The 105,952-nt window shown below is 41.5% G+C and overlaps 1 protein-coding gene across 2 annotated transcripts; it reads left to right on the top strand.

The window, feature by feature from the left end:
- Nucleotides 1-20,219: 20,219 nt before the first annotated feature.
- SLC6A2 (solute carrier family 6 member 2) lies at nt 20,220-96,088 on the top strand. 2 transcript variants are annotated; one of them, XR_005823598.1, is made up of 15 exons: nt 20,220-20,536; nt 40,769-40,900; nt 44,665-44,902; nt 57,084-57,222; nt 58,069-58,203; nt 62,303-62,406; nt 64,339-64,463; nt 65,187-65,299; nt 68,606-68,734; nt 70,878-70,977; nt 77,396-77,496; nt 80,806-80,973; nt 83,500-83,571; nt 85,210-89,400; nt 95,985-96,088. XR_005823598.1 is itself a non-coding variant. In XM_040571076.1 (14 exons), exons 1-14 carry the CDS (start codon nt 20,260-20,262, stop codon nt 85,231-85,233), a joined length of 1,857 nt encoding a protein of 618 aa, XP_040427010.1. In that variant the 5' UTR covers nt 20,220-20,259; the 3' UTR covers nt 85,234-93,272. The 2 variants fall into 2 exon arrangements, 1 of the variants encoding a protein (XP_040427010.1); XM_040571076.1 differs by lacking the exon at nt 95,985-96,088 and having other exon boundaries at nt 85,210-93,272.
- Nucleotides 96,089-105,952: the final 9,864 nt, after the last annotated feature.

Here is a 105,952-nt window from a genome sequence, read left to right as displayed (position 1 = left end):
GAACAGGAAAAAGTGCAGGAGACTAGAAGGAGTCAGAGCAGCACTGCCAGCAGCTTTTAGGAGAGCTGTTTTCCTCCCCGCCGGAAGTCTTTTTGAAACTGGAGATAACCAGCCACGAAGGACAGCAGCTATTCAAAGCAGAAATCATTTCAATGTTTAGATTTGGGACGCTGCTGTTTTGAATGAAAGCATGCCAATCTCCATCATGTTATTTAATTACATTTCTTTGACAGCCTGTCTCTTGTAAGCAGAAAAGTATATTGTCAATAGACTGGGGAGAGGGAAGCTGCAGCATTTTCACCCCTCTCAGTGCAAGTTTGGACTACTACTAACCCAAAACTAATCCCAAGCCAGCCCTTGAAATAAATACAAGCAGGAGCTGTTGTCTCTACCTTTCCTACTGCCAATTTTGAAGGCCAAATTCTAGGCTTTCTATAGTGGAAACCTCTCTTTTAGTAGAAATATTATGCTGTGGAGCAAATCAAGCCAGTTTCTTCAGAAAATGCCTAGTAATGGGAAAGACACCTCTGACAAAACTCTCTTATATTATTTGTTGTATTACAGTGGGCCTTAGCAGCTCTAAAAGATGAAACAGCCACTGAACTAAGTACTGTGTAAAACACATAAGAAGAGTTTCTACCCTTCCTGAATGTTTATCAGTTTACAAATAGGCAAGGAAAAGGAAAGAGACAACCCTGCCTAACATTACTCAGGAGGGCATGTGGGAGTGGAGATGGAAATCCAGGTGCTCTGACTCCTGATCAGGAGAACTACCCTCGAGTGCTCACCGTGTCCCAAACCCAATAACCGATTTGATATTTTTTGCTTTAACACTCCCACTGATGGTTCTTTTCAGATGCAGGAAGGCAAACTCAGCATCCAACCATGAAAAGAAATGCTGAAACAGATTTGATCAGTTGTTTAGACCATGCCTTTAGCATCTCTCCCCATGGAAATGCTTGTACTGCTCACATGCAGCTCTCTCAGACCTGCTTGCTGTCACTGAGCCTTTTCCCTGATACCAAGCCTGATTCTTGCTCGCATGACTGTGGTGCACACCCAGATGCAAAAGCAAGCCCTGCGGTCTCCGTATGACCATCACAGAGGGCACACGGGCAAGCCCTGCTCTCGCAGACACGGGCCTGCCAGCACCCATCAGTGTCTGACCTTCTGCTGGAGTCGGTCAGTCTCGATTTACTCTTCTTCCAGCCTAATGTGAATAATTTCACAGCAGACAAAAAGACCCTCCCCTCCACCTAATCGCTTATTATTCTCCCAAGTGGAGTCCATCTAGCTCACATCAAAGAATTGCTCTCGTTAAACCATTGTTTTATAAGTCTGCTAATATTTTTCCTGTCCGTAAGACAGAAGACACCGCTGATAGAAATATGTCAACAGGAAAACAAACAGGCAGCATTTGACATGCTATTAGTCCAAGTCTGGGCAGATAAATAAATCATAGATCAAATATTCATGAGGGGGAGAAACGGTGTTTATTTCCACTGGGTTCATTACGCACACATCTCCCGTACAGCGTGGTGGCAAACACATTTCTCAGAAAGGATGTCACGACGTACCCAAGGAAGGAGTGTTGATGCTGAGAGGACAATGTATTCCCTCCTTAGAAAGTGTTTCAGTCTCTTGGGGAAATATCAGAGCGGTCATACAAAACCAAGCTGGCTAGAAGTGTCTTTAGCTCAGGCAGGGTGCAAGGCAAGGCCTTGGGATGAGAAGCTCTTCCTGCTCCGACTGCCATCCCTGCACAGCCCCGCTCAGCTCACCCACACAGGCTCTGGGGCTCTTTCCTCCTCTCTTTCTGGCAATCTGTGCCCAGGGTCTGGGTCTGCTCTATCCTTAAGTACTACTTGCCCTGCACTGAGAAGTCCAGCTCAAAGATAAAGCCCTCACCATGCCCTGCAGTGCAGAAACCCCAAACAAAATTACAGCCTGGCCCAATTGAAACAAATAAAGAGCACAAACTCAATCTATTGAGACAGTCAGAGTTCAAAGTAACAGCAAAAGGCATATGGGGGTAAGCACTGCCAGAGATGCATCTGTTCTGTTGCACAACATGACAAATTACACTTTCTAAAGTAAAATGTAGATATGGAGGAGAAAAGGAGGTGGGATCAGCAGGCTGCTGAGAACCAGGAGCCTGGGAGCACCTCCTGGTTACTGAGAAAAGAGACAGTGTTGTCTGCTGTCAGAGCTCCCCATCTGGCTCCTTAACCTGTTGAACTGACTGGTCTGCTGGAAACTGCATCTTTTGCCCCCAGCCCTTGCACAGAGTCAGGGAACAGCTGCGGGAACAGAAAGGACCTCTGGAGGTGACCCGGCCCAGCCCCTGCTCCAGCAGGGCCACCTCCACCCGGCTGCCCAGGACCGTGTCCAGACGGCTTCTGAACACCTCCCAGGAGACAGCGAAACACCCACACTGTTCGAGATGAAAAATGTATTCTAATCCTACCCTGATCCTACATCTGGATAATCCATCAAGGTATCCAACCTTCTTCCAAACTGAGAAAATATAAAAGAATAGAGAATAAAATAATAAAAATAAAGAAAGAACAATGACATTAAGGTGTTAGGTGTCTACATATATTTTGGCTCACAATGCTCTCCATGTTATATTATACTCGACAAAGCAAAACTGAACCCAATTTATTTTGGTGATGCTACCTAATTAAAAAAAAAGTCATTAAAGAAAACACCTTGACAATCAATTGTGTTCTAGCTGCAACCTCAACTGTAATAAAGACAGGATGATCAGTTTAGCATCTCTTCTCTCCCAGAAATGCAGTACAAATGCAGGTCACTCAAACAAAGTAAAGAATAAAACAGATATAGATGTGTCTCCAGTTACTGGAGCTCAGTACAGTTCATGGTGAAGCAAAGCATCAAATGAGAATGTTCGTTGGGTCAGAAGTTTGCCAGGAGACAGATGCCTGTGACCCATTGATAGCACCCAATCTCAGACAGTGAGGAGTGATTAAAAAAAAAAAAAAAAAAAGCTTTTTTTCTGTTTCTTTAGTAGCAGTTCTTTCAGAGGAAGCATCTCAGATAGGTAAAGATTTACCCAGATACCCAGATCTCTAGATAAATACTGTATGGAAAGTGCCCAGAGACAGGTCATTTTGTTTAAAGCTCGAACGTATTTCTCTGCCTAAAGCACCATTTTCCAAAAGCCACCTATAGTTTAGAAGACCAGGTATCATTAAAATGTCTTTTTGCTCTGATTTTTCAGCAAGCACAGCCCAACAAAGTGCAGGGCACATAGAGGATGTGATGGAAGAGAAAACGGAAATCCCTGTTAACTCACTTTTAATGGCCAAAATAAGCTCTGCAGAGGACCTGAGCACAGAACTGCAGGAAAACCACAAGCTGTTCTTCCCCCCCTGCTTTCTTAGAGCAAACAAAGACCCCAGAGAAGCCAGGCAGCATTCACAGCGTTGGTGGAAGCACCAGACTCTGGTTCTGGTAAGCAGGCCCAGCAGCAGCATGACAGAGCCCTTTTGACTTACAGGTGCCTCCTCCTGCCAAATACCAAGGGATTTCTAATCAGCACTGACACAGGGAATATGGAAGGTGCCTGGCACCCAGCACAACAAAGCCAGTGTGTGTTCTGCTCTGAGAGCCTCCTTTAAGCCCGACGAAGCTCTTCTCACTTCTAGCACAGTGGCATGCCGCCTTAGTCAGTGCTACTGAAGGTTGGTGCCTGCGAGGAAGGCAGCTCTGTGTATATAGGCTTTTTTCCAACAATGCTGATTTCTGTTCCATTATTTTATTATTCAGGGCTGGGCAAGGAACACAGCCACGGTGCCATATTTTGTCTTAGGAGCTTCTACTACCACTGGTCAGTGTTCGTCATCATACTCATTACAACCTTGGTCTCTCAGCAATTGATAAATAGTTCAAAAGTCAGTGATGATTTTCTTGTGAACTACCCATTATTAGAGAGCATCTAACAAATAGTTTTCATCGAACACATTCAGCCCCTGGTTAACCTGCAGACCTTCTTGCACAAGCTCAGCCCCATTTACCACTCCTACCAAAGGGTCCTGACCCCATGGTGTGCCCCCTCCTCCTTGACTGGATTAAACTATTTAAGAAAACAAAGACAGCCTCAAAAGAGGAGGGAATACAAACCACCAACCTGAACAGCAGCTTTCCAGGAAATATAAATGCTTTTCCAGACAGTATTAATGCTAAAATCAAGGTAACTTTAGTTGCATAACTGTTTCAATGAATGTCTGGCAACTAGCAATCTGAATCTCATTTGTATCTACAGAATATAATAAAGTGAACTCAGTTCTTTTAATTGCAAACCACCCTTTATTTCTCCCAGATTTATTCCTCCCAGATCTAGTCAGCTCTCAGTCTGAAGCCATAAAACCATTTAGGTTGTACCTCTTCCCCTTTACCTTTACTCTCTCTGTTTCCGCATCTTCTCTGCACAGAACATTAAACACTGGAAGTCACACAGACGTGTTTGTGTTTCAAATAACTACACTTGCGAACTGGAGGCAAAGAGTATCTAGTCTCAATAAAAGAATGGCATTGAGGTCACAGCTGTACTTCACAACAGTATGTGAAAAATGAAAAATCAGTGAAACAGCAGCAAAGGCTATGCTTAACATTAAATGATTCAAAGTGCCCTGGTACCCGTTCTTTGGGCCTTACTAAGTAAGTTTCTGGAAGAAACGAATGGGCTGGGGGTTTCTCAGACAGATGAAATCAGATGTCCAGGAACAGCTCTCCCTCATTTGCTGGTTTAAGAATCATTATGCAATCCTGAAACTCAACTGTATCCTTTCAGATACTTCAAGGGTGATTTTTTTTCTTATTTTACATATTACAGGCAGATGCTCACCATTAATAACAGAAGTGTGGGGATTTTTCCAAAAAAACTCCAAATAAAGTCTTACATCAAGTATGTTATCAAGGTTGCAGGTCAGAAAAGGATGCATTCCCAACAGCCGATAATGCAGCAGATTTTAACAAATTCAGCAAATTTCAGGGGAGATTCAGAGAATGGTCACTTAATTCCTACAAGAGGAACCAATTAAAAGTGTGGTGCCAAAAGGAATTTTGAATGTATTGCTCTTGAATGAAACAATGTTTGAAGAAGGAAATGAATTTGTTTATGAGAGGCATTGTTGGCTTTGCTGAGTTTTACCACCGCAGTTTTCCTCCAACAGGAAATACATTATTAAACAAGAAGAAAGCCTCTATCAATCCCAGTAAGGCAGCCTAAAGTTAATGTCAGCAGTGACATAATAAGGCTCTTCTACCAGAGTTTTATTTGGCATTTTTATCTATAAACCCTCCAGAACTGCCAAGTTCCAATTTACATCCAAATTCCTTCAAAAAGGTTGGGATTTTGACTTGAGCCTATTACATACTCTTATCTGCGTGGGTTTTTATTTTTTAAAAAAAAAAGGGTTTGAGTTCTTCAAGGCTTGGGCTGGCTTTACATTAACCATTTTACAGAGCCTGTCATAACAGAGCACCAAACCCCACCAAAACAGAAACAATAATTTATTCAGCAGAGCAATCTGACCCTTTAATGTACATTTTTTGAAGCTGCTATCGGATATATCTGCCAAGAAACAGGTCCCAGAATCTAGGTCCAAGACTACAAACCTTACCAGAATCAGATAATTACATTGCATGATAATGAACTAGCACAGTTAAGGAAGCATCAGTGCTGTCTTAGTGGTTGCTAACAGTGAAAGCAATGAATTAGTGTGCCATCAGAGCTGTTACTGTACCAGAGGACTGCAGTGCTGAGCTTCCAGCGCTGCTCTGCTGCTGTCCTTGTGCTTGTTCCAGGAAGGCGGCCGTGCCCAGCTCTGCCCCGATTTCTCCTTCTCCCCCCAGGGGATGCAGAGACCTGTGCCGCAGTGGGGACCGGAACAAAGTTTTGCTGATACTGACTTGGAAGAGGGGAAAAAAGAATGAGGGTAAGAGAAAATAGGGAAAAGTATAAGATAAATAACATGGGAGTGAGTGGTCGGCGTTTCTGATTGATTTATTGAGAACACTGAAGTGCTACTACTGCATTAAATCCTGCTCACACCTTACAGACACACAGACCTAGAGTTGCGGGGGCTGAAGGACCCTCAGATGGAGTTGGTGAAGACAACTGCAGTGATTCTGGGGCTGAAGAAAGCAGATGAACCAGCAACTGACCTGGAGCTAGTGAAAGACCTAGTGAAGATGTTTTACCTTCAGTAGCTTTCTCCCTGATGAGGCTACTACCAGCCAGATCAACTTAATTCAGCTCATTCTTCTTCTTTTCTCCCTTCTAGTCTTGTTAAGTCAGCATGTGCAGACCTAACTAAATGCACAATATTCCTCCAAAGTAGAATTTGCCTTCCTGATTTTATCTAGGATCACCTAGAGTATTGCCCTGATCAAAAAATGATGCAGGAAGCTACAGAGAAGCCCAAAATGAAAACAACTCATCCTCCCATCCTCAAACTCCCCCATAATTTCCTCTGTAGTTGTCAATTTGTTGAACGAGCTCCCGTGCTAACCAGAGATCACAGTCCAACAAACACTCTAGCCAGTTCTTCTTGTATCCTGAACAGACCAGCTCTTAGCGGCCAGCACATCCTTGCCCTGACCCAGCAGTACCTACCTCTTTTTTTCTCTCTTTCATAAAGAAAAAATAAGAAGAAATGAAACCAAATTTCCTAACTTCCTCCGAAAGTTTTGAGTCTAACTCAACTCACTTGCCTCCCTGGAAGGGCTCTGAACTCCTGGCCAGTGCTTTGCTCCAGGCAAACCACGTGGCTGGGTGGTCCAGCAGGACTCTGAGCCGCTGGTAAAGAGGCACTGAATACATTCTGCACTCCCTGCCCAAAAAATCTGAAAACTGCTAATGAGATGCAGACTTCACAGATGAGGCTGGCCCCTTGATTTCCTTCTGCAGCTTGTATGGAAGCTCAGGCAGATCCTTGTCCAAACCTCGGAAATAAAATTATTTTTTAAAAAAAGGCAAATCCAGAAAACCCTAGGATCACAAGAATGTGTTAGGAACTAGAACTGCCTATGTTAATAATGTGCAGGCTAATAATTAACAGCAGCCTGCCACTAACAGCAAAAAATTTGGGGGGAATTAGGAGTGAGCACAGAACAATGAATTGTTCTGCTCTGTTTGATAGCTCACGCCGGGTATGGTAGTGTATCCTGATTTTGTGTAAGAGTGCACAGCATGCATTGCTTTGCTTTTGCCTTGACATCCTTGCAGCTGGTTAGAGAGCCTACCAGGGGAGGTGCCCCGCTAGACCTTCTGTTCACAAACAGTGACGGACTGGTGGGAGATGTGGTGGTCGAGAGCTGTCTTGGGCAGAGTGACCACAAAATGGTTCATTTCTCTATTCTTGGCGAAGTCAGGAAGGGGACCAGTAAAACCGCTGTCTTGGACTTCCAGAGGGCTGACTTTGAGCTGTTCAGGACACTGGTTGGCAGAGTCCCTTGGGAGGAGGTTCTGAAGGGCAGAGGATTCCAGGAAGGCTGGGCACTCTTCAAGAAGGAAATCTTAATGGCTCAGGAGCAGTCTGTTCCCACATGCCGAAAGACGAGCCGGCGCGGAAGACCGGCCTGGCTGAACAGAGAGTTGTGGTTCGAGCTTAGGAGAAAAAGGAGGGTTTATAATCTTTGGAAAAGAGGGCGGGCTACTCAAGAGGGCTACAAGGATGTTGCGAGGCTGTGCAGGGATAAAATTAGAACGGCCAAAGCTCATCTGGAGCTCAATCTGGCTACTGCCGTTAAAGATAACAAAAAAAGTTTTTACAAATACATCAACACAAAAAGGAGGACTAAGGAGAATCTCCATCCTTTACTGGATGAGGGGGGAAACTTAGTTACAAAAGATGAGGAAAAGGCTGAGGTACTCAATGCCTTCTTTGCCTCAGTCTTTAGTGGCAAGACCAGTTGTTCTCTGGATACCCGGTACCCTGAGCTGGTGGAAGGGGATGGGGAGCAGGATGTGGCCCTCGTTATCCACGAGGAAATGGTTGGCGACCTGCTACAGCACTTGGATGTACGCAAGTTGATGGGGCCGGATGGGATCCACCCGAGGGTACTGAGCGAACTGGCGGAGGAGCTGGCCAAGCCGCTTTCCATCATTTATCGGCAGTCCTGGCTATCAGGAGAGGTCCCAGTCGACTGGCGGCTAGCAAATGTGACGCCCATCTACAAGAAGGGCCGGAGGGTAGACCCGGGGAACTATAGGGCTGTTAGTTTGACCTCAGTGCCAGGGAAGCTCATGGAGCAGATTATCTTGAATGTCGTCACGCGGCACTTGAAGGGCAACCAGGCGATCAGGCCCAGTCAGCATGGGTTTATGAAAGGTAGATCCTGCTTGACGAACCTGATCTCCTTCTATGACCAAGTGACGCGCCTGGTGGATGAGGGGAAGGCTGTGGATGTGATCTACCTTGACTTCAGTAAGGCTTTTGACACCGTTTCCCACAACATTCTCCTCAAGAAACTGGCTGCTCGTGGCTTGGACTGGCGTACGTTTCGTTGGGTTAAAAACTGGCTGGATGGCCGGGCCCAAAGAGTTGTGGTGAATGGAGTCAAATCCAGTTGGAGGCCGGTTACTAGTGGAGTCCCCCAGGGCTCAGTGCTGGGGCCGGTCCTCTTTAATATCTTTATCGATGACCTGGACGAGGGGATCGAGTGCACCCTCAGTAAGTTTGCAGATGACACCAAGTTAGGTGCGTGTGTCGATCTGCTCAAGGGAAGGAAGGCTCTGCAGGAGGATCTGGATAGGCTAGACCGATGGACTGAGGTCAACTGTATGAAGTTCAACAAGGCCAAGTGCCGGGTCCTGCACCTGGGGCGCAACAACCCCAAGCAGCGCTACAGGCTGGGAGATGAGTGGTTGGAAAGCTGCCTGGCCGAGAAGGACCTGGGAGTACTGGTTGATAGGCAGCTGAATATGAGCCAGCAGTGTGCTCAGGTGGCCAAGAAGGCCAACAGCATCCTGGCTTGTATACGAAGTAGCGTGGCCAGCAGGTCTAGGGAGGTGATTGTCCCCCTGTACTCGGCTCTGGTGAGGCCACACCTCGAGTGCTGTGTTCAGTTTTGGGCCCCTCGCTACAAGAAGGACATTGAGGTGCTCGAGAGAGTCCAGAGAAGGGCAACGAAGCTGGTGAGGGGTCTGGAGAACAAGTCTTATGAGGAGCGGCTGAGGGAACTGGGGTTGTTTAGCCTGGAGAAGAGGAGGCTCAGGGGAGACCTCATCGCTCTCTATAGGTACCTTAAAGGAGGCTGTAGAGAGGTGGGGGTTGGTCTATTCTCCCACGTGCCTGGTGGCAGGACGAGGGGGAATGGGCTAAAGTTGCACCAGGGGAGGTTTAGGTTGGATATTAGGAAGAACTTCTTTACTGAAAGGGTTGTTAGGCATTGGAATGGACTGTCCAGGGAAGTGGTTGAGTCGCCATCCCTGGAGGTCTTTAAAAGACGTTTAGATGTAGTCCTTAGTGATATGGTTTAGTGGAGGTCTTGTTAGTGTTAGGACAGAGGTTGGACTAGATGATCTTGGAGGTCTCTTCCAACCTAGACGATTCTGTGATTCTGTGATCCTTTCACACACATCCAGCTCAGTTTCCCCACCCTCCATTTTTTAGCTTTTTAAAACTTCCATGTGCTCTTTTGTGCAGGAAATGTCTGCACTGCTCAGCTGCAGGAGAGCACCACTGAGTAGGGCATTGTGTAGTTAGGGCCTGATCCCATTTGCTTCCTTACATGTACCTCCCTCCCATGGCAGACCTACAGAAAGTGAAGGATCTCAGAAAGGTGCAGGGATGTCTCCCTGAATGCCCAGAGAAAGACGCTTAAGAAGTTTCTCTCTCTAAAAAATACTGAAAAACACACTAAAAAAAAAGAAAAAAACTCTTAAAATTATGTTTGTTTTTCTCCCCCAAAATAGCAAAGCATTTATTCTTGTTTCCCTTCTGTTTTTGTGACTGTATGGTGCACATTTTCAGGCCTATGGGCTAGGAATGTCACTTTCCTGAACAGAAGCTGGGTTTCTAATCAAAATGAGTGCGTTATGAAAACACCCCAAATACCATGAGGTGCGGGCAATCCCAGCCTCAGAGGAGGAGGATCACTGGAGCTGCAGCAGAGCAGCCCTGCTGCACCACCACCACCACCACCAGCCCTCCCTCCCCAGCTCGGCTCCAACCCAGCCCCACTGCCGGCACACACTGGGGCTGCCATGCTCTCATTTTCTCTTTAGAAAGAGACACCCTTCAACAGAAATCCCTTCTCAAAGTATGCAGGACTGTTCTACCCTGTGCTCATTCCTCTGGGTTCCTCTGTATGGCCAGAAGAGCAGCTATAGCTGTCTCATCCCCGTTCCTCCCTGCACACTGGGAAGGCAAGCCCAGGTCCCATTGATTCCCACTGCACTGTCGTTACTGCATGAACTGTGTCACTTCTGTCACTTAACCAGGGGAGAACAGTGTCACTCGGGATCCCATTCTGTGCCCAAATCCTAACACAATGGTGGCCACAGTTCCCCAGAGGCAAAGGCACAGATGAAGGGTGGGCGGGCGCGTAGCACGATGTTCTGCCACGCCGGCGGATAAGCTGTGCAGCAAGCAACTTGGCCTTCCCAGGGCACAGGCATATTCTCTATGCCTGAATTTGCAAAATCCAAATTGCAGACGTGGGGAAGGCAGGCAGGAAACTTATCAGCTGAGATTACATGGATTAATTGCAGTTAATAATGATCTGTGAAGGGCTATCAAAGGCCATGAGGGGGAGAGAGAATGAGGAGACTGGAAATGCAGGTGTTCAGTAAGGCAAGGAGCAGAGCTGTCTGCTCTTCTTAGCAGGGCGACTTCTCCTCGTGCCTCACGAAGTCAAAAGGGGTTCTGGTTATGGGGGATCCCAGCGTTACCCTACTTGCCACTGTGAAACCTCCGGGGAATGATGGAAACTTGGTACCTTGATGTGTAGAAGAAAAGTTATCCTGATGTTGTGCCACCCAGGAGACGGATTTCAGGTAGAACAGACAGCACAGTCCGCAGACACATCCTCAGTCTACAGAAAAGACAGTAATTACCATTCAGGGGATCTGATTCTGTTCATGGACTTGCAGCTGACCTCACCCATAGCACAGTCTGAGCCACTTCTTCTCTCCTTCTGTTTCCATCGTGATCCTCGGTCCCTGTCTCTGACCATGTGTGGGCACAGGACCAAGTCTCCCCTGGACTTGTTATTACAATGGGGCTATAAGCTCTACTGTCAAACAAACCATGACTTTCTCCCAGAAACAGCACAGCAATTGTTAACGACCATATAGAGCTGAGAATACTCAACCTGCCCATCACACTTTCCCAGTGGATGATCATTTTTGACCCTGACCACGAGGAATTATACGCTCTCTCATGACCTGGACACAAACAGAATGCAACGTGCAAAGCTTCAGAAAGCAAGAGAGATGTTTCCAATGTTGAAGATGTATCTGATACCCCATCTCTCCTTCAGAGAATACCAACTCACAAAGAATATCTCGTGCTGATTAATCTTCTGGTATCACTGCTCTCTGAGTACATTAAACCTGAAGCTTTTACTGGTCAAAGTATCATATTTTATTCGTTATGAAATTTTATGTTCATCCATTTCTATGCTTATGTTTTACTGAGATGTAAGTAATACACTTTAAGAAACATTTAAAAACTAAACAATCACAGCAAGAAGGGGTGACTGCATGCTTACCTGCTGGTTGCACGTCAGCTCATTCATTTGAAACGAACAAAGAAACCATTTCTCCAAATCCATACCTAACTTCAAAATCCGTGTTCTCATTCCCCTTCCCTTTACCTCAAAGGTTCTTGCCTGCTCAGGGCAAAGAATAATTGGACAACGTGTGATACTGGGTTTAGGAGATCTGTGAGGAAGCTGTAGGTCCCAAAAGCTTGGGTCCCTGGAAAAGGCAGAGAGCCAGAAGAGGGCAGGGGCCAACAGCAGGGCGGGCAGCACGGGTGCCTTCTGAGATCTAGCACCAGCTCTGCCACCCACTTGTGCCAGAGCAAAATCTCAGCTAAAACGCTAAAACACTACCTTGACAGCATTTCTTACACTCTGGTTGCTTGACTTTGCAACAGGGACGGGCTTTTAACCTTGCCATTGGTAACTCATATTTGCTGCATCACTAAGGAAGCTTGTGCCTTCTTTCCCCTCAAAACAGGTGGCTTGAAATTCTCTAGAAAACCACTGAGCTCTAGTTGTTTCTAAAGGTCTACAGTACTTCACGGGAGCAGCAGAACAGGCACACCAGCCAGGATCCTACTTCCCTTAGACGAGGTTTCTGAAACGCAGCTGCTGAGTGGGACGGGACGCCTGCACCCCACAGCTGGCAGGGAGCGGCGCATCCAGCAGGAGGAGCGTCAGGGCAACCCGAGCAGAGACTTCTGCTCAGAAAACAGAAGCCCAAGTACTGTAATTAGGATCTCTCTGAGCACTTAATCAATAACCCCGATCTAGATGAATGTAACTCATCCTGGCACCTGTTTTTGCCCATTTGCTGCCTGTCTCCTTTTCCCAGTTTCAGTAGTCGTGCAAGTGTAAGTTCCCTTTACTGTATGTACCCCCAAAGCAATAAAGCAATAATGTGCTTTCTCTATATCTTTTCATTCTTTCTTTGTAAAACAAGGTTAATGTTGATGACACCATAAGTGCTTAGTCTGAAAATGTAGAAAAGGGATCAGAAGTTGAAGTAACAGTGGAGAAACCCTGTCTTCTGCTACTTTTCAATATTGCCATCTACGTTAAACATATACACATGAGTCTATTTGAGGTTGCTCTCACTGTGTAAAGTTTGCCTCTCACTTTTCAAAGAACAGAAGTAGCTAGAAAAGTATGTTTTCCCTCTCTCTGCTCTGTAGCCTCCCACCCCAGTGCTGCTCCACCTATTGGTGTCCAGACGCTGCACGTCTCCAGGAAGAACTCACTGTAGCCCGCACTACCAGCCAGCATTTGAGTTTTACCGACCTCTTTCAATCCACTCGCATGCATTGCACTCTTAAAACATCAACTGCTCCGTGCAGTGGTGGTGTCACACTGCTGCCTCCCCTTTTAATTCTACAGCTGAAACACACTGACACATAGAGGCACATAAATGCGTGAGTGAGCACCATGTGTTCCCTATAGTTTTCAACGGCTGATGATTTTAGATGCACAAAGTAACAGAGAAGGGTTTGGATTTTTTTTTTGGATTTTTTTTTGGTTGATTTCCCCTCCCCTCTCCTCCACTTAGAAAATGTGTCCCTTTTGCAGGGCTGGGCAATTTGGTGCCCTATCCTCTGCTCTCCCCAGCATCCCACTGCTTTGGAAACTCACAGCCAGTGCACGTACAGAGCCCAAGTGGGACTCACAGTCCCTGCCACATTGAGGACCTAAAAGTTAACTTGTTTTACCTAGACTTGCTTTTTCCCAGGTCCACCTTCCTTCAATTCAGCTTCTTGCTTCTAACCTTTCAGCTTATCAGCATTGATTTATTTAATACAAAGTAGTGATGTTACCTTAGATCAATTATACCTTTTTTCTGTGCAATTTCCAATGCTTAATACATCTGTTACTGCTCAGCCGCAGGGACAACTTGTCCAGCTGGATCCTAAATTATTTCGATCCTTAATTCAATTGTATTTTTGCCACAGCCCAGCCAATGAGCATAATTCTTTTATGGCTAAGAAGCCTCTTTAGAAATAATCCAATAGCCCATATTAAAATATAGGTCATTGTGAAAACTGCCAAGTGCCTGACTTGTCATAACTTCGAAGAGAGGCTCCGAGTCTCCTTTGGCATTGTTGATTCTTTCGGTGCTCGGAGGCTTAATTTTAAAACAATCAGCTCAACAAAAACAATTTACTTATAACTGTCCAAACTAGTCAATGTTAGCTAGGGAGCTAATCTGCTACTTGGTGCTGCGCTTGGATAAATGCTACAACTGAGGGCAACCAGAGGTTTCCAAGTACTCAATCAGTTCACAGCTCAAAGGATTTACACGGACCTGTTGCTATAGAACTGCAAAGGCTTTGAACAGTAAAAATAAGTAAAATCCACTCAAACCTACACAAGGTGGCCACGTGAAATCACCTGCAAGATCAATGTGCAAACTCCCATAAGGCCAAATACATACAAAAGTTCTTAAACATTGAGAAGAAATTGTTTTGGGCTCTTCAACTAATACCCATGATGAGATTTGGGTCCTTTTGAGTGTGTATATTTATACAGATTGACTTTGTTTTTAAAAGAAATAAAGAACTGGTCTCATTCGGGGTTTTGAAGGAGACTACCTTCAATTATCTATTGTTTTTTTCTCCTGCCTCACAGACAGGGAACCACAGCATATCAAGGAAAGCTTAAGGAAGTCAGTGGCTTGTCTATGAGTACTCAGGAAAAAAAATATATATATACATAAAAATAACTTTAAAAAATGACAAAACGACAAGTGGAATTTGGATAAGTGAGGCTTTCATTTTCCAAAATCTCCTCTCCAAATCCATGCACACATACCATTATCACCGGCCACAAAGGGAGTACTGGTTCTAGACCAAAGAAAATAATTTGGTCCCAAATGTTAATATTAGTCCTAGGAGAAAGCACCACCATTGAATAACTGAAATGTCCTCGCTGTTTGGTTGGGCTTTAGTGCAATCAGTGCAATCAGATGTTATGCATTTGGAAAAAGAATGACCTGTCTGCCCTATTGTGCCTTCAGATACAGCTGCACGACGACTTAACACGAGTGAGGCTATGTAAAGACTGGCTTAGAATGCCTCCAATAATCACTGCGGTACACAATAAACTTAAGATCATAAACCAACATTAAGGTGCCTATTTCTAATTAAGCAAGATATCAGTGCTCATTCTCAGCCTTTTTGCAGCCTGCACAATTGGACACATTTTACGAGCTGTACAAGCAGAGATAGCAGCGAGAGACTGGCACTAGGAGAAGAGACAGGTTCTCCCAGCAAGCAAGGACAGATTGCTTCTGGGTTTTTGTTTAGTCTTCTCCACAGGAGAAAAATAATATCCAGCACCTTGTCATTACCAGTACAGTAAAAAAAATCTAGCCTTAGGGTCAGCTGAAATTCAAGGAGTTTCCAGTAGAAGGATATATTTTGGGTCACCTCTCAGTATGGCTTTAGACATTGAGCGAGGTGTCTCATTCAGGCACTGCAGGAAACTGACCTTATGAAGTATTTCTATGAAAGCTCTGATTTAGGGAGATGCAATAATCCTATGAGCATGTGGAGTTCCCACTATTCCTACAATTAAGCGGTTAAAACCCTCTTCACATCCACAGCCATATAAAACCAGAAGAGTCGGACAAGCAAAATGAGCTTCCCAAAGGAAGGCAGATTAATCTGGTATCTTATTCTGATAACTGCCTTTTATAAAGGCAAGGAAAAGGGGGTAGATATTAATCTCTCATCAACTCAGAAAAGCAGATGCTACAGTGACACTTGTAATTGTAAACCTCAGCAGAGGAGATGGGATAAATAAAAGAATTGTTAAGACATGAAAGGAAGTAACTGAAGAGAAAACAATAGTGTTGTACTGTAAGGGTAATTATCAGCTTGGAATGAGGTTACACAGCCCGAAATATTTGCATTTATAATATGCACACACAAAAGTTAGTGTTTGCTAATGAAATGTGGAGATGACGAAGTTGGCAGGCAATATTAAAACATGGAAAAATGGGACTCACTCAGGAAAAAAGGATGTTCTTAAATCCTTGAGCTACAGAAATGGGATGGAAGTGAACAGGATAAAATGTTAAACTTGGACTGAAACTGGGAGCGCTCCCACTTTCACCCCACTTACACCCGGCTTTGCGAATTGCTCTGACACAACCATCTCCAAGACAAAGTAAAACAGAGGTTAAAGCAGCAGCAAGAGCTAGTGTAGCAATTCAGAACAGGTAGCAACAAAGAATATCCTTGAAGCTGAAAGACAACTAATTCTGGTTTGAAAAGCCCTAAAGCAGATTTATAATATGAAAAAGAAAGTAAACGCTAGTAAACTGGAAAGAGACCGAAGTCAGGTGAAGATGGTGTGCCTGTACAGTGTTGAAATTGTGAGGGCTAAACCCAAAAGTCTTCACCATCATCCTCTACACACACACATACTTTCTGTGGAGGCTCCAACCACCTAATTTTGGACCTCTGCCATGGGTTTTCCCCACAGAGTCCCCACCTGGACCCAGCCAATACTTCTAAAATGAAAAAGATGCCATGGGGTATCTTGCTCGGGTCACCCTGGTGCTCCCTTGAGAAGACAACCTGACGCCAGGGATAGCAGATCCCAGGTAAGCAGCTTGGGAGCTGCATGGTTGTGCCAATCTCAAGCAGCTTGATAAGGAGGAAACAAACACTGCCATCGTAAGAAATAGGGAGGAGAGGCCTTGTCTTCCCATAGAACTTGGCTTTCTTGTGTAAATGGAATACCGACACATCATGGAGAGCTTTTGCAATATCTGGTTGCAGTGTGAAGGCAGTTTGTAGCATGGCAGGCTGTCAAACTGCTGGCTTGGACCAACCCAAACGGGCCCTCTCACGGAGATGTATTTCTTTGGCTCTAGGGAAGAGATACTGTAAGAACAGCCTCCTAACAATACAACCCAGAACTTTAAATACTAAGTAAATGCTACATTTGGAATAGCGATGTGATTTGAGAGATACAATAAAGCAAAACTGCCCGACCCACTCCTAACAACCCAAGAAGCTGGAGCTGATACATCTGCTGTCATCAGGAGGCGTCTGGTACAACACGGTGTCCTTTACCTGCTAACTGAGAAAGATGGGCACCCCTGCCACTGCCATGTTCCTAGCACCGGGAAATTGCTTTAACATTGATTCAGTAAGAAGGCTGTCATCTACTTTGCACCCAACTCCTACAGCAACTGGCTAGTGCCCGAGCTTCTTTGGACAAAGACTGACCAAAGCTAACTGCCTTCAGCTTATGCAGTTCGTGTGAAAAACACGGAGTCTTTCACTGCTGGTCAGCCCCACGGCTGGAACGAGCTTAGAGTTTCTGTGGATGTACCAGCACGTGAAATTAAGGAGGTGGTTTATATATCCCCTGCCCCTTTTTAATCTTTTTAGTATGTGTTGGATTACAAGAAAGTGATGTCCTGGGCCTTCGAGCCCAAAGCCCAGCTCTCACAGGCAACTTTATCATACAACCTCGTTCATAAAACAACATCCTAGAGCATCAACATCCCTCTTTAGTTTCTACCGTACTCCCAACTCTGATAGTTAGCACTCTTCTCTTTTTCCAGCTCAATTTTTCATTTTTTGTTTGCACTTTGGTTGAATGCTGCTGTTCTGCTGTTCATTTTCCAGTGACATTTGCCTTAATTTATCACGCACCCATATCCCCTTCAGTCACTGTTTTGCTTGGCTCACGTGCCGAGCTCTCCCATCAGGCAGCTCAGAATCAGCACTAAGCAAGACCCTTTCCAAAGGCACCAGGTCCTGCACCTTTGGACACAGTTCCCTAGGGCCCTTCTTCGCAGGTGCTTTGTAGGACGCAGGGCAGCCAGCGCCTGCAGTTCTGTCGGCCGGGTGGCAGAGGGCTGTGCTGTGCCGCTGAAGGCTGTGAACACGAGCCCTGCTGCCAGCGAGCACAGCGAGCCTTCGCACCAGCAGCTAATGGAGGTCTGAGCTGTTGTTCATTGGGGTTTTTTCCTTCGTAGACACTAAGGTATGAGAGTGACAATCCCAGCTTGCTACTATAGTGTATAGGGGATTCTCCCATACCTTGCAAAGAGAGCGATAGACGTGAATTTGAGTGATTGGTCACTAACCCAGCAACACCAGATGAGTTTCTGAAGATACTGCCTGTTTCCCAGTCAACTGTGGGACATCGTTAACGGCCTGCCATCTTGCCTGGCTCCATTGAGGTTTCTAAACACAATATTCCCTTCCCCGCCTGCCACTCTACCCGCTGTCAGGCTCCATTAGGCGTAACAAGATCCAGACAGATTCAAGATTAAGCAACTTTTTTATAAAATCCAATTGAGGACTTTCTTACCTTGAGGGTGCAGCAGATATTACATTAACCAGATTGTGCACACTTTCCATGCAAGAACTAAAGGCAAATATATATATATATATATATGCACAGTGATTTAATTCTCTTCGGAAATAAGCTGGGGCTTTCTAGATTCCTCCCACCACCGACATGATAAAGCTTGGCTAATTGAGACCGTTGTGGGGAAAGGGTGTTCCTTAGCGAGGCCTTATTTTCCAGAAGCAATATGTGAGCACTGCTGTCTAGCATAGGAAGTCCGTGCAGATTAAGACGGTGATAGTCACGTGGAGAGAGGGGAACCAGGTTTAAAAAGCTCCTTACTGCCTAGGCTACAGCTTCACCTCCCAGCGAGGCTGCAGTCCTGGAGCAGTGGAAGAAGGAATCCCCCTCCAGTCACCTGCCCCTGCCCATAGGTGCCAGGGAATGGGACAGAAACACCCCCAGTGCTACCTGGTGAGTCCCCGGGAAGGTGGCTTCAGGGCTCGGGGCAGGGAGAGGGGCTCTCCCAGGGCCAGACACAGCGCCCATCCTTGGTTTGCCACACGAGGCGGGCGTGCAGGCTCACTGAAAGGCAGGCACGCTCGAGGACACCACATGAAACTGGAAACGGGGTGTTTGTGTGATGCATTTAGGGGAGGTGACTGAGGGGTGCTGCAAGGAGCAGGCAGCAGTGCATGGGGATAGAAACATGGGCATGGGCAAACCCTGGGTGTTCACAGAGCGCTATGCAATGACTGTGCACAGAAGTATTGGCAGCGTGCACGGCCTGAAGTGTCAAAGGGATATAGAAAATGGCTTTCCGTGGTGTATTTGGAGAAGCATGAAACCGTGGAATGATGGAAAGAGAGCACGAGCCACGTGTTCTGAGCATGCAATTGCTCTGAAACAGTCTAGACGCTGCTCAGATGGTTTTTCCAGACAAGGGCTTTGGGAAGAGCATGAGAAACCCAGTAATGCCAAGAGCTTTTTGTGAAGGCAGAAAATACCCAAATTATCAATAGCTGTCTCAGGAGCACCTTCACAGTCTGTGGTCCGGAGAGGAGGGGAAGATGCTGATTTAGAAGCTTAACTCTCAGCTGAGACTCTTCTTCACACTCCAAATCTGCAGGGGAAGCGGGGATTCCTTGCAAATTCAGACTAGCGCCTCTGCACGCGTTATGGTTATAATAACAGAGTTTCAGTCCCAGTAGAGTGAGACCAGTAGGCTGTTAAGGGACTTTTCTGCAAGCTGACCTGTTCTCCCTGATGCTGGGCAGAAGAGAAGCTATTTGGCATTGCTGGTGGGGAGCTGCCTGTTTCTGCCTTCTGTGCTCAGACTGCATTGCCTAGCAGGCAGCCAAGGGACAGTTTCTGCTCACAGCTGTAACAGGAGGGGCCCCGAAAGCCTCCTGCAGCTGTATTTAGCCAGCTTTTGGCACCAGACATTGTTGATCTGCTAGCTAATTCTTTACTCATTTTACACCTAAAAGAGCCGGGTCTCATTTGGAACAGCAGTAAATACTTAATGCCCTGCAGATACCACAACCTGACAGCTGAACGCTACCAGCCCGCTGCTTTCCAGGAAAGAAAGAAAGAAAAGAAAAGAAAAGAAAAAAAGAAAACGCTGGGCATCCACCAACTCTGGCGCGGGACGCCCAGCAGCATCCAGCCCTGCCATCCCCTCCGGGTTGCAACCCCCAAAGCCAAATTTTAGCGTTTAATCTGAGTCAGGCAGGGGAGCGCAGGCTCCCTCCCGGAGCGGCGCAGGAAGGGGAGGATGAGGCAGAACCGGGCTGCACCTGCCGGGGCTGCTCCGCCGGGGGGGAACCTTGCACAGCACGGGCAGGCAGAGCTCCGAGCGCCCCGAGGGCTCCGGCAGGATGAGTGCCGACAGGGACAGAGACAGGAGCAGGGGCAGGACATGGCCAGAGGCAGGACAGGAGCACAGTGAGACCAGGCAGAGCTGCCCCAGGTGCGCCGCTCCCCGCGGCGGAAGGGCGCGGGCACCGCCGCTCCCCGGGGGCTCCCCGGTCCCCCCCTTCTCCCCCGCCCCATTTGCACGGCCCCTTATTATTCCGGCTCTGCCGCCGGCCGGGCCTCGCTCCTGCCTCTCTGCAAGCGCGGAGCCGCCTCCAGCGGGCTGAGCTCTCCCCCCCCTCCCCTTTTTTTTTCCCCCCCCGATCCTCCTCTCTGTGCCCGTTCCAGGCGAGGATGAACAAACAGAGCCAGCCCGAGCGCAAAGTGTCGGTGGTGGCCCCCTTGGCGGAGCGGCCGGGGCCGCGGAAGGACGTGGAGCTGCTGCTGGTGAAGGAGCACAACGGGGTGCAGTACACGGCCAGCACCATCCTGCCCACCGCCCCCCGCTACGGCGGCCCGGAGCGGGAGACGTGGGGCAAGAAGATCGATTTCCTCCTCTCCGTCATCGGCTTCGCCGTGGACCTGGCCAACGTCTGGAGGTTCCCCTACCTCTGCTACAAAAATGGAGGGGGTAAGCCGCCCGCGACCGCCGCGCCCCGACCCCAAAAGCCGCATCCCCCCGCCCCAGCCCAGCGCGGGGCGGTTTGGGGCCGCGGGGTCTTCGCCTTCCCCCCTCTGCCCGCTCGACGGGGCTTTTTCGGTGGCAAAGTGCGGTGTAGAAAAGAAAAAAAAAAAAACAAAAAAAACTTGAGCGGTGTAAAACAGCATCTAGAAAAGTTACCGCCGGGCTAGGGAAAGGTTGCTCTGCGGTGATTTTAATGGGGGATTGGGATGCGTGCACTTCGGGGGCTCTTTCCCCTCCTTTGAGTAGGTAGGGGACTTGTTACCAACAAAGCCTCACCCCCTGCACGCTTTGGCACCGCCAGCCACAAAAAGCTGGCACCCGGTAACCAGAATTAGCCCGGAGTGCCCAGCCCAGCTTCAGGACCTGCACTCCAGCAGCCCCTCAGCCCCTGCAGGCAGGGCCCCGCGCCGGGCGGGTGCTGCAGCCCCGGGAGCGGGCAGGTGCCAGGAGCAGGAGCAGGCGGGTGCTGGGTGCTCCCAGAGCCCCCAGGAGGAGCAGAGCCCAGCAGACGGAGAGCTGCGTGTGAGCCCTGCGTGGTGCAGATGGAGGAGCTGCCGGGTGGCGAGCGGGTTCTGTAGGGTGGCCGGGTACGTCTTGAGAGCGTGGTTGCCTGGTGATAAAGGCTGAGGGTTCACGCTTGTAGCATGGAAGACTTGCTGCCCAGGAAAAGAGGAGTGTGGGATGGGAAAATCCCTGGCAAGTGGGGTTACACTGGTCCTCAGAACTTAAGGGGGCATGAGACGGGGCTGGTACTGCAACACTCAGTCTCAGCTGGGACCTCCAAACTTCTGAGGAGGGGCAGAAAATCTCCGCTCACCAGCCAGACAGGCTGCAGGCAGTCAGTACCGACACAAAAACCCTCTCCTTAGTTCATTATGTCCAAAAATAATTCAGGTAGCTCACAGTGCAGCAGCACAACGCAGCATGAAGCCAGCAGGCTTCCCTGTCAAGTGCAGGTGGAGCAGGAGCATCCCTCACACAGCTCCGTGCATACGCACCCCTCTGAGCTCTCTCTTGCAAAGTTTAGGGACACAAATACAATGCCTATATAGAGGTGATGCTCACAGTGCTCGGACTCCTTTCTATCATTTTGGGTCACTTTTAATCACAGTCCTAGCCTGCTTCCTTTGTAATTTGCTGCTAGCTCAGGCACAGGAGGTAACAGTCCGCATTTTGTTCAGTGTCCACGCATTATGTCAGTTCAGCTAGAGAAACCAGGATTTCCTCTCCCCTCTTTAATTTAAATACCTCCGAAGTGAGGTGGATAGCAAGCCACCTACTTCACACCTGCTAGAGGCACCTTTCTCCTTTGCACCCATTCTTCCATACTGTCCAAGGGGAATCAGAACCTTTACGAGTGAAGGTAGAGGGGCCCTGTGCTATCAAAGTCTACACAATGACCGAGAACTGGTTATTGGTACAGATTATAAACACTTTCATTTAATCTGCTCTTCAATAGAGAACAAACAGCAGTAGGAAGCATCGCAATCAATACCTAGGATGTCATTCTTGAGCACGCAGATAATGTAACAACACCCTTTGCTAGCACTTGAGAAGACTTTTTTCAGTGTAAAATGAAAGGTGGGATAATCCTGATGGTCACAAGTCAGCAGCAACAAATGAGGTCGGGAAGACGAATGAAGACACATTAGCTATGCCTATTTAAGGACAAACTAATTTTTACAGTTAGCTTGTGTTTGGCTTAATGAAGATTAATCATATTGAGATTGTTTTTTCCTTTTTCTATCTGTTTGATAGACCATGGCCACCACCACATCAGCTAACAGTATTTAATTAGGACAATTTCCAGGCCAGACCCTGAGCTGAGAAGTGGGGAATGCAGATACAGGCAGGGTCACTGACTCTCTTCTCTCTTTACAACACTTGTCTCTATGCTATTTAAACATCTCCCATCCACTGCCTCCATGTTGTAGGTATATATCAATTTCATTTAGCAGAAACTCCTGTAGGACATTCAGCCTTTAAAACTGCTTTACTACATGCCATAAAAACAAAGGCACTAACAGACATGGAGAAAATTTAATTACATCATCTTAGTACTTCTGCTAGTAAACTTTGCCAACTCAAGCTAGTCAAGTATGGGGTACGAACTTGTGTGTCTTCGACAGATTGACACAAAACAAGGCAGTGAAAAGGAAGCATCTTGTAACGCCACAAGTCCTAAACCACTAAGATATTTTAACACTTTTGTTTTCAGCATAGCTGGTGCTATCTGGTAAAAAAAAAAAAAAGTGCTATCCTTCCAAAATCTACACCCACCAAGGTTGTACAACTGCTTTTAAATGTTAAATAAGAGTGTTTAAGGACACTGAAGTGGTAGAAAAGGGCATCTCCCTCTACATCTGCAAAAAGTGACATGTGGACTGCTATGTTCCTAGGACCAGCTATGATTAATTTGAGATGCCAGCAGACACACACACACTAAGGGCCTTTCCATGCTTGTAAAAATAGGTGGTTCTCAATCAAGCGTGAGAACTTGCAGGACCTCAGAAGGAAGGTACAAATACACACTGCATTCCCTCAAAGCTGAATTTTACAAGGAGATAGATGCATATACACACCCACATCTTACCAGCCAAATCCTCGAGTTTCTTTCTTTGGTAAACTCCAGGGAAGTTTTCTGATTAAAAACTAGAGATAGAGGCTTTTGTGTTAGATCCTGAAGTCCCACACAGACAAAACTCCCATTAGTTCACTGAGTTTTACTGACACAAGGTATACACTGCCCAGTGGTACCTTTATAGACATTTTTATGTTATATAACTTCAGAGACAACACTGGTAATGGTTAAAAATATGTAAATATGTATTTGTATTTTAACAAAAACAACTGTTTGTTACTCCCAGTAACAAAAAGCTAGACAGTAGGAAGCATCCAGCAGCACTAACCGCTGAATGAATAGCCAGAAACATCTGTGTTTTGGGAGTTGCCTGCTGGGAGACCCCAATGGGACTTGTGCACAAAGATAGATGGCAGAATGTAACCCTTCTGTGAATGACTGTGATTTTTGGAAACAGTCTTCAGCTATTAAGAAAAATAATCCCGAATCTTAAGTAAGATTTAAGAAGCTAGAGTGTTTATCCTTTGTATCAGCTACCTCCTTCCATAGGAGTTGCCTGCTTTACCAGGGCAGGCACAGATCCAGTGGCTGTACTATAACATGAAGCCACAGAAAACTTCCAGGACAGTTTCGTATGAACAGACTGGATGAGATCTTGCCCTCACGGAATACTTGGAAGCAGGATATGCCCACTATGTATCCTGAACAACCTTATAAAATGACAGGCTCTGCACAGGAGGTGAATTTCTGCAAGCTCTCATTAAGCAGATAAGGGGATACTCCAGAAAGGGGGGGAGATTCTCTACCATTGCCTTGTCAGTTTGGCTGATGAATAAACACCACATCTGACATATATTCCGGCACCCCTCACAAGACAAAGGAAAAGCACCATTTGCAGCAGATCAAGGACGACTTGTGCAGTCCAGTTCTGAGAGTTCAGAGCAGCAGGGCATGTCGCTGGAGAAATCAGCAGCCATGGCTGTTTCTGCTGCCTATTCTCACAAGTGCTCTTCCCTCGTTATAACTCATTTCTGGCAACAGCCCCTTTGCGGTTTGTGGGGTTTTTGTTGGTTTTAGTAACAACGACAAAAAAAAGATTCCCTAGCTGTATGAATCTGTTTGTAAGTGGACAACATAAGTGTACTCAAGACAACTCCTTATAGCATATCCAACCTCATGAGTGTTCCCCCGATCAGTATGAGGCGATGCTGAAGTACAGAAGAAGAGCATTAAAATTAGACTCTCGTCAGTTTAGGGAAAGATTTATCTCGGTAATTTGGATTACATCTAAAACGGTACTGATGCCAAGTGAAGTTGAGTAATGCCTGGTATGATTAACTGATGTGCTCCCTGTGGGGGAGGATGATGCTCAGCCTTAGGTAACCACGCTATTGTTGATTCTGTACCAGATACTCTTAGCATTAACGTTCTTCGTTTTCCTTCATGGTCATAAGAAAAAATAATATTTCCCACTGAAATTTATGAAAAAAGAATTTACCAACATAAAATACTCCTTTTTGTGAGCCAAAGTATTTGCAGTCATGTTCAGACTATTCATTAGGAAGCATGTAATTGTCGGATTAGTCACCAGAGACTTATTGTATCATAAGAATCAGATTAAGCTTTTCATGAATTTACAAACAGCCGCAGATAAATATTTAACAGTTCTCTAGCTGTCATAATATACACTTTTAATCTCCTCTGAGATGTTATTTTCTTAAATGTTTTTAGACCACGTTATTTCTAGGAGAAATCATTTGCTTCAAAGAACAGCTCGCCAGCAATCAATGCACTTCAGAAGAGAGGTATCTTACAACTTATCCTAACGCTCTGTTTCTTATCCGTACTTCCACAAGCTCTAGTGCGGGACTTAGCAATCCACAAGCAGAGGTACCACAGACAGCATACAACCAAATCCAAATATCCCCTACTGTACAGATTTTATATGTATATATAAATAAGTATGGCTAGTGCACCATTTGACCAAAAGCATGATCTGATGCTGACCTGCAGCACCTTGCTTTTCTACCAGGCTCTGCTCCCTGCCTTACACCAAGTGTCTGCCAGTAAATTTAATCACTAATTTGAGAAAGAATACCATCTGGCACTTTACCTTTCAAAGGTGGCTGACCTTTGCCTTGTAATGTCAGTGTTTACATTCCAAAATAGCATTGATGATGGTAATAAGTGAACTTTGAAGCAATCTCACAGCAAGGACTATGCCAAGAGTATGAGTCATTAATCAATCAAAGCATGGATGCAAATCGAGCGATTTTGGTTTCCTAATACGGGTTTTCAATTCCCATTATTGCATCAAACCAGGGACCTCAGACAGGTCTTGAACTATTACACTGACCTCCATACCGTGGCTAAGAGCTTTGTGCTGCAGGGCTTCGTGTGACGTTTGGGACAATCTCTGTTGTGCCACATGACAGTCCCTTCTTCCCGGATTCAGTGGCCAGCTCACAGTTGCTCTCTCCTTTTCACACATGACTTCATCACTCCTCTTTCCTCCCCATGACAATCATTTATCAGCTGGTACATACAGAGCATGGCTTCACTAAGGCTCACCAGCACTGTAGCTTGCATGCCAACAGCTTCTCTGAAATTCCCTCTTCTCCTCCACTTGTCCATCAGGCTTGCTGGCTCTACAAAATAACTCTTCAGAACTATAATTTCCCCAGGGCTATAAGCTACTGTATTTTACACCTACTGCATATGAAGCATCATGAACACTTGACAAGGAAAAACTGAATATTTCTTACCCACATCTTTTATCAATTCTAAAATTCCAGTTTCTGGGTCTGGGGTAAGATACCATGAACCAGCGTACAATTGGTACACTGTATGCACTCCCAGCTAAATACCTGTTTTAAGAGAAGTCAAGCCAGTCCCTGAACAATTCTAACCCTTAGCTTGACAATTTTACAAAGGTTCTAGAGATATACAAAGGTTCTAGAGCAGGTTGCTGGTATTTAGCTTGAGGTCAGACCATATGAGGACCATCCTGTGGTTAGTGCAGGACAAGGATTCAGAACTGACCAAAGAGATGCTCTGATCAAACTGGTGTTCCAGCTTCACTCCTCCTTGTTACCAAGACAATACAAGAAGCTGGTGTGACCCAGATGAGCTGGTTTTCTGACAAAAGCAAAGCCTTTTTCTAACCACAAGGAACGAACACACTTTGATTACCACTCAGAACTATTTTATTCTGAACTAAGAGGAAGAAAAGGCATCAAGTAGCAAACTGCTATCTTAGTTCAGTTGTTTGGGAATCTAAAATCTCTGCTTAAGGTTTTTTTTCCCCCTCCATTTCTGGTGCCCTTGTCAATTATGCCAAGCAGCTGAAGTTGTGAAATACCCCTGGAAAGCCATTCCGCCAGGACAGGTATCCCTCCTCAACAAGTTCTCTAAGTCACATTAGCAAGCTTTCAATGTTCCTATTAACAGATCCATGAGTTTCTTATAGTTTGGCCAGGGATACTCAATCAAGCTGAGACAGCAGGCATCTAAGCTTCATCTGTTTCTAGGCTGTTTCTCACTGACATCTTTTTAAGCTCCTTATTGAATTCACTAGAAGCAAAGGAAAACAGCAAGGCCATATCAGGAGTGCAGCAGCCAACAGCCCGTCTTTACCAAAGAACCCAAAATGTCACCAGTTCAGTGAATATGTGAATACAACTACAGCAGCCTAAAGAGAGTTATTTCAAGGCAGATTACTTTCCTGTCCAGACTTAAGTATGAAATATGAAACAGGATGCTAACAGAACTACTTACACGTAAGACGAGAGGGAACATACAGTCTTAGCAAGTGTTTAGATACGCTACGAGGGAAATTATGATTAAAATCAGTCCACAAATTACTGAACCTCTTGCTGTGAATTAAAATGGAAACAAATGGTTTAGGGAAATCTGAGCAGTTCTGAGCAACAACATCAAATAGCTCATGCATGCAGTTCTGCTGTGTGTAGGGGGAGTCTCTTCAGTTGTGCTCAGCTCTGAAGCCTTTGTCCCAGGTTCACCAACCGATTAAAGTTAACTGTAGCGTGGCTCTCTATTATGTTTGTACTGTAAGCTCCATAGCGTTTAAATATACTGCAATTACTAGATGATATTTTACCTAATTGCTCTCAGCGATGTTACAAAATAATAAAGCACCACTCTATACTTAGAGATATATTTATATTAACATATTGTAATTCAGGAGGCAGGAGACAAGTTTAAATGGAGTCTTGTTGTGAGACAGCTCCAGATCTTTTAGTCCTACCTCACTCTTTGTATTTTCCAGCTGCACTGTACGTATCCATCATATAGAATATACAGAACCATGGTACTGGGCTTCAGGGAATCTCACACTGACAAACAGCAGTTATGATTAATTTGCAACTAACTCTTGTCTTCTCAACTTGAAATGTGACAAGAAATTATTATTATTATTATTGAAGTTGAAATAAGTTCATTCACAACAACTCCCCCGCCTCAATCCAGTTTCAATGAAGATGATGTAAAGATTCTGGGATTATCACACTTACTGTAAACCTTCAGTTTCCCTTCCTCGGGACATTTGGAGGCAAATCATCCATGTCAGCAGCCTGTTACCCATATCTTGACAACCAATTATTCCCTCCTCCAACTCCTTAATCTTCCCCTTTGCTGCCTCTGAGTTGTCTTGGACCTTGCACGGCAGGATCTCCTCCTAATTGCTTACATCTTGTGCACTGGTGCCCAGCTGAGAATGGTTTCCTATGAAAGGCTCTCCTGCCACTCAAAACTCTACTTCCTAAAGATGGACATCTGAGTCCTTTGGGAAACCAGCACCAAAAGTGCCCAGCCCAGCCCAGTTTTCATGGAAGTCCTGGAGAGAGAACTGTAGTATAATTCAGCATCTCAGCTTCTGTAGGGATTCAACATACTTCGTTTAAGCCTTGCTGATTTTGAAACTTTTATTTCATAAAGGCAGGGAAAGGGGATAGTTGGAAAGGAAAGGAAACAGTTAAGGTCCTTGCACTGTGACATGTTCTTCATGATGACCGTAGGAAAAAAAAAACTCTAAATTACTTCTCAAGGGTATCCTTTGTTTTACTCTCACTCCTCCTTCTCCTTTCCCCTATTCTGTATTTAAACAAGTTTTGCAATCTCCCTCTGAAGCATGACAAAGGTGACAGCACTGACTCTGTGTTGAGAACTAGGGTCTCCCATTCAAAAGCAGAAACTGTCAGCGGGGACGCCTGGCTACACCAGCCACACGTTTCTTTGCACCCATATTCATCCACAGCACACTCCCAAGTTTCCAGCGCACAGAATTCCATGATAACCCATTAATAAACAAAACTCAGACAGGAACGGGCAGGCAGTTGTCTCTTGCCAGTCCATAAATGCTTTCTGTGACTAGCATCCTGACTGCTGGTGTGCAGTAAAACAAGTTGCCCTTATTATACAGGAACACTTTTTATAGAAGATTGTAATTTTTCCAGTGTTCCTGCCCTTTAAGGCTTTATGAGCACAATCACTCACTTCCAAAGGCACAACTGAGTGCAGAAGCTGGGCTATTAATGTAGACATTAACTGGCTGCTATTATGTGGCTATCTCTATTGTTTGAGAATACACGCTAATTTAAGCATCCAAAATCGGATCCAACGCTATCAGACTGGTGTTGCCAGACTACGCAAATATGAAGCCTTTCTTGGTTTGTTTAGCTATAAAGTGCTTCCCTAGAACACGCGTGTTACACTAGCCTGGCAAATAGCAGCAGAAGAGCAGAGCTTGGTCCCACCCCACCAAAGTACACAGGAGTTGTGACTCCAGCAGCAGCATATCATTCTTTTGCAGTTTCATTTCAGAGCTGGAGGAAAAGCGTGTGATTTCCAAGCACTGCAATTAGTGACAGAGCGAGCAAAAGCCACGTCTTGCTACAGCGCTCATGCTAGTTTGAGAAACAGCTTTTGTGGAAGGATCGGGACCGGGTAGTTGCATGGCATCCGTCTCTGCTGAAGGCTGCAGAAGGGTGGGAAGCGAGCAGCGGGTTTCTGGCCCATCGGCAGCAGGCAGGAGGACAGGCTGCCTGCCTGCCTCGCTGACCATACAAACAAGCTGTTACCAAGGGCCCAGCATATGCACTGAAATACGCAGCCGAGTGCTGGGTATCTTATTTTTGGCTATTTATAATTTATTCTGCACCTTCTGAACTATGCATACTAAGTAGCACTCCTCACTGATTTAACTTTTGTTTCTCCTTCTCCCTTTTTCTCCTCTGTAATCCAACTCCTCTTGCAATGCCTGTCCGTAAGTACACCAGAGATGTCAACACGTTAAGATCTGCATCTCTTGAGGAAATTACCATACTGATGTCAAATTCCTATCTAATTTTAAAAAGAGAGAGAGAAAGAGAGAGAAGCTGGACTTTTTCTGGCACACCACTCTACATAGTACAATGACACAAACTTTCTTCAGACCACAAGGTGGAGCAGTAGATCCTTATAGATCTTAGTAGATCCTAACCTGCTAATTAACCTGAAGGCAACCTACTGCATTTATAGGAAGGAAAATGACCGGAGGACCTAACAGGGTGGTTCGTGACTTTCAGATACAGAGCTGCCCAGTACCAGCAATGATCACTCCAAGCAGATCCTTCTTGGATGTCCTGATCCATTTCATTTAGTAGGAAGTGAATAGGAGCGGCTTTTAGCGATGCCTGATGCACACCCAGGGGTTCCCCTGTCAGCACAGCCACAGAGATGGCAAGGAGAGTTCAAGGAGCAAGGAGAGAAATGAATGCAACATTAAAACAGAGATTACTATCCATTCCCTCCAAGGAATGCTACAGGAGGAAATAATTTCTCCAAGTTTAGGGGGCTGTTCTTTGCAGTACCCCCAAACAATTTAGCTTTGGAAAACAGCCAGGCTCCACACAGGCTGTCACTGCCATCCTACAATAAGAGCTGGTTTGGGTTTTCTGTTCCAGTGTTAATGTAACGCCTTCCAGCAGGTCTCAGTACCTTGCCTTCTTGGCAGAAACATTAGTATTTCAATAGCAGTAACAGAAAGCAAAGAACAATTAAGCATATTGGAATAACTATGATATTACAAGGTTTAAGGCCAAGCGTTAAAAACACTTGTCAAAACATCAAGATCACAGGTCAGGACTACTCAAACAGCTGTTATTAGGATGCAGGACTATCTGTCCACTGATAACCAACGAGGCTGATGCTAGAGAAAGCTCAGAAGTTCCTTCCCCCGGCCAAGGAGCCATTCTATACGCACACGGGCATCCTATTTACGGGGTTTATCACAAAACTGAGGACTAGCTCATGCTGTGGAGTGCTTTTGTCTCCTCCCTAAAGAGAAATGCAGATGTGTCAATGAGATCATGAGGCAGGTGTTGGCGAGACCAGAGACACTCCAGGATTTTGTTTTGGGGAAGAGTTTGATCATTTGCTCCGTTTCTGCAGTTTGTTTCTCATTTACGTATAGTTCCACAGCCTTAGTTAAAATCAATAGATTTGTAAACCACAAGGGAGAAATCCTGACCCAGCTGAAGTCAATGGGTGGTTTTTTTCCATTGACGTCACCAGAGCCAGGATTTCAACCCAAATAACAGACGTCTCTCTCTTAAGGACTCCTAAGTAGACAGAATTTCCAGACTAAGAATTATGTGAGAAGAAAAACAGAGTAAAGCAATAAAAAACTATTCAGACTAAACTGCTACAGGAGACTTCCACTGACCAGTAACCGATCTGTGCTCAGTGCAATAGTACAGCACTTCAGCTAGCATGCAGAATGTTAGGGCTTCCATAGATGATGGTCATTAACACACAAAACAAATTTACTCTGTGAGAGTGGGACTGTGACCTCGACATTCTCCTACACAGTGCTCCAGCAGTAAAAATGCACTATTTTAAGAAGTGCTTTTTACTCACAGTTTCATAGAGACAAATGATTAGGCAGGAATCTTTTTCTAGCTCTCGCAGCTAAAGAGAAGAGCTGGGAAAACACAAAACAAGCATGAGACTCTGAAAGACGGAAGGCAAACAAAAGGACTGGACTAGAAGACCTTACGTTTTAAGACACTTAGACTTATTCTGTAGCCTAATGCATGGTTTGGGAATTTTTTTATTGCCAGGTGTAGAAAAATAGAGCTGGCATTGATTACTCTCTCCCTTTGCTCTTCCCTAAAACAAAGTGACAGAAAACAGTGTCCAGGCTATTCCTAAACTGCAGCGTGATCCTTCACTGATGCATATAGAGGCTGCTGACAAAATCCCTGTCTCTAACCCTAAATTAAGATATTTGGACATCTTCAAGATCACCTAGTTTCCCTTCTAAATTCTGTTTTACAAGCATGGGGTATCACGTGCTCAAAAGCTGTTCAGAAACATGAAAAAAATAGAGCTGTGATCCATCAAAACCACCAAACTTTGCCACACTGATTTCTCATGAGGTCTGTGTACCCAGTGAAAAAGATTGCCCCCAACCTGCCAGCACAAAAGCCTGCGGAGTGACAAAACAAGAAGGATTTTGCTTCAAACTGTTTCTAAGCCTCTGCTTCACCTGGGCAGTGAGCTGTGGTGGGCCCCGAGGTCAGGCTCGCCCTTTCCCCCAGCATTTCAGCCAGGCCCACGCAGGATGGCAGTGCTGGAGTGCCCACTGGACTGCTTGGCCTGAGCGGAAAATTCACTTTGCTGCTTGGTCCCCATCAGAAAAATAGTCCCTTATATAAGAACCACCATAAAGCTTAGGTTTCCAACTTAAATAAAAACTTTCACCTGATTAATGCCCACAGAAGAGGGAGAGTTCTGGGACAGAAAACGAAGGATGTGGCTAGCCAGTACAGCAGGACTGATGCAGCAGCATTGTGGTTTGATAGTGGTTTAGGTGAGACTCACTTTGCCTTTCAGAGCAAGGGAACATCAAGAGAAGCAGTTCGTACAATCCTCCTGTTGCAGTGATGCTACTGAAAAGCTTTGCTTTGTGCCCGCAGTGCCCAGATTCTCAGAGAGGCCATTTGCTGGCTGTGCCTTTTATCTGGAGTATTACCAGCACTACCTTAGACCAAATACAGTGTGCTTTTTGGTTTTTCCCCCAAATGGAGAGGTTTCCCATAAAGAATGTTGTGACACAGTTTCTGTGAAATTCTTGTATTCGTCACTGCTTACAGAAGGTACCAAGTAACGAAACCACAGCCACTAGGGAGCCACCCTCATCTAGGCCTTCTAAAATTTTAGCACAATCTGATAGCAACCAAAATTTTGATAAGAGGGCAGGGGTCTTGCATTGCTCTTGGTAATTATGCAGTAGCATCCATCACTGTAATGGTAAATTTACCCAAATATTCAAAGCATCACACCCCCATAAAGGGTTACAAATAGTGATGCAGCACATAGCTTACAAATAAAGAAATATTATTTATGGCTAGACAGCACACTGCGTCATTTCGAGGCTGTATGTGAGAAATACACAGTTTTACACTGCATATAGCATGCCTAATAGCAATGTACCAGCAAACTGTAGGTAGAATAAACACTTCCCAGTAGTGCTGACAGAAAACATAGGTGGGTTTAAATAAAACACAGAGAGTGACTTTGTACTGTATGGAAATGCGTTCGCCTTCTACTTTCAAGCCCTGTGTAAGTATGCATTACAAATAATTTACAGTACAGTTATTCCACTTCCCGTAGAGGCATGAGAAAGAGCATTGATCCTGAAGGCTTTGTTTGTAATGGCTGAGAGTAAAGCTTTGATTGATTAGATTTCTTAGAGATAGGAACATACAGCTCTCCTATACTTCTGTGACAGAGCACGGCACTTTATTGACAAGGAGAATTTAGAGGATTCTGTTATGCAAGAGTTCATAAAAGGTAAGATAGCACAGAAAGTATTAACAATAACAAAAAGTATTATAAATAAATCTCTAATGAAGCCTAGAAGGAAAAGAGCACTTTTCTTTGGTCATTGTGCCCCAAAGAATTGGATTTACAACTTCAGATTGGATTAATCACTAAACGGTACAGCAAGTTTTAAGTGTACCTCAGGATGTTTATACTTGATTCTTCTCAAGCAGAATTTTGAAGCATTTACCTCCTATTGGTTCGCACATTAATACTCTTGAAAGCTGCCTGGCACTTGTCTAGAGCTGATTTAAGATGTCTTAAGCATTTTGTTTCACCTTGGCACAGTTATGAGTCTCATGGTGCCTAAAACGGGTACTCTGTCCTCTCCAGAGGGTGCTTAACTTGGGGCTGGTTTTTATTTTGACAACTAAAGGCAACCTGCAAAAGAGAAGCAGCCTGAGAGGAACACCCTGCATTTGAGGTTGTGCTGCGAACCACAAACTGTACTGTTACCCACACAGAGCAAAGTACACTGAAGATACCCCATCCCATGGTGTACCTCAACTACTGCTATGGCTCTAATTACTGTGGCTCTAACTAGCATGCTGGAGAAGTCCTGTCACCTCCCAACAGTCACCCAGTGCAGGTGCCACAGGCAGGAGATGAGTCTCCCCGTATACACCCCATAGAATGTACCCCAAAGCAAGCAGCTCCCACAAGGGCACATGTTGGCTGGGTTCTGACTCCAGACTGGAAAGACCAAAACAAGGACTAACAGCGCCTAACCAAGGGGCTGAAATCCAGCGGATTCATCCCAGGCTCTGGAAGCAGGAGGCACATCTCAGGGATGTAATTTGTCACATGTGCAGCTCAGAAAGTGGGGAGGTAACGTGGGTACAGGTGCCCACCTAACTCTTCACCCTGTCAATACATGAATCTGCTACACCAAGAAACACCTCTAAGTAAGGAGGGAATTTTAGACAGAAAAGCAAAACAAAAAAATCTATGACATTAATTTATCAGCTTAGTTTACTCACTCTGTTCAGACAATGAGAAGAAGGCTGCAATGCTTGGATGCAGCGCTTCCACACCTTCACAGGATGAAAACAAAGTAATGTAGGGCGTTTTAATTTCTCCGGGAAAGTACAGGTAAAATCAAATGTCATGTATTCAAAATAGATACATTATTTTATTTTTTTTAACCGCCAAAAGCAGTGAAATAAAAGGATCTGCCTGGTGTCTTCACGTCAGGACGGTACGTTTCTCTGCATGAAGGTGGCTTATGTTTTTCAGGAAGTTGGATCAAAGTACCTAACAATCCCTTCTGGAACCAAAATTGGATCCGTGGATGCTGAAAACATTCATTTAGTATACAGCACACTGAAACAAAACAAACAAAAATGAGCATACAAGTTCACCAAGGAGGGAGAGAAAACCATGACTAAGCCTGTATCTGAACCGAAGTAAAACAGTAGTTGCCAAAACCTCCCTGGCATCAAGCAAGGACTTCCCTACACTTAAAAGAGACAGCTAAAGCTGAGGAAATATTTCCTTTCATGCACATGACTGTATTCTGTACATTACAGAAAATTCAGCACGTTTCAAGGAAAACTTGTCACATGGGGTTATGTTATTGGGGATTTTCCAGTGCAGGAATTAAGCAAAACCTGCTGATCTTGACCTATAAGCTCACAGCAAATAGCTTCTGATGTCTTCAGTCAAAAATACTCTTAGACAAGGATGTTCTGCTACTGATAAATCAGAGTACATTTTGACAAACACTTTGATTTTCTACATCTCGAGTACAGCCTACACCTTACAGGGGTGGTTTTGTTGATATGATTCAGTTGCAGGTGAATATATCCTTGTGTCACACCTAATAACTGCAAAGTTAGGAAAAACTGCCAGCAGTGGAAAGCTAGTAAAATGACAGATAATTTGTCTCTTAATTTAGCACCTCTTAAGCTTCTAGTCATGTCTGTTACAAAGTAGTGTCCGTCTCCAGCTGGGTATCTGCAGGCTGACCCAGCAGCTCAGGGTTATGCGCTTCCCCTGACTAGCACCATCTGCCCAGCCTGGGAATGGCAAAACCCCCATGTTTGCACCTTCTGCAGTCACGCTCCTGGTAGAAGATGGCAATGGCCTAATTCTCTTCCCAAGCCAGCAGCAGTGAAGGTCAGCAGCAGAAATCCCCTCCCAGAGCCACCTTGGACCAGCCTGACTTGCATTGTCCCAACCCCATCTTGTTTCTTTATTTATTCTTTAGTTTCCCATCAAAGAGCACAGGCCAGGGTTCTGTTCTTACATGTTCCTGTGGTTATCTTTGAACTACACCCTGTTATAAATGTGATCATTTCATTAATTTATGTAAATAGGACCTTAGCCAATGTCTTGGGTGTAATTTATGAATGAATCATGCTGCTCTGAGTGGCTGGGTATATTTAACTCTCATTAATTTGTTCAAAATAGCTACTAATGGGTTTCTTGAGCTCATTACTCTTGTAACAGAAAGCCAAAGAGATGACTGGGTTTACATGGAAGAGCGCGGGTAACCCTTTCTGTTACATCCCAGTGACCAGCTTATAAATAGACTGCACTTCAAGTTGCTTCAAGTGCTTTCAAGGCAGCAGCAGGTTAACAGCTCAAGACAGGAAAAAAAAAAGCAGGCTTCAGTTGACATCAGCCCGTGAACAGCATTGAACCATTTCTGGAAACTATTTGTTTTCATTTTCTTTGAAAGGAACGCTATTAAAATTGGAATTATGGAAAAAACTGAAGGGTCTGAGCCCAAACAGAGCAGGAATATAAATAAGATCAAATCTAGCAATTAGAGGGAGTAGCTAAATATAAGGGCTTCAACAGAAACATGCCACTCACCATAGTATAGCTCCACTGTTTTTATGGTGCAGAAATACTTCCCATAAAAATGTTGCATACTTGAAGATTTTATATGTGCAAAGTGCTGCTGAAGTTTTTACAGCATGCCATGTGATTTGTTTTGCAGAAAATTGTTATTTTTGACTACTATCATCTACCACTGGCAGGGTTCAACATCACCATACAGCTGCTGTTAAAATCATATTCTTGGCTTTGACACAGGGGTTACATCATGCTCCTCTGCATCTCTGACTTCTCTCTGTTGTGCTGTGCAAACCCTTTTTGCTTTTACTCTGGTCAGTAAACACTTCCCACCCCCAGGAAGAAAGGGGCAGGCAGCAGCAGCCCCCGCCAGGGCTCATACTTCAGCTGCAACAAATCCCAGCCCGCTGCAAGCTGACCTCCCCTAGGGTGCTCTCTGCAGCCGTGCTAGCCAGCTGGCAACTGGTCCCAAGATCCAGAACTAATGTTCGTGTACTCAGAAATGCCTGCCTTTCCAGTTACCTCGTTTTTCTATCTCTGGTGATCTTGTACAACCTAGATTTTGAGATCTCTGCCCTGGGGACTTCCTATTTTATTCACAAGAGGCTGCACGGATTAGCTGCCACCCACCTTGATGTTGTCCAAGCAAACTTGCTGCATTGTCAACTGTTTGCTGATGTTGTTTCAGTACTCATACAGGTTGAAAAAAGCAAGCAGGGTTGATACAGAGATTAGCTTGTATTTGAATTCACCAACTGGAAGATCTTTGTTTTTAAACTCTATTCTTGCAGAAATACTGGCAACTCTCCTATCTGAAAATATACTGCGATACTTGCCCAAAGTTTGTTGTTTTAGCAGACATCCCTGCCAGTTAACGTTTTGACTCGAATATCCATGGTAACAAAGGCACAAGGCTAATAACAGCCTGGCATGAATAGTTCAAGATTGTTTCAGCTAACCCTGGCCTGGCCTGCTTCTTGTATGGGCATCGGCAAGTCCTTTTAGGACAACAGCAGCTGTTTGAGTTACTAATGATTAAAAAAAAAATCATTTAGTGCAGCTTCCTTTCTGGTATTCAGGAGTGAGATGAGTCCTTGTAGGACAGAGGAGCATTTAGGGCTGTCTTCCTCTCTGCTCCCCCCTTCAGGAGGTTGCGAAGAACAGAGGGAGGAGATGAGCTCTTCAAGTGGGTTCTGTTCTATCCAAATGAAAAAGTCGATTTGGCACTGAACTCAAGAATGCAAAGCCTGTCTTGTAATTTGTTAATGAAACATAATAGATTAAAAAAAAAAAAAAAAAAAAAGAAAGAAAAAAAGAGCAAACTTGTGCAACTTTCCACATGAAGTTTCACATTGGTGGTTTTGTAGAAGTGGAGTTTCACCTCATCTAGTTTCGCCTAAGACATATGGTTTTCTAACTCCATATATACACTGGTATCTTTTGGGAACGAAGTGCCATCTCATGACATCTGCTAACAGAGACGTAGCGATTTGCAGCACTCAGAGGCCCACGTGTGGCTTTTAAGCTGCACGTGACTCAGTAACAAGACAAGTATGGCTCTCGTGCCAGAGCTGTACCACAGATGTCAATTACTCCAGATTTTTAGCTGGGAGGGGAAACGAGGAACCATTAGGGATTGCTGGGACCAGTATTGCTTCCTGGGGTGCAGCTGCGTGCTCAGCCCCGTGCCATCACACCATGGGGGAGTACAATCCCTTCGAGCGGTATCAGCACATTGCTGCCAGTGCAGCAGCCCCACAGTTATGTTCCCCCAGCTCAGAGGTATGTAGGTAGCTCTTGGCAAGCTACTCGGCTTGTCTGAAGTGTCAGCCAAACCATGCACTCTCCAGGAGCTCGGCCTATGCGAACCTGCCCGGCCTCTCAGACTCACGGAGATCAGAGCGCAGCAGTTCCCATGGCCAGTGGCACAGGCAGGGCATCACATCACCCTAACATGTTTTGGCTTCATAGACCAGGAAGGTGTTAACTGTGAGACTGCTCCTTTAGAGAAGTCCAGTTTGATGCCCAAATTCACAGCCATGGATCTACAGCAGGAGACCCACCAGGACATTGGTCTGCCTCTGCATCGCCTGTGGGATGCCAGAAACAAGCATGCAGGATGGTACAAAGCCTCCTTTCAAAACAGTACCTCCTGTTCATGAGATTCTGTACACAGACCGGTCCTGTGATGGGGCCCTCTCTTCCCTGGGTAGGAAGAGAAGAGCAAATATCAAGATATTGACAAAATATATGACTTCCGGTATTTGTTACCTAGTGAGAAGCAGCTAAACAAAAAATGTCCAGAAATCTCCGAAACGTTTTTGAGTCGACTTATGTGAATAAGAACCCTTACTTATGGTGCTTTTTATCTCTAATCTTTTTATCTCCAATCGATCTCTATTTCAAAATACTTCACTCACCATCCTAGTTCCCTGAAGAGCAACCCCAGCTACCGACCTGTGCAACTGCTCTGTGCTGAAACTGCACCACACCTTGGTAATCCCTTCTGGGGGAGGGAAGGAAAGGCAAAAAGAAAAACCTCCTTTAACTAAAGCCTGGGATGATTTGCAGCCAAATATACAATGTTTAAGCAAGCATGCATAAGTACAGTACACTTCACAGTTCATCACACTATTAGTCATACTGAGAGAACACATATTTTAAACTACCATTTAATATGCATGTCCGCTACACATCTCCACGATTATCTCATACGCAAATTTCCCTATTCAATTTGTGGCATCATTTTTTCCACGGCCTCTCGATATTAAAGCTGCACTCTGCACCAACTCTGATACATCCCAAATGCAACATGCTAGGTTTGTGAGTCAGCTCTGCACGCTGTAATATTATTGAAGCAAGACAAGTGAGGCACTTAAAAGGCTGTCACTTACAAGACCTACAAAGTAAGCCCACCTAAAATCATTTTTCTGGATACTGCATTTAACAAAAACAATATGGGCTCTCCCAGCTTGAATTAGCTGAGTGTTTCAATACTGAACATAGCTCAGAACAACAGGGTATCAAGTACGTTGAAAAACAAATACTTTTTCCTCTACAGTATTTAAACAGTTCAAGCAGCGCAATAATAGAAGAAGGTTTATGTATTGCACTGAAATGCTATTAAAGCATGCATCGTTTGTACTGTAGAAGCTCCTGTGAACACAGGTTGCAGTCACACTGCACGCTGTAGTCCTTATAAACAGCATGAAAAAGAAGGTTCCTGCCCCCCTCAAATGATACAACCAATCTATTTCAGCTTTTTGACTACATTTGCAAAGTTTTATGCTACTCTTTATTTCTGTTGATACATCTTGTCACCCTTTCATGGCAAGATTTCAGCTTTCAAATACCTGAACTTTACTGAATGGTGAATACGTTGTCTTTACCATTAGGTTACAGGACATTACTTTTAGAACGTGGATTTGTGGTACGAAGGGAACAGAGCTTGGTTTTGCATTCTTATTCTCCAGGATGTACTCCACATTCCCTCTCTGAACAGTCACGCTGGGCAGCTCACACTAGTAACATCTGTGAAAAGCAGAGCTGAAAGGTAAAGGAGCAACAACTATTTGGACAGCATGACAGTACCTTCAGAAGTAATTTTATAATGCCATTCATTCTGCTTACTGGCCTAGTGTAGATAGCTACAGTCAAACTTAGCTTTTATAGACTACACATACCTTCTCTAAGTTTATATATTTAGAAACAGGGCAACTTACTTTCCTTTTGCAAGGAAAGTTTTCAAATTACTAAACCACTACAGCACATTTTAAAGGTTTGCACAGGCTCCTACTACTTGCTGCTAGGAAAAAGGGAAAGACAGCTGCTGCTGTTTCTTTTTTTGTTTTGTTTTGTTTGTTTGTTTCTTTTGCTGAACAATTTTAACTAGGATTTTCACCTATTTTCTTTTCAATAGGTAACTCCTAAGGAGACCAAGCAGTCATTTATGATAACTATTCCTTCAGCTCCTCATTCACCACAACAATCCAGTCATTTTAAACAGACATTATACATGAACTTAACTCTTCAGAACCAAGTAAACTATGTAATAAAGCATAAAACTACAATTTTGAGGAACCTTAAAACAACGGACTGACCGAGTAACCAGTTAATCAGCACAACACCAACTGTGATTGATAATTTCTATCATCATATACAGTCCTGCGTTTTGGAGGAGTCTTCTGTCTGTGACTTGGATTGTATAAAACAGTTAAGACATTTTCAGATAATTTCTACGTTAGGTGATCCTTCTGCATTTCGGTTGGCACGAGTGTTCACTAGGTTGGAGAACAGATGTGTTGTCTAATGTATTTCATAAAAAGAAGGGAATTTATTGTACCAACAACCCAAATATGGCATAGGAGCTCGAAGTCCATATGATGGACCAGCAGCAATTTATTTTTGAGCCAGAGGTTCCAGCAGACACCTTACACAGCATGATTTAAACCGCACTTAGTGGAACTTGCATGGCATTTTCTTCTCCGTTGCTGGCCTCCACATTCCATCCCTTTTCAACATACTGTGCTAAAAGAAACTTAACAGAATTTTTCCTTGTCCCTTTCCCTTGTAGCTCTGCAGGTGTGTTCTGCATCACTTCTTCAGTTAAGGACTCATTTTCAGAGGCAGTTTTTTTCTCTTTGTAGCCAAAATGAAGAGGGAAAATTAGGGGGAAATAGAAGGCACACTCTACAGCTTTGTTCAGGGACGCTACCTCTGAGACTTTAAAAAAGATACAGTAAAAGGTCAAGAGAACACGGGTTCTGCTTTCCTGATATTTCCCTTCTAGCTCCCAAAAGCAGTGGCTTTGTCTTTAGCCAGTTAGAAGCGAGCAATGGAAAAAACTTTACTTAGAGAAAGTAAAATATAACCAAAATACAGCCTACAATGTTTAATCACTCTGTTTCCAGGTGCTTTCCTTATTCCCTACATCCTCTTCCTAATCATTGCTGGGATGCCCCTCTTCTATATGGAATTAGCCCTGGGACAGTACAACCGAGAAGGAGCTGCCACTGTGTGGAAAATCTGCCCGGTGTTCAAAGGTAAGTGTCCCTCTGCTCAGGGGAAAGGCACCCAATATGTGTTCCTCTGCTCAGAGGAAAGGCAGAGCCAGGGTGCCGCACACCTGCACCAGCAACGGAAAGGTCTCTCTCATCTCGCCCCAGACAGCCTGATATTTGCTGACCTTTCCCCAACCCTTGGAGTCAGGAGCCTTTTTGTTATCACAGGTGGAGCAGAAAATGAAAAAAAGCCAGAGAAATCATTGTCAAGGTTATTGCAGAGGAGCACAGTGGAGAGCAGTGAGCTGGAGGAGCGGCTCAGCCCTGTTCCCCCTTTCCCCTGCCTAATGGGGACAGGGGGAACTGGGTTTCCCTAGGGGGAGGGAAGGGCTGGTGATGTGAAGATTAGAAATATCAAATCCCACCCAGGTCAGTCCTGCCCTGTATCCCTGCAACGCACAGCCACCGGCCCCGTTCAGCTCATTTTGTGGAGCTTTCTCTGCCAGAGTCCGAGTAGAGGCAGGCTGAAACACTGAAACGGAGCTGTGAAGGCTTTAGTTCAGCCACTAGACCTGTCCATCAGATGAGCTACCTGTGGCACTGGAGCTCGGCTTTCCTGGCTATGAAATGAGGGTAATGATTATGATAGCCTCTTTAAACTGGTTTTCAAATCCAGCAACGAAAAGCATTTATTAAAACCTGAGCATTATCGCTACCAAGTGTTTTCCTCTAGCATTAACTCCCCAGCATCACTGAAGCAAAGGCTGCACAGCACTGTCTTGTGCGCCGAGTTGCAATCATTGTGCAAGAAATAGCTGGGGTTAGGTGTCTGGGGGCACTGAGCTGGGGTAAAGGGATGTCCCTGGGTGAAAGAAACCATATATGCTTTCTCTACATGAAACATATCCTTTAAAGAGCCTCAAGAATTTTCTTAAGCATTGCTTACCAGCAAAACTCGTGAGCTACCCCTCTACCAGATCATATGTAAAATCTTAAGCAAAATCTTTGACACGGAGCTCTCTGAAATAGCTGAAATGAAACCACTCAAGCTTGCCTGATCCTAGAAGCTTAAAATTCAGACCATGTTCATCCCGTGACTGACAAAAGCTGAAGAGCTTAACAATGGCAATCCAAACTTGGCCAATCCAGTGCATGGATATAGGTTACACTGAGTAAATGTTACACTTCTTTCTCAAAATACAGCTTTTCTCTTCCAGGAGGCTAGCACTGCAGAATAGGAGAACTGCATTTTTTTTTTTCATATCAGTCAAACCCAAAACAGTCAAATTAGAGATATAATAAAAGATAAATGATAAATAGGCGAGCTAAAAAAATACATGCCCCTAAATTTAAAAATGAATTCACCTAGGTTTAACTAACCCTTCTGTAATGCCTTCATGAGAGCCAAAGTTCATCCCAGCACCTAGGAACCTGCAGCCCCTTGCTCAAAGCTCCTGCTGGTGTCGGTTAATACTTTTGGATGGCAACAAGGATTTTGAAAACCTAACCACAAGAATTAGACCACAAGAATCTCAAAGTGTTTGAAAAAGAACAGCACTGTGCTCAGAAGCAGTCAGTCTGTTGACTTCAGGACTGAAAAGATGAAGAGAAAGGAAAATAAAGTGCATTACACGTGTAGCCTTATTGACATTCTGGCTATGTTTTTAAGAGGACATATTCAAGGTAGACTAAACATACCTCACTGAGAGCTTTCAATGGTCTTAAGAGGATATAGAATAGCATGAGGTATTTGATTCTTTAAAAGTTGTAAGTGCTGAATCCCATCTGCATCTCAGCACTAGTATAAACTCAGTACTTTAAAAGCTCTGATCAAATCTGATAAAGCACAAATATGTTCTACTGCTAAATTCATAATGCTTTTGATTTTTTTCTGGTTTAATTCAAAAAGCACACAGTCTAAGCAAATTTATAACAGCTTCTCTAAAAGAACAGCACTGTAGTACTAATTTTAACTATGAATATTATTGCTGTGAACTCTAAGAACTCGACTAATGCTCTCCTAATGCATGCAATTAAAAATATACCCTGTAACCTTTGCAGCAGTGTTTTCATCTCTGCATTTTTCCAAGGCTTATTTTAGAGTGTGGGTGGTGCAGCACTACTTTAAAACAAAAGTTCATTCCTGAATATTCTTATGATTTCGAAGGAGTGACATTTAAGATACAGTTGGTCCAGTATTTTTGAATCTTGGTATCAAATATCCATCGTCCTCCTAAACAGGAAGAATTTCAGCAATACTTTCTTGAACAGAGATCATCCAATTTCAGTGCAACATACGACATTCACACTTCATATTTTACCATTCATGTTAATATTTAAGAATTACCCTCCTGGGTGATTTTTTTTCCCTATTGTTATGTATCGCTAGAGTTTGAGTGTTACCGCACCGCCTTCATTTAACCACCAAACATTTCAAGATACAGTTTCATCTTTATTTACACCATCTTTTCCCACTATTAGCAAGCTGGTTTATGTATTAAAAAACTCCCAAAGAGTTGGTGTATAGAAGTCTCTGAACCCTTTCAGGGTCATCATCTGTTTCTTACACAAATTGCAAACTGAGGACTAATACACAAAGTGTGTGCTATTTATTTGTTCTATCAGGGAACACAAGAGCCTAATAATACCCAACTGTTAGGCCCCCAATGCAGTATTTCTGCATATCTAAAATGGAGAAAAATAGAAATAAAGGTTTACACTTAGGTGCCGTGACACTGCAGTGGTGATAGCCATAAAGCAGATGTAGTCTCTACCTGTAACACCAAATACAAATAACTTTGGGACAAGATTCAGAGATCAATGCTGCTCATACATCAATAAAAGAATGCTATCAGCCAGGGTGAAACAAGCTTCCCCAAAAATTCTGGCAATAAACTTTTATTCTGCTTGAGCATTAGTACCAAAACTTCCTCCCAAACTATTTTAAAATGCACATTTTATGAGGAGAACGTGCACTCTCTGGGATTCTTTCACTTAAGAGACACTCCGAGCACACCTCACAGCATGCAAAAACACAAAGCAAATGTTCAAAGCCAACAGAGAATGCTTACAGTGGGATTCACCAAGTATGCCACCCAGCATTTAAGGTTTAGGGTTACATTTTGCAATGATTTCAATTCTGTAATCCTGGGGAGACAATGAATTGATCTGAAGGTCCATGCACAGTTTAGCCCCAAGCCTGATATTCACTAGGATTTACTGGCAAGCTCCAAACCCATTGGAGCCCCTCAGTGGAACAGCAGAGGCTGTTCTGGGCATGTTTTGAACGTAGTCACAAGCTGATGGACGCCAATCTGGACACTAACACTGGGAGCGAGACGGGAGAGGGATTGGTGTCTGTTCCAAACTAGCCTGGGGTAGGAGCATGAGGCACAGGGAAACCTCTCATGCCTTGAGCTTTACTTTCCAAGGCAAGTTGCCAAGGACTCTGACATTATGAAGATGAAGCAAGTTTCACTCCTAACATGGGCTTGCAGTTCTGTGCATTGGAAGAAAAACAGCAACGGAGTTGTACAAGAGCATATTTTGACATTGAGCTGCGTAATTTCTTTCTCTGGAAAACACAAATGGATTTCCTAAAGGCTGCTCATTTTCCAGCCTCGTTCATGTAATTATTTGGTTTAAGGTCAATGACTCGTGTATGTAAATGACAAAAAAAAGTTTTATTTGTCTGAAGACTTGCAATGAATTTGCAACTATGTGTGTATGAGTACTACACTAGTTGTGTTTGCATGTACTGTTGCATGTAAAATGCAATGTATAATCTAGTTTTCCTTTGTCTTTAGGTGTAGGCTATGCAGTGATACTCATAGCTCTTTACGTGGGTTTCTACTACAACGTTATCATAGCTTGGTCTCTGTATTATCTATTTTCATCGTTCACATTTGAGCTCCCCTGGACGAACTGCGACAACAGCTGGAACAGCCCAAACTGTACAGATCCCAAACTCTTCAACGCATCAGTGCTTGGCAATGGCACCAAATACTCAAAGTACAAGCTCACTCCTGCTGCTGAATTTTATGAGTAAGTGTTGACTTGACTTTACTATTTATTTAAAATTCTGTGTCTCAGTGTGTTTCCTCTGGAAGGTAAAATAGGATAGCATCCAGCCTCTAAAACAAGCATCAGAACACTAAGGTTAAAATGCAGCTGTAATGTTCATTTGTATTCCTGTGTGATTAAGCCCCCTGCCTCTGCAAGCTTCAGTTTCCCTAGTACAAATGCAGTATTTGCCACTGAGCAATGTGGGGTTCTACAGGAACTACAAATCTTTTCTGTCCTTTCACTTTTGCTGCCATCAACTTTGCCAGGGCAAAGAAACACAGCAATATTGTGAAGACCACTGAATGCCAAACTGAGCTGGCTCTCAGGCTTTAAAATAATGATTCATTCAACAGACTTTGCCTGGTTCTCCACTTGCAAAACACCTCAGAGCAGACCTGTTTGCTCAGCTGCCTCAGCAGTTCAATGAAGTGAGATGCAGCACTGAGCAGGCAGGAGAGCACCACAGTTATAAAAAGCCAGGCTTCTTCTAAATCCTGAGTGAAAGAACATTCTGCAATATGGGCCAAGACAGGCAAAGACACGCTCAAATCAAACATTCGAAATCAAAAGCAAAAAGGTATATGAATAAGTATAAAACAATAATATTCTGCACTGTGGATCCCCAGAGAAAGGCAGCATTTGGTTAGGAGAAAGAAATAAGGGTGGGCATCAGGCTAACTGAATCAGCTGTTGAATAAATCCCAATAATCAATTAATATTTCAGTGTGGGGAACGGAAGGATATCAGGGCACACATCTGCTGAGCAATGAGTCCTGCCTTGCAGGAACAAAGGGACACCACTGTTACCAAAAACGTGTAATTCAGCAGGGATCTTAAGGCCTGTGTTCAGAACTGTGAAACACTTGTGGCTGCTTGCTCTTTTCTGGAGACAGCACAGTCCTCAGTAGTAGTACACAACCTGTTGGCCAGGCCTTGGGTAAACTAAATTATGTGCTTTGAAAACAGTTAATAAGGGGATTTGAGTTTAAAGGAACTCAACAGAATGGCAAATAATGACTGCTAAAAAATCTACTGCCCTTACAAAGACAATATATGTGTTCATAAATCAAATGTAAAGAGTGCATTCAGAGCAAAGGCTATATTGTGTATGGACAAAGAACATGACTTTAAAGTGAATTGCAAAAAATTCTTCAAAAAAGTAACTATTATTACAGAACTTTCATGTGAATAGCTTTTTTAAAAATGGTTTTCTTTACAGTTTTCTTGTGCTTAAGCTTTTTTAAAGCAAAATGCAATCCTCATAGAATTGCTTGGCTTGTTTACGCTTTAAAGTGGTTCTCTCCATTTTCAGTTATCACATCATGCTTGGGGGACAATATTGTGTTTGTACTGGGTGGGGTGGTGGTGGAAACTATGCCCAGTATTTTAAGTTCCACAGATCTGGGGAACAGCCCAATCTGGGATTTTACCTCCACATCAACACTTGAAATATCAGGGCTCTTTCCTTACCATGAAATAGATTCAAGGTGCAGTTTTTAAAAGGTAAAAATAAAACGGGAGTCTGATGTTTCATTATGATTTGATCCCTGAATTTTGGGGCAGTTCTTAATTCCCTAGGCCCCATGCTCATGAGCAACTAGATTACATAGCAAAAATGAGAATAAACACTCAAGTAATGCGATCTATGACATCTGCTTCCCCATCTGTAAAAACAGGGAATCACAAGGGGCATTATGCTCACTTTTCCAATATTTGGATTAGCTCATCAAGTCCAGCTGTAAAGCTCAGGTGTGGACCCAAACATGCAAAGTTTTAGTGTGTTCAGATTGACCCTGAGAAAGCCAGCCCAATTCAGAAAACAGTGTTTCATCTCTTATATCAAATAACTGCACTCACTCCCATCATCTTTTTACAAAAGGGAGAGCAGAATCTTCCGATTGCAAAGCTTCATATCACACACAACAGGGTCAGAAAATAGGAGCGATGATGTAAATGTTAAATTTGCATCAGTATAGCATGTTTACAGAATGCTGTACCGTTTCTGGATGCAGTAGATAAATAATTGATCCTTCCTCAATAATATTGTGGATGAGTACGAGTTTTGTTTTGTTTTTTTTAATAACAGCATCATGAAGACACTGGTTTCCAAATCATACAATCGTGTTTACTTCTTAATGTCCATCCTGCTATCCAGTCTTGTAGGATATAAGCAAGAGCAGAAACAATTATTTTGGGGGCAAAAGATTTAAGAAGGCAGATTTCAGAATTTGAGTTTTTAGTAGCTACATAGAGAAACAAGGAAACAGAGCAGCTACTTTTATACCAGAGGGAAATCATGACAAACTATGCCCCGTGAAACATCAGTGGGATACCTGTGGAAGCCTGGCCTCTGACCTCACATAACACAGCACGATAGCCAGAAATACTAAAACAGGGCTCAATACCAGCAATAGCACTGGTGCCCATAGTGAAAATAGCATAGAAAAGGAGTGATTTTGTCCATGGATGTGAAAATACTGGTCTGTTACTTTCCTCAGTATTACCCAGGTATATGGGAGACCCTCCAATTGGGAGCATTTAGTGGTGTGTTTTCAACTGTAGCAACCAGCATAACAAGAGCACGCTGCTCTGTGTTAGTGGGATGCACCACAGCCTGTGGGAATCTATATGGAAAATTTGTTAAGGATGCTAGGTGCTCAGGCACTTAAACCTTCAGCCTCAAGACTTCATGGGAAGCGGTACAGCTTCAACCTGCTTCTTTAGGTTGTATGGTTACATCAAGAATATATGCAAGCTTATGTAAACAGGGAGATCTGAAACACTAGCCATCTATTTTGCAGTGGGAGGTCCTTCCAAAACAAGCCCCACGCAGACAGCTGGTGTGGTTTCACTTACAAGGAAACAGAGACTTGTTCTCTCTTTGGGACGTAAGTCCTTCACAACACAAAGCTGTTCTGACCACAGAAACAGAGTAGATGACTTCCTAAAACCATGCAGCTGCCAGGGCTGTCTCTCCATCTCTACCTCCACTGGCACAGGAAAAAAACTGTAGGAAGAGGTGGGAGTGCTATGATGCAGCGTTTCATCCAGTGCTTCAAGAAAGGCACCTCTAAGTTCAACAGAAACACACTGATTCTCACGGCTTGTATTGAGGGAGAGAAGGGAAAACTTGCTACGGAGCGAGGCCAAACCTTTCAGCTGTCCAGTGTTTGGCAGGGAGGGAGAGCAAGGAGAAGCCTCTAAGCCTCAGACTTGGAAGAAACCACTTCAAATTGTAATTTCCGTGTCAAGGCGTGACAGAGGCACTCTGGCAAATGTGTCTGGATTTTGTTTTCAAGCCGTAAGAGTTGGGCAATAATTCGGGTCAAAGCGGTTCTACCCATATGCTTTCTAGAGAGCGTTTTGTCTCCCTGTCTGGTTTCAGTCACTCGGGCTTACTCCAGGCCAAGATGCCACTGACGTCAGTGGACAGTTGCTTAAAGCAGGAACACAGGATGCAATGGGACCTCTCCGATACCTCATTAGGGACCATTAAAATCAATTACAAAGTATTTGCACACTGCAAACTTAGCAAAGCAAAAACTCCAAAATCTGATAAAACCTGGTGCCCTTCTGCTCGTAACACTCAGTCATAAGAGAGACCCAGTTAGGGTCTGAAATGCCAATTCCACATTTCTTTGAGATGCACATTAATTACTTCCCCCTTTAGTGGTTTGGAACTAAACACACACAATGCTAAAGACATCCTATCCATTCAGTACATGTTGAAGTAATTCGTAAAAAAACATTTTTGGGAAGAACAAAAGTCCATCACTCAAAAAACCATTCCTCTATCTATTCCTTATCTCTCCTGTGTATTTTATCTGAATATTGGTATACTTTATATTTGTTCTCCATTCTTGTGCCAAGGAAGATTTTGTTACCATCTTGCTTTCATGTATGCTGACAATCAAACAACACCAGTCTGGAGGAACAAAAGCACTATTCTGCTCATGAGGCACTGTGCCTGTTAAAAAACAATCATCTGTTGTAGGAATGAATCCGGACAATTTCTTAAACAAAATATTAAAGTTATCACCAAATGCATTGAGCTACAGCTATTTTCCTCTGACAGGACATTTTCTCAGGGCTGTAATCCATTCCTCCTGCGTAAGAAATAAAACATTTTTATAGGGAAATTTTCCTGCCAGACTCAGTAAAGGAAATTAGCAGAATTTGCAAGTGTGCCCAGATGTGAGTAATTGCAAAAAGGCTATCTAAGAACAAGGAATGAAGACAACATTTAGTCACAGCAGTTGTATCATTTATAAACATTAATTTCTGGGGAGCGTGTGAACCAAGAATCCTGCAAAGATCCTCACTGTGTACAGCAAAGGTTACTTTTAGAGACCTTGAGGTTTGTGCTTTGGGGTACCAGTCTTCCCAGGGAACACCACCACTGGCCAGCCGTAGCTCAGTGCTCCAGTGGAAGACGCAGACATTTCCCTGTATTGGCTGGGGAGCAACTGCTCCAAATGAGAGAAAACACCATTTCATGAGCAAACATAAACAATTCTGCTTAAAATAAGAACTGAATCAAAGAAGACCTAATGACAGTGGGTAGCCCTGTATTCTACTAATGATGTCTGGTAAGGAAAGACAAGCTTGTGCTAAACCTGACTGGCAATTCTCAGTGACGTACTGCTTCCCAGGACACCAAACCTCCTCTGAATACATCTGTCAGCTCCTTTAAGAGGTTTCTTCAGGCAGCACCCACACCCTATACATGAGTCTGAGAGTTTTGGTAAGCAATGAGAAAGTAAGAACCTCTGCAGCCATCTGGGCTTACTCGTCTTTTGAACCTTAATTGCAAGAAAAGAGTCGTCAGATGTTTCTGATCTCTGGGTAGCAGTCATTTGTTTACTTTCTCCGAGAACACGCAATCCAACGATAATTCTAGCCAAGCTCTGGGCATTCACCCTCAAAAATCCCCTGAACATAACTGAAGAGCTCCTCTGATTTCACCGGGCTTAGAATCAGTTACACGTGGGCAATTTATGAGCCCATCACTAAAATAGCAATGGACAAACTACTTTAGATATTAGTGTATTAATACTACGTTAATTGCACAGGTATATTTAGGAGGTGTTTGAGTGCCTCATTTACATGTCCGTAGTCTGAGACTAACACATGTGCATCCCTGCACATCATATATTTGCTTTTTGACTGTAGACGTTTTTGGACTCAGCTAAGTAACTCAGCAATCCTTCTCTTTTTGACTCAGTGTACAGAAATTTCTGGTGCAAGTATTTATGCACATGAAAAAAAGGCTATTCCAAAAATATTTACATGCGCAGCTTTGAAATTTGCTTTTCATGTACGCTCACATCTTCACATTTGTTGACCATTTACTTACACAAAGAGAAAAGAAATGAAATGTGAGTACAATGGAAGTCAATCCGCGTAAGTGTGTACACATGTTCTCAGGCTTTGGACAGCTTTATGGAAATGATTCCTAAACCACAACAAGCCTTTTTATAACAAGTCCGGAAGACTGGAGGAATAACAACTTTGCCAACTTACATTTCCAGAGAGTTTTCATGAGATATTGCAAACGTCAGGAGCAGCACTTTGTGCTGCATGCAACCGACTTGCTTTGTGCTAGCTTGTAGGAGGATTTCTAACAGCTTATCTTCACACAGAGAACCTGATACAGCTTGGTGGGGGTACCAGGCTCTGAGCAATGCTTACAGCAGATGAGGACACTGCTGCAGCACCTCTCCCCTAGATTACCTTGCATTTAACATCCTGGCAAGCAGAGGCAGAGCCTGTGGAATATTTCCATCCCCGTTTGTGTTGCTCAAGGCAAAGGCAGCAGAGGTCTCTCCTCTAGCGTTCTACATTTTGCTTTCTGTAAGGGAACAGAAATGCTGAACTTGCCAATTAGGGACTCTGGCAGCTGGGTGAGCATGTGTGCTCTGCTTTGCCATATAACCTCAAACAACAAACATTTTTTCAGGAGTTTTGTACTTACTGGAGCTAGTAAGGGGTAAAATTCAAGCCTTTCCATTCTCTCTGCAAATCTTAATATAATGGGTAGATTTTGGAAACCCCTTCTTCAGAGCGCTGTGCGGACTTGAATGTGCTGAGCTGTGGCACAAACAGCAGGGGAGGTCGCCATCATTAGGTTAATGGGAGATTTAGGCAGAGTAAAGGCTTCAATGAGTGGAGATAAACATTCTCAGGGAATTAAGAGTTTAGTCCTGCTGGCCATTTATAATTCCAGAAGTATCGTGATTCAAGAAAAAGCACCATTTCATTCAGTTCAAATCACAATGGGCCAACCAGGGTGCCACTGACAAATCATCTTTTTGTAAGTGATTTCCCAAGTCTAGCTTGAAGTCCACCATAGAGCTCCGTTCTCCAACACAAAAGGGAGCTGAAATATCTCGAGGCTAACCCTGCTGGGCTTTGCTGACTTCACGCGGAGCTGTTCAGCTCTCTCTGCACCACACCACAGAAGTGCAGCCCGCAAACACCCGTGTTCAACCTGGATGAAGCCAGCTGAGGTCTGCAGGGGTTGTAGCACAAGCTCAGCCCCACACAGCTGCACATGTACACCTTGTGGATGCAAACTGCCACAGAAACTGTACAGCTGAACTTAAGCAGCGCTGTATTTGAAGTTATAACACTAAGAGCCTGGCAAACTTTGTGCAAAAAGAATCTCATCCAAGGCTGCTTCCGATAGCCTTCCACCGACAGAAGGAAAACCTGTATTTTATACTCTGAAGGAAACTGGCAGCAATGATGATTGAACCATGGTTGCACAAATACATAAAATGCAAGAGATGCTTGTAGGAGAGCCTTCTAAATGAGCCAATTACCATGCCTCAAATTGCTTTCTAAATTGAGTATGTATTTTAATTGCTATAGATTGCACACCGTATACACCGTCAGTCCTTCTGGAATCTTCAGTCTACAATTTGCATTAAGTTTTAAATCATAAAAACTAGCCTACCTACTGGAATAGGGAACAGAGCTCACAAGATCAGGACTGTATCTATTTATAGCTCAGCCAATTTTCTGCTATTTATTCTATGCAAGCCATTTGGGTTTGATCCCTCAAAAGTGACTGTTAGCTTGTAGGACTTGGCCAACTCCCTACATTTTATTTTTGAAAGCCATAGCCCATTTATTTTGCATTCACAGGTTTTCATGTCCAAAATATTCTCATCTAAAATTGCGTGTTAGCAGTCATTTCTCAGAGACAACCCTGCACTCAGAAATGATGTCTACAAACACTGAAACCAAAAGATTTTGTTTGTAATGAAAGTTTTCTGTTGGAAGAATCTCAGTTTGTCAGACTGTAAAGTAAATCTGTAAGTTAACTTACTGATTTGTTGATAAATCGATGACGTTTTTCCAGCTAAAATCTGATACAACACATCTAGAACTTGTTTGGATGAATGACACTTCTATTGATCACATCCAATTTAGGCAAATAATTTTTACATTAAATTTAAAAAGAAAGAATGACCCTATAGAATTGTGCAATCATATTTGTATTGAAACCTAAAATTATATTTGATTTGGGATCAGAAAAACAAGGCTTACTCGAAGACCTTTAACTTGACCTGTTTGTATAAAACCTTTTAAATTTCCAAAACAGTCATGGAAGTCTCCCCAGGGATGAATTACATAAAAGGCTCCTTAGAAAATCCTTAGAAAGAATCAATCTGACAAAGTAATGTAGGAAAATTCAACATCTAAAGCTCTTACCCTGTTTTCTGTCTATGGATTACATGTTTTGGAGTGAACAACATAGAGGAGTTTTCAGATCAAGACCCTTAGCATTTCTTTTTCCTTTGTGTGGTTCCTTGTCTATACTTAACATTCACCATTTCCATAAGGAATAAATTCTAAATTGCTCAGAGTGAAGACAAAACGAAGGATTGTTATAATCCTCATTCTATAGAAGGGAACACCAAGAAACGGGGAAGAAGTGGTTTGCTCCAAGTTAGACATTATTGTAGCTATGATTCCATCCGTTACTGAGTCCCTCTGAGCAGCTGCCCGCTGCCTCCTTGACGATTTGTCTTTTGTAGGGTTTATATGTGAATACCCAACAGCTGTTGGCTCTCTGGGATCTGACACCAGATTAAAGAGGAACCAAGCTCTACACAAAGACAAAACAGAAGACAGGGATCCAGCAAACAACCTGCCATTTGCTGATTTCAGCAGAGGTGAACTACCTCCCTTTGGCTGAACGTGGTGTGAAAGGAAAGCAAGAATTGGTGCCAGAGCTGTGAGCTGGCTTGGGGAGTCTTCCCAGCATGGAACACTGGACAAGAGAGGACCGGAATAAATCTCCCAAAGAGAGAAGCCAGAATATAGCTTCAATCTGAAATGCCTTCACATTCACTCTCCTCTTGCAGATAGGCAGACAGACTCTTGGGACCTATATTTATAGTGATGTACAGTCTCAAAGTCATTGCAAATGTAATTTACACTGCCTTACACGGAAAGTGGTCTTAGCATAAATCAGGCTCCTTTGCACAAATGCCTGATTAAAAATTAAAAAAAAAAAAAGTCCATTTCTTACTAGCTCCTCTTTTCTTTTGCTCAGCACTGTATGTCCCTGTTCTGTTTTCTATCAGCTCATCTGTTAGTGTCTATTCTCCATCCTTCCCCCTTGTAACATTTTCTTCTCCTTTTTGCATATATCTCACCTACTTTCATTCTTTTTCTCAACAAAGAAAATTTGCAGGCAAAATACTAATTCTAGGTACCTTACTGCCTCTGTTTTTGCTTTTTCTCTGATTCATAATTATTCTAAATTCACAGATTCTGTGAATTATGAGTTTGTTAGCAGATGTGGACAAACTCTCTATGAAACAAGAATCTTTACAGCACTGGGCAATGGCACAATCCTGTAGTAAGACAAGCTCAGTTCAGGAATGGACACTGGCCACCTTGCATCATTCTGCTGTAATACCAAAAGGCTGAAATCTCGGGTGTTTTGAGCTCAGAGCTTCAGGAATGGAGAATCTTGCAGTATCCCTTACTGCCATTGTCCTCTTTGGGGCCAGTATAAGGGAAGTGCCTGAGTACAATCTGAAGGAGCCTGCCAGGGATCTATCACTCCACCTGCCCTAGCAGAGACAGGGCAAAAGCAGCTTCAGCTGCTTCTGAAATAAAGTACTACTTGATGTGAAACAAGAATAACTGTAGCATAATTGAGCTGCTGACTGGATTTTCTATAACATCACTGATATACAGTAACTGATGAACATGATGAATGCTGAGCTCTTTTTTTTTTTTTGAGAAGGGCAAATTGGAAAAAAGTCTGTTTTTCAAAGAACATTACAGAGCTATCCTTCAAGCCAAGAAGGTTTAGTCTAGTAGTTTGCTGCTTCTCTCCTCAATTTCTTCAGATGTCAGCACACCTTAACCCAAATCAGTCTAGCACCAGACTTCTTTGCTTTATGGAGCAACTGGAACACAAATGTAGCCTCTAATGGGTAAGCACTCATGAACTACTTCCCAGCAATTCTCAAAAAAGGCAGCTTTCAGAGGTCACAAGGGGGGAAAAAAGAAAAAAAATGAAAAAGAAAAAAAAAAAGGAAGAGGAAGCAAAACCTGCCAGGATTAGAGCTCAGAAACAGCAGTTGTTTATGAAGATTCCCTTGCTTAGCTGATCAGTTACACAGCTGTTTTGACTGGTTACAAAAGTATTTTTCTCTTCTTTTTTTATGATCCCTTACCCTGATTACGGGAGCAGACCTCTTGGTTTGGAGATTCTCCTGAAAATCCTGGGAATCCCACACTGGAAATGGCAGTTCTGGCAAGTGTTCCGAACAGCAAGACACATTGCTAGCTGCTTCTTGGAAAGCAAACAGAAGGAAGCAGGCTTCTTTACAAATCCAGAAAAATATTTGGGCAAGAAGAATAAAAAGCTAAATGGGCACAAAGTATGCAAGTTCTGATTCAGTTTTTCTGAGGGTACATCTACACGTTGTAAGCCAAAGGACTTTCCTTACAACGTCCAACTGTAATAGTGATAACGGTGTGGCTGTGGTAGCGGAGATTGCCAAATCCCTCCCAAGACCCTGGACAAATGATCTTATGTGAGGTCTGTGAAGCTTTTCCCAGCTACACATATCGTTGCCCAGCCTGGTTAAATGTAAAATGGAATCAGACATCTCTGCCCAGAACCCATTTACACCTCTGCATCCCCCATGAAAATACACCCTGCTAGCAGAACCACAAGTAGCTTCTGTTCACACTAAGGAAAAGCTGAGTGACATCCACCTACTTATTTACATGTAAAGATGGATGGATTTCTGGATGAGATATCAAGAAGCCTGGCTGTCTCACTGTTTTACTGTTTCCACGGGTAACAGTTGATGACAGCTACAGTGTTGTACGAGTTAAACTGCTCTCATACCTTCTAAACAGGAAGGTTCTTTGACTGGATGCCACAGACACATGGTCATTACCCTTTTAATGCCTCACGTGTTATTAGCCTTACAATGCAACAGAAACAGATCAGCTGCTTAATTTAGGAGGATGCTTTCTAAAAGCATCTTTTATTCAACTGGGGATAAATAATAGAAACAGCCCAAGAATACAGCATTTCTTATTAAATGTGAAAAACTACAGAAGCAGAACTGTTACAGTTCTTAGCTGATCGTTTCATCCTTAGGGATGAAACAGGAATCACATCCAACTACTTTATATTAACAGATAGATTGTACCCATAGGCCTTTATTTTCCTAGCATGTTTCTACAGTTTCAGTAGTACAGAGACATTTTTGCATTTTTCCCCACTTAAGTTGACACAGGTTTGCTCTATCTTACAGCTTATTCAGCTGTGTCTGACTCATCTCTGGCTTGGTAAGACAAGTGCTTAAGTTAACTCTGAAATACATGGACAGCTACTGGGGTGGGAACTCCACTGGTGGCTTTACTCTCTACATGTCTGCAGTCATGCAGGGCAAGTCACTCCGTACTTCAGTTTCTCCAAACTGTAGTTATCTTCATAAAATACACTGGAGTCCACTACTGAAAAGGGAGTCTTTGACTTGTGTCATCATGGTGCTAAGAGCTGCCAACAGAGTACAACTGTCTATTTTACCCAAGCAGTGCATGGTAAGTAAAGGTAATAGAGAAAGGAAAGGAGCCAAGGTCACAATGATTTGTTCTGAATGGGCACTGAAAGACTACGGAATTGCACCCGTGAGCCAACCTCCCCTAGATGCCTATCAGAACCAGGAGTTACCTCTGCAATTCTTCTCTAGTACAGGGCTCCAGCCACAATGCCATTCCTCTTTGCAAATACAGCTATAAGCAAAGCAAAATATTTCTGTTTAGATTTGAACAAGCAGCAATAAACCCTTCAACAGCATAGAACGGAGTTAAAGGGAGATCTACTCTAACATCCCACTCACATCCCTCAGCCTGTTGCACTCAATGTGTTTTTGACATCTCTTTTAGATGTCACCAGCCCTCTGGAGAAATACTCCTTTCTACACTTCATTTCACACTTTATAGATCCCCAAAGAATTAGTGTGCCCTGGTAAGCAACAGAATTTCTTCTACTGTTGTTCCATTACCTCAGCAAACAACACAGAGCACTATATCCATTTTAGATTTACCAACTGTTGCTTTTCCTATCCGACCACTTCTCCCACTTGCAGCCTTACAATAGCCTATAGAAGAAGACATTGAAAGTAACTTCAGAACTGCCCAAAGTGCAGAAAGCCAGCTGGTGCTTATCTAGAATCACAGAATATTTAGGTTGAAAGGGATCTCTAAGAGATATCTAATACAACTCCTTACCCAAAGCAAGGTTAACTTCAAAACTGAGTTAGTCTGCTCAGGGCCTTTACTGGCCAATTTCCAAGGGTGGAGATTCTGCAGCCCCTCTGGGCATCTGTTTGGTGCTCAAGGAAAAAAATAAAAATAAAAATAAAAAACAGACCAAAAAAGAGAATGACACTTCCAAAACGATGGTGCTAAGCAGACACTGATGTGCCAGTGAGAACATAAAGGCAGCACAACACCTGGCTTCATAAAAGAGATTTCTCTAACTGCTAGCAATGCTAGTAGGGCAGCTACTAGCGCAGTGCAGCAGCTATTTGCGCTGCTCACAGGATGAGGGAGATAAAAGCTTTTTCCCCCAGTGACTTCGCTTTGTTTCTGTGTATCTGGTATGTAGGCGAGGAGTTCTGCACCTGCATGAAAGCCGTGGAATCCATGACCTTGGCTTGCCTCGCTGGCAACTTTCCCTCTGCCTCTTGGTGGTGGTAATCATTCTTTTCTTTAGTCTGTGGAAAGGCGTGAAGACTTCAGGAAAGGTAGAGATAATATTGTCCTTCTATCTCAACTACATTTTTTGTCTCCTTTAAGAAGCCTCCTTATTTTAGGGAGCAAGACACTAAATCACTGCATCTGAGCGATCCTCAGGAACTAAACCATGTAAGAGGCCTTGGTATATGTACAGTGTGAATACACAGTCCAGATTCAGCCTTTATTTTATCTACAAATTCTGGTTGCATGATGTTTTGACTGGGAATTTTATTAGTACGTTATTCTCAATTCAGCATTGGTGGTCTCATCTAGAAAATACTTGGACAGACAAAGATGTTTTGCATCATCTCTAATGTGCCTCCTATTCTTAGCCAACGTAGCCGATGTGTTTTGTTATTCTTAGCCAATGGGATGTTTTGTTGGTTTAAGCTGCTTTGTTATTACATAAAATGCCATGACCAGAAAAAAATATTACGTAAAGAAAGGAATTTGAAATTACTCTTTGACATCCCTCAGAAACCGCCTCACCAGAAATTCTAAGGTTAGATACCTGAGAGCTCTGTGTACAGTTTCATGAAAGTACCACCTAACATCAGGCAATGACTGCATTATTCGGTAAACTAATAGATGGCTGAACAGCTAATGAGCAGTCTAACACACACTGGTAACATCTAAGCACTCCAAGTCTTCTGCTTGTCAAAACCATCTCCTGCTCTAAAAACAGATACGTAGACTCTTCATTATAGTTCCCAGCATTTCCCCCAAGGCATCCTAAAAAGAGCTACTGCATAGAACTGAATGGACAAAACCAAGGAAGTGCCTGCTGTATTTTTCACTCATTCCTAAATCATCTGTAACAGCTCATTAACCTCTGGGATCTCTGTTGTCTGCAGGTTGTGTGGATAACAGCCACTCTGCCTTATGTTGTATTATTTGTCTTGCTAATACATGGAATAACCCTGCCCGGTGCATACAACGGAATAAATGCATACCTCCACATAGATTTCAGAAGATTAAAAGAAGCCACAGTAAGTGTACTCTTCTGCTTTCATTCCATGTTATTGTTAAACCTGTTACCCCTGTTATTAAAACTGAAATTATTAGAGCTAAGTTCTGAAGATATATAGCCACACTGCACTAGCCCGCTGTCTCTGATAGCCTAGATTTCCAACGCTCTCCATAACAGGAGTATCTCAGCCTGAACCCAGACTGTCCTGATCACTAAAAAACTGTATGAGGGCAATTTCAGGTGTGCCAGTCCCTTAAAAAGTCCATGCTTTGACTGTGTACCCCGTAAGTTACAATATTGTTTGCACATGAAAATTGAGTCACACACAAATTCAGCTCTCCGAAGTCTCAGAATTACCTCAAAAAAATTTCCTTTTTAAATCACTAGGCTAAACATTTACTTGGTAAACAAAATTCCAGGCCTACGAACACGGTAGTAAACATACTAAGTCAGGACCATCTCTCTTAATCGTTATCCTTCATATGAATAACAATCTCAACACTATGGGGTTCTTCCCTTCCTATCAAAAGCAGTGTACATTTCACTGTATCATGTAACATTGCAAGATATTCTCATGAAATCCATCCAAACCAACCCAATTTGTGGAGTACTCTGGAACTAATGATTGAGTTATTTCATCCTTTGTAAAGCAAGACCTACGAGTATAGGCATTATTCACAAAATCACCAGTATTTCAGACCTACAAAGAACAATGGTGTGGTAAGTAGAGATAGATCGTACCATGGTGCTATTCCAAAATCATCGCTGTCTTATAAACAACTCGTAATATCTTTGTGGATAGGTCTCCAGACCATTCAAATAGATGCAAAACTGAAAAGCAAGGACACAGTTCTACAAGTAGGACATGAACTCTTGAAAATTCGCAGCTTTCAGATATGCCTAGTTAGTCTGTACATCCTTGCACTATATGTTTCATATGTACATTCTACCTGGATCTTTCTAATTGTTCAGCAAAATCCACTTCAAACACTGGGCTGCAATTCCCCTTTGCCATCAAAGCAGCAGCCACCTCAGTTGCTCACGTTTATGCAAGTACATAAATAAATACAAAGACACAAGGATGAACAAAGGAGCTGCTTAATTTTTTCTTAAAAAATGTTTTCTTAAAAAACGTTTTAAGTGCTGCTCAGAAAAAACATCACATGTTCTGGATGTCCATGGAGCAGCGCCAGCTTGCCTCAACTCAGAGTCTAGGCCTTCATGCTCAGAGCTGCCTCTGGAAGGATACTTCTGAGCACTGCTGTTTCTTGGCTTAATGTTTCTGCAGCTGCTACTTGGCTGACCCTGAAGCTATTTGTTGCTAAGACTACATTTTTCAGATTACTTTAATTTTTATTTTGTTTCTCTAGAATAATAAAAGTCAGAAGATCAATTATAAGAAGTTTCTCAAACTGCTTATCATGTCAGCCTTCCTCCTGCTCAGCACCTGGGCCACCTGCTGCTGCAATGGCTGCGTGTGTTTAATCTTTGTCTTCAGCCCCTACAGTTCCATGTCAGTGTCCCTGAATCTATTTCTCTCTCCCAAATGATTAATCTAACCAAAAAATGCCATAAGTCACAGTGATGACCTGCAGTGGGCTCTGCCAATGCTCTTGTAAAAGGCATTAGAGCATCCTGATCAATGTGAAAGGTCCCCCTCATTTTCTAAGGGCACGTACTGCACAGCACTGAGCAAGCCCTAAGGCACCTCAGTTTTCAGTGATACTGTTCCACAAAGGGTCCCTCTTCTAAAGAGGGGAGAAGGAAGGCACTGGCTCCTTCATATGCCTTAACAAGTCTCCTGAAGATTACATGACATCTAGAGGTGCACACGTTTTCCCTCCACGCAGCACAGAAATTCTTTAAATCTACGTATGTGAGAAGGAATACACACAAAAGTTATAATGGTATAAACAGACACTCAGAAAACTAGAAGGATTGGTGACAACCAACTGTAAAACGTTTGTTTCTTTATTTCTAATGCATATAAAAAACAGTATCTAACAGTACATTAGATTATGCATTAATCAGAAGATGTTCAGCAGAAGAGAACAAAGAACATGGACGTAAACTGCAGAAGAGCCAGCCCCACTGACCATTTCCCATCCTGTTTTGTTACATCGAAGGGAATGCTTTGCATTTAATCTTAGTTCTAATGGAATTTCTGGTTTCTGCTCTTTTTTTCTTTGTCTTCAACTTCCTAGGAGCTGATAAGGAAACAAATTATGAGCCAAGGCTCGTACTGAGCAGATAGTTTGGGATCTTAGACTTAACAGACAGTTTAACATACATGTAGCTCACTTGCCAGGCAGCAGGTGCTAAACTCATGCTTGAATCAACAGAATTTAGGCAGATACTTAACAGTGCTTGAATAGTAAGAGAGGGGAAGTATGAGTACAACTCCGTTGGCAAGACACAGAAGAGGTAGAGAGCCACTAAAAACAAATGCCCTGTGATGGAAACACATGTTTATTTATAGTTCAGGCAATTATTTTTTTTAATCATGCACTTTAGCAACACAACATATGTGAAGTTTTGTGTCTTTGTTGTTGTTGGTGGTGGGTTTTGTTTGTTTTTTAAAGAAAAATTATAGGAGGTTTTACATTCCTCCTTCTGCACTCTTATCCATATAAACACACTTTAGAGAGTAAACCCCTATTTGATCTCCACTTTTGTGTGGAAACAAAGATGTAGCTGGCTATAAGAGGAATGAACAAGGAACACATTTTACAGAATTGCACTACTATTTAGTAAAAAAATCCATGATCCTAAACTCTATTTGAACAGAAGCTTGAGAAAAACCACATCCACCTATCCACTGGTTTACAGTAAATGCGCTACAACTTCTTGTTCAGTTCATCTTTCAAATCATTATCAACTCTCAATAGTTCTCTCCAAATCCAGAGTTCAATAAAGAGTTTAATCTTTAGAAAGCATGAGTTGAAAGCATCTACACTGAGGAAAAATAGATCGTCAGCATAAATGCCTTCATACATCATGTTAAAATGGGTTAAAACTCTCTTTCTTTGGAGTAGGCCAAACACGAAAGCTTACCATTACCATCCCAAGGCAGATGGAGCTTGTAGCTTAGATCCCTTAGAGAGCCTCTGCTGATGCATTGGGTCTGATTTTGCAGAGATGGATGGCAAAAAAATCCAGTGCTTATTGTAGCCTCGAGCACTTGGCAGATTTTGCCAAAGCTGAAGATACCATTTTAAGAAAAGTTGAGGATTATTCACACCATTGACTGTTACCCTTATGGAATTTAGAGTGAAGATGTTTGTTTAAATAAATACCTCTGTGTAACAACTGAATAAATGAAACCCTCATTAACCAGGGAGGACTATTTTCAGGCTTCTGATTCAGCAGACTAGCACTGTGGCATCGTTCCTGACTGCTGTCTGCACATTGTGAGTGGATGTTGGGCTGGAGAGTCACTTTAGAAAATGTTACAGCATTAAAGAAGTTTTCCCTAGTGGACAATTCTTAAAATGACTGAGCTGCGTCTAAACTGAAATTTAACAACAGTTTATCACAGGAATAACTCCTTCTCCAACCAAGGTAGAAAGAAGGTGACAAAGCCTGAATGGTTCTGTTCACAGCATGTAAGTCCTGCTTTAGCTTCTGAAGCAAGAAAGAATCATATAAAATGTAATTACAGTCCCATGAAGAAAGCTCTCTTATGGGAAAGAAAATGTCCTGTAACTCCTGACCTGCAAACTATTTTTAGGTTTTCGGTTGTGCATTCCAAACTGACTTGAAAAAAGAGCAAGTGGAAGCATATTTCTGTCAGCCAGAAGAAAACTCATGTAATCATTTCAGCACTCAACAAAAGCTCAGGAGTCCAGATCCAAACGGTATACCCCCAGACGCAGCAGCACGCATGCACTGCAGGCTTGTCCACCACTTTGGCCTTTCCCAGTTCCTGTTGAGTGATTTCAGACCATGAGCGTGCTCCATGCAACAGTTCGTGGGGGCTGCACAGCGCTTACACTCCCACAACCATGAGTACTGATCACTTATTTTCAAAAGCCAGTTGCCTTGTACCATTCTCTCATTTCCCTGATGTATCTTTTGGACTGAACTGACCCTCTGACAATGTTGGTGTCATTATGCAGGTATGGATTGATGCAGCTACTCAGATATTTTACTCCTTAGGAGCTGGTTTTGGCGTTTTAATTGCGTTTGCCAGTTACAATAAGTTTGACAACAACTGCTACAGGTAAGACAGACTAAGCTTTCATTACTGCTTCAGAATGATGCTATTTTACTTGATAAATGCAGCTGGAATAAGTAATATCTTTTTATCTTCAGTCGCTTATTAATGATGACCAGTCTTGTGTAGACATAGCAACCAACCAAAACTTGAAACAGTCTTACTGAAATTTTAGCAACAGGAACCTGCCAAGATATCTGCTGCACTGCAAAACAGAATGGGATTAGGTTTAGACTTTAGACAGCTGTGTAAACTCTGCTTGTGTTTGCCTTTCAAAAGTACCATTAAGAGCAACAGTGAACATGGGATGAAAGCTTATTGGTCCAGGAACTAAAAGCAGAAGGATTCCAGTTTTTAGAACTGTTTTTGTGCTTTGGGCTTACGCTTCTGATATTTTATGTTGAGCTCCAATTTAGGAATGTATTTTAAATCAAGTTAGTTTATAACTGTTTTGCTGAATCACCGCCATGGAAATTCAACCAGAGCCACTCTGCACCTTCTGAGAACTTCCAACTTTCAGAAGGTTTGTTAACATTCCATTTTGGAATGAAAACACACTTTTTTTTTTTTTGAAATTTCCCATGAAATATAAATTCAGAAAGTAAATGTATTATAAATACATTGTGAACTGATGGATAGCAAAAATGTTCCAGTGAAAAGATGCAAGAGAACATTTAGATTTGAGCAGCTTTAAATGGATCAAAAGCCAAAATCCTGGAATACTTCCTTCCACCAACTTGCGAGAACTTGGTACTCAACACAGAATGACTTTAGAGCCTCTGATTATTCACAGTAGGTGATATTACTAGGTTTGAGAACTTAGACTGCTAACCACAGCAATCTTCCAAAATAACATTTATTGTCTTCTGCAGATTTTTTATTAACGTGATATAGCAGCTTCCTGTATAAATGTTTCCTCAGTCTATATTCTCAGTAATTTTGCTCCGAAATGGAAAAAATACACTTGAAATCAAGAAAATGCTACAGACTATATGTGAAATAGCATTATTTAGTTCTTAGTTTACTGTATTTGTTCGGTTTGCTTCATAAGACTTGCCCTCCCTGTAAGACAAACTCTTCAGGGTTTTCAGATTGTGGCAGGATCCAGAGGAGGGTAAAGTTTGGCATATGGCACCTGTGTTTTCGGGTAGTGGAACTGATGAAAGGAAACATGCTTACTCTCTGCTTATTAAAGCACCCTTTGGCATCACTGATGTTCACGGAGACATTCCCTCTGTTCTGAAGGTCACATGCAGCAGAAGACTGCACATCAGCCACTGTGCAGGTTAGGTATATATTTAGATTAGAGATATGGGGCCTACTTGTCCTCAAGCTAGTTTGGTGATAGGAGCCATTAATGCAAAGGAAAACACATATCTCTATCATAATACCATGGCAGATGGAAAAAACACAGCTTTGCTACAACAGCCTATTTGGCTTAAAGGTTACATTTTGTACAACGTGCATTTACAGTAACAATTGTACAGACTGATAAAGTAGTATATTTTTTACAGATAAATGTGTCATCCACTGTCATTACTGTGAATGGCTGCACAGCTTGCTAAAACCACTCCTGGACCTATCTGAAAATATTCCTGAATATCTACTCACATGAATTGCTCCTGACTAGTGTAAATATTCCTTAGTGAGTCTCTTTCTCTACAAGCCACTTTTTTGCTATGTTATGGCTACCAGGTTGATGATGTTACTCCTTGATACCTTAATATAACTTTGCTCATCTTCTTTTTGAGCAGAATTTAGTTTAAAACCAAATTAGTGAACAGAAGTAGGTCATTTCCTAGCGTAGTACGCTGATACAAGCTTTTGATCATCAGGATAACTGCACAACTAGCATTTTCACAAGAATCTTCGTATCACAAAACAATCCCCACCTTAATGTGTTTGTTTTAACCGCGCCATTCTTCTTTCTATCACTAGGGATGCTTTGCTGACTAGTACTATTAACTGCGTCACAAGTTTCATCTCAGGATTTGCAATTTTCTCCATATTGGGCTACATGGCTCATGAGCATAAAGTTAAAATTGAGGATGTAGCCACTGAAGGTAAGAAGCGAATTTTATACTACTTTTACTCCTTTTCATCCATCATTTCCTTGCAAATATGTTTATATTTGTTTCAAACAAGTGTTAAAAGATTTCATGAAAGTGACCTGAATGAAATTACTTGGAACTCAAACTACGTAAAAGTGCCTTGCTAAAATGTGAACTGTAAATTATATTGATTCATCTCAGCTCTTCTGAATTGAGATTCCCCAGCATCATGCCCTGCACAAGTTCAGCCTCTACAGCAAACAGGCATTTACCACTGCCTAGTATCCTGGGGGAGTGTTGCTTTTCAGTGCCATAGAATAACTGTTTTGAATGCTCCTGGGGAGCTTAGCTGTGGTCCTTTCACTGGTAGCAGGTGACCCGTGGTTTCAGTTCCTGTATCTCCCTTATCACATCCAAGGATTCTACTGCCAAACAGCAGTCCATATCCACAGGGATCTTTCTTTACTACCTAGCTGAAAAATAGCTAGAAAGATCGTGAATACCATAGAAGATTATTTAAAGTGTAAAAGAATGGAATAGATTTTATACACAAAACTTTCATGAGTACATTATTAAAGTATTTTGGGTGTATTTTTGGTGTAATGCAATTTTCGTCTAACAGCTACTCAGTGTGATGTGGACTGATGTAGGAGTCAACTTAGTCATAATCTATCTTATTAAAATACACACTTTTGTGGAACACCTTTTAGTATTACTTCTACTTTTCTATTTCAGGAGCTGGTTTAGTCTTCATCCTGTATCCAGAGGCAATTTCAACTCTTTCAGGATCTACGTTTTGGGCTGTGGTATTCTTCATCATGCTCCTTACCCTTGGCATCGACAGTTCTGTAAGTAGTTTTTCTTTCTAGCCTTGACACTTTTCCTCGATCGTTGCAGAATATAACTGGAGAAGTATCAGCCTTAAATAAGGGTTTTGTTGCACTTCAAATAAACATTCTGTACGCTCCCTGAATCTGTTATCAGTCACAGCCAACATACCAATAGCATTACTCCTTGCAGTATATTTAATTAAAGACTCACAATATTTAAGAGGTTTAGGAAGAGATCAAATAATTTACAAGCCAGCAAACAATTACTCACCTCTTCTTTTTTATGACCTTAGGGAGGGGCTGTTCATCAACTTTTATTATTATTCCAAGGTATGACCCAACACCACTGCTATGAACAATTACTACTATGAACCTGCGATGAGATTTCAGACCCAGCTTGCAAAACACAAGCCACTGTACAGCACTCAGTAGAGGGGTTTTTAGAAGTGATTTTCACATGTGCCGAAATTCATTAATCTGTTCAAGACAATGTCTGATGGCTTTTTTTTTCCTACAAGTAGTGAGAGTGAATTTCCTGCAAATTTAATTTATTTATTGCATCAGAATATTTCCACAGTAGTTTCATATTATCTTACTATATAATTCCTACCTGTATAAAATGAAGACTGGGAAATACTGAAACACCTCTGTTTTCACAATAAGGACATAACAATTAAGAATTAGCAGTGCTATGTTTCTCTCTGCAGTTAAACTCAGTATTAAGCTTGGCCTTCTGGCTGTTATTCAGCACTAAAGGAGTGCATCTGGTCTTTCTAGCGTGATGACTTGGACTGTACCATGACATTCGGGATCACAGAAACTTCAGCCCTACAGAAAATATCCCAATGTCCCATAACAACTGCACTGCTTTGTTCTTGCCAAAGAGGCAAAGACATCCCATTATATTTAGCTTAAAAGTTTATTAATTTGGGGGAAAAACAAACAGGGTCTTTGAAGAATAGTCAACAATGAACAATCACTCATTTTTGATAGCATGGGGGGTTCTGTCTGAGACATAAAGCATTGCAGTTCTAAATGTGCAGAGCTGATCTAGGAATTTGCTGCTGGAAGTGACAAGTTCATTTTCAAGGACAAGAAAGACAAAGAATGAACTGGCACGGAAAAGAGCAAAACTATGATGAGATTGCAGAAGAAATATGTGATAATCATTGGCAAATAGCTGAATGAGATCTTGTAAAGTGAGATCTGAGTTGTAAATGTCGGATTCCAGTCTAAAAGTTTCTCAAGTGTGTGGATTTGAGGATTCCAGCTCAGGCTCAGTGAAGCTTATCTTAACCTACACAGTAAAATCTCCTTTCCTCTTCAAAAGTTTAAGACAAGATTGCAATCTGGTTTTGTAGCTTGGACATTTTTCAACTATAAGCAAGCATGAAAGAAAGGAAAGCTTCAGCACAGTGGAAGGACATGAATGACCAGTAGAAACAAGGCAGAATTGAGAAAAATGCACACGAGTTTAGATCCAAGACTATTAACTGCACAACAGTGGTAAATTCAAGCAATGTTTAGAAACATTTGGGTGACAAAGACAAGGATTTAGATTGCAGAACACACTCTTCCTGCAAGTGGAGAAAGCTGTTTCTTGTGGAGATAATTAAAATACTACGTGCTGAAAAACTGTGACCAAGTTAGCTCTGTCTTTCTAACAAACAGCTGGGGGAGAGAAGAAGGAGGAGGGATTTGCTTGTTCATATTTTGCTCTTTTTTTTTTTTTTTTTTTAAATCATTTACCTAAGAAAACTTGAGACATGCAGTATCTGTTATGGGTGGTCTTCTCAACTCTCCCCCCTACTTGACTGATCAAGCCCCTGAAGGGAAAATTAAATTTTTTAAACCTAAAAATCAAATAAGCCCAATGGTAAAGATGAATAATTATATACAACCACTTTTATTCATGTGCATAAACCTGCACAGACACAGAAATGCAGACATCTATACAAAAATGTAACTGTCCAAATGTTTAAGCAAAGAGAAATCTGATCACGCAATCTTCAGCAAGCAACAATGAAAAGGACAGGAAATGGAAGAAATGTTTGCAAACACTTTTTGGAGTATATATCTAGCTTGACATGGGGAATTAACCAGTGGAATAAACAGTGGCACATTAAGAATTGGTTCTTAGCCAAAATCATCCAGACCATCTCTTTCCACTTCAACTTCTCCACTCTCATTAAAGTGCCAACACAGTAACAACATCTGAGCCCAGCAAGCAATGGCTGGGCTTAACAGCACAGCGCTCAATTGTGCCCCCCACTCCCTCCCCGAAAACAGTAAGCACAAGCCCACGCTACAATTTGTGACCTCAGTTGTGAGCATTAGTTACCTTTAAAAAAAAAAAAAAAGAGCTCCACCATCCCCAGCAACTTGGCTTTGATTGGAATCATCCATATTCTATAGAAAAAAACTCTGCTACTGTTTGAACCAGAAATGCTCATTTCATCAGATTGTTATAGAAAAGAAACAGAATATGTCAGCACATACTAACTCTTGCATGGCACCAAGCACTCCAGGTTTTGCTATGATCTTTCAGCACCACGAAAAGCATTACCAAGTTTATTTACAAACAAACTTATCGTGACAGGACACTGGAATTCATTCCCCCATAACTTTATGGTTGAGGAGGAGCAGAATGCTTTCATTAGTAGAAAGAAATTAAAATTCATAGTAACCTATATATATAATTCAGCAATTTCAATGAAAATTTGGAAAGTGCATTTCCTACATTAAAATACAACAAAAACAAATCAAAGCTAATATTCAGAATTGAATTCTACAAAGAAACGAATTCTACAAAGAAATAAAAATTCTTTCATGCTGTCAGCAGAAAACTGACATGAGGCTTTCTATGCAGTGAGGCTTCCAGGTCTGTAAAGATTTCTGTCAAACTGGAGTTGATTAACCAATGGCTAAACCGAATCTTTGTTCAGTAGATTTTCCCTGGGTGCGTGTGAAGTACGGTGTCCCTCTTTATACCTAAAGTCTCTTAGAGAGTTAAATTACTTCTGATAAAACTTCTTCCCAGATTTTATTTGAACGGATGCTATCTTTCCCAACACACTGCCTTACTATCTCACTGTCCTGGTGAGCCAGCAGAGGATACAGCAGTTAACCACCAGTCATGGCACTGGATGGCGAATTCCCTGACTCAGTTCTGTACCAAGGGACAACCAGTTGTACCTCTGAACACATACAGCTGAAATGTCAGCAGTGGTTAGGAATGAATTACACAAGCTGCCTATATTCTTTACTCTGTATGTAGAACACATCAGCACGGTTTAACAAGAACTCCTGCCTTCCCTTCCTCAGATGGGCGGAATGGAGGCTGTCATCACTGGCTTGGCAGACGACTTCCAAATTCTGAAGCAGCACAGAAAGCTCTTCACCTTTGGCGTGTCGTTTGGCACTTTCCTACTTGCCCTTTTTTGCATTACCAATGTAAGTACAACAAAAATTTCCATCACAAATACCCTAAAAATGCAGTTAACCTAATCAGCTGGAAATATCAAGGGGCTCAGGTGACTCTTTTGGTTATAGACAAATTTTAATTCTTAAACAACCTTACAGTCAGAATGTTACTTTCAGTCTTACCTACACGATGCTTCTCTGCTCTTTTTGGACAAGCTTATTAGCTACCATCTGAACCTACAAACCTCTGTTTCAAAGAACTGTTTATGTTCTTAGTGTTGGGGGGAGGTCATATTAAACAGAATTGCGTTGAATCTTATTCCTCTGTGAGGAACTAAGAATTTTGAGTGACCAGTCCATCAGACATCTGGCTATTTTCTTTGTGAAGCAAATAAGAAGCCTTCGCTTCACATGAAGGGACTTTAGAACAATGATCTCCTCCCCCCATGTGTTTCTTAATGTTCCTAGATCTATCTCTTACTCTTAACACCATAAAATGACACATAACCTACCCTGAACATCTAGTAAGCTATTTTTTCACCACCATTACCCTGAGATTTCTTCATCCTGAATGATTTGCCTCACCAGGCTTTTGACAACTAACTGAAGGATGAGAACCACAGTCTACTAGGTTGGATGTCCTGCAGTAAGAGAACCTTCTGATTTTTGCCAAAAAGCAAGAATTTCTGTAAGCAAAAATATCAAAACTGCCAGAGAACGAGGGAAACATGAGGTAGTCGCAATGAAAATAGATGTGCTGAACCTCTCTCTCTCCCCTAGAAATGGTTTCCAGACCTATTAAGGTTACTGAAATGGCATTAATTTAAGATAACAAAGCTCTATGTACACTAGAAGACTACCCCAATATTTTTACTCTCATTTTCTCAAACTGGAAAATATTGGAGACACTAAAAATACGTGCATTTAAAGTTTGTCCTTTTAAAACCATGCCATCTCCATTGTTACCTAAAGACCTCAACGTGCTCCTTCTTCATCCTCAGTTTTGACTGAAAAAAAAAAAAATTAAGTACGATATCAGAACAAACTCAGTGGGTAAGAACTGAGGTGCCTATGGGTGCGATCCCAGTGCCTTCATGCAGGCTGAAGCAGTTTGAGACAGCAGTTTGGCTGTAGCTTTCACATAATGGCACCTGTTTGGAATGAAGTCCCCCCACCAGCTGGAACGCACTGAACTGCCCGCACTCGTCCAGATGTCCGGGTTCACGTGGCTGGAGAACATTTCTAATGTGCACAAGTTACAAAGAAAGCTCCTTGTGATACCATCACATTAAATTGATTGATTTTGTGCTCCAAAAACTTGAGGCTGTATTTTCAAAACATGTCTCTTACAAAAGCATACTTGTTGTTCACTTCACTAAGCTTTGATAGTGAAGGCATCCATTTAGAGCAGGTGTAGAACAAAAACAAGAGGTCAGGCCGAAATGCCATTGAATAAACAACATTTTCTTTCTCATACAACAACCAAAGTTCATTCAGTTTCCAGTCAAGTCCCCACAGAATTAAAAACCTAGACAAGGCCTAAGCAGTGGTCTCTCCCGTCTTGCAAATATGCACAGCTGTTTTGGAAAACCATGGTTTTAATCAGGGAAAAAAAAACTGCAGAGCTTAAAACCACCTAGAGATCTAAACAGCACACATGCTATTTATACCACTGGGAAAAGCATAGAAACTAATTCCTTTGTTCCCTCCCCTTCTGAACAGGCCTAGGCAAGTTGAGTGTGGTTGTGAAAAAAAGGATTTTAACTGAAACGCGCTGCAAATGCGAACATTTTTGTTGTTCACATGTGACAAAGCATGGCTTGAAACACTTAATTCAGTTTCATTTTGAAACAAGTAAACATACCGTGCTTCTCCATTCCTCTTTAGCCTTCCATTGCCACTGAAAATACGGAGTGCTGAGAGCACTCCTTAATCACACGGAGGTTTCTGTTTCCCCTTTCAGTTAGGGCAGATGAAAAAGATTTGCAACCCTTCTGAAGAGCCTAGTTCCACTATTTTGTGTGTACATACAAACATGTGTCTGCAGCACCGGTTCCATATTAAAAGACTTGCGTAAAGAGATTTCAAGTGAAGCAGATTTCTGTTAACCTGATGCTGACATGACTCCACTTCTAACTTGCTTCTGTTGCATCTCTTAACTCCCCCACGCTAGGGTGGAATTTATGTGCTCACACTGCTGGACACATTTGCAGCTGGGACGTCCATATTGTTTGCTGTTTTAATGGAGGCAATTGGAGTTTCCTGGTTTTATGGTAAGCAATTCCCTTCACACCTGCAAAGCCTTTGATACTCCAAGTGAGCTCGTGGCAGGCTCCCACATTGTCTTAAGGGGATTTAGTGCGGCACTGTATACACGAAGGCATGACGGGACGGGTTTTATGCAACAATTTTCACCTGATTTACAAATAGAGACAGGAATGCAGATGTTTAGTGGGGTAAATTTTGAAACTCCACACAAATCCAAAGGAAATCAACTTGTGAAGGTGACTGCAACGAGATGAAAATGCTACCTCTTTTGCCAGTATTCTGTATCTGTTAAGACAGACCACGACTTGCAGTAGCAGGTTTATACCTCGTGCTTTCAAAGTGGATTAGCTTAAATACAGATTCCCCTGTTCCTGCTATCCACAATTTCCCCAGGGCCAACCCCAAGCCCCCAGTGCAATACTAACAAAGGTAGTTTGTCTTAAACTTGTAATAATTCCTACATTAGCCACTTCGGTTTGAGGCAGTATTCTACTTAATTATAAAAACACCAGCAGTTTAGAAATTGTTTCTTTCACAGCATGGCATGGAATATCCAACATCCTAGAAATGGTTAAAAAAAAGTCAATGATTTATGCCACAAAAAGGTTGCAATAATTGGCTTTAACCTCAGTATGGCTGGCTCTAGGATAATTCACCTCATCCCCTGCACTAGGCTGGAATCTGTGTGTGCCAACACTATTCATTATCTTTTCACAGACAAGATTTGTAAAATTATAAGGACTTCAAAAAGAATAGCTCTTCTTTTTTTTTCCCAAATAACAAAAAGGAACCTTCTAACTTGAAAAGACAAACCGTCAGCACATCTGCCTTCGTAGCCTCACTGACCATGTTTCCAGCCACCTTCACAGATAATATAAGTTGTGAATACATGCTTCCAAATTATTTTCGAAAATTCAATACTTATCTCTGACCACCAGTTACCATTAACAGCTAAGCTTATCCACTTTCAAAGCCAAATACACATTCAGGCTCCCTTTTGCAAGGCTTGGCTTGCTTTTAAATTTGTTCCCTTGGTTCTACAAACTACTTTTCAGAAGACTGTTTGCTGTCAGTTCTGTCAGAGGCACTGTAAATGTTTTGGCAGTGTGATGCAGAAGAACCCCTCATTTTTTGGATGGGTAAGAGATAAACAGTTCAGCAATGCAATATTAATCACAAACCCGTGATTAGCTCAATCACCCATCTAGGACCGAAAATCTTAGATCTTACACAAGTCACCTCACCGCAGCAGTCCAAGTTATCTTTGATATGTGAAATTAATGGTTGCTAGATTAATCAACTTTCTTGAGCTGTTATTTTTCCTCCTGATCTCCCCTTAATTCTCATGTCATACTTCCCAGTTTGCCACAGCTCTTCTCTTCATTGTTATTGGGGTTCAAAAGTCATAGTAGCCAGCATTACTTTTTTTACCCACTGAAGTCTGTATGGAAGTAGCTGCCCTGATTCCCAATAAGGCTGTTCTATCCCTAAAGGACATTATCTTTCCTATTTAAAAATTATGCTTACAGTTGACATGATTCAGAAGGTTTCAGCCATCATCATCCTTACTGCCATTTACCTCCCTCAGTCAGTAATTTATCCCACCTGTACTACGCCACCACATTCTTCTAGTCATTCTCTCAATTAAAAGCTAGTGATGAGCACATGAGGTGAAAGAATGGCATTCACATGTAAAGCTGTTCAGCCTACTAAAGAAAAAGCTTTTAGCTTTAAACAACGCCATGCTGATGTTGGATGACAGAATTAGTAAGCAGCTCATATGCTGCTCTCAAAACATGTAGACGCACTAGATTTTCAGAGGTTTTTAATCCCTGTAAAAGCTGAATGCAAAAGAGTTAGCTCAGCTTGGAAGCAGAGGCATGAAAGTATTCTTTGGTTAGTAAAGGCAAGTTATTATCTGCCCCTATTAAAACAGGATTTACTGTGCTTTACAACAGCTAGGCTTTGGATGCAGTTCAGTCTAAACCAAGCTTAGCCAGACCTTAAGTGTTCCAACTACTGCCCTTCATCATCCCTTCCCTTCTCCCTCCTGCCTCCTCACAATCAAGAAACCATCTATTCATTGTCTTAAGCAGCTGACAGGTGCTTCTACTGACACAGAATGACCTGCTGCTTTATAAAGAAGAACTTATTACAGCCCCAGGTGCTATTTAAACTGCTTTGACTGATTCAATCTGGCATGGTCTTGTCTACCTTTTTCCTGATAGACCCCAGCTGCCTTAATGACCCAGCAGAACATTAAGCCAGCCTGAAGGCAAGCATGACATTTTGGCACAGACCAAAAATGTGGCAATTTTTAGATTTAGTTCAAATTATACTTACGCCCACTTACTGGGAAGTTTCTTCCTGCAAAGTACACCTGAACATGTAAGGGAGAAGGGGAAGCAAGTTTGTTTTAACATATGGATCCATTTGGGTTGTGACTCACTGTTTTGCCTTTATGCAACACTGACACCATTCCTCTGCTGCATATTTTAAGAAAAGCCAGACACCTCTCCCTCTGACCCAAATCCAGAGGTTATCAAAGAAAGAGCCAGGCTTTTCACTGAGGTACACAGTAGGAGAACAGAAGACAATGATCAAGTTGAAAGGAGATTTTTTTTTCTACGTAAAGATAATTACATACTGCAACAGATTGGTCAGAACTGGACAAAGCCATGAGAAAGCTGTTCTAAGCTGTGCTAGCCTTGCTTTGTGCAGGAGGTTGAACCGGAGACCTCTCAGGAACTCCCCGAGCATGAACAATTCAGTGATTCTGTGACTTACTGTAATTCCCATAGGCCAAAATACAGGATGGTTCAACGAAGCAATGTTACTCCAACCCTTCATTTGCATGCAAACTGTGTTATCCCTTATACTTCTGTAACTGGACAGTTACTAATATGAGGAGGCAAAAAGTAGCATTTACATGGAAAGCGAATTTAGCATAGAATAGGCTAAGTTGATTCAAAACTCCTTTTTCTTATTACTTTTTTATTTCAGTGTAGTTCACTTGATTTCTTGGATTCATTTAAATCAAATATATGGCATTCAGGGCATTATTATTAATTTTTACTTTCCAAAGTAAAAAATAAGAATCCAAGCTTATGAAAGAATACTACACATCACATAGGCATACAGAGTTAAACAAGACAGGAGTGGAAGACACATACAAGAAATGCCTCTAGGTCTCCAAATGGTTGTTGTAGCTATAACACTACTTTCTGGGAACATGCCCATAAAATATTTCAGCCATGGCCAGTCAAGAGTTTCACCTCTGCACAAATGCACGGTTCTTAAGCCTGTATAGCCAAATGACTTAGAGGTCTAGCACACAGGGAGTGCAGGAGGTATTGTCAACATGTACTTCAATTCTGTCTGAACTCAGATCTCTGCATCGCTAAGATGGAAGAAAACATCCTGTCCTAATGTTAGGAGGATAACTTGCATTTATAGTTAAATCTACTTTTCAACTTCCACCTAATCTGAATTTTCGCATGTTAATTCCCTTGACACCCTGATACTATGTACATGGAGAATGGGCCAAGTTTTCTACGCTGTTTAATAGGCAACTGCAGTGGAGACATTCCCAGGCAGCTACATAGTTTATTAGTTCAGAAACTACACTTAAATTCTCTTTAGTGTATTTAACTATGGGGCCTGGTCACAAATTGTACATACATCTATCTTGTTTTTCACTGAAAAAGCAAGGAAGTTATTTCTATACTTGACACCAGGTCTCCAGCAAGTAATCAGGAGTTTGGTTTGTGGTACCAGTTCCGTCTTATGACTGAAGAAATCACCCTGTTTAGGTTTATTCTACTGAGTTGCCTATGTTATCCTACAGAATCACAAAAGAATAGTGTAAATGCTTTCAAAAACTGCAAAAGAAAAAAAAGCCCTACAAGTACTGTCATATATAGCTGTAGCTACATTCTACTTCACAGGTTGATTCTTTGAATGGTTATTTGAAGATGTATAGCACCCAAAAAGCATGCTGTTGAAAAAGCAGTCTGAGAACATGGACTATTTATCCCTTTTTTTCAGTAGATATTGAACACAAAGCACTGTTTGAGCTGTGGGTACATCTGTCTGCCATCTGCAAAACTTTTATTCATGGTTATCTAGTCCTTTGACCTTCTGCACAATGATAAATTTCACTCTCCGTATTCACAGCAGTTGAAATTCAGTCACTTTAAAGTTCACAGAAGGCACTGCAAATAGAATCAGATTAAATTCAAAGAGCATTTACAGATCCTTTCTTAAATTTGGCTACTTTGCTTCACCTGTATGTAATACCGGGGGAAGGGGGAGCAGAATCAAAGTTCACATTCAAGTGTCCAGACCTTGTAAATACATTTCCTTGGCTCCATGCAAAGGGCAAACTTGAGCTGTCCTAATTATTTAAATTAAATAAACACTACTGAATGGATCCACATGAAGAGGAACAATTACGACAAACTATACAGCATCTCTAACAAACGTGCTGCAAAAAGCTGCCTTTTTGCTGTTTACCTATTGAGTTCAGGATTAAAATCAAACTTATTGAAAACATTAAACAGAATTATCAACTACAAACCAGCAGTCTGCCCAGACAGATGGAGCTAGAGAGAACTACTTATCTCTGAGCCAGTATCCTTAAGGCATGCAGTTAGAGACTGTTTCCTTCTTCAAAGACAACTCTGAAGAAATATTTTTCCCACTTTTTGATATCAGCAATAATCACCCCATTATAAAATCCATTGCTGCAAAGCATGGAAATGCCTTTGTAAACTACTCAAAATCTGTAACTGGTTGAGGCTAATGCCACTCACAGAAAGCCCGCTGTACTCGTGCAATGCTAAGGTGTTCAGACATGGAGTGCAGAACACTTACGTAAAACTGTAAAACCCATAAGGAATTAGGAGGGGCTGAGCGAAACGACATTTCTTCCTTCCTCAGGACATACCCGTTCTGTAACAGTGAGTAACCTAGGGTGGCAAATTTGTGGTTTTTGCTTTGGCCTGTGTTGAATGAACTATTCCAGTTCTGAAGTCACTCTCTAGAGAGCATTTCTGAATGGGAGTCTGCAAAGTCAGGAGATCTTCCTTTCTGTGTTGCCTGCAGGAGGAGATTTCTACCACAACTATTTGCATTTTATTTGTCCAAAATAAGATCTCCATTTACCATTCCAATTTATAGCTATTAGTACTTAGACTGTCAGAGGTACTAAGTACCAACACACACGTGAAAAGCCTCAGACTACACGGATGCAAGAAACACTAAAGACTGAGAAGCAGTTACTTACAGCTCTTCTTCCCTCTGATCAAGCTGCTGAGAATTTTTGTCTGTGACCTACATTTCTCTACACTGTGGTGCAGTAAATCCCACTAGAGATAGCTAACTTCAGTGATTTGAATGGAGTAGCATTATATAGCTTTGCTGGCAAGGAAAGCCTCATACGCTATTTCTTGCATGCTTAATATACAAATGGGAATGGAAAATGCAATGGAAATATTGTATATTACTAATATCAAGGTCTTGATACTAAGCAAGCAAACAAGTCACCCCTGTTTCTAAATCCGTATTATACATTTCTGGTATAATGAGCAAGACTAATTTTTGATCTGTCTTCATTTAATGATTTTCTTGGTATCCTCTGCTGCCTTAACTACTGCAATAGGTAGAAGTTCTGACTACTCATGGTTTTTACTCACATGAACAGATCATTTATCTTCTAGGGTATCCACAAAAGCTGTATGACATTACTGAATATTTAGATGCATAGAGATAACAATTTCAGAAAATTCTAGATCGTAGAGTAATTCACAAACTCACAGAGGATACTCTAAAACAGGCCAGCAGCACCTTGCTAGTTTATTTTGTACACATTTACACTGAGCAGAAGAAGCATCTACCCCATTCCTTATATAGGTGATGAAAGATGAAATGACATTTGTCATAAATATAATGAATGTTCTGTGGTAATTAATGAAACGTTGAAAGATAAGTGAAGCATGCCACTAAGCAAAACAAATACAGCCTCCTTTGTAAATTTAGGAATCATGAATCTATCTCATTATCAGAGTTTGTGTAAGGGTCTGGGTTTTCCTTTAATATACTCATAATACTGCTGAGTGGTTAGGTTACAATAGTCAATTATTACAAGAACTGTACATCCAGTTCACAAATTAAATGCTAGGTATTTATTAAGTGCCCCTTTCCAATGGTAAAGCTATTTGCAACAGACATTATGTGCTCACAGGTATTTAATTCTTGGATATAGCAATATCAAAGATGCACCTACTCATTGAAAGGAGATCAATTTTATCTTGTATTTTTTCTGATTCGGAAGTCTTTCTGAAAGAAGACCACATGTTTTGGGATATACCAACATCTCATCAGTTTAGATTTATGCCGGTCTGATGTCCACATCCCTTCTAGGTGTGGACAGATTCAGTGAAGACATCCAACAAATGATGGGCTTCAAGCCAGGCCTCTACTGGAGATTGTGCTGGAAATTTGTTAGCCCTGCTTTTCTATTGGTAAGTGTTGACAATTATTTCATCATCAAAAGAATGCTAGTATGCCTTTCCTAGAATATGCCATCGAGTATCAAGGTATCGAGCAAGGTAGTCTTTGTTATGCCCAGTGTTGCCAGGATGACTAGAAGGCACTCCTATTTAATTCTTTTCTCCTTCAATATCATAGGGAGTATTTTGTATAAAATATTTTCATTGCGAAGGACTCTAATTGTGGCAGAGATCATCTTCTGTTCCTTCACTTCTTCAAGATGTAAAGGAAATAGCTTTTGTTAGGGAACACAAAGCGTGGCTTCAGACAGTGTCTTCCCAGCATCCTCCCAAGCATTAAACAAAAATCTTTCTGTTGGGAAAATAATGTAGCCAGGGATAAGAGTGCGCTGGAGAGAAAGGCCAAGTCTGTCTATGATTTAGCTGAACTCATCAATGGTGAAATGCCCTTACTACTAAAGCTTTGCTATCTATAGGAAATAAAATTACGTAAAGTGTATCAGAATGCATCAGGTTCACCATCCCTCACCATTCTCATTTCAGCTGATACGGATTTGAGTTTAAAAACTGCAACATCCTGTGGCTGGCCTCATCTTCGAAACAGGAATAATAGGGTAATTCAAAGAAAGTTTAATTTAGAAGGCCTGAAAACTGTATAAAATGGTTAATGAAAGTGAAAAACAAAGAACGACTTCATGAACTAAAGGTCACCATTTTATACCAAATCAGATCAGACACATTATTTGGAATGCACCATGCCCCTTCTCACAGAAATCAAAATTACTTAATGAAAGCATCATTATATACCTGCCTTATACAAGCACACATCTTTGTTACCTAGACCTGACAATGGAAAAAAAAACATATCATGCACAGACTACATGTACCCATGTACCTGTGTAAACAGCAGTCAGATCTAAAGACTTCGATCTTTACCTTGGAGCCATAAAATTATTCATTTAGAATATTAAAAGAAAAATTCACACTTAATTACAGCAACCAAATCCCAGGTCAACCTTTCCTAATTCCAGTAATTAGATGTTCTGCAGACTCCCGCTGGGGTTCCGTGGTTACAGATAAACCACATTCAATCCACTTCTCTGTAATCTGGATCTGCTGCTTGTTACTGTGCATTTGATCTGCAGCTCCAAGGCTTACTCACCTTGATGTTATTAGTTGCCAAATCAAACTGTAAATAAAAGCTCTCTGCCTTTCCACAAAGACATGCACTGGGCAGTGTTTCCAGATGCTCCGGTTGTTGAGGATTGCAGATATTTTTCTTCAAGACTACTAATACAGACTTTGCCTTCATGCACTGAATTAGCAGCATACTAGGATGGCTGCCTAGTCCAAATCCAACAGCATCCAGCAGATGTTTCTGCCAAGACTTGGAAATATTTATGCAGTGATTTACCCAGGAAGGATTTTTTTCCCCTTTAGTACAAAATGTGAAAAGCAATTGAAAAGAATCATTATACGTTATACATTGTGCTTTGTTTTGTTTTGACTGATTTTTAAAAAAAAGCCTGAATTTCAATGTGAATGTGTTGATTCCATCACTGCAATAGTACCATAGACACAACCGTATATACTTTTTTCTTCCCAACCTGATCTCTGGCTGCTGCAGGTCTTTCAGTCTTCCAGTATCATACCAACAGCTCAACACCATGTGCTACTAATTATATCTAGCAGTTCACGAAGGCATTTTAGAAGTTTTTACTTACTACTAGATTTACCTTGTCCCTTTCTCTCAAAGCGTATACTATGTATACCACCTCTTGAGACATAACCTTTCACCTGTGTGCTTTGTCTCTGAACCCAGAAATTGCAACAACATCCTCAAGGACATTACTTGATTAAAAATCATTGCATTTGTATCACATTTATTAGAGCACATCTCCCACTGGTAATTCATTTTTTACTGGAGGACCCCATGATGCCCAAATGGTAGAATGACAGCTTAGAGTAAGTAGCATGCAATTATACCGAGTAATTATGTGAAACACCAAACATGTATTAAATGTACCTTGTAAGCTGCCTGATCTGTAGTGAAGCACTTGTGTTTTTCATTTGGGGAAAAAAATCCCAAAGAGTGAGCACTGCTTTGTGTAAAGGTTAGATTCAGAACAAAACTACAGTTTTATATTGGGATCTTCTCCTATGCTTATTTGTAAATCAAAAGGTCAGGATGAATAATATGGATATTGGACCTTGCTATGATTTTAGAAGACTTAATAGCATAAAAGCTGTGCATTCTTAAAGCAATACTTCTATGCAAATAAAAATCTGATATAGTTTTGTGATGCATGTAGTTTAGGATAATACAGAAAAGGCTATACAATTGTCGGACTTCGGTTCAATTATTTCTTTAACAATCCTGTATTCACCTAACAGATAGTCCCCGTTGGTGACAGGTAATGTATTACAGCAGTTCCTAGCAGTAAACACAATTCTCCACAAGCAAGGCAAGTTGGGGTCATCCAGATATCTGGTGTTAGGAAACATCCCCTTGAAGTCTTTCCTCTATGCTAACTGCTGCTGTGTACATCATGGCAAGAAAACCTCTAAAGGAAATCAGTATTTGTCTAATGATTTCACTGTCGATTTCCTTTAACCCACACCATTACTCTCCTTGCACACGTAGCCTTCAAAATCCTAAGCTCAAAATACTACAATTTGGCATTGCTACGTGGAGCAGAACATACAGGTCCAGAGAATCAAATCCGGAATTCTGCAACCCATATGGAAATAACAAGAAGCAAATAGGGTGGTACCTTACTCTTTCCTTCCTACCTCCAGTACTGGATAGGGTAGCACCAGGAGGTTAAAAAAAAAACCAAAAAACTTTATTTTCCAGGCCTTAAGGCAGCACGACCTTTACTCAGTAGCTGTATTGTGCTGGAGTTTACAACATGCTTCTCATTGGGAAATGGGTACAGAACTCCTACGGAAATGAGACCTAATGCCTCTGGGAAACAAAGATCCTGAATAGGTCTATCTCGACTGCAGAATCTTTATTTTAATATCTCTAACACTAGTTTAAGTGAGACAGTGGCAGACAACCACCTGAACTTCCCACCCAAATATCAAATACTCCATGGCCAAAGTAGCTGAAAGGAAACAACTGTTAATATTAGTAAATGCATCAAAAACATCAACGGTTTAAGCAGTACAAGGCACACTATAAATAGGATGAAGGTAAATGGTAAAGCTGGGTTGAAATATTCCTTAGGGTAGCTGCCTAAGCAAACACATGAGATCTGTTTTCCAGCCAAGCTTCATGTCTCAAAACAATGATGCGTGTTATTTTCTCTTCCCTAGTTTGTTGTGATAGTCAGCATTATAAATTTCAAACCTCTGACCTACGATGACTACACCTTCCCTCTCTGGGCAAATCGCATTGGCTGGGGAATAGCATTATCTTCCATGATACTCGTGCCTGCCTATATTATCTATAAATTTATGAATGTGCGTGGGACCTTTAAAGAAGTAAGTGAAATGCTAATAAAATGTCATGAAATATTGCTATGAAATGAAACGCTGGATCGAAGTTGGCAGTTTGTTTTTCTTGCTCCCCAAACTTATTACTTATGAGTGACCTTTTGGATCCAACTGTCTGATGGGTTGGGGTTTTGAGGCAGGATTACCGCATCCTGTTCTACTTTCTAGAGAGAAATTAGCTTTCCAGAGAGCACTATAATCATTTTATAAACTGATTTTTGATGCATGCAACTGATCTGATTGCTAAGATCTTGTCCTCCTTAACAAAAGACATACAAACCATGGTATCTTCATTTTCAGCTTGAACTGATGGTCTTCATGCTGCTCTACCTAAACAAAGCCACAAGCATGCCTTATCACTCTACATGGGAGTGTTACAGACTTACGTACAAAGTTAATTCAGAGCTGCTGTTGTAGCACTGCACCCATCTCTAAAAACTACATCCATCTGCTGGGAGGCAGGATGTGCCCCCAGCATAGCCCTGGGTTCAGGAGTGCCTTTGTTCACTTAATGAGCATCCAGCAAGGACAGAAGGAATGCTTCACTGGGTCAGAGCAATAGGTTCCATTTAGCCCAGCATTTTATCTTTAACAGCAGCCACTCAGTGTTTGAATTCCTCTGTCAAACACATGTCCGTATCTATTTAATAGAATTACTCCAACGTTTTGCAGAGGATAGAATCAATGCAGATCCTTCCATTGTATTCATCACTAAGACCAGAATGCTTGAAACGTTATATTCTAGAGAGACCAAGGTGCTGAAATAGATCTGGAAATCAAGAAGCACTCCTAACTCCTATAGTATGGGCACTGCCTGTGGTCTCATCATCTAGCCTCTTGCTTCTGTACTGCTGTAAGTGAGCCAGGGTGCTAAGTAGCAGCATCCTTCACCGCATAAACCCATTTTACCCATAATATACATGCTCCATGCACTGAATAAAGCAAAATCCCAAGGAGTAATAATTTGTGACCATCTTGTTAAAAGCAGTAGTATAATAAGAAGGCACTGAATTAAAAAAAAAAAACTAATTCGAATGATTTTCATAACAGTAAAGGATTTGACAATGAAAGCTTAATAGCTTTTTTTAACTTCACTTACGTTTATGTGTAATATTATTATTAACTCTATTTAAAAGGAACCTTGTTTCCATGTGAAAAATGCATTTATTTCCTTACAATTCATTCCCCCATACTTTTCCTAATTTATCAGTTCAGAATGGCACAGGACCCAGGTTCACTGATCATATCAATTTTACCATTGCTGTCATTTTAAATTCTTATCTATGGCCGTAAAACCTCTAGGTTAGAAAGTAGTAACTCCCCGCTGCTATACAGCATCAGTCTTTGTCTTTGTCCCCTCCCATGGCCATCATTTTATGACCCAATCTAAAATCAGACTTATAGCTAGCTCTAAGGCTTTCCTTTCCTACAGCTAGAGTTATGCAATGCTCCAGCAGGACATTGAGGCTCTTAAACACCAAAACACCACTACACAGAGAATTAAACAGAAAATAGCATCTCACCCTTTATCTGGGTAGGGCACATCCCCATTGCATGGCCCTGGCAGTCCCTAAGGGATAAATGCCTTGTTTCCAAAACACTACAGTCACCTCTTAATGTTCCCATCAGAAAGGCACCCCAAAGTGGGAACCCCTCTTGCCCTGCATCTCACTTATGTCACACATAACGTCTAGGTTTCATTTCTGGCTATTTTATTAGCCCTTCAGTTCTTTCCATTTCTGTGTGTTTACAAATTTATTTTCTAACAGTACCTAAGTATCATTGAATAATTCGTACTACCCCAACAGGCTTTTGCCAGCTTGCACAAGCTTACTGACAGTGGGATGCAGAAGCCAAAAACAGCCAAAAAAGAACCTTCATTCATTTGGCAGTGTTCGCAAATTTTTATTTTTACAGCTCCTGCAGATAGCAATTCTTCAGGCCCCTCATGAGAAATATGGCAAAGCGCTATTATATTACGTCGAAGTGACTACCGTAATACCGTACGATATACCCTAAATCATGGCTCAAAGCATGCACTTAGTCTAATGTGAAGTCCTTAGGTTAGTTGAAAGTTCCTGGTAAACCAAAATCTGCATATGATCCAAATGGCACGGCAGTGGGCAGACAAGGGAGACGAGCAGGGATACAGTCAGCACCTCCTTCTTCTCCCACGGGGCCTAGCCAACCCCATTTCAGCACTAACATCAGAAGTGTGAATTTCAGGGGATGTAAGTCCTGTTCGTGGTGTTCTTTTCCATACGCTCTTGCTAAATATTTGGACTCAGTATTTGCATAAACTTTCTGCTGTCGCTTCTTAGATTAAATGCTAATATCAAGGGGCTTACAAGAAGCTTGCTCTCTGTGACCGAGTTAAAGGCACATGACAGTGATATTAAAGATTTAAGTTACTGTTTTAAATAAAGTTCACACTTCCCCTTTGTAGACTGGGGACTGCAGACATAATCCTACTTCATACGTCTGACTTTTTCTTCTTCTTCCCCTCTGGTTTAGAGACTAGCTTACTGCATCACACCTGAAAACGAACACCAACTCGTGGCCCAAGGAAATGTCAGGCAGTTTAAGGTTTGTACTCCTTTCACCATGCTTTGTCTACTCATACCAACCCTTTCCTGCCTTTAGCAACAACTGCAGGTTTGCACCAATTCCAGAGGATCCCCCCAGGTCTGTGGTTCTTTATTCCTGCCAGCACAGCACCATGCAGGAAGCTCAGTACTACATGCACCAGGCTCAGTACGATGTGCACCAACTGTGATGGAAGGCTTTGGCACCTTCCTTCCAGCACTGTAAGGGAATGACTAAGCAAAATAGACAATGCTGCACATCACTTAAATCCGGTATCCTAGGTCATAATGTCTAATCACAATAAGATCTCACCAAGAGATAAATGTGTTTCCAGGCTATAGTGTGCATTTAAACAAGTCACATCCTCTCCCTCAGTTATTACACAGCAATCTGAAGTCATATTTTCTACATTTCAAGTATGACACAGGGTAAACAGCAACCAAAAATCCAGTGTTGGAGCTTAGACATAATAGCCCTAAGGAAATCCTGTGCTAGGCTGTGTGGAATAGGCTCTCCCCACAGGCCTACAGTTGACTGAAACACAGCTGGAGACTTTTTAAGCAGCCATGAAATATATGCTACAGTTTTCCAAATGCTGCTTTCCTTTTAGCAAATAAAATGAGCTCATTGAAGTAAAGTCCTTTCCGTAGAAGATAAAAAGGATGCAAATATGAAACTTGTTACTCTTATCAGCATCCGTGCTGGACCACTTTCAGCCTTCAAAGTTGAAAGCAACTAGAATTATGCACACCACCTCAAAACATGACCCAGATTTTATAGTGCTGGTTTGTACATTGGTATTGAAAACAGAAGTTTGCCTTTTGCTTACTCTGAAAAATACTAAGGAAAAAAAACTGTTTGAAGTATATATATTTTTTAATTTTAGATAAAATAATCCCAGTGCAGATTTATGGGGTGCAGAATGGAAGCAGGAAACAAGCTTCCTGTTCCATGACCACAGTTTATGCGATGTGGCCAAGATTCTGTAGTAACAAAGCACCTCTTTCTGCCTTCTCGTTCCCCTATTCCTGCCCTCAGTTATCCAAAGATTTGTAATGCTGCAGCTGTAAGTAATAGTTTAATTTTTTCCAGAGTCAGATGTTCCTGTGTGAATGGGATATGCACAGCAATTCCTACATAGCACTGGTCTTCTGAACCCAAATCCGTAATGGCAAAAAGGAAACAAACAGACGTCACTTAAATTATAAATAAGAGTGTACGTTGAAGCAAAACCCCAATGACCCCTCAAAATGTGTCAAACACGAGGGCATGTTACATTAACCTGGTGGTGCCTTCAACAAGCATCTAGGAATAGGTCTTATCACTAAAGTGTAGTTAGTGCTTTGTTATTCTTTAAGGATGTAAGCAAAACACTGACCAAAATAACCAAACAGGTACAAAAGTTTTCTTCACATGTTTCCACAGCTCTGGATATTAAAACTAAGCTGAGGGCTGAATCAATAGCCTCTATACTCAGCGTGTTTCTCACTGCTAACTGGAATCCAATGAAATTTAGTTGTGATCTATCGGTTGTTCTGAGACCTCTTTGTAACTAAATTTGTCAAGCAATGTACTTAAAATCTCTCTAACTACTATCACGTGATTCAACATTATTAAACCACTTCTGTTCCCTTACAGCTTCAACACTGGCTAACAATATGACAACCGACAGGTTGAGGAAAAAGCCAATAAATTAAGCTAAACTGGGAATACAGAAAAGTCAAGTTCAAAGCTCCCTCAATGATGCTTGGACCAGGCTGGCTCAGAGCTTACCTCCTGACTCTTTGAGGGAAGACATCTGCTCTCTGTTCTCAATGCCTCCCTTCTATCACTTGGCTTCAAATGATCTTTAAAGACTCCGTTTAATTTTTCTTATCTCCTTTGGTGCCATGAGATCCCTATATGACCAAAACTTGTGAGTTTCGCTATTAGTAGAAGTGGAGGAGGGGGGAGCAGAGAAGAAAAAGCAATCAACATATGTTAAATGCTCTTTTATCGTGAAGAAGTGAATTAAACTTTTCAGACAGTAATAATTACTTCAGATACTCATGCCACGACCTGCTTTAAACCAACACCACCTGAACATTCTTAGATCTAAGGAAAAAGTACATCTCAGTTATGAGGAAAGAGCAACTTTAACTATGTATTAATGTCACTAGCTTTCTTGCCATACTATCCTTTGGGATATGAGTTTGCATCCTTCTGAAATGAAGACACAGTGCTTCATTTTCAGGGGTTTGTTATTAGTTTCTTCTCTTGGTGAAGAAGGTTGTCTTTACTGTACATGTCTGTGCCGCTTTCTGTCCATTTAATTCTACAAGCTGACAAGCAACAGGAACAGAATTCCTGGTGTGGCTACTAAGTACAGAATACAGATTATACCACACTGTGCTTAGTCAAAAACATATTCCCTTCTGCCAATAACTAAAATAGCTTTATCACATGATCCATACTCTAGAGACTTGTCCAGTTAATTGTAAAGAGTCACGTACAAATAGTCAGACTTTCATCTTTTTGTTATATGCCAAATAAAGAATGTACCATATATAAAATATATAGAAAGTTATTTTTAGAATTATTTAATCTTCCCAGAGGCACCAAAATACCAAACTTTGGTTTTATTCTGCTATCGTGAGCACGCTGTTATACTCTCACCTGGATTCACCTACCAAAACATAGTAAGATTGTGTTGAATTAATTAGAAGGATATTTTAGGCATACTCAGCTTCCTAACCCTGTTTCTGCTCTCCTCTTGGGTAGCATTATGCAAGCTAGAAGATACAAAACAAACTCTGCATTTGGGTGCTGTTCTTACTCTCTGTGGTCACACACCACTCTAGTATCTTCCCAGTGATCACTAGATTTGGTAGCTTTGATTTTCTTCCTGTAGGTATTTATCACTAGATCTATAAGAAGTCAGAATTCTCAGAAGCAGTAGCTTCCGAGCTGAATCCAGCCTCGAGTTTACCTCTGGACCTTACCTCTGATTTTTTTCTTCTGTTTTCTTCTTTTTTACCTCTATATATTCAATTCAGCTCATTTTTTAAGTTTATGCAGAGCTTCTTTTTAAAGAGACCACTTACAAGGATGGGGCTTTTTATTCATAAAACAATTGTATTGTTTTCTTTTCCCTGTGTTCTCCCCCACCCACCCACATTTTATATAATCCAATTCAGAAGTCCCAAGTGATGTTGGCCATTTTTGTTGAGCACTGCCAGAAAATTTCTTTCCTTATTCTTCCTTTTCCTCCAATGGAATCAATACTTGATTGATTGATTGATTGATTGGAACAAACCAAGTATTGTCCCATTTTCTTTAAAAGACTGTGTGACAAAGCAGTGGTTTTTATTTAAACAGGGCTTTAAACCCAAAGGACAGTCTTCTAACTACAAAGGCAGTCATATCTTCTGGTCCAGCTGATGGCCAATAGTCATTTAAACCCTGTTATTAAATATATTTCAATAATAAAGGAGTTTCAAAGGTTACTGTTTTAGTTCTGTAATTACAGGAAAGTCCAAACAGTGAAAATACGGTGAGTGTTTCAAAAAAACATCCCACCAACTTTATAGCTAATCCCATTTTTATTGTTTCCATAACTACAGGGGAATCTTTTCATTGTTATAAAGCTTTTTTTTTTTTCAATAATACAGCTGCTTCAGTCACAGGTTTGGCACCGCTCAAAAGCTTCTTAGCATAGATATAATTACCAAGTTTTGAAACTCCGAGGGGCTTTTTACTGGGGAGTTTTAACTGCTTGTCACATTATATATTGCTTGGTTTGCTCATGTTTGTAAATGTTAACAGCCCGCATCCATGTTCACTTGTGAAACACCCCACCACCACCCGGGTAGCAAAACCCATGCAGGAAAAGTTGTTTCGTCACCACTCTGCTCTGAAATACGGACAAAGCTATCTTAACATGGGAGTGGAAACAGCTTTACCCAGCTCATAAGGGTCTGATTGTAATTTAAATACCAACTCCCGAGGCAAATACCCACTACATTATTTTTGTTACTGTTTAGCTTCTTAGGTTTAGTGTAATATTTATAGCTCAGGACTCCGCTGCACTTTTACCATCTTGTTCTGAGGTTTTACAGACAAAATGTGCAATCTACACAGAAGACAATTGGCAAATCAGAGATAGCAGGAATCTTATTACCAGGAATAGCCCTAATGAAAGAGATGATGCATGATTGCACAGCTGGGCTTTAAGTTCAAGACGTCACCCAGAGGAAGTAACCACAAAATAATATGACTTACTTCTGTCCCAGAAACGGAGAACGTGTCCTCAATTCTCCACAGAATAAGATGCTCAACTACCTCATGCCTCCTGGACGATAAATGATGCCATTAGAATCAAATTAATGCCCTTTCAAGTAATAAAAACCCTTGTGAAGACAAGATTTTATTTCCAGTGTTATGGCATAGACAGTAATAAAAAAGCCACAGCTCTGGCACCCAGCTCCTTTTAGGCTTCCACTTTAAGCTCCCTAATGCATTTTCAGTATGGAAAATAGCAAATGCCACCAAGATCCTCATCTCCCTTCTGTTCGACCACTGCAGATAAAAAGATTACCCAGTCAGGATCTTATCACCCAGGGGGTTTCTTACCTGCAAGTCTTCCTCTGTCTTGAATTTTCAGCCAAGAAGCAGCTCCCCATTTCCCTCACCTACATCTACTTGGGGAGCAGAGCCACTCTGGGGACTGATGCTCTCCCAGATACCCCCTGCGATGACAAGTATATGCTGACGGAGTAGGCAGCCCACTTCCAAAACGAAAAAATTTTGGTTGCAAGCTTATTCAAGATGCAGCATCATTACCCTGCTAATTAAGTTGGCTGTTTCAGTAGCAAGCCACTGGAGAAAATTGGGTGAAGTGATTAAGTTGCTTATTTCACAGTTCTAGAAAAACATAGTCTTGAAAACCTTTTTTTAATCTGATAAAGGAAGCAGCTGTCATACGTTAGCATCTCGCTTCTGGCCACCTACCTTCTTCTCTGTTACTGAAGACCACCTGCCTGTGACCCACGTTGTTTCATCAAGCCACAGAAAGTTAACTAACACCAAAGAGAGGCTCTCCATTTTCCTTTGTACTCCCTCCATACACATTGCAGGAACATTTTTCATCAGTTATTGTTCTATGGCTACATTACTAAAACTCCAGAGATTTATATTTCTACTGGAAGGACTATGGGTCCTTCACGGGCAGCTGCCCAAAAAGCACTAGTTGCATTTAGTGTTTGGCCTCTGTTTGAGCCAAACCTTTTCTGTCCGTCTTTCTTGTGCTCTGTCATGTCTCGAGGCATACACCCTGGCAACACTTGAAACATCTTACCCTAGTGAAGGAAATCCAGGATCAAACATGGTATTTTAAATATAGAACATAGGAGGAGAAATAGTGGCTGTTACGGTTGTACACGTTCCCTAACTGCACGTGCAATATATGTTGTATGTAATTTTCCCAGAGGAAGTTCCCCATAATTGGCCATTTCTTCTCAGCAAAATACCTTTTAAATGCTATTACTAAAAACGTCAAGCCCAAACATCTTGTGTATACATCCACTCTCTATTGTTTTAACATGAATCAAGTTTATTTTGTACTGCTAGGTTGTAGGAGGAGGGCACGTAGAAAGTTATTTTTCTTTTCATGTCTATTTTACAGTTCTTCTGATTCATACAGCAACCATTAACAGGTATTTGCTTTTGTGGGAGCAGGTAGCTGTCGTTCACGTCCTGGACTGATTTCATTGAACTTTGCGAGGCATTGGCAAGCATTAATCTCTTTCCTAGGACCCAGATTTAAACCTTCGATCAAGGATCTTGAAAGAGGTGAGACTTACAAATGGCTTATTTGCTTCACCCAGTTAAAACTTTTTAAAATGGGTCTGAGGTACTCAGACATAGGACAGTTATCACAGCTCAATAAGTGACAGCATATATTAGTCTACCTGCAGGAATTATGTGCATGTTCTGAGCCTCTCAAAGCAGTAAAACATTTATTCTAGCACAGTTTTCTCAGGGCTGACATGGGTCAGCCGATGTGCAAGAACTTGATCTCCCTAAATTAAAAGCCAACATGATGGTTCAGACTGGAACTTTGACAAACAAGCTTGGCTGTAGTACTAGGAGACAGATCTTCTATAAAAACTTTTGGAAGCTTTCCTCCGAAGGAAAATGCTTTTTCAGTCTACCTTCCTCAGACTCATACCCATGTTCCTGTTGGGGACTGTGGCCTCACCTAGCAAAGCAGGGGGAAGTTAAGCTCTTAGATGAAGCTAAACAATTTGGAATACACTGCAGAAGTCCAACAGGATCTTGATGTAACCTTACTAGGTTCATATCAATATACAAGCTGAGAGCTCACATACAAGCACATGAACTATTTTAAGCAAAGCTGGCCAGAAATCACCATACAGGACTGAATTAGTGAGCTGCTTGGACACATGAATTGTTACAGACCTTCCTTTACCAAACTGATAGTGGTTGGTACATGAGAACAGTGTGAAATTGTTTGTATATGCTCTGTGTCAGAAGACTAGCCAGCACATGCTAGCTTCCTTTAGGAAAAGGTTACACCCGTACAGGACATTGCAAAGCAGTCAAGAATTATTTTTTTTCATAAAGTACTTGACATAAGTTAAGCAGTCAGTTAAGCCCTGTTACTTCTGTGACCTTGCATCACTGAGTTTCAGAGAGGATCAGATAAAGGAAACTGTTGTAGCTCAAAGGTCCATTTTGAGTTTCTGTGCTGTGGAAAATAGCTTTTTGTTGAGCCATTTCAGTCCTTGTAACACAGACTTCAACAGGAACAATTCTCCAAGCACCTGCTCCCCTCTAATTCATACTCTTGAATTCATACTCCTGAAGGACAGTTTTTGCTGGCTATCACCCAAGAGCACTCAATGACCGAGTAAGCACACACGTGTTCTTTAGCTGTGATTAAAAGTACAATTGCTCATTTTTGCCTGCTTAAGCTTACCTGGGGATTGATAAGACATGCATACCATGCCACGCATAGAGAAGCTTTTCCTAAGACACAATATTTCAGATATTTTGCACATTGTTCCAAATAAATGCTGTATCTACCTAGGCCCAAGATCCTTAGCTGGTAATTGGTAGAGCAGTACTGTTCATTGCCTGAGAACTAATTTAGATGCATCTACATGCATCAGATATTGACTGCTACAGAGAACTAGATGGCAGGTAAAGACACGTCAGCCAGCAGAAGAATGTAACTAGCTGCATTTAATGACAATCTCATCAGTTTTCTTTTGCCATCTAACAACAGAATATATTTAGACAGTTTTCAACCACTGTATGACTGCCCTAGCAGAAGCACACAAATTGAAGTCTGAGTAACAGAAGTCCCAAGTACTGGGTGGAAGTTGTCCTCCTTGGAGACGTGGAGATACCTGGATGCTAGCTTTTGGGGAGGGATGGGGTCAGGGAAAAGGTGAAACGGGCAGGGCAGGCTCAAGTAACAGCCAAGCCTTCATGTCAAGGCCCCATTACCAACAGCGGGCCTTCCCATGCCTCAGCACCAACAGCAAGCCTGGGCCGTCCAGGTGCTTTGCTCTCCTTCTTTCTAAAGGTGTTTCTTTAGCTGCCATGCTGACCAAAAGTTGCTTAGTTTCCTTAACGAGGGTACAGAATAATTTCAGTGAACTAAGAAAATCACTAAGCCTTAAGCCGGCTCTCTTAAAGGTGTCACAGTTTCTTGGTCACCGCCAAGAGACCTCAGACTTGCAGGTGACCCGCATTTGCGATGAGTTACGGTGCACTCTGTGAGCCCATCTGCAAGACGTAGCCTGCGCGTACTATGGATAGTGTCACTTGTAAAGGGAGAGTCTCCAAACAGTACATTTTGAAACTATCTTCTAATAGGCCTGATCAAGATTTGCCTTACAGATAAAAGCTTTATAGTGAGTGTTTACTTGGTTTACACCAATGTTTTACTTAATTTGTAATGCCTTTTTATAGCAGTGACTAGACGTTACCTTAGATAAGGGTATCTCTGTATAGGAAATATTTTAATATTTTTACCAGTTCTTTTTAATTTTCATAGAATATAAGTGTATATTGTAAGGCGAGAAACTCAACTTTGCTGTAACAAGGTTTTCACACAGGACCTATTTCTCCATTATAAGATTTTGTAGTCAGCCAGTCTAGTTCCATAGCATGTTGGCCTCTGAGTATAAATGTAAACACACGATCAAGGAGAATAAAACATTATCTACAGCTAATGCACACTGTAGCACAATATTCTCCATTGCTGCCTTATTATCATATGAACAAGTCGTATGGTTTTTAATTTATATTGTAAAAGAAACAGAGCATCCTTTGGCTGCAATATTGTGTTGTTAGACAACTTGACATTAAACTAAATTAGTGTCCAACAGGTCTACTTCCAAAGTAAGAGATCATATTGCAGTTTTCAGGAATAAGTTTACGTAGTAGTTCAGAACTTGCCACTAGTAAAAATACTCTCCAAGGTGCCCCAGTGACCAAAAGTGTCCAAACACAGCCATGACATTTCCACACCCAATTCCATTAACTGTGCAATCTGCAGGTCCGTTCACCTTTTTTTGTTTTCCTGTCTGTCTTTGGTTATCTGGGGAAATGGCTTTTTTTTTTTTTTTTTTTTTTTACTATTTTTGAAAGGGAGACACCTACATGCCCTGTGTAATTAGAAATAACTACAATTCTTATAAATATGGATATGGATGTGTGTGACGTGTGCCAGTTAACTATACTTAAAATGCTGATAAAGATGGTGAATGTAAAGTATTTGTCCTCATTCTTCTGTATGTGATCAGTGTAAATAAGAACTGTTTTAAGCTGTGCATTAATGTAACAGATTATTCCAATATTGTGTATAAAATTATTTAAATAAAATCTGAGAAATATGCACATAAAAAAAGAGTATAAAGGAAAACCTTATGTACCAAGAATTTACTTATGGCAGTCGATTAAAAGCTGAACTGAGAACTTTACTCGTTGTCAGTCCTCCTCCCAGCTGTGATGGGCAACATGCCCTTTGCACAATTCTAGCCCAAGCTTCCCAGCAGCTGTGGGGCACTGGTTCTGCAGCAACTTCCATGGAGGCAGAAGGCTGGCCTCGGAGGCCAGCAGGGCTGGAGCAGGACAGTTCGCAGCCCTGCACCAAAGGCCTCCACAAGTAAGGCTGCGGCTGGCTGTACAGACTGGCAGCCACCTACAATCCAAAGCGGGAACTCGGTGCAGCTCTCAGCCTTCAGGAAGCGGTTGACATCCTTTTAGTGCCCTGTGGGTAGGTTTGCTTCCACAGGTGAACTCCCTTCAGGAACATAATTACAGCAAGGCAAATCAGAGTCTCACAACCAGACATTGGAAGGAAAAAAAAAGGCCTTCAAAAACCACAAATTGGTCCAAATGCATAGCACAAAAGCTGTAATTTCCCTGAGGCTATATAGTTTCCCTTTTTCCTTTTGTTCATCCATTAACTTGCCATCACTAGCAATAGCCATAAGAGCATTATTCTTAATTTATGGATCAGCCAGGAAGAAAAGGCTTCTCATCTGACACGGAAAAATGGATAATGATGATCTGTTGCTACAACTTAAACAATTTGCTTATTTTCCTGCATGGAACATCACAAATTGATGTGACATTTCCTAACTGTCAGGTACAGAGACTAACCTATTTCTCTCAGCTACTTTAAATACATCAATGTTGTTAAGGTACAGCCTTCAATTGTTTATATTCCTCTATCTTCAAGCAAGAAAACAAAAATATTTAAATTATTTAACATAGCTGAGAACTTGGAATAACAAAATTTGTGCCAATTTTTAATGATGCAAAATATTTAAAACCAAAAATTAGTATTAAAATAATTCCAAGTTGCTTCATTAATATACAAGTGCTTCACAAATTTTTCTTCAAACCAATTCTGCTGTTCAGCAAGTCTGTGTATGAAATTTCCACTTTTGGCTACCCTGCGCCCTCACATTTACCACATTGCCATCTTGACCCCATTTCAGTGCTTTTGCAAGTCTGACTCAGCATTAGAACACTTCAGAAAATAAAATTAGGCAGGGTTCACTTAAAATAATAGAAACCTTGTTCCCTCCTCAAAGTACCATAGAAAATAAGTTTCTTGTCTGCATGTGGATAACATTAATAGGAATGTTTCTAGTTATTTCTCTAATTTGCTCAAAAAAGAACCTAAATTATAGCCTTTTCCAACACACAGGAAAGCAACAGCAGATCAGGTACCAATGACATTAATGGTAAAAACCACCAGGAACAGCAATACTACGCTTTCCTATCTCTGATTCTTCAACATCTACTTTTCTTACATCTAAACATGAGATTTCAATTTGCCCTCTTACCTGAATATTTACAACCTAAATTAACTTAACATTTTGTGGTGCGCTTCTGCACTTTATCTTTGAAGTGAAAATTGGAGGCTGGGGAGAAGTCAGAATGCACCTAGTTCTTCCTTTAGAAGTAATAACTACAAGTAATAATCTTTTGTTTAAGGAGTTTGAAGAGAAAACAATGTAGCTTTATTTTTCTTAAACTACAAATATACTGCTATATTTGGGGAAGAACTAGAAACACTCACTTGCATAATCCAATGGATAATTAGAGCAATAAATCAGAAGTAATTCTTCGAGAATGGAAAGTCCCCCTACTTCCTCAACAACAAAAACAATGATAGTATAGCACATCTATGGAAAGTTTTGCAAGATCTCAGAGCAGAGCAATGGCATACACTTGGCATTAGAATTCTTCTCTCAGTTATTAAAGCTCACTAAAACACCCAAAAAAGTGACTTAAAAAAATTGCATTTGGGGAATGAGTGGCATTAAGCACAACTACCAGTTTTCTTCATACATCAATATGATCTTTCCTTATTTTATCATAATTTATTGCCTAACCATTTCCTCTAAAATCATCTTTATGCTCTTGCTACTAAACTAACTCTTTGGTGTGGCAGAGCCGGTCAGTGCCCACGATGTTCCTTCAGAATACATGACTAACAGCATGCTGTAAGTGTATGTAGATGTATGCCAGGGCAGCAGATAAATTCAAATTTTGACTACTGCAATTATTCTAGCTATATAAAATTATGTTTAACATGAGCGTTCTGAAGCATGGTTCTCTCATGTTCAACTCAAAGTTCACAGTAACCAGACAAGGAATCAACCTTCTGGTCTTATGAACAGCTCAGATTTAGCCAGCCAGCAGTGAAAGCCTTGATCCAGCACCGACCCAACAAAAGCAGCAACACCAATTCTGCTTTAGAATAAATAAAATTGTAAAGTTTACTATCATTTCAGGCAAAAATCTGTAGTCAAATCATTGATTTCCTTTTCAGTAAAGATGCAGTTCACAGAGTACATGGACAAAAATCAATTTTAACCCAAATACATGATACCACATACATTTTCAGAAGGTATCAATGCTGGTGGTTTATTTTATTACTTGTAGTCACTAAGACTGAGAAAAACAAAACACAATTTAAGACACCTACATTAATAGTAAAATAAATTGATTTCAATTTAAGTGTTTTGTGATTTCCCTCCTTTTTGCTACAGCCAAAAAAAAATTAAGCAGGGAGCACTGTTAGACAAGACTTTTTTCCTGCTAAACTCCCAATCACAAACTGTTCACAGACTGGCCTGGAGTTCCAGTTGTCTCAGCTAATTGACACAGAATTCCAGTTCTTATGAATTCATGAGATTAATGCTCAGAATTAAGTTTTCAGCTTTATCCCAAAAAAATCCTTTGCTTCCAAAAATTCTAACATGAAAATTATTGCTTCTACAGATATTTCTGCAAGCAACTATTTGCTACAATATTACCAAACGTGAACATAAAGGTTTGCAAACAGAGCAAAACTACAACTAAGGTTTTTGGTTCAAGCAGTTATTCATGAACAATTCTGAGAAACTGCTGTGCCCTGACAGTTCACACAGCTTGGAGCATGACACTAGCCTGCTCAAAGCTTGAGTTTTGGTCCTTGTGATTGCATGCATGGTTGGTGTTGTGCTGCCAGTACCACAGAGGAGTGTTGCAGTCCCTTGAGATCTTCCACGCTGTGCATGTCTGCACTTAAACGCTCCTTCGCACATTTTATAATGAAGTTGAGTTTCATTACATGCTCCTTTTTTCCTCTAACATGTACACTACCTTTTATTATTAAATGATTTGATGACGACTTGGTGTCCTACTCCTGCCAAACCAAATACACAGAGTTAAACCACTTCTGTAAAGTCACTTCTGCAGTTCACCGATTCTGGGCAACTGAGCAGCAGGGAAGGATTCAGAGTACCTTCATGTGGGGTCTTTGTTCTGTGAACTCAGTCAGGGACTAGGATTTTCCCAGCATCCAGCATTATTGACATGACCATCGTTGTATTCTCCAGGCCTGTTTGTAGAGACTGGAGAAGCCTAGTTGCTGCAACAATTCCTGTACACCACTCAAGAGTCCTTGGAAACTGCTTACACCTCCCCCGTCTCTACATTGGTGAGCCTCAGAGAACGTAAGGCAGGTAGGATTAAGGCCCCATTTGGCCTATTAGCTCCCAATTTTTCTGCTTCAAAGATTAAGAATGGAGTGGTAACATGTTTAAACAGATTTCCTTTTTAGCTCAGTGTAATTATTTCAGGAGAGAGAAGAGATCTATGGCTGAGTTGAAGTCAGAAGGAAGGAACAGTCACAACATGAATGCTTCAATTCAGTAATTCCAACCCAGTTTGTGTAAGTTTCTTGGTAATATTTGTATGTTAAAAAAGATGGATTTGCATAGAGAAGCTTGCATAAGAACCTGGCTTGCTACTTGACTCTAAAGAATAAACCCAGTTCACATCACTGCTTTGTATATTGTTTGAACAGCACAAAGGGAAAGGAGCACGTCTAAAGATGGATTCGTAACAGCTTGCTTGTGTTGCTTCCAGAAGATGATTATTCAGACGTTCATGACCCACACAAATCATTCCCTTACTGAAAGACACACAACATCTACATGTTCACTACAATGACCTACTCTATCATTGTTAAACAAGTAAGTCATACACTTTTCTTGGCCATGAATGATAGTTCATCGTATAGATGCCAGCAACGAGTGGCTTTTCATCAAGCCATTCTCTGAAGCTGCAACAACCAATTCTGAGGTCCCAGGGGATATATAAACCTTGTGTAATAATCTGATGGCAAGACTGCTTACAAAGCTAATAGCTGTATTATGCTGCAACAGATGTTTTAACAAAAACAATCAGAATCTAAAAAGCAACAATCCTATTTGCCAAATGATCAATTAAGTTTCAGACCAGCAGTTTCATTTCCTTGCAAATACGTAAGAATACCCAACACTAATATTTGTGTGTTTTTTTATCCAAAAACTATTTTCTGTAAAGTATACAAATCCCTTGAAAAGCAAAATCTTTAAGCACGGAGTCGAGAACACATGTACTATATGCCAGATGACGACTGAATCATCACGTACCGTTGTACAAGCAGCACCTCTCAGTTATTTTAAGTCCTATTCACTTATCTGTTGGAAAGAGACCATGGCTTTGATATCCACAATGGACCACAACATGTGTTTGGAGCTCCAAGTGTGAGGAGTTACAGCTCTGGACACATGCCTGTGCCAAGCATTTCCACCTGGATGACAGCATTTTTGGAACCCACAAGTCCCCTACTCTTCCTCGTGGAAGAAATGCAGAATCCTCACTTCCGAGCAGCAGAAATCAAACAGGCATCTCAAGTCTGTGCTTTGCAGAGCCTGACTTATAGGTTCTTCATTACACCCTGTCCTTAATAATCACAGACATACCCAACACAAATACTGCACTGAACAATAATATTCCTAGGGAAGGACATGAAATATGAAACAAGTTTTAAAGGCAAGTAGTTTACTTCCAATCCTCAAGATTTTTTTTTCCCCAGATTTGTCTGAGCACAACCAAAAAGTATAGCTTGGTGCTGCCTTTAAAGCATAAAGTGACCACCTTCTGAAAAAATGTGACTATTCATCTTACTGACACCTCAGCTTGGCTCAAAGGAGACAGGGTAGAGGAAATTAGCTTCTGCTGTTTCTGAGTGTGTGAGATGGGAAAAAAATCTGAACTCTGCACACAGAATTCAGTGATGCTATTGAGTTAGAAGCTCAACAGTAACTCCACGTTTCTAGGTGCCAAATATTTAATCCAACAAGGTTGGAATCCTTGCAGTTCTATAAATTTAATTTCCAAAGGGATAGCTTGCTCAAGGTAGGTTTGATAAGCAGCGACAGTTGTGAACATATGTCCAGAGCTGTCCACATTTTGTTTTCTGGATGGCATCTGGTGATCAGCTGAAAGCAGATCTGACATGCACACAAGACACTACCATAATGCAATCCAGAGAATAAGATTAGTGCATCAGTGGAAGAACGTACTTGGATATAGCCTAAACAACAACAGAACAGCAGTATACAACACGGAAAAGAAACGTATATCTGAAACAATATCTGAGAATTATAAGTAAAACCCATGGGATGATAACATCAAGAGATGATGAGAAACAGGGAAACTAGAAGCATTTACCCATGTAAACAATTGCTCCTATAATTGTAGACATGCATCTACAGTTAAACAACTCTCTACAAGTAATCTCCATATGGAAGTGAAGGTAGACGCTGACATGAATTACAGTTCATATGCAGGTATATATATGGATTTAATAAAATATAAACTGGAAAAATACTGTTTTGACCCTTGAACAACAGGTTATGAGATAACAGGATTACATTTGGATCCAAACTACATCAACCTTGTCACAGCCACTTAAGAAGCAACATTAAGGCAACCTGGTAAGAAAGATTGCAAAAACAGAATTGTCACCTTCAGTAAGTTAATAAGGAGCTTCCCACTGACCTTTTCAAATACCATAAAATAAAATTTAGGAGATCAAGGACATTAAAATAACCTATTTAAGCAAACAGAGAAAGGTAGTGAAATAGGTTAGTCATTACTGCTTTTAGAATATTTCTTAGTTTCAGTTTTTCATGCACATGCATCCTTACAACACAAAGAAAGGGCAGCCTTCCTCCCTGTATCCAACTGATAGACACATACTTAGTACAGAATTCATTGGATCTAGCTTCAAATCCTATTCTAATTCAAGTAGACCTATTTTTATCTCACTTTCTTGCTGAAGTGGTTAGTCTATCCATCTACAGAACACCATTCATCGTGACTCAGTGCCACAAGCTGGCTTTCAGCCCAAATATTACCATGAGCTGCTCCTGACCCTGTTCTGGTAGAGCAACTGTGCAGTTCAAGTTACTGATAAAAACTCAAAGTCTGTAACTCTGAGTAGAAATTCTATTTCCTTTGAAAGCTTCACCTACATCTACTCCACCAAATTGTATATTTTTTATTTTGAGATTTGTTACCTTTTACATAAACCTTTCCAGAGAGCTACAGGAGAAATAAAGCATACAGGGAAAGCAAAAAAAAATAAAAATAAAATAAAAATCACAAAGCCATAATTTCAAACAGAAAAATAATACTACCTTTCAAAGAAGAGGTGCTTGTCATTCCAATTTGTAGTTCACATGAAAGCAAATCTTTTAAGAAATTTCGCTATTTTGACATTCATCATGACTGAAAAATCATCAGTTACAGCTATTCAATTGCTAAACTGAAAGCTTTGGAATCAATAGCATGTATTTCTAGCCATTTCTTTAATTTGGAAAAGTGGAAAAAAAAATCAGACAAGCAAAAATTTCACAAACTAAAAAATGGTGTCTCTATTATAATCTCCATGCCCTGCAATGGCAGAATTCTCTCTGACAGTCAACTCCCTTAGTGAGGGCTGCCAAGCTGAAACCGTCTGCAGAGAAGCTCAGATGCCATCATTCGACATGGAAGACATCTCCCAAAGATTCAAAAGATATAGGACATAAAATATGGGACTGAATTCAACCACCTTTATAGTGTCTTGTTGCTCTCACAGCCTTAAACATTTTTATCTACCCAGACTTTACTTAGGTACCTTATGGTTTGAACAATCCTTACAAACTACAAAAGCAGATCACTCAAATGTAGGATTCTATACAATAAGAACCCTGCCACTAAAAAAAATGATATATCATCAGTCTTTCCAATATTAATGAGCATGTATGAACAGCAAGAGCCACACATGCTTGTGCTGGTACTGACAAAATTCTTCTCTCCCTTCTTTCTGACAGAAGAATACAAGATGCTCCATTAAGAAGTAATTCTAATATTGTAACCCAAAGAGACAATTTTGTGAAACATCTCAAGCCATTTGCTGTCACTTGTCATTAATACAACCTCAGCCATCAATACCACAAATACTATTATTATCACACAGCCTAAGCTTACTCATAGAATGGGATTATCAAGCAAGTTTTAATAATAAAAAGAACAAAACCCTACACATTGTGGCACAACCTTTCAAAAGGCTTGAAGCAGCTTACCTTTACAGGCCAAGCTGTCTTCTGCTGACCAAACTCACAATGTAAGCCACCCCTCATTCACAGTTTATCTGCATATAATTAATAATTATAATAACTAATAATTATAACAACTAGTTTGCAGATAGATATGTGTCAACAGCATTTTTGTCCTTGCCAAGCATCTTCCTTTTCTCATTAGTGCTTGCAGCTGAGCAGCTGTTGCTTATGAACAAAAGGCCACCTTAAGAACATGAACACATCTATCTTTAAACCAGTAAAACATTACAGCTAAGGAGGCTAAACACCGTTCTAAACCTGACAACAATTCTTTGGCTATTTCACTTCTGATCCTTTGCCACAATAGTTAAGTAGTGAGTGCCTAGGTATAAATAATTTAAGCATTTTTTTTTCCATCTAAAAGTCAATGCTTTTTTGCCCAAATGGTGGTTTTCTTTTTGACAGAAAGATGAAAATTGACAAAAAAAAGCACAGTTTTTGCAAAAGATGTTTCAAGTCAGCAAGATGCAGTGGAAGATGCTGATAGTCTTCCAAGACAATTGCACCCATTGCCCAGTGCATATAAACACATACATGCACATATATATGGGTGGAGAGAAAGAACAGAAATTAAGAATTTTTACAAGGTCACGAGGTTCTGGAACATCATTATGACCATTAATCCCTTAAATCAACTTTTAACTAATGAGCTTAACCAAAAAAATGCATCCTGTCATTTCACTCCATGAGCAGACAACTGACATGGAAGTAAAACCACAGTTTCAGCAAAGCTGCTACAGATGGATGAGCATCAGGCCCCACAAACTGGAATACAGTAAAGAATATTAGCTTCCTCCTAAAGAAAGGAAGTGACAAATCCAGCCCATAACAGAGCAAGCCTTTTTCTCCAATGCTGGTGCTAGCTCACAAGCAAGGGGTGAGGGTCACAAACCTCCCAGGGTAGTAGGCATTTCATCAAGTGGCAAACGCAAGTGGGGAATAAGACAAAATTTTAAAAAATACTTTGAAATAGTGATGCTTTTTTCTTATATGGGAGAAATCAAAAAATCTAAGATAAGAACAAAGATCTCAGTATGACTAGTAACCATTGCGTACAAGTCAGTCCTAGTACAAAAAACTACTGTTTATGGGGCAAGAATCAGGAAACAGAGAGAGGCTTGGGGCAGATCTCTAGGCACACCTGACTCGCAGGATATTCCACATGCACATGGCTGAGTTATACAGAAAGCTCATGTTCCTTCTCCAGGTCCAATGTGAGCAATGAAACAGGGAAATCTGTTCAGTATGCACTTAACAAAAGCTAATTTCTCCCTTCCCAAGAAGGGAAAAACTTATCTCAATTCAAAGCTTAAAGGAAATCTGCATGATTTGCTGGCAACCAGAGCCATGTGTATCTAAACCATTCCCTCCTCCTTTCCAGAACACACATGGAAGAGCTACAGACCAAAATGTTCGAGCCTGAGGTGAAACAGACACTGCAAGGTAATGAATCTTGTCCGGTTTGCAGTTCCTAGAACCAATTGATTTTTCTGCCACCTGTCTTCATTAGAACTTTGGCCCACAGAGCTGAACATTAAGTCCTCCATGTTCTGCTAAGAGGTCACTCACAGCATCCCCTACGCTTCTGCTTTTCAACCTTAAAGTTAATAAAACCCGATTGTAATGAGTACATTGGTTTAACTTTACAGTCCGTTCTCAGCTCTGCTGTCACAATGCTTCCACCATCGATAACGAGAATTCTGAAGGGACAAAGGCATCATAGGGCTGCTGCTGGGTGGTTCACACAGGGAAAGGAGGGCCCTTTGAAGCACCTACAGCATTAACGAAGGCCATGGCATGCCTTGACCAGCATCAGCTCCGCTAGTTGACACCAATACTGACCTCTAGCTGTACTGCACCATGGTACAGGTTACTGCCTCTCCTGTCACCTCACATTTGCTGGCTGTGCAACCTGCCTGTGGGTTTCCTAATCATCTCTACTCAAAATGAGTCAAGCTACTTACAGCATTTGTAGTTCATTTGGTTCAGGAAGGGAGCGGTCATTGACAGAAAAGTAATCTGCCGTCAGGTAAGAAGAGACCAGAAGACAGTTGTAACTGGAGAAGGATGTTTAAACTACCACAGAAAAATACTTTTTGTTTCTACAGGTAAGGTTAGTACTAAAGCTCACCTAGGACAAAAGAAAGATCACAGCATTCAGAGGTTGTGATAATTAAGCAAAAGGCAGTGAAGTGGTTCTAGACTAAGAAACTCCCTGGAAATACACCAGAAGCTTGAGGAACACAGTATCTGAAATATTAGTCATTTGAAATATTGATAATAATATTGGTAAAGCATCCCATGATCTGCAAAAGCACAGGTAAGGGTCTGCATTTGCAAACTGTAAAGCTTGAGTGTTAAAAAGAGCTGGTCTGATTTTATTATGTGATTATGAGATTTGGCTTCTGGTTTCAGTGGGCTTACGCCCATTTCTAGTGGGATGGTAACAAGGCTGAGAATTGACTATACAAGAACTTTGATTTCCCAGTTCTGTATGAGAACAAACTTTTTTCATCCAGAAGAACTGCAAGAAAAGCTTGGGTGCACACTGGGTGTCAGTGCACCTCCCTAGAAAAGCCAACAGCCGATCTCCTTCTCACTCTAGCTTGAAAGGAACCTAGGAATTTCCAGCCCTATCTTTAAGCCACTGTTTTGCTCTTTTGCTTTTTATTAAGTACGTGACAGAGCAAATAATTGAATGTACCTAGTGAGCTGACCTTGCATTCCTTGAACTATTTTGTTCTTTGTTTTTAAATCTATTTATTTAAAAGTTAAACCTGAAATATTAGTGTCCCTCCTAGGCATGTAGAATATTCCCTTATCTAAGAACAGAAAGGGCTGCTTTCTACTCCTCTGACTTGTTTTTGTTCTTGCAATATGCCAGTTCAGTAGTTCACATTTTTCACTGACTTTTCAATGCTTCCGAAGCCCAGACAGCATTACCCTTTAAGTACACAAGACTGTTGTCATCCAGAAAGAGGCAGCACAAAAAGTCACTGCATACAAAGCTAAGGTACAATGAAACAGCTGAAAAAGAAAAGAAAGGGAAAGATCAACCAATTGTGCTCCCATTAACCCCTTCCGTGCAGAGCTATATTGGAGATATATCGGCTCTGACACAACTCACAACACAAATTAGGACAGCAAGCAAGTTCTGGGCAGAGAATCCAGTTCAGGCTCTATTCTGTTCCCCTCCCCAAGAATCTCGTGCGTGACACAACTTCAGAGACACTCCACCACCTCTTACAGATGTTTTGCTTTAAGTCCTAAAGCATCTTTTCAGGCGCCATCCCACAGAACCGTGACACAGTTGTTTCATATTTCAAGGGGACACCTTTCATTTCTCTCTGCATTTGAGAAATAGCCCGTTACAAAGGAGATGCCACTGCTTTTCATTAGCTATCATTAGCTTTCATTAGCTCCTCTCAGTAATAAATACCAGCTTAATTTCCAGGAATATCTTCAACCCAGCTACATGTATTGTAGGTACACCAGGATAGATTTTTTGGATTATTTTCATGTTTGTAACCTTACTCTTCATAAGACTAAAATTAGAATTGAACAAGTGAGGGCCTTATAATTTAACAAAAACTGCTTAAGAGCTAGCTATTTTGAAAAACAAGCTGTATTCTTAGGCAAGAAATTAAAGCTTTTGTCAAGAGAACTAAGTTAACCCTCCCTAAGTTGTTTCATTTATTTCATTTATACAAAGCAAGAGACAGTTTACTGCTTTGTTTCACATCATTTTGCTGCAATTTCAGCAAAAAATATTTTATATGTATTTTACATATATCTGTCAGGCACTTACAGAAGTTAGCTTTTGAGATCGGAAAACATTATACAGAGTAAATGCAGATAACAGAGGAAAAAAGTGATTTCATTGACAAGCTCCTGCATTCCTTGACTGATGCTACATTCCCATTTCTGAGCTAAAAATGAAATTGTGACTAACTAGAATTTTTATTAAATTGCAAATACAAAAAACCTTTTCCATCTAGATTTTGATCCTATACAGATCAGCAAGAATTTATTACTATTACACTTCACTAATTTTTCCACTATTTGTACACGTTTCAAACAACTCTGCAGTCTCACTCCGGGTTTGGATCATCCTTAAGGCAGATACAGAGATTTACGTATTTGTCACTTGACTTACAATGGAAATAAGAATTCCAGAGAAATTGTCAGACATTCCCATGAATTTCCTTCCTTTCTCTTTCTGCAGGATGTTATTTAACAGTCTTAGTATGCAAGCAGAGTAAGTAGTTATTAGCTAGGACAAAAGCATCAGGATTACATCAAAGTATTTAGAATAGCAGTTACCACCCACTATTTCTTAATTTTTTATGGCATGTTGTAAGTGAAGCCCTGCAAATTGTCGGGAACTAAACACTAAAAATTAAGAAAAACTTTGAGAGTTTTCAAAGATGTTCTGCAATTTTAATATAATCCATCTTCAATAATGATTATATGCTTGAGAAAATCTGACATTTCTTTAGCCAGTTGGTTTCCTTCCAAACTCCTGCTGCTATCTGATGTTACAAAAGGTCAAACTTACAAAATTCCTTAAAATTTATTTAAATAAGAGTCAGTAAACTGGCCACAAACCACCACATAATTGCTGTGACTACAACAGTTTAATCCAATTCAAGAGGAAAAAAAAATTTTTGTTAGCTGTCTGGTATCAAACACATTCAGACAATTTCAACTCTAATCTAATTCACAAAGCATTAATCTGTCTGGTTCCTGATCTAAAAGCTACAATTCTTAAAAACTTACATCCGATCTGATTTGAATGTTTTTGAACCGTGTAAAAACTGTCAAGCATCTTCCAGCAGGAAAAAGTTTGAACAAACACTCATGTTTTCAATCTTGTACAAACTTTCAGAAACATGCTCTGTGATTTTTAAATGTTAAATATTAAGTAACATCCAAAACTTAAGGTAGATAGGAAATCTACCAAAATGCAAAGTAACTCCTGAAGCTGAAGTTCCTGCAGTATTTCTTCTATATATAAATACCATCTATACTATACATAGCTATCATTTATATTATAAATTTTGTAGATATTTATACAACATAAAAAATGCAATTGTCTGATGTTATTCAATGCCATGTGCCAATGTAGAAAAAGCTTCATTACCAGAGAACTTCCACAAAACAACAATTTTGGAAAAGAAAGAAAAAAACAACACATCACAGCCTCAGCTCCTGGTCCAGCTTTTGCTGTATCTCAGAACAGTCTATTCCAATCCTGTCCCTATTACGACTCAAGTATGCAGAGTTACAGATTCCTTCTTATTTCTTGTTTATGTACTTTGTGAGCCTACCCAGCGGCAACTAGACTGATGCATGTTTACTCCGAGCACAAATTCTTATATTAGACCTGGCTATAATAAACGATAAGCTCAAATCCACTGACCAGAATAAGGGTAATCCCTAGAGAAGGGACTTTCATTATTTTCTAAAATTTCCACAGCAGCAATACTTGCATAAAATAGCCACCCAGAAATATACCCAGACTCAACTGCGTGAACAAGCCCATACCTGTCTTGCAAAAAGCCTCCAAAAATCTGCAGAAAATTCTGCTCTTTGGTGGATGACCAAGCTTGAATCTCATCGGAAGTGTTCACAGACAAAACATAGGACGGAGGAAATACAGGGGAACGCCTCGTATGTCCATACATTGGAATGCAACATGAAATTTTGAAGTGACATGTCTCTGCAAACATGAAGAGGTTTTGCTTAAAACCTGAAAGAAGCTCCTGAGGGGCTGAATTCTATTCTGCCAGTAACACATGAAACTCTTACACAATAATTCATGACCACAAAGCTGTGCAATCACAAACTTAGATGACCATGTAGCT

This window comes from Cygnus olor, chromosome 12 (assembly GCF_009769625.2).
Source record: "Cygnus olor isolate bCygOlo1 chromosome 12, bCygOlo1.pri.v2, whole genome shotgun sequence".
NCBI classification, from domain to species: Eukaryota; Metazoa; Chordata; class Aves; order Anseriformes; family Anatidae; genus Cygnus; species Cygnus olor.
This window is presented reverse-complemented; position numbering and strand designations above follow the sequence as displayed.

Bases quoted from the DNA above. Each gene is read 5' to 3' on its own strand.
- SLC6A2 (XM_040571076.1), top strand. From the start codon at position 20,260: ATGAACAAACAGAGCCAGCCCGAGCGCAAAGTGTCGGTGGTGGCCCCC. The intron at 44,903-57,083 runs GTAAGTGTTGAC...TCTGGTATGTAG, and splicing joins CCTGCTGCTGAATTTTATGA to GCGAGGAGTTCTGCACCTGC. The intron at 70,978-77,395 runs GTAAGCAATTCC...CATCCCTTCTAG, and splicing joins TGGAGTTTCCTGGTTTTATG to GTGTGGACAGATTCAGTGAA.